Raw genomic sequence first — 120,684 nt, 5'->3', positions numbered from 1 at the left:
CTCCACCTAGTGGCTGGTGCGTATAATTTAAGACAATATTAGGAAAAAATAAATCATTCTAATCTATCAAATTCATTAGTTGTGGTTATGTGTACTAAGCCGAACATCCCCGAAGCCCACCCCTTTAAAAACAAAACCATGTATAATGTCTTCTATGTGCAGAAACATTTTTAAACGGGTGTAATGCTACAATTAATACATTGCGCAATATGGTTCGGTGACGAAAATACACCGGAAGTAGAAGTAGCTAACATGGCTAGCTTAGTTAGCTTGCTAGTATTAGCTACAGTGCTGTTGTGCGACCGTTGAACCGTTTGACAACTGAACTTTTTGCTTTCAGTCATTTAATTTAAGCTTTATTTTCTTTTTAGAAAAATAAAAGTATCGTAAAATAATACCTATTATATATTGGGTAACGCTGGTCGTTACGCTAACACGTTTGTGTAGTAATTACTTCCGGGGTAATTTTGTAACTTGGACACATAACACCCTGCCACCCATCCAGTGGTCCTGTCCCCACTGACCTGCCACCGGTCCCCGCTTTCATGTCGACTGCGGTGCTGATTGCCGCTGTTGTCGGCGGAGGAGTCCTATTCCTTATGCGCCGTTTGTTTCCCGCTAAGAAGCCCGGAAAGCTGCTCCGATATCCAGCCGACACCATGCGGGGAAAGACAGTCATCGTGACCGGGGCTAACTGCGGGATAGGTAAGGCCTTGGCCGGGGAGCTGCTGAAGCTCCGAGCCCGGGTCATCTTGGCTTGTCGGGACCGGCGCAGCGCTGAGGAGGCAGCCCGGGACATCAGGACACAAGCGGGACCAGAGCAGGGGCAGGTGGTCATCAAACACCTGGATCTCGCTTCTCTCGGATCAGTCCGAAGATTTTGTGAGGAAATTTGTGAGGTAAGTTGTGACGGTGAGGGAAGTTAGGACACATTTTCTCCAGGTGAATGGACAGTTTAGCTTTGGAAATGACCGGAGCTGTTGTCATGTGCAATACAAAGGAAAGAGCCACAGGTACTTTAGCTGCAAGGGAACTGTCCATGGTGCTGAACTTAAGGGTTAAAACCTTTTTATATACAGTCTGTGGTTAAAACCCACAGAATATTCTATTTACTGAAAGCTGCTGTGTCTCACATGTAAGGATGTCATCAAATATTTGGCCTTTTTGATTGAACAGTTGCTTAAAGTATTGATAAGTTATCAAAATAGTTGCGGATTTATCAACTAATCAATTCAACAACTAAACATTGCAGCTCTACACTCAATAAATGTAGTGTCCACCTTTTTAAATGAGAAGATTTGCCACTGTTGGCATATTATTTGTAACATACATGTTTTTGAGCAGCCTCTATTATGATACTTTAAAAAAAAAAAAACTCTTCATAAATCCTGTAAATACCAGGCACCTACACAATAACAGGGAATGGGTATCACTTAACTGACTCTTTACTTATCGTGGCTCTTCATTTTAATAGGACTTTTTAATTGTAACATGCTGCACAGCAGACCTGCAGGACTTAATTCAGAGTTCCTCCAGATTTCCACATCCCCTTTTCTAGTGTAACTCACACTGTTCAGAGTTTACTAATGTTCTTTTTTTCTAGGAATATATCGGTAAAATATTGCTTTCTTTATAATAACATCATCTTGCCATTTCCTTGCCATGCGCTAACATGTACCCCCCATAACCACTAGGTGTCTCAGGGTGTCTCCTAAAAGACTTCTATTGGTCCCACAATAATTAATTAGGGCATGTAAAGTGAAGTAAAGGCCTGTCAGTCAAGGCTGTATAGGTTGAAAACACACAGACAGTGCTAGCATCACATGTAAACAAATGTACAAAATTGTTTCGGCTAATTACACAAATCAAGATTTTGGCTGTTTCTGATATAAAGCCACCAGTAATTTGGAATTCACTAAAACCTTCCTAACTGGAGTATCTTAGTTTTAAACGGTTCACATGTCTCTGACCCATTAGGAGGAGTCCAAGATTGACGTGCTCATCAACAATGCAGGCGTCTACCAGTGTCCCTACACGAAGACTGAGGATGGTTTTGAGATGCAGCTCGGTGTGAACCACCTGGGTCACTTCCTCCTCACTCACCTCCTGCTGGACCTCTTGAAGACTTCTGCTCCTAGCCGCATCGTTGTGGTTTCCTCTAAGCTTTACAAGCATGGCCACATCAATTTCGACGACCTGAACAGTGAAAATAACTACAACAAGGCCTTCTGCTACAGTCAGAGCAAGTTGGCCAATCTCCTGTTTACACTTGAACTGGCTCGTCAGCTGGAGGGCACGGGGGTCACAGTCAATGCTCTCACCCCTGGCATCGTGAGGACCAGACTAGGCAGGCATGTTCAAATCCCTCTCCTGGCAAAGCCGCTGTTCTACCTCGCCTCACTGGTCTTTTTCAAGAGTCCACTTGAGGGGGCCCAGACTCCTCTGTATCTGGCCTGCTCCCCAGAGGTGGAGGGAGTGTCGGGGAAGTGTTTCGCTAACTGCGAGGAGGAAGAGCTAATGGCCAAAGCTACAGATGAGCAGGCAGCCAAGAAACTGTGGGACATAAGCAGCAGGATGGTTGGACTCACTAACTAAGCAGAGTCCTGCTCTGTGGACAGTGTTTCAGAGGACTTACGTGTTATTGGACAAGATAATTAATCCCCAGCAGCCCCACAGACTCTGTACAGGGAGAGATGGCTTGTGAAAAGACCAATTGCCACCTTTGGGACAAAATCATTAACTGACTGACATATTGTGCCGATGAAGTGTGTTAAGTGTCCGTGATTAAGTGTGCTGAGAGTACATTGCATAGAGATTGTATAAACTTTGAAAAATTTAAAAATGTGCCTGTAAAATTGATGTTCCACTAAAAGAATCCATGTGAATTTGTGACTTACATTTTGATTTCCTAGAAAGACACTCAGGAATGTGGGGCTAAATAGGAGAAACATCCTAAAAGAGCACACATACACTACATAAAGGGATCCTCCAGGGATTTAAAATTGTATTTCCATTAAGCTGCAGATGATACCATCAGAGTTATACTTTGGAAAGCTCTCTCCAGAGACACAGAAGACATTTTACAGCTGTTTCTACAGGCTAAGTTGTACTCCTCACGATAAATGAGCAGACTTAAATGTAACACTGGTGGAGTGTCTCTTTAATCATAGATTTCCCATTTATCCGTAATACTTTCAAATCATAATATAGCAAATATGGAAGTATTTCAGTGCCAAAAGAGACTAAAATAATTCCTAAAACTTGCGAGTGTCTGCTTGGTCTCAAGTTATGAATACAAAACCTAGATAGCACTTTGCTCATAAGCCAGTGACCAAGATTCACACAGACATGATCAAAGGGAGTGAACTCATCTCGTAGCATTCATCAAAGCCAAGCTGAGCTGTCACATTTTCCTCCACTGTGAGGTCACATTATTGCTTGTGCTGTGCAAATCCTCAGAGCAGAATGAAGAGCATATCCGTTTCTGGTTCAGCCATAGTGTTTGAATGCTAAATTTGTGCATACTTTAGCATGTATTTTTGCCGTGTGAAAAGGAGAGGCGGGAGGGGGCAGCTGTTAATCTAGTTTCCCTCTCTTGATGCGTTTGAAGTGTAAATGCTCTCTGCTGTGTCTGGAGGAGCTGGAACAATAATAAGGTCGACAATGCAGATCAGTGAGCTGCTGCGGCACTGAGGCTCCCTCCCGTGGATGGATCCAGCCTCACATGTAAATGTCCTCTTACCTCAGCAGGTAGGAAAGGAGTTAAAAGGAGATGTAGCAATAGTTATTATAATGTGAAATTCAGATGCACGACAATAAAATCATGAAAACTCCAGAAATGATTGAATGTGTTATGTGTGCTAATAAAACCACTGTTTGCGAAGAAGGCTGAATACAGAGGGTGGACTAAATACATGGCTGCAACTTGCAGTTTTCATTCTTGATCAAACCACTGATTATTTTCACAACTGATCATACATCATTATATGTCAGAAAACACTGAAAAACAAATCACCTTTTCATGCCCAGTGAGAAATCTTAAAACGTCCTGTTCTGAGCTGCACCATTCATCCATTGATTGACAGAAAAATAATAATCTGCAACTAGTTTTGATATTCAATAAATTCAAGTCATTCTTCAAGACAAAAATATATAAATTGTTTGAATAATTTCAGATTTCGTTTGTCTTCTATAAAAAAACAAAAACTTAATATCTTTGGGTTTTGGTTATTGGACAAAACAAGATATCTGAAAGACAAGACAATACATCATTTTGTCATACAAACAACTAGAAAAAAATAGATGTTATAATACATGCCTTAGTCTTGTTTTTGTCTGTCCAACAGTCCAAAATCAACATATACTATATTGATTTTGTTATTACAGAAAATGTAAAAAAAAATTGTAATAATTTACTAAAAATTATTAACAACCTTTCACAATTGATAAGCTGGAACTAAGGAATTTTTGGCATTTTTGCCGGAAAAAGTTGCATATGAATTCTCAGCCATTTCTAATTGTTTAGTTGCTTAATCATTTCAGATGTAACTAAATACAAGAAACAAGTAGGTATTTTTGAATAATTAACTAAATGCTTAGCCAACAAATTGTCAGAAAAGACTGGAAAGTCATGAAAAGGTCCTCAAGTAACTTATTTTGTACAAAAGCTGTTGAATTTAAGACATAAAAAAGCAGGAACTTCTCAGATTTAGGAGACTGGAGGTACATGTTTAAATGTCTTAGAGGATTAAATGATTATCAGAATATCTGGTGATACATTTTTTGACTAATCAGTAAGTGTTAATTCACATCTTAGTGCAGTATATTGGCTGAAAAGGGTAGAATTAGCAGATCTAAAATAACATAAGCTTCACAAATGTGCCATTAACTTGAGGGATCTTTTGATCTTTTGCTTTACATTGCACAGTATTCTTATAATTTTGTCCACCCTCTGTATTAAGTGGCAGCATTTCACTTTAAGCATATCAAAGACAAATGTACGCTGAATATTAGCTGTTATTTAGAGTGTCAGATATCACAAATAGTCACAGCAGAGCATTCATTTCCTCATACTGTAGTATTTTTTTCTTGATGATGACTCTCTATGAAGCACAAATGAACTTCCGCTCAGTTTTGCGTTTGCTTATCTTGGCAAAAATCCCTCTCTACTAACCTATTTTTAAATCCACAACAGTGATAAAGCAGGGCTTCACGGTGACTCAGCAGGCACGCACCACATGGCTACAGAGATGCGAGTTTAAATGATGAAAGGTTCGGTCACTTGACTTAACACTGCGGCTCAGCAGACATGTAATCATCTTAAAAACAACAACTGGTCATATGCAACTTTACTTTGAAGCAGAGCGACGTTAAAACGTCTTGTCTGGTTCATGCGCTCACATCTCAGATCCCCACACAGCTGCACGTGAACGTGAAAGGAAGTGCTGGGAGCTTATATGTGTAATTTGTGCTTTATTAGGCGAACAAAACAACCAAAATATATAAACATGCATCGTAGTTAAAGAAACAAGGTTACAGTGGCTTAATGGGGTGTGGGCATCCAAATCTGAGGTAGAATGGGTGCAGGAAAACCTCTCCATGGGATATAGAAGAGCAAAAACAAAGTAATACTGACTGCTAAGACAGATCTCAAAACGCTCCATCAATAATAATATAACACACCCATCAATACTGTCAAATTCAATCAACAAAAGAAAAACTAAATGTATGTTTCCTGTTGCTCGTTTCAGTGATACATTTTTTTTGACGTCCCCTCATGTTTAACATTCACATTTAAATCCTCACACTGTTTTAGCTGTTTAAAAAAAATGACTGAAACAAATCTATATGCAGTTTACTTCTCACTTAATATACCTTTCTGAGTTCTCAAATATAGGATTGGCAGTTTTTTAATTTATGTACAAGTTCCAGGTTTATCAAGAAGGATTTCATTTTGTGTGATTGTTTTGGATGTACAGTACTTCTTGCTAACAGCCACATACAAAATATATCACTCAATTTGTAGTTACAAGTATATATTTATACATTTGTAATTTAAATACGTACACATTCTTACAAATTTAAGGGCCGCTTGAGCTCCACTTCTCCTGTAGGCCCACACCCAACTCTCAACATGACTGACTTGCTCTGGACAATTATGTAAGTGTAAACTGCCATCCACTGCCATACAATCGAAGCTTTTAGATAATCAGTAATAGTTACACGTTCATGGTACTGAATCATTTGGCTCCTGGCTTCTACTCAAACCATTTTCTATCAAAATGGTCGTGCTAACAGAAGGTGCAGCAGGACACACCAGGGCTTTGCCTCTAACATCCTATCGAAGAATAAACCTGATTGGAAAGTCCTTCAATTCAGAAGTGTTCCATAAAGCTGGGCCTTGGTCAGACTGTCCTTCCTGGAAAGTCCCAGGGAGCCAAATTTTTGGTTATACGGAGGAGGAGGGGGTGGGGCCGGTGGTGGCGACTGGCTCACCTGTGCAGGCAAGCTGTGCATCTCCACTTGATAGTGCTGCAGCTCTGCTGCCATCTCCAAGGACCTCTGGTTGAGAGACTCGGTGGAGCTGTTGGGGCTGGGGTCTACATAATCTGTGCTCTGGCCACCAGCTGCCACGTTGCCCTCCCTGTCTTTGGAGCTCCCTGAGTGGTAGAGGCTGTGCTCCGACCCCTGACTGTCCTCGGCTCGGTAGATGTGGGCTTGGCTATGTGCCTGTCGCAGCCCTGGGCTGCATTCGGGGCTAGGGCTGGCAGCCACCCACACTGGGTCCATGACACCCACCTCATGATGATAATAGTCAGCCCCCTCCTGGAAGCTGCTGTAGAGCGGCCCGAGTCGAATCTTAGCAGGCCGCACAGAGAAGTGCTGCTCTGAGAAGCTGTAAGGTGAAGCCCGGCCAGGGCTGCGGTAGGTGTGGGCACTTAAGTCCTCCACACTAAGTTGTCTCCATCGACCAATCAGCTCCTCCTCCTCAGGGGCTAAGGTGCTACCTCGACGACTGTCCCCGTAGGCCACACTTGGGGATGAAGAGGGAGGGAGCGGCTCATAGGGTTCACTGAAACAGGAGGACATGGTGCGGCTGTAGACAGGCGAGCTGCCGTTCTGGTGGTGGCTCAGCTCTGTCTGCTGGAAGGGATGAGCGTTGGCAAAGCCTCTTGGACTGTCCCTCTCCCAGGACGAGTCACTCTTTCTCTCATAGTCACCTGCATCTCTCCAGTCCATGTAGAGGGAATGATGGCGAGGGGAGGAAGCTACACTGCTGGGTGGGCCGTTGCCTTTGTCCTCAGATCCCCCTCCACTGAAGCTGGAGTAGGAGCTGGAGCCTGCCCCCAGAGTGGTGGGGAACTTAGCAAAGTGCTCCTGGGAGAAGCCGGCCCTCAACCCGACTGATCCCTCCTCTGGATTGCTGTCAGTGGAGTTTTGGGGCCCATACAGCAGCTTCCTCTGACCGTGGAGGTCCATGCTGGGTCTCCGCTCACGGTGCCGGTCGTCAGGGCAGTACAGAGCCGTGTCACTGCTGTACAGGTCAGATTTGTAGGCTCCGCGGAGCCCCAGGCGCTCTCCTGGGCCCAAGCTCTCCAAAATAAAAGCATGGTCCTGGGTTTGTGGGCTTGGGGAGCGGGAGGCCTGGCTGCTGCTGCAGGCCTCGTCTGGCTTCTCGAGCACTTTGGCAATGAGAGAGGCCGGGACAGAGTCGGGGTAGGTGTGACAGAGAGGAGACTCCTCCATGTGCATGGTCAGTCGCTCCTGAAAATCAGCAGGCAGCTGGACGCAGCAGAGAAAAGAGAAGGGCAGGAAAAATTTAAGTGTTGCTGTAGAAATTATGTAAAACTCTCATAGAATATTCTAAGCACTTTATTCAGAGCAAATACTTAGTAATACAAAATATCACACTGGCCAATGTATTCTGCCCCATTTTATATGGTATTCTGATGGATTGGTTTGTAGAGCCAGGTCATAGCAGCGGTGACACTGTAAGAAATTGGCCCTTATTTTCTGACAGTGTCAGTATAATGTCATTGTCTTTGGTCACCAAAGCTACAAATCTGCCACTAGTGGTGGTGTAATGTACCACATTTCTCTCATGATTATCAACATTGTTGGTGTCAAGCGGCCCAAAATCACACCGTGTAAACAGGCCTTAACATAAGAACTCTGCACTGCATACATATTCCATAAATGCATATTTATAGAAAGATAAGTAGCTTGTATGACATTATACTTTCTTAATTTACTGTATCGATACGTGGCTTTTTATCCACTTGGAGTTCCTGTACCCTGTGCACTGCAGTATGTGTGTCAGTATGTCACCTAGTACAGCAGGTGATTTCCAAGTATGTCACCACAACACACACCTGTGCGTGTTTAGTTAAAAAAAAAAAACAGTGTCATTTTCAGTGACAAGAGCATCAACAGAAAATAAATGTGAAAATGGAAGCGAACTGAGTCGCCTTCCATGAAAAAGAAGGACATTGTTCTATTCTGAGCATTTCTCAATAAAAAAGCTTATATCCACTATCTGTGCCTCTCCATAGCAACAAGCATTAAGCCAACTGCAGCACATCATCAACAGGAATCTAGGCAGTTGTTCCTAATTGGCAATGAGAGGCAAGCTAATTATAACTTTGTAGATAGAGAAAAAGACAGACACCACCGAGAACATGAAAATACATTTTATCATAACAGTTTTATTACAACTTGGACCAAACTAAATGCCACTTAATTACTGTCCACACATTTTTCATTTGGGCTTGTTCTGAACAAGATCACAGTTAGCTTTTATGTGGCATTCAGAAATGTGAGCCCAATCATTTTATGCCCTCTCTGTGCTTGTTTTGCAGCAAAACAAACGACTAAAGCACTTCAGTAAGCGCTGAAGAGCCACTGCGCTCCTCAAAATGCTGCAGCGCCATTCATCAATATGCTTTCGATTAGCTTCCACCCACAGGACCAGCAGACATACAGTGAGCGCATGTATAGCCTCCGACCCCCATTATGTTTGGCAATCAGCCCACAGAACAGTTTTTCACTCCATAACAGATCCTATACTGCGCCTAGCCAGGGTGTGTGTGTGTGTGTGTGTGTGTGTGTGTGTGCGCGGAGGGGTATATTATGTGCCTTACATAACCAAATGCAGTTTGCATTGATATTTCCATTCTGCTATATGGGTAAAATGTGGAGAGGCATTCTTTAACCTCATGGACACTTGCCAGCTTTAAAATCTACTCATGTCACACGGGTGAAGCGCAAGCTCCCAGGGCTGATGCAGGGGATAGTGGTGCCAAGCGGGCCTGGTGTTAAAACATTTATCAATACTCACATGCGTTTCTAGCATGATGACGCTGCAGTGCACTCTGTATTTACATTTTGTCTCGTACTGTAGTTTTAGCCCCTTGAACAGTTCGCTGCCTCTCACTTTTGTGCACAATTTGCCATGAAGTGGTTTCTGTGCTGCTCCGCACTTAATCATTGTCAAACAGTTACATGATCACCGAACTCCATGCAGTATAATTACACTCTGACTTATGCGCCGCATAATGAGTGACAGGAGGAGAAAGACTTAAGAGCCCTGGTTTACTTTAGACTCCGGTCTCGTAGATGGGTGCAAACGCAAGAGATGGGCTGTTGTTACTTTTCATATCGAAGCTCAAATATGATTCTAGTTCAATGCCATAAGCATGAGGCAGTTTTTCTGGCAGTATTTAATGTCTTTTAATTTTTTAAGTATAATATTTCTGTTGTTTGACACACAATAACATAATTTATACTTTGGTTGAATAAAATGTTGATTTAAAAAAAAAAAAAAAAACTTTATTTAACGGCAGTAATGACCTCAGTAGTGGGTAAATACTATATGCAGTCTGTGGGTAAACAGTCTGTGCAGAAACAATTTCACTAAAGTATCTATACATGGATAAGAATCACAAAGTATAAATTAAAGATTAAAGATTTTTTGACTTTTTGAAACCTTGCCTTCCTCTTCTCTCAGGTGAGAGTTATTAAGCCGAAAAAAGAAAAAAAAAAAACACAGCTTTGATTCTTCAGTTTCTGCCCTTCCTGCAGTGACCTACAGTAGTCATTGCTCCACCAAGTCTCGTCTCTTATCTCTTCTGCTTCACAAAGGGCAAGATGACCTTCAGTTATAGTCAAGATGGCAAATTTTTTCTCATGTCACAGGTTGAAAATTCAGCTTACTGCTGCTGAAGAAACTCCTCACTCACATCTCCTCTTCCCCACAAATCACAGCTATTTTACCAAATATTTCCCTCTTACCTGGCTTCCAGTGCATTGAAAAATTATTGTTTTGTCTGGGTTAACATCAAATGTCAGTGCAGAAAGCCTGAAGCTCTTACGGGTCGCAGCCTTGGTTGAATGTGAGCTTTGTGAAGTAAGAATTGAAATGCATTCTACTTAAGCTGCTATGGATTGGACTGAAGCCTGTATAGAATGAAAGAAACTAGTAAAACATTTGAGCTAGAAAAGGTGAGATTCAGTGGATTCAACAAAAAAAATAAGATTTGAGTCTGAAACAAGACTAAATGACATGTAAAAGTCAGTTTAAAGCTCACCTCAGAGAGCTGGGCTCTGTAAATAGACTTGTTGCACTGGAGGAGCTGAGCAGCCAGGTTACAGTCCTTTCTGTACAGATCCTATGGAGGCACAGCATGACCACAATTAGAAGAGATAACAGGGATAAATGTTGGAAAATGCTGTTGCTGACTAGTTCTCTGGTCTCTGCTGGGTAGATATCACTTAACTTCTATGCACCAAAACTTACTTTGCCTCTTCAGAAATGTGGAACTGAATCTGACTGTTAAACGTCACCCTGCATAGCTTATTGTGAAAGTCTTTTTTGTTGCTTTTATGCAGCATTTCAAAAAGCAAAAGTGTGAAAAGTGAAAAATTATCCTAAGCCAAGAGGATAGTATCCAGTTTTCTCTCTGTAACCTTAGTTACTGTCCTCATTACATTTTTGGGGTATTTTAATTACTTGAGTTTACCATATACGCTGTTTATCAAGCTGTATAATACACTGTTGTATTGTTACTATTGTGTGTATGTCTCAGTAGGAGTAATGTCATGTTATTTTGGACTTTTGCTGAATTTACATGTATTATTATTAGTCTAATAATTATTTCATTATCGTTTACAACACTATCACTGTTATTTGTACATTTAAATGCGTTGTTTATTTATGTCCTCTTGCCTAAGACCTGCCATTTTTTTTTGCGAGAGACAGTTTTGAGTGGGACAGTAAAAGAGCAGCAGTAAATTCAAGACTACACTGCTGTGAACTGTAAGAAAGTGAAGCTGGGTGAATACTGTCTTGTTATTTTGAGTATTCAAACTATGGCCAGCTTCTTACCCACAGCCAAGAGTGAAATCAATATACATCTTTACTGTCTCGTACTAGAATAGTATTATTAACAAACGTGGCTTGTTATAACAGAGAAAATATCCTACCATGAAAGTATCTTGTTATAATGAGAAAGAAATCTAATTATAATGAGAATTTCAGTAGATTGTACAGTATTTGTGCCTTGGATAGTACAGAGGCAGAACTAATAGGTATTGTTTGGTTTCCTAGACATTAAAGTTTGTTAAAGTTGAGAGGAAGCATCAGTGTGAGCGGTGTGATTTTTACTGGGCTCTTACTCACATTGTCCTCGCGCAGCTTCTCGATAGTGAGCTTGGCCTCCATCAGGTGGTTGTTGAGAACGATGATCTCTCTGCTCAAAGCCCGCTTCTCGTCGTCATGGTGCTGGGACTGATGAATAACATGCATGGAAAGGCGACAACATTTACTTCCACAATAATTTGTAAAGCTTTCAGTTCAAACATTAATCATCAGAACATGCATACAGTTTTTATACATTTAATACAATACACAGATTTACAGTAATTCTCACACCGAGCACATTTGCACGGCCTACAGTGCTATGCCATAAAAAAGTCAGACAAAAAGATATAAGACAAAAAGTCTTATATCTTAAGTGATGAGGCATTTGTCAGATAAGAACACCACTAAAATCTTCTATAATCTTCTATAATGGACAGTAAAACATGAAATGGACTTCATCTTCAGTCTCACAGAGACCATTAAGGCTGCCTGTTTTTCCGGCTAATGACAAAGCATCTGAATGTAACAGTGAAAGCGCTGATTTTTTTACTTTTAGTTAAAGGCTCCATTTGTAAGTTTTGCTATTGCTACTTAGCCAGTGTTAGCATTGACAGCTGTTTACTCACCAGTCCAGAAGAAACTTGACTTGATCAAACTAATCCTTTACCTGCCAAGAGCTGTCTCCAAAAAAAGCAACCCACTTGTTTTGATTAAACTTTTATCACTTCGACTACTGAATTTAATTTAGCATGCTGACCGGCTAACCCCAGCCCAGCTGGACTATCTGGTATCAAACCACTGTAGCTCCCAGGCTGCCCTGAAGGCATATTATAACTTCTTGTCTTTGAAACGCAACAATGGCTGAAGCTCTTGGTGAGACTGGTGAGTACACAGCTCTTAATGCTAATGCTGGTTATGTAGCGTGAGCAAAACTTGCAAATCGCTGCCTTAAATTCTGCTTCACACAAGGCTCCACTCTGGACTCTTTTTTTCTACAGACAAGATGTTCGTAATTTAGGTTTGTACCAAACATCAGCAGACCATCTTTCTTTATACTGTACACAAGAAACCATTTGTGCTGAGAATCCTGAATATCACACTGTAACCTATTTGGAAAAATAAAAACTAAGTTCAATCATAGAAAATAAAGGTCTCTTTATGTCCAAACCTCACCAATATCAGCGCTTGAAAGAGCTATCCACTATTTTGAAGGTTCTACTATGAAACTGTGTCTCGTGTCTGAGGCCGGGTGCACAAGATCCTGGCTCTAAATATAAACACAGCATTAATACTCTAAAGATACACGATACAACCTCACCCACTGTTAGTGTTTAAGTGGTGGCAAAAGATGCTGTAGCTGGATTTTTTTGGTTACTATGGGTAACACAGAGAGCATGACGTCAGTAAACTCAGCACTCCACAGAAGCAAATTTTCTCTTTCCTGTTGGCTGAACTCAGAAACGACTGGTGAGTATTTACTGAGTGCAAGCTTTGCATTCTGTGTGACGCTTCAATTAAGGAAATACAGTCCAGACCGCAACTGTTTGAATGTGCTGAAACACGGAGCCTGGAGAAAAAGAAAAAAGGAAAAAAAAAAAGTGTAACAGCCTGCACTGTATCTGGCAGCTGACATTTTATTCTTGTGGTTTAGGTGTGCAGACGTTTTGTTTTTTCTCTTCAGACTTTCATTCCTTGGAAAACTGTGGCCGTGTGAATAGAAGCACTCAAAGTATATCACTGTTTATCTGTCTTGTAATTACATTCTCTATAGCTGAGCAGGGCCAAGGGGTCAGATGGGTTTGTGGCACCTCTGGAGTAAACAAGCTTTACGATTACAGAGAGACTTAGTCAGCACCTCTCTCACCCTCGAGGAGGGAATACTACGTGAGATGAATCAATAACGGCTGATGAGGACACTTCAAAGGAAAATAAATAAATAACTAAAAAGCTGTTGGCTTATTTTAAAAATGACCATTTTTATTCAAGCAAAAAGCCGAGTGACCTTCAGCACCTTATTACCCGTACCTGGTATCTCACATTGTAATCATGACGACAGTCATTGTGATGATTATCTTGCGCTGTAACAAACCCTTTGCTCAAGCGTTTTCAGCTGTGTATTCAACAGCGAAGACACCTGATGGTCATACAGTGTTCTCAGGCAGGCTCGTTAATTGTATCTTTCCACCGGGGGAAAGCAATGTCTGACAAATGAAGTGAGGTGCGGCACACTGAGGAACAATGGGTTTGCTATCACTCTGCCACTGGAAGGAGGACAGCCAATTGTAATAAGCCATAATTAATGTCAGTGGTACCAACAGCAGGGCATTCATATTCAAATTGGCTCTCCAAGTGTTCTGCACCATCTCTAAACCCAATGACTTGCTTACATGTTTCTCTTTCTTCTGTCTTCAGGTACTTAATAGCAAGCATAGGAATTCATCTGACTGGACACACACACACACACACACACACACACACACACACACACACACACACACACACACACACACACACACACACACACACACACACACACACACAGGCTTAAACACTTACATTTCTATGGATCTTCTCCTCCAGATCTTGGTTGATCCTCTGCAGTGCTGAGTAGCTGCTTTGTATTCTAAACAACACAATAAACTCACTTGAGGATAACAGTTTGTAAATACACATACTATACATATACTGTAGCAGTCAGAGACCTCTCCAAACTATTTATTTTCAGTTTGCACTTTAAAGCACTTGTGAGTTGTTCTTCACACCTCACTGACCTCACTCCACTGATATGATGATTTCGTGAATGTTTTATTCTATTACTTGTGATCCAGAAGGCAGAGACAAAGCAATGTTTTCAGCAAACTCTCAAAATAATGTGAAGCACTCACTCTCTATGACATGGACCTTCATGAAATTTTGTACAGGTATCCATGGTCCCCAGTGGGTGTGTCCTAACGACTTTGATGATCTGCTAACCTTTCTTCATGAGGTTTGCCTTTGTGGTTTTCAGAGAAACACCTCAAGAACTGTTTCATTGTTGAACTGTGTACACATACCCTTTGTCTGTGATGGATTAAAAGGATTGTAGAACTGTTTTTTCATTTTTCCTCTAGCACCATCATCAGGACAAAACTTTGTCAATTTGTCCAATACCTGGAAAACTAATCACATTCCCATCAGCCTTAGCTGTACTTCTTGTTAGCAAGCTGAGCCTGAACTCTTGGTCTTGTGTCTGATTTTTCTCTGCATCTTGTCTTTTATTGTGAAAGTTTGGAAACTTATTTAGAATCTATTTTTGTTTCGCCAACACAGACTTACAACAATATTTTTTTTGCAGACAACTTGGTCTTAAATGTATTTGGCTTTATACCAACTATAGGACTATAAACTGCTGTTTCAGAAATCTCTTAAACTTATACCAAATGCTGACAAGACAAAATGTGTTTCATTCCCAATCTTCTACTTGCCATTCATACACTTACAGTAATGATAATGTTTTATGTTTTATCTTCTTATAATTTACAAGGACGTGTCCTGGAATGAATTTCATAATTTAGTTCTACTTATAAGTTAAGCAGAGACAAAATGTGTCTCTTGGTTTGTTTGTATTTCCTGTTGCTCTTTGAATGGCAGGAAAACCACTACGTGATATCCTGTAATGACACATTACTCAATACACTTTAAAACTACTTGATGCAGTTTATCACTACGCCTTGTACTTTATTAGAGGTGATAAATCTCATGCCATGTAAAAAAAAGTCAGCTGGTCCTCATAAGTAAAAAGATTTGAATTACACACTGTCTCCTCTTTAAATCTCCACAGTATATTTCATCTCTCCTCAGTTGTAAAGCTGCTGTTCATTGGTCCAGGTCTCAAGACATCCAACTCTATATACCCATAGTTAAATAATGAATTTGGAAAGTTCAGAGCAGCACTTTGCGCCATATAAATGGAGTGAAAAACAAAGGGTTTAAAACTTGAATGTCTCATCCCACTGGATAATTTTTATTAAAACATATGTGCCTTTAAAAAAGGGAAAAAAGACCATGTTTAGGGTATTCATATGTGTGTCATCTCTCTGTCCATGTTTGCCTGCTGTAATCAGGTTTTTCTTACAATAAGGATGTCAGTCTCAATTTCCTAAATTATCTGCAAGGAATTGTAGCCAAAAAATCTCCAAAAAGCTCAATTCCTTAAAGCTCTCACCTTTGAGTATATAACCTGAGTGGGGGTGGAAATACTTGTACTCCACTACATTTATTTGTCATCTAGAGTTAGCAGTTACATGTCAGATTAAGAGTTTACATAAAATGATATGATACATTTTTTAAAATACAATGTATTGTTAAAAATTAAACCTGGTTCTCAACCTGTTTGCCTTTGAGGCCCCTGCAAAAAAAAAAAGAAGCAGATTCCAGTTTCTGTCTATTGGTTGTTAGCAGCTTCTCTCAAAGTCTAAAACATGAATACAGATTTTTGTAGCAGAAACTTGTTTTGTCTTCTTTATACTCTATTATTACACGACCCCTCTCATTTATCTTGTGACCCTTTGAAAGGGGCCTGACCCCGAGGTTGGGCACCGCTGAATTAGACTACCAGTGGTTCAGTGTATGTAGTAGTTAAAACTGATGTATCAATATTAACAATCTAATAATGCCACTGTTATATGATGTCTTCTACAGAGTGAGTGCTTTTACTTTGTGGTTTTGGAACATTTATGTAAATGAAGGATCTGAGTGCTTCTTCCACCGCTGATCATCGGTCTTGTACAGTATGTGGACCAACCTGCGCAGCTTATCAGTGAACTTGTCCAGCTCCTCCTGTGCTCGGCGCAGCTCCGTCTCCAGGTACTGCCGCGTGGAGTCGAACTCGCTCTGCAGCAGCTCCAGCTTGTGAGTTGTGTAGGAAAGCCTCTTCCGTAAGTCCTCCTTCTGCTCCAGCAATGAGCTGCACACACACAAGCGAACACAGACATACACACACAGGACATGATTTTGTTCAGAGGACATGATGGGGGAAACAATCTTGCAACCTGGGCATATCCTTATCTAAATGAACTTATCAGGGTCTACATATCTTTTTAATGCACCCCTGAATGGCCATGCAGCAGTAATGAGAATATCATGAGAGGGTGATAGAACTGTGTGCAGAAGTGCTTTGTATGTCGAAAACATGAGCCCAAAACACAGATCTCTAATTAAGAATCCAGAGATACAGAGCTTTTTGAGTCATTAGATCTTTTTTTTTTTTTTCTCCAGTGTTAAAGCTCTGCAACACATCACAGAAACCCAATCATCAGTGAGATTGGACCCGCAGAAAAGAAATGGATGGTGAAATGTGTGATGAAATATGAGCCAATGAACTCTAATACATCATATGAATAGACTGTGAAGGCTCGGATTTACTGAACAGCGATACCCCCCCCCCCCCCACATGTAATTCAGTGAGACAGCACAATGATGACTATTTTTAGAGTGCGTGCATTACCTGGGTTTCAATCTAATAAAAGGGCAAGTGTGAGTGGGAAAAGAGGAAATGTCTGTTGCCGTGATGGATCCGAGTGTGTGCGGCCGGGCTTAATGGACCCTGTATTGACGGACAGATGGAGGAAGGAGGGTAATGACTCTATCTGCAGCCAGATAACAGATAGCAGGGAGTGAATGGAGATGTGGTCACGTTGTGCTCTTTCCACTTCCTCTTTTTGTTTCTTTTTCTCTCTTTTAACATGATAATAGATGCAGAGGGTGGGGGCTGAGAAAAACAGAAAAAAAATATCAGGGGCAGGTTGTTTTTAGTGTGTATTTCAGGCCACTAAATGGAGATATCATCCAGTTTCCATCTCATTAATATGGGGTCAGTCCACACTCGATACAGAGCTATGGTTGGTTGGATCACATATTATGAGTCTAGCCAGTTCTCCAGAGTCTCCTCATTTTAGTCAAACTTTTTGCCTTAAGCTGTGTTATTAATTTCAGACGGTGACACAAATAATACAAATAAAGTATTACTGATAGGAGTCATTCACACACGTCAAACACACACAATACCCAAAGGTATATAATGGGTTTGACACATATACAGTACCATGCTTTGGCTTGCCTCAGCTTCGTCTGAAGGTAATGTAATTACTGTCTGGTAATGCTTTCAGTATGATGAATAGAAAATATTGATATTAATTGAGTTATATGGCAGTAAATATGCACTGCAGAAAGAGAGACAACGCTGCTCCAGAGGCACAAAATCTCACTGGTTGATTTGAATTTTGATGGGCAGAGACTAAAACAACAGTTCTGGAAAAAGAGAAATTAGATTTGTTTTCTGAAAATGGCTCAGAACACAACGTATGATTAAGTGTGGACGACTTATTTTAGTTGGTTAAAGTTTGTACAAGATGGCCTTCATGGTTTACAGAAACTAAAGTTGGTTTTCTTGGTTGGACTGGCCCTGAACGACAAGACCTGGCTTCAATGTCAGAGGCTTTACAGGTACCAACCTCCCTCTCTTGTGGCAGTATGACATTTATAGGTGGAAATTAAGACTCACTTTTCTGATTCAAATAGCTTTTTTCAGGGCAATTCAAAGATTCATAGTCTCTGGTTGTGGGGCAGTGCACTTTCTTCCTAAGCAAAGCCACTGCATCCATGTTCAAATGCACTTTAATATGTACATCAGTGTGTGGTAAGACAGTATCACCATTCACATGGCTGTGATGTTCGGCGCTGATTCAGTTCAGTAATGAGCTCATACTGTTATGGGTTAAAGCTGGATAAGTTCAGTATTAAATTAGGTAAATAGGATGAGTGCTTATACGGTTAAGAGCTCAGCAGCCACCCATCTGCAACAGAGTTATCGTGTCGTGATTGTTTCTGTAGCTTTTAACGATCTTTAACCAAAAAATATCTCATGGAGAGCTTCACTGCTAAAAGCTACTGATGGGACTTTCACACAGGAGACATTCGGACACGTCTCAGTAGGAAAAGCACTTGTAAATGATAAAATGAGCAAAGGCTGGATTTGGTTTAGATGCTTGAGTTTCAGGTTTCACTTTCATGGTTATTCAGTGTAGTCAGTTCAGTTTGAAGATTAGGTGTAGGGTTCTTCCACCTTTGCTAATGAGAGAAGACAGTCATCGTTTGTGCACCTGCAAGAGGTTGATTTCTGAAGTGAGGTAATTATAAGTTACATTGAACATGTTTGAAAAGCTCTTTTCCTGGTACAAGTGAAATCAGAAATTATAATTTCACACTGGACCTGGACTGTTGTTTACCACCATTTACAGAGAGAACTGAAACATCTGCAAGCAAGTCAGTGAGTAAGAAAATACCTGCCTACAGAGTGATTCAATGAATGCCTCAACTAACTGGATGGCATTTCAGTGCTGCATTACCCAGAAGCCCCCACCTCCTCACCTCCTGCTTCTCTTTGATTGGCAGGCATTAGCAGGGGAATACAGGTGTTTGTTGTTTGATAGGGGATGAGTTTACGTGAAGTAGCTCCAGGGATGAAAAATCCCCCATTAGTGACCTCCTCTGTGAGCAGGAGCTGAGTCAGACGTAATGAGTGCTTTCATTCCGGTGAGATGAGATGACGAGGCAGCATGACTTCTGGGCTCAGAGAGAGGCGGGATGAGGCTGCTTTAGCACCACTGGACGCCGAGAGGAGACACCTCGTGGGCGGGTGAACGGACAAACAGATAAAAACGAGGACGGATGGAAAGATGGCGTCTTAGAGATTTACTCTTACCTCTTTTTTGGATGTTTGCCGCCATTTCGGGGGACTTTTAAGGCAGTTTTGCCAATGTATATCTTTTTCATGGTTTGTCTGTGTTCCTTCCCTCTCATGTGTTTATAGGGGTTGACCACAAGGAGCCGGCATGTGTGTTAGTTCCCCAAAGGAGACCAGCTAAGTCTGGCCTGCAGAGTTACTGAGTGCTCTACCTGTGTTGACCCTGCCAAACAAAGCAAACAGACAAGTTGGCAATTAGTAACTACGGTTCAACCAGGGATCCTGTGGGAAGGACAAAGTCGATATTAAAAATTCTGGATTGATGCTGCCAATATTTTTGCAATGATAGTCCTTTTAATGGCGAAATTCCCCACAGTTTTGTCCTTGACAGTAAAAGACAAGCTGAAACAGCATTAAACTCCACTCCATTTTGAAGGTTAGCAGCTCTGACAAGGTGAAAATGCACAATTAAACATTTAAAACAGTTGCTGATGCAGCTTTTTGGCTAATTCTACTGTTCTTTTAAGCACTTTCTTCCTTATGGTGTCACACTGTACTATTTCCTGCAAAGATACAATGGAAGTGAAAATCAAAGTATCTAAGACATCAGTGGTAAATGTCAAGCCTTGGTCCCAGTCCTTCAGACTTAAAGAGCAAGAGCTTCTATCTGTTATGCAGCAAAGTTCAACACTCATATCAGGACAAATCCTTTGGGGGAAAGACACTATATATTCTATATCTTACATCCTTTCAACCTATTTGCACTTATTTCTTAAATTGCAGTTCTGCACCTCGGGTATTCAACATTTGGGGAAACTAGTAGATATTAAAGCCCCTGAAAATCAGAAGTATTTTTCTATAACATTAAATATTCATGACTAAATAAGGAACAATCAAACAATCTACGCGACTATGTGGATGTGGTTCGATCAGATTTTGACAGTAGTCTGGCAACAACAGCAAACAACCCAACAACTGTCATTGCATACTGATTTAAATATTGCTGCATTTCTAACTGGTGCCACTTCAAACCAGTGAGAGAAAACAAAAAATACAGAGAAACACAAGATATGACCCAAACTGTTCCAAATTTAGCAGAGGAATTTCCTTTAATGTACAATTGTACATCTAAGAGGCTGTTTGGGAATATATGCTTTTAGGGCCTTTAAAAGGCCTTATTGCAGTCCAAACCTCTTCATCACGCCCCCCTACCCAGTACCCTGCATCTCCAATGGCATCTGCAGCACAGATGCAGCCGTCAACCCACAGACAAATGGTGCAGGTTATTAGATGAGACTGGGCGTCAAAGCCTGATCAAAGCTCCTCTGATCCAAGCATTGGACCGTCCACTCAGAAAGGAAACAATGACAGGCTGAGGGTGTGACTGCAGCAGCCGAGGAAAGCATCATGTTCAGGATGTTCCAGGCATAGATACAGTGCATAAACAAACACATACATGTGTAAAAAGTGAAAGAGCAGATGACAGAGAGACACATGTTAAACCACTGACACCCAGTTGTTGGGAGGTGATTTATTCTGCTGGCTGAGGAGGCAGGGAGACGTGCACTCCTCCAGATGGTGACAGCTCACCACCGCCACTGGAGCCTTCACTCCAGCTGCTTCCCTCTGAGTCATAGCACACCGGCTTTGGATATGTGTGTATGTATGTGTGTGTGCAAGATTTGATGGGTGTGAGCATGGGTTTTGTGTATGTATGTGACTTTTTGGTGTGTGGATGTGTTTAAAAAAAAAAAAAAAAAAAAAAAAAAAGGATGTTTACACATGTAGGTGCATACTTCTGTGTCTTTATGTTCATGTGTTTTCACAAGCGTACCTGCACGTCTTCTCTTTTTGTATTTACAGCACGTGTGTGTTTTTTTGCTGCAGCATCAGCTCTGCCCATTCAATTCCCTTCTCCCTTGAATGAAACAAATCAACACTATCTACCATAAAAGTCAAAATAAGGACAGCTGTTAGCGACCCATCTCAGAACACATCAGGTGTCCGCTGTCAAATCGCCAACCACACTCACTCCCTCGCTCATTCACTCGCTCCTTCTTCATCTTACTTTAGCCAATCCTCACACTGCAGCAAAACCATAGACGGGGCTCGTTCAGATGGCGCTGCCTGCCACCCACTCGTGCCACACTGACATTTGAGAGGAACTCAGAGCATTGAAAAGGAGAGGAAGGGGAGGTGGTAGAGGAGGAGGAGGAGGAGGACATTAAAGTTGGGAAATGGAGAAGAGGGAAAGGCAGAGATTGCTAGCCAGAGTGGTTGCAATTTAGCCAAAGACAGGAAAGAGGGAGAAGCCAATCGCCAAATTAGAGAGGAAAAGCAAAGAGAGTGGGTGTGAAGTCTCTACTGACAATCGTCATTTCTCTATCTCATTCCTCTCCTTTCCCCTGCTTCTCCCTTTCTGCCTCCCTGATCGCATCTACCTTGCAGATAGATTGGCTCTCAGGAAAAGCCCTTATCACAGGCCCAGACCGCGTTAGAGCGGGGGAACCCGAGTGGCTGACTCATCCAGCAGCAGCAGAGAGAGAAAGCCAAGAAGATGCTCTTTCTACCCCGTATGCCTTCAGATTAACAAGGCAGCTAACCTGCAGCAGTCACTCAGCCCGATGACATGTATAGTATGACTCAACCACCCCCTAGAGGAAAAAAAAAAAAATCAACTCTCAAATTAGGGTACTATTCTGTAAGGGTGTGTGGGTTTATGCCTGTTTCTCTGTCCAGCATTGATTAACTCAGGAGCAGACACCTAAGTAGTTACACACCAACTACCAACATCATTAGCAGCAGCAGGGGATAATGACCCGCTGAACGGATTTCATGTGCTGCTGATGGCACTCTGCACAGGGGAGTGTGTAATCATGACAACCATCCCGAGAGGATTTTAGGATGAGCAGAAAAGGTGATGGAGGCTAGCTCAGCTCCAACTGCAAACACAAAAATATACACAGTTCTATCTTGTTCCACTGAAAACCAAAAATTACAAAACACAAATAACAGAAAGAGTCCAACACTTACATCAGATTAAGTCATTAGCAAACATTCAGACATAGGGAATGGCCCCATGTTTTGCTACAGGTACCAGTGAGAAGATGAAATGCAATCCCAGAGGGGCAGTTTGAAAATATGTACATGGGATTCGTACCTGGAATAGTTAAATATTTTGGGAAATACACTTAAGATATCATGTCTTTCTGTTAAAATGAAGCTACATATGCAGCCGGTTATCTTTGCATCAAGTCTGGAAACAGATGGCTGTAGGTAGCCTGCCTCTGCCCAAGTGACAAAATCCATCTACCAGTGCTTCTAAAGCTCATTAACATATAAATAAGGGTACATAAAACAAGTTATGATTTTATGAGGGGTGATATGATGGACTACTTCTTGGCCAGGCACATTAACTTCTTAATATTGAAGACATTTTACCTTTGGACAGCACAAGACTAGCTATTTCCAGCCTTTATGCAAAACTAAGCTAACAAGCTGATGGGTGTAGCTTTACATTTAGCTTACGGACATGACAGTGGTATCAGTCTTCTCACCTATCTCACGGAAAGAAAGCACAGATGCACATTTCCCACAGTTCAAAACTCTCCCTTTAAGGTTATCAGACGATAAAACACTGCTCAGTACTTTTTGACGATTTTACAACTCTAGAAAGCTTTCACTGCACAAGCTAAACAGTAGACTTAACAACGTTAATGTTATACGTTAGCAAGAATGTGTATTGCGCCTGCATGTATTTGACTGGCCAGTGCTGCGCCTTGCCGAATGACACTGGATTGTGTAGAGGAAAAAATAGAGCCTGGTACAACATTTCAGCTTTTATGCCAGGACCCTCTGCATCAGCACTTGGCAACCTCACCGTGGCAACACAGTGGCCTCTCTGAAATGAATGAGGGAGCAACATTTATTAGTGGCTTGTGGAGGTCTGCTGCTTTTCAGAGAAAAACAACTTTTTTTTTTTTTTTTTTTTTTTACACACAGTAAGCCTTGTGTTTGTATTTCATTTCACAACATAAATAAGATAAACACAAAATAATTAAAAATATTGTCACTAAAACTTTCTTCAAGTGTTCTGACAAATTATTCAGGTTGAAATAAATACTAGTTTGGAGTACGGGAGAGGCAAGAAAAGCCTTTAAGCCATAAGAGCACTGACACACACACACACACACACACACAGACACACGAATCACATACTGTTCTACAAAAAACAGCATCACCCTCCAGACAAGAAAACCATGTTACGGTGCCAGTGGATCCTACTGAGAGCTGTCCTAGGAAAGCTACTGAGACCTCAGACCCAGAATCCAAACACTTTTGCTGAAACCTTTCACTCAGTTTGAAACTCAAAAGTTTGAAGTTTCTGGTAATTACTGTGTGTTATGAATGAGTGGTCCTGGATTACTTTTGCGTGTCATTTTTTTCATAAACTTCAGAGTAAAAAAAAAATCACAAATCTGTCTACTCTTGTCCGTTCAGTCTCAGACTAATTTTTGGTTTGCGACTCGTTGGCCGAACAGTTATTTTCAAAATAAAATTGTTTGCTAAATGTTGCGGCACTTGGCTGATTTTAACACAAAAGCCAGGGTTTTGCTCCTTTTCAGCCATGACCAAAACGAGATGAGACAGAGAAGCACATACAGCTTTCAAAAAGGTTTAGTTCATTAAAAATAAAACAGACACAAACACACACACATAAACACATGCACACACAAACACACACATTCACAGCACATCTTCCACCATCACAACAAGTGGAGCTCGAATGGACAGGTAGTGATTAGACAAAACAAAGGAACCACCTCTGCAAATCTGCTAGCCTGCAGTGTACTGCTCCGTGTTTCCATGTATTTGTGAGTGTGTGCGTGTGTGTGCTCGTCTACCTATCCAACAGTGGACCACCCAGTTGTCTACACTCACTGACAGTGACTGGGTGAGCCAACAGGGGACATTTTGGAAGTCCAGTGTTGGTCATGCTGTAACTCATGCTATAATTAATCCTAAAACTCTTTTTTGAATGTATTTTAATTTTGGCCAAGAGGGGACCTGCGAGTGTCTGCCTCTGCAGGCTGCAGCAAGGATTTTAACCACTCATTCACACGTTATTTCATGCTTGTGTATATGTATACTCTCCCCTCCAAACTCTCCTCCATGTTGCAGCAAAATAATAGCCAGTTGTGGTTTTCCACCTCATAACCCGTTTCTGTCTCTCTGGAAGTCGGCCAAAGCCCCCTGCCTCACCCTCTGCAGCAGGACTGGTTCTGCTGGTCCAAATACCAACAATGAGTGGGATTCAAACCAGACATTGCACAACTGCCGCCTAAAAGTCACAAACAAACCTACCACGCCACAAAATCCCATTCATGCTAGGAGATTCTCTCTATGTGCTTTTCACTTCTCACTTTGGGTGTTAGACCCTCTTTCCTTTAGCCTTTGAGTCTTTCTTCTGAATGTGGGTCTTTAAAATACAAGTTGCCTGATGATTAAATCCACAACCTCAAAACTTCTGAATGGTCCCGTTACTCTAATGCTTTTCCATTCAATTAATTTTGAAGTCCAACAGTCAAGGTGGAGATGCAAAGACTGATGTTTGATTTAAAAAAGAAGGACACAAAGGTTTTAAAAGGAACCCCGGCTATGAAGACTTGTAGGCCCTGATAAGCCACAATTGTTCTCTTGTACTAAAACATGTTTTTTTCCGCGCGCAATGCACTCTGGGGGCAATGACGTATAGTGGTTGCACTTGGTAGAATAGCTATTGACGCCTGTGTTTGTTTACGTGCGCACAGTCAAAGTAATTGTGAAGTAAAATGCCACATTGTGCTGCTTTTGGATGCAACTTCCAGTCAAAACGCAACAAGGGGAGTGATGTGAGTTTACACTGCTTTCCTACTGACAAGAAGAGGAGAAAGGAGTGGGAATATGCCTGTGGACGGACACAACTTCCCAAAGATCCGCGGCTGTGTTCCCGACATTTTTCTCCTGATGCATTTGAGGCTTTTAGTCGACCGCGACTGCTGAAAGAGCTCACCGGAGCGGCTGGGTATAAACGAAGACTAAAACCAAATGCTTTTCCGACAATTTTCCCACATAAGGAGTCTAAATGCTCTCGGGAAGCGAGTGAAATGCGCGTTAAAAAGCGCCATAGACAAGAGACACTGGATGCTCTCCTGAGCAGACAACCTGCTCCTGTAAGGTCATCGGACACGCCACTGGTCACAGAGGAAGCTGACCTCACCTCACCTCTTCAGTCTTCAGTAAGTGTAATGTGTTCTCCAAATATGACCGATGTGGCCACTCAGACAGATTCACATACATCAGATGCAGCGGTACAGTGGACAGCCGATGTGCAACAAGTTGTGCAAGATGTGCGACAGCTCCGTAGCTGCAAACTGCCTCAAAGTTTTTGTGTGCTGTGATGCATGGGATATCTGCAAAAATGATCAAAGTCTTGCGTTTCACTGTATATCCTAATTATCTATAAAGCACACGACAGCTCTGGATGCTAATAATCTCCAAAATTATTGATATTGGAATAAGTTTGATCAGCCTCATCCCACCTTTCTTGCTCTTCATTTTGTGAAACATTGTCAGTGTTGTCCTCCTCATTAATGTTTCGCTCAGGTTCAAATTGGAAAGGGTGAACAGATGCCATGTTTATGTCGCTGAACAGTCACAACAGGGTCCCGAAGCCGGCCAGTGCAACCATATGACATCACTACCCAGAGTGCATTGCGACATTAACAACAATGGCGACCTACAAGTTAAACTATTTTTACAAATTTTATAAAAACGAAGACACCAAGATGGTTTTTTTATATCACTTTAATAACTGATACTAACATTTATCTTTTAAGAACTACAAGTCTTCATAGCCGGGGTTCCTTTTAAGAAACACTGCTGAGACGGTTTAAGGTCAGGGGTTCGAATGTTATGATGCTCCCTAAATTCTCCAGTATCTTAAGACAAATTCTTCAAGAAATAAGCTCAAGCGTGTCTAGTCAAATAGTTCAGGGTGTTAAAGGACCACCAGGTTTTGATGTCTTGGGTTCAATCTCCAGGCACTGAACTGAATTTTGAAGTCTAACTCTTAAAGATATCTGCCAAATGCTCTTACAAATGTTGGTCAAGTGTTTTTTTATAACTAGCTCAGGGTGTTAGAGGAATGCTTGGAAGCTAGGTTCACTGAATTTTAAAGGAATTTTAAACACCTAAAGACTCAAATGATCTAAGAAATACAGCTAAGAAATCTCTGACTAAATGGCCAGGGTTTCAAAAGAAAATTACAAAAGCAGTTTTGCAGCTTTATTTTTAAAGTCAACCTTAGATTAAAAAAAAAAAAAAAAAAAAAAAATTGTATTTCTTTTTTCTTTTTCAAAATGACTAGAAGTTATGGTCCACACTTGGTTGGCATAGTCCGACAGTCCCCTGTTGGCAAGGTAGGAGAGTGTGTGTGTGTGTGTGTGTGTGTGTGTGTGTGTGTGTGTACTCCATAAGCATTTCCCTTATGCTCTTATACACATATAGCAGGCGGCTCAGATGTACTTACTGGTTCATCCATGACTCTCAAGAGGCAACCTAAAAAGCCTCAACTCTGGGATGCATGAATGGGGCTCTTACAAATAAAGAGAATACACTGAGAGAATATAGAGAGCAATATAGTGCTAACAGCTTTCCAGCATACTACCATTAATGTAGTGGCATATAAAAAAAAGAGTAATGTAATCTGTGACCTCCAGCTTGGGATCATCCAAGGCAAACATGCCACAGAAATCTGTTAGAAAGCATTAATTTACATGTTTGATTTCCGCTAAAACTCTGTCAGTTTGATGCTGCTCATTAGGAAGGTCACTGTGATAACATTTAAAAGGTTTATGTTTGGTTTAAATCGAGGTTTAAAGCAATAGTTCAACATTTTGGGAAATTCATTTAAACTGTTCACCTTCCTGCAAAGAGCTAGACCATGGAATCGTTAACACTCTCAAGCTGCTAGCCTGTCTGACCGCAGGTAACAAAATCCACCTACCAGCACCTCTAAAGCTCACCAATGAAAACATTAAATCTTATTTGTTTGAGAAAATGACAAGCTGCTATGCTATGTGTATGCATACTCATGCACACAGAAATGAGAGTGGTATTTATCTTTTAATTTAACTCTTAACAAGAAAGCATATAGCAATGGTTGTTTTACTACTTTCATGTTATATTTTATTGTTTTATGATGCATCAAAAGTTGTGAAGTGTGAAGTTGCAGTTTTAAAACACATAACCCATGTAAAACTGCAACCTTTTGAAAACTGTTTTGTACCAATTTAACAAACCAGACATAACATATTGAGCTTTAGAGGTGCAGGTAGGTTTGGTAGGTAGGTTTTTATGTTTGGACAGAACAGCTGTAGTGTAAGAAGCTTATATGCTAGAATGTCGAACAAGTCTTTGAAGCAAACCCAAAAAAGATAGGTAATCCCTGCTGTTGTTTGATACAAACTATAATGTGTAGGGTCCTTATATTCTGCTTTACACTTTAAAGCAAGACTATGTAACTTTTGAAAGACTTTTGAAAAGTTGAATTCAAAAACAATAAAACACACCATTATCCAATTCAATTTTGCTGATACAACCTTATTAGGTCTGGAATGACCATTAGCATTTGGTGGTCAATGTTTATTAATGTCAACAAAGCTGAAGTTATAGTTATATAGCATTACACAGTCACTTTGCTGACGTTAAGACTTCTCCAGTTGTGCTACTGTTGAACATGTTTCGCATTTTGTCTATGTGCAAAAACAGTAGTTAAGCATTTAGCATTATCCCATTACTGTCACTTGTAGTCACAGTGGCTACTGTTCAGCTAATTTAAGTCTCACTTTAAATTTCATTAAAGCAGTGTCATGTGCCCTTATAAGAGGAAGGTAATTGACTCAACACATACTGTAGATTAATATGTAAATGTTCAATTCGAGTCAAACTGCCAAAAAAATGAGTTATGCAATGAAGCCTTTCAGGCATTTACATGGCCGACTGCTTCATCATCATGAGGAATAAAGCTGACCTGTACGATCTGACCGCTGGTGCTGAAGAGGGCAAAGGGGAGGAGGAATAATAGGGTTGAGATGATAAAATACAGTTAATGACCCCCAGAGGAGCTGTCAGTGCTTCAGGAGACCTACAGACAGAGAGAGAGGCTGACTGTTCAAAACCACAGAGGATAGAGGAGAGCATTAGTCTGTTAGACCAACACTGTCCACTTAGGCAGATCAAAACTAACCTCTAGCCTCTTCAGACCAGCCTCTCTCCCACACCACTTTCACTCAAATATGTCTGCTATTGCTCTTCTCTATCACCACTTCAGCTAAAATAAAAGCAATTCAGTGGACACCTAAATCATCAGGGACGACACAATGGCTGAAGTGTTTAATATTTCAGATTCATATCAACAAGCAAAATAGCAGTGGGTTTAGTTTGCAAGAGCAGGGGCCACAGACGGGTAAAGAAAAGACTTGTTTGTTTGATCTGTACATAAAACTGTAGTATAAAAGTTGCTGTTTCACAGGATCTAATGCTGCGTTCACATCATATGTAACGGGTCAAAGAGACGGCAAAGATTCCCATATTATTGACTTTTAGCCGTTTACGTGATCTGACAACTTAAGATGGCTGCCGTCAGTCTTCCTGTGCTGTTGCTTCTCACTCATTTCTAGAGGTTCTGGCTCTCTTCATCAGTAACACTAACAAAACTAAATGGAACAACACCAATGTCATGATAACTGGAAAACTGTTTACTAAAAACACTGTCAATAGCTAGAGTAAATTGGACAACATGTAATAACACTGTGTGACTGTTGTTTTACTGCAGAGTTGGACATGTGTGGTAAAAATACTGTACTTTTTCAATGTAGCACTGTATCTATAAAATAAGCGTTTAATTACCTCTAACAATGGACTTGAGTACATTTAGGGTTAGCAGAACTTTCATTAAAAATTGTCTTTCACGGTTGTAATTATGGCTTGGATGTTGATGTGAAGGCTAAATTTACAAGTGGGAAACTTGTAAATAGAGTTGGTGTGGTAACTCAGATATGATGTGAACATAACCTCCAGACACAGCCAGTCTGCACTTTTTATTGCTAAACTAACCAACTCCTGGCTATAGCTTCATAATTAACAGACACGAGACTAGTCCTGACCATCTCATCTACACTGAAACAGCAAGAAAGCATAAACCTGAATAAATGAATGGAGAAACATAACGAACTTGGACGCCTTCGCAAAGGGGTGAAAGGGTCACTGAATGCTTTAATGAGAATGAAAATGATGTGAATCATATGCTACCGCCTTCACAGTCACCAGATCTAAACCGAACTGAACACCTGGGAGATTTTGAAATTACGTGTTAGGCTCCACTATCATTTAAACATCAAATGCTGTTCATCCCTCCAGTAGAGTTTCAATAGTTTATATCAGTGAGCACTGAAGCTGTGCATGGTGGCCGAGCACCTTTCAAAGACATTTATTTATTATAATATTTATTTTCCTTTAATTTGTCACCCCAATCACTTTTAGAGGATGGACTGAGGCCTACTCGTTAATTTGTCTAAACTCAGATAAATCAACAATACTGTTGTTAAATTTAATTTCTACCATTTTTGTTTTAAATTCCTTATTATTGATTAAAATTACTTTCAGTAAATTGCACCTTTTGTAAAATATTTACTGCCTTCTAAAGCTACTATCACATTAAACATAGCCTGATATTCAAAATTAATACTCTTCATCTTAAGCACAGTTTTTTCTGTCATTAAATTTCTCATTAATAAAATTTTGTATAATAGAAAAAGAAAAAAATATACAGTTTGGCCTGAAATGTATAATTGCTGATAATTTACAAATCATTTATTCTGAAGTTACATCCAGTGGCAACATGTTTGACGATTCCCAAAATCCAATTCGGATGAATAACAAAACAGCCTCACCTGAACCTCTTCAGTCAACATTATAAAACCTAAATCTGTCACCAAAGGACAGCATTTCATCATCCCTGTTTCAGAGAGCAGCATAATAATAGTTCAACTTTGGGCTGTCAATCATCTCAGAGGAGTAGCTCTCACTTTTTTTTTGTGTGTTCATACGGTGTCAATCTCATTTTTAATATAAAACACCTTGTTTTAAGCAGAATATCAACATTTGACGTTTGCTTGAATATTGTGATTTTAAAAACTCTTTAAAACTTTAAATGTGTTTGTCTAACTGAAGTCGCTTCTGCTCTGCTGTAAAGCTCTAATGCTCCAATGTGTCTAATTGTAAAATTTACAGATCTATCTCAGCCACCACAGGGCCCCTGATGCAGGAGCCCGGCCAAGGGAGGGACAGAAATTGCAAAAGAGAAGCGAGAGAGAGAGAGAGAGAGAGAGAGAGAGAGAGAGAGAGAGAGAGAGAGAGAGATTTCAGGACATTTCATCATTTAGACTGGAAGGCATCTTGGAGATGAGGTGTTGGGGTAGAGGTGGGGGTGGGTGGGGTGTAGAGGTAAGGTCAGACTCTCAGGTAGATCCAGGTTCCTGTTTAACCTCATCACAGCTTCTTCAGAGGCCACAGGTGACCTTGTTTCCTATTTAGCAAAGAGCGAGGGGAGAAGGCGCGGGACTACCCCCTTTTATCTCGGCGGAGCTGCTATAATTCAATTAAAGCTGTGACACAGAGGTGAGGACAATTGATGCCTCATATTGGAGAAACACCCCATCAGATTAATTACCCCTCATCGGCTGGTTAAATGGCTTTTAAACTGTAATCTGCCTGAAATCGTAATAATACCATCAGTAATCGAACACAAAGGGGAAAGCTTGGGATCTATTTCCATCTGTGCCAGATTAATAATGGTTCATTAGTAATAGTATTAATTAAAATGAGTCTACTGTAGGACAATGAGGTAAAGAAAAAAAAAGAAGAGCAAGAGGAGGGAGAAACTGCAAAAAGCCCTCTCCTGCATCTCGTCATGTTTGCCTTGCTGCTTTAATTCCCATGTAATGCAACTTTAATCAGAAAAGTGGGTGAGCACTTGCAATTTTGTAATGAGCTCATTAAAATCTGTTTATGCAGGCATGTGAAAGCATGAAAGCATCCGTTCAGTTATCACCTAGGTTTTATGTGAAGATTTTAGACTGTCAGGCTCATTTACATACAAAGAAAGGAAAAAAAATCACTAATCAAAGCTGCTATTGCTTAGTTATTCATATTGGTAAAACATCACTATGATGCAGAGCAATTCATTATTGTTGTAGGTGCATTCCGACAGGTGACGGTCCAAAATCATGCAAAAGCATAAGTATAACAGTCATACATGGACATTATTTACAACCTTAATCCATTTGAGACTAATTAAAAAGCTTTTTTGATTGACCCCTCAGAGGAAAAAGCTTTTACAGTAACGCCACATGCACTGCAGTGAATTTCGAGCCAAGAGATTTCCTGCATACAACCAAAAAAATACCCTTTAATCTTTGACAAACTATCAGAAAAGCAGATCATTCCTAACAGCACTGCATCAGTACACAGAGAGCACGCACTGACATTGTGAGTGCAGCCACATCAAATACAGATGAGCACATACACACACATTCAGGCACAGAGGCACAGCTACAATCAAGCCAGCTTTTGTAATCCAAATCAAAGACGCAAACAGTGAAGCAGTACCTTCCGCTCACGCAGAGCTTCATCCTGGAGACCGAGAGATAAAATCCTGCTGCCTGAGCCTCGCCGGGGGAATGGAGAAAACCCCTCTTCTATATGCTATCTGGATTGGCTTACCCAGCTCTCCCTTAAAGCTCAGAGAAACCCCAACACATGCACACCGCCCGGCACCGCCGCCGCCGCCACCACCACTTCCAACACCACCACGCCACTCCAACAGCAACAGCAGCAGCAGCAGCAGCAGCAGCAGCAGCAGCAGCAGCAGCTGAGCCAGGAGGGAAGACAGAGGGAGTGAGGGAGTGAGACTGTGCAAGAGTAGAAAGACGGAGAGGAAGAGTGGGAGGGAAGGAGCTTAAAGGAAGAAGACAGGGAGAACGCGGGGGCGTGATGATGGAGCGCTGAAAGATATGAGCAAAAAGAGAGAGAGGGAGACAAGAGAGAAGGGGAGAGAGAAGAAGCTTACCTGATGGTGTCTATGTTGTTCATCTCTTCATCAGGCACCTAAAGGACAATAATAACAGCGTGTTAGTGCAGGGGACCCATCAAACTGGCCCGCGAGCTGCCAAGTAGAGCATCGCTGCAGCACACACACTCATTCGAATGAGAAATGAAACATACATATTCAGCAGGCACGCTCTCTGTTTCCCTCTGTTTTTGTTTATGTTTCTTCTCCCCTCTCTCTCTTCCCTGCTCTCTCATTCGGCCCCCCCCTCCCCCCTCCCCTCCCTCCCTCCCTCCCTCCTCCACCCTTCCACTCCTGCTCGTGAGCAAGCTCATGCAACGCTCATCAGACTGCGCCCGGCTGTCCACAGCTAAGCTCAGTTGAGGTGAGAAGAGAACAATCGTATCATACCAAGAGTGTGAGAGGAGAGGGTGAGAAGGGCGGGGGGGGGGGAGTGTGGAGGGAGAGCGGAAACCTCCATTGCAGCCAGACTGCTGATACATGGCAAGCCCCCCCATGAGGGATACTGGCAGCAACTCAATATCCCTGTCGAGATGCTGAATCGGAGACAGGGAGCAAAGACTGAGAAATACAGAGAAAGACAGATGACAGACGACAGAGAGTAAGAAAGAGAGAGAAAGAGGGGAGATGGGGGGGGAGGTGAGGGGGAACAGGTGGTCCAATCTGTTGAATCTTACATCTCAAGTCTGAGGCTGTTAGGGAGAATACGTTCTATACAAGTCTGTTGCTGGCCCTTTTTCTGAAGGCGATGAATTATGCATCATCTTGAGAATATTTTCCCAGAATTCTCATCCTCATTCAGATTTAGGGTGCAGGCCTGATGAAGTGTGGCGTCCGTGCTGCTCTGTTATCATGGCTCGTGATTCGGTGAAGTAGGTTTAAACATCTGGAGTTCTAAAAGAGGTGGGAAATGGTGCGTGTTCACTGGTGTAATTAAGGAAGGGAGCCACGGCTGAAAGCAGATGATTTGATATCCAGGGTCAGTGGGAAACTAACTCTGGTGATCAACCAAAACACGTTTTTAAGTCGGGGAGATGGTCAACGAATCGTAGTTTGCGTCCTCAGCGAGTGCACAGCATGAAGGTCATGTGCCTGTGAAGAATGTTTTGTTACTGCAAGGACTGCAAGTGTGAGGAGATGAAACTTTGCAGCCACACACACACACACACACACACACACACACACACACACACACACACGCGCACGCTCACACACTACACTGCGATGAACACCAACAGGCTCACATGCCTGCCTCTCAGCCCCCACACCACCCACCTTTTTTTTCAAGCAGTTGCTAAGGTGACGGCAAAGGCTGAATTTTAATCAGACAATAAATTAAGGCAATGTGATCTTCTCCTTTATTATTTAATGGCAGCAGTGCTGATTTCGGAGATCTGTCAGGTGTGTTTTGGGTTTGTGGAGAAACGCTGACAGACTGCAAATCGAACTCTCACGGAACAGTGGAATCAGTAGTTCAGAGATGCTTTACATTGTCCAGGGAATGCAAAAGAATGTGAATTTATGATTTCTGGTACTTGAAATAATGTAATTTTAAAATAAGACAGCTGCAGCCAAATGGATTATATCTACCACTGAGATAAATGTCATGCTGAGGCTGCAAATACACTCATTTTTGATGCAGTAACTGTTAACCGAGCCCTCAAGCCTCCTGTTACATGCACACTGCTGCTTTGAGTCTGGGGAAACCACCAGTTGCTATTCCTGCAGAAAACAGTTGTTTTAACAGGTTCTCTGCATCCACAGCCATTTTAGCAAGGTTACGTCTCAAGCTGAGTAAATAATGGATGTCAGACAATAAATGCTGGTGAGTGGGCCGACTCAGTAAATGACTGCATTGTTAAGTTGAGATTGTTTGTGTGGAGGAGCTGCTGATGGGCAGAATGCAAATGAGCACCCCCCCCCCCCAAAAAAACGAAAAAAAAAAACTCCCTGCTCACTGGTCAGCTCATCATGGACTCACATCATCCATCTGACCCTGTGGATCAGCTGAGTGGTAGCACATCTGTGTGGATCAGCTCCAAGTTCTTTCACCTTTTGTAATTACTGAAATTTGAGACTTTTTGTGATCGAAGCAAAAACTAATGGCATTAAAAACAGCTATAATCTATATTTTTACCAATAGATCAAATGACTATGTATATCCGAAAGCAGACAAACCAAAAGTGAATTATAACAGGACTCTCCACTTCAAATTTGAATGCAGCAAGCAGTTGTTTTTTACCAAAAAAAAAAAAAAAAAAAAAAAAAAAAAATGTCTGACAAAAAAACCCACTATTCAGCAGAACAGACAGACATAATTAGCCTCTAGCTGATGACCATAGTGGAGCATTAAGCACCTAAACAGCCATATATTTGCTTCAGGAGTGAGCAGAGAACAAAATCAGAGCTCAAAGAGAGAGTGAATATTGGACTTACAAGGGCCAGGTGTCCAGAGACACCACTCCACAGGAATGATAATGATTGCTCTGTGTCTCCTGAATATGTAAATAAGTAACTGTTTGCTGAAAAGTTTGCTATAACTTCTTACAGTGTTTACATTTTATTTCTGCTCCCCTGGTGGGCAAAAATGTGTTAATGCAAGACTAAAAATGCTAAAATGTAGGAATATCATTAAGCCAATACGGACAATGAATATTGCATAGTGGCCTGTTTTGGTGTCTTTGTTCCCCTATTGTCTTCCATAGTGTTTTCTATACATTTTTTTAATTCTTTTTTTTTTTTTGTTAGTGTGGTATTGATCATTTCCTTTATATCATTATTAAAATCTTGAGTAAGACAAAGCCTCATAGGCTGCATTAGACAAAAAAAAATTTCCTGCACTTCTTTATGCTGTTACAACAGAAATACCCTAGAAAAATCAAGAACAGCTCACTCAAATCACCCAAAGACTTGATTTACTCAGACATCGCTTCAAACTTTGTGAGAAAAAAAAAAAAAAAAAATCTGATCCAATCATAACATATGTTCAGAGGCCTGGCTTTGATAAAAGACTGGGACAGCTTTCATCACTCACCATGTTGATGCCCCTGGGCAGAGAGGCAGATCTGTAGGGGTATCTGGGGAAGTCGCGATAAAACTCCGGAAAGGGACTCTTCATCTTGTACCCTTGACAGAACTGCGGAGGAGGTGGAATCACGTTTTTCTTGTCGCCTCGATCCAGCTGTGGTGTTGTATCTGCTTTTATCTCCTGATCCTGCTGCTCGTCATCGGCCCTCACAGCGTCAATGTCCGTCTCTAGGTACGTTTTCTGTGTCAGGTGAGGGCGAGTCAGCTCTTCTTGGGGCTTTTTCTGGTCGAGTACAGAGCCCCGCTGATGGGCCATTGAGCGGGGCAGCCTGGGGCTCCACTGAGTCACCACGTGGATCTCTTCTTCAGTCTGATCTGGGTTTGTTGTGGTGGAGCTGGAGGGCGAAACTGGTCTCCCAAATGCCTGCAGGCTGCTTTGGTCAAACACGTTGGATGTCACCTCATCCAGGAACTCTGAAAACTTCAGCTTGGCTTCAATCTTTTCCTCCAGCAACCACTGTAGTTTTACACTTTTAGTGCTGGTGTGGCTCCGTGCTGAGCCCCTCCCCTGACACAGCCCACTGCTCTCTGGCCATGCGTGTGGTTTGTTATGCTTGCAGCCTCCTCTCTGCTTTGCTTCTGGATGAACTCTGCCATGAGGTCTTCTGGTGGGACATGCTGCAAGCGCCCCCCATCTTCTCTCCTCTCTGAGTCGAGTCCGAAAAGCTTCCTGACTCTGTTTCTTGATTGAGCTGTGCAGGAGGCAGGTCACTCCTGAGCTCCAGCTGTAAAGGCTACTGGTACCTTCGCTGCTGCTCCTGCTGCCTCCTGGGCTGCTGCTAGGAGACGACTGGTCAGAAGAACGGTCTATCAGCTCCTCCAGCCAGACCTGATCACCGTTAAACATAGGGTGGATGGCTGTAGAGGAGGCCCAGAATCTCTGTGAAGGCTGGTCCTGCTTGGCTGTGGCACTCTGGGAGAGGAAGCAGGCTTTGCTGCTTGTCTGGTCCATTGGTTTGAGTCCTGTCTGCATGGATGTGTTCTCTAATTGTTGCAACTGGCAGATGATCCATGGTCCAGTGGATGGCTCTGATTTTAAAGAGTTTTACCCCAATCCTGTCTCATTATTGTGCAAGCCTGACCTAGAAGAGATCCAATACTTTTCACTCCAGGCTGAACAGATGGCCTCCTTCAGGGCCAGGATAACCCCCCTGCTATGACAAGCAAGGACATCCATGTCTTAAAATTTCATGCAGAGAATTATGGAGACGTCTCATTACTGTAGGTTGGTGTAAAAAGAAAAAAAAAAAAAATCTCTGATTCTTTAATATTTGCCCACAAACATCATATCTTCTCATGATAATATATTCTGAGGCCAAAGTCAAAGAGAGTGAAAATCACGGCGGCTCTGCTGTTAATCTGCAAAAGCTTCAGGTTTGGGTTTAATGAGAGGGAGTTTTCATACAATCCTAGCAAGTGTCTTTGCGAGCTGAGCAGAGCTTACTCTGAGGGTGCTGCTCTTAATTAGACTGTCTATTGATAGCAGAGCAGGCAAAGCTTTTTCAGCTTTTTCCAGGTCAGTGGTCGTAGAAGAGCATTGATCCAACAGAGCACATGGCAGCTGACACACAGACACACGGACTAATGGACGAGCTTGTTGAGTAATGGATTACAGTAATCTCATCAATATCTCTCATTAACACAAGAGTGAGGTTTATGAAAAGACTCTAAGATGTACTGTATGTTTGAAATAGTGAGAGAATTTCTATTATAGAATAATAACTATGAAGGTACACATTTAAATGACTACAACTCATATTAACCAAAACCTGTTTTACAACATACTGTATTTTTTACAAAGTTTTAACTTTATCATATTAGAAATTTCCTTAAATAGACTTACTTGCACTCTCACTGAGTCTTATGAGAAAATTAATACCACTCATGTCTGTGTGTTGAGTTCAGAGCTAAACCCAGGAGACAGTTTGCATAAAGCCTGGAAACAGAGGAAAACAGCTAGCCTGGCTTTCTTGAAAGTTCAGATCTGCCATTTTTTGGTTTCACAGGGATTTTCCAAACAAAAGCCAGGTGTGATGACTTCCTGGAAAGCCAGGGCACATTGAGGAACTGTTTTTTTTTTTTTTTTTTTTAAACAAAGTTAAAGCACAACTGTCCATAAAACAAAAAAAAGTGATTTTTCCATTTCTGTTTGTGTGCAGATTAAAGAAACAAGATGCAACATGTTATTTAGCTTTAGAGATGCTGGTAGGCATCCCTTTGCTCTTATTCTTTATGCTAAGCTAAGATAACTGCCTCCTGGCTGCAACTACAAACTTACTGCAAAAAGCAGAAGATTTAAGAAATCTATCGTCAGTATCAAGATTATGGAGACTAAAACAGGTCCATATTTGGCATCGATTCTCTCGCTGTAACTCTCAATGAGAAAGTGTATTTTCCAAAATTTTTATTTGTTTTGTAGTGATTTTTTTTCTCCTTTTTTCTAGTCTATGCAACCACACTCATACTAATACAGTACATTCATTCACTCACATTCTCAGCCTCTTTTCAGACACTACAAAATTGGTAGCTCTCTAACTTAATCTAACTGGTTCGGGAGTGCTGTCGAATGCATAGTTTCACATTTCGTGCTGCTACTATGTCATCTCCTAATTCTTACTTTAACCATCTACCAATATGCATGCAATTTGTATAATGAAGACAGCTTTCACATTCTGAACACTGAATTCATATGGGCATACTGTAGCTCTCATGTTCATCAATATTCAGGTGATTACATAAGTGTGTCGGTAACACCTCTGTTAGTCGGTGGATGGGAGGGGTGTGAGAGATCAGGATTGGCAAGTGAGTGGCAGCAATTTGACAGAAATTAAAATGCCAAATACCAAGCCAGGCTGGTGGCCTCTCCTCAAAGTGAAACCATAATTCAAAGCACAAGTTTAAGATGTATGCTTGTATGGAATCTGAACTGAAAGTGTAGCATCAGCTGTAAGGGGGGAATCCACACAGTGCAACATCTCACATTTCAACTAATGGTCTCTTTGGGCGTGTGCTATGTTAGTGTCTTTCCTGCAAAAAACTGAAATCATATTCTTGGCTGCAAAGACTAAATCAGAGGATGTTCAATATTGCAAGCCATTATGAACCAATTTGATGTCTAAGCATAAGGCCACAGAGCAGACCTTAAACTTGTCCTATCTGTACAGGCTTTCCCCAAGAAATCACCCTGGATCAGACACAGATAACACACTGCACAGTGCATCTTGTCATGCAGGAACCAGACTGTTTCTGTCTCCAGGGATATCATTAGCGCTGCATCCGATATGTGGGGTTTTAGCCATGACTGGGTGGCATGCATTCCTCCAGACTTGGGCCCCACATCCTGCCTGCCTGCTGCTATAGCCCAGCCGCTCACAAGACACCCAAGGGACCACTCTGTCTGGTACCAGGGAGGAGCACCAAGCCTTCAGCTCACAAACATATCTCTATATCGTTTTCTCTCTACTCCATCCCCCTTTTTCCTCTTTCTTCAGGCTCTCTCCATTGTGACGCCATTTCTCACCATTTCAGACTTTCCAGACAGGCTCAGGCCTCTTCTATGATGAATGTCTTTAATAATCTCTTTTCAATCTCAGGAAGTGTAGAGGGGTGGGAGCCAATTTAGAACTATCGCCCTGATGGGAGAGACTGTCAGCCCATGGCTGCCCAGAGGTAATGGTGCCGAAATGGATTCCTGCTACAAGCGCAGAGGTGGAGATAATTGGTGATGCTTGCTTACTCAGTGGTTGCACCCTGCTTTCTCTCGGTGGCTGGCTGGGCTCAGCCTCTGCAGGGGCCACGCTCTGCGTCCTTTACTAAGCCTGCACAGCAGACGAAATGCCACGGCCGGTCAGCTCCGGCCATGAAGAAGTATGGCCTTGTGCCACTCAGTTGTTACTATGGCAGTGTTTTTTTTTTGGGGTTTTTTTTGTGTTCCTCTTCGGCCTGCCTTTCTCATCGATCAGAGGCTGCTCTGCCATCTGTCCTCACTGCCTCATACTAAACACTGGCTGGACAGCAGGTCAGTGTGATACTTCTCAAAGTGACGAAAGCCAGTTTAACTTGTGGCTGAATTACAACAACAAACAGCATGGAACATATATGGCAGTGACAAAGAGCAGCTGATCCCTTTTCACATACACCAGATAAATCCAAAATGCAGGAAGAAAAAGCAATCGTCTACATCCACTCTTCGCCATTTAATGTTTTTCCCCCACAAACTGATAAAATGTGTCAGTGAATTAATAGCTTGTATGAACACAACGGGAAACCTGACCTAAAACTTAAAGCAAGATGATAACAGTAAGATCACTGGCTCCCTCTCATGCTTGTCTTTTAAAGCAACAGGAAAAGCAGCGATTGATTTCAGACTGTGGGAAGCATTTCCAGAGAATCACTTAACCTGTTCCCATCTTTAAGTCTGCATATTGGATGTTCGGGTATGGAGCTCACTTACTGTGTCTTGTGTCTTAGCTGAGCTTGTCAATAATGGCAAACAGGTGCTCTTGTGAAAAGCCAAGATGAGGAAACAGCGTGTCGATGAGGCATCAGTAATCCTTCTCATGCAGAGACACTTGTCAATGCCTCGGGACCTGTGGGGTCGCTTTCAGAGAATCACACTGTGCAATCAAATGAGAATGGGCTAAATTGAATAAGGGCCAGCTCGTTCTGGAGGTGTGGAGATAGGTTTCCTGGGATCCCTGCAGAACACACAGTTAGGTCTGCAACAACATCAGTCAGACAGCAATTACAGAAGCACATAATGCATATCACAAGGGCAATGAGCATCTATTTCAAACAGGAACCGTGGTAGATGAAAAAAAGTCTCAAGTTTAATCTTTACAAAGCATCCACCGACAGCTTTGTGCTGGATCAAACACTTCAGGAATGTAGACATGCTCCCCTCATATGAACACTGTAGATTTACAGTCTATAGCTTTAATTACTGTAGGTGTAGAGTGGATATACCCTGATTTCTATAAGGATGTGCTACTGGGGAGGGAGACCAGCTGACCTCAATACATGTCATTATCATACCACAGTTTTCTGTCAACAGAGCCTGACACGTCATAGTGTGTGTGTGTGTGTGTGTGTCACCAACTCAGTCACACAGCAAATGGTGACTGTAGCATGTTGCGGCAGAGCCACTGAGTTGTTTTCACGAGCATTGACAGACTTCACGGCCGAACAGTGGAAGAAATGGACGCCACCTGCAGAACACAGAAAGGAACAGAGGGAGTAAATTATCTGTAGTTTCTGGAAAGTTTAGTCCAAAAACTGCAGACAACATAAGAAAAAAACATGTGTCGACATGCAGCTTTAATTTTAATCAGTAATGTACAGTATATTCTTGCTGCTTTTGTTTACTTTCGGACTTCTTTCTGTTCAAATGCCATTAATTATTGGGCCAAACTATTTGTTCTATTATTATTTTCACCTCCCACAATTCATAACCATTATTCTAGGATATGTAAAATAGTGTTAGATGCCCCTTTCTCTTTGAGCATCATACCAGTCCAGTAACATTATTTATTGATAAATGTAATCATAATCTGTAATAGATAAGATCAACGCTAATGTGAGGATGCTAATCCACTCAATGACAATACTAACATGTTGATATTTGGCTGGTGTATTAAACTTGATAACCATATTAGCTTAGCATTTAAGCATGCTAATATTCACTTATTAGAGCGAAACATAAAGTACAGTTGAGGCTAATGGGAATGACATTAGTTTTGCAGGTATTCGGTGACAAACCAAAATATTGGACAAATGAAACCTTTGACCTGATGATGACAAAGAAACATTAACATCTGCGCTAGATCTGATGGCAGTGCATCCAAAAATGATCAAGCATGGCTAAAAATAACTGGATTCTGGTCCATACTCCAAGTAAACATTAGACAAAGCTTTTGTGTGTTCATACCATTTATCAATACATTTTAATGCATATCAATTATCTTATTATGCTTAATAAATGTTCCCCAGATATCCAGTATGTAGGCATAAAGGCACCCAACAAGGTGATGCTGCTCCAAATAAATTACTTTCAGAAAACATCTACCTACAAGATTCTGGCCACCAACCAAGAAAACATATTTAGAGCAAATTGCTTGTCAAGAAGATAAATGCAGCAGCAGTCTGAGAGTACTGTTTCCACTGTTATTTTTCGGTAACTTTTCTTGTGGCCTTCTCACACACACGCACACACACACACACACACACACACACAGAAAGAAAGGATGCCAATTATAGTAACTGTGTGATGAGGTTTCTCATACTGAGCCCCATGCTACCTTTGCCTCTAATCCTTTGTTATTAATTATATCTTCAACAAGCCTACACAGTTCTTGTGGTGTCAGCACCAAGTATCCATGGCAACAGTCGGTTGGGTCCCAGCTCTCAGGGATGCACACAAACACACACACTCACACACTCTGCTGCCTGACAAAACTGTGCCTCGCTGCGACGACGAACCACTGATGAGATGAATACCTCAACTGTAGAAAAATATTATGAAATTAAAATAAATCTGGACCCCCTTGAGCGCTGACTTTTAAACCTCACAATCTTCTCGTCCTCATAGTTTACAGGCAGGGAACAATATTCACAGTCATTACCATGGTGACCAAACTGGTACAGATGCCTGTTGCTGAAATAGGATCAAGAACGCGAGATGATAACTGAAAATCTGTCTCTAAATAGATGAACAGTGCGCTGTGGTTTGCTCAAATACAGTATCTCAGCACAAAATGAAGGTGCCTTACTTAAGTATATCCATTTTATGCCACTTTAATTCTTCTGATACATTATTGTACATTTCACTCTAGTGCTGCAACTAACAATTGTTACTGATTAATCTGCAGATTTTTCATGTGTAAAAAACAGTCATGAAAAATGCCCATGATGATAAACCACACTGTGTAGTGATGCATTAAATGTCTTATTTTGTCCAACTAACAGTGTAAAACCCAAATATATTCAGTTTACTATCATGTGTGACAAAGACAGGCATCAAATCCTCACATGTGAGAAGCAGGAACAAGCAAAAATTGTGCATTTAGTCAATTACCAAAATAGCTGCAGATTATTTTTCTGCCAATGAACGAATCAAATAATCAATTAATCATAGCAGCTGTATTTGACTCAACACAACTTGTTACTATCTGCAGAATATGTTATCAAAATATGATCATTTTATAAAAGTTAGTGTATCAAATTGTAATAGCAACAGTCTTAATAACGCCATAATATGATATTTAATACAACACAGTTTTCTACATTGAGCACTTTCACTTTTGATGATTCAAATGTTTGCTAATTATACTTTTTTATTTTTACTTTGTCAGTTGTGGTTGACGTCTACATGTTTGAAAATGTCAACTAAATATATTTACTCCAGTGCAGTTTTGAGGTACTTGTACTTGAGTATTTACATTTAATGCCACTTTATACTTCTAGTCAGCTACATTTCAAAAGGAAATATACTTTTCTTTACTATAACATTTACAGCATTTGACAGCTATAGTTACTAAATAAAAATATGATAGCTTAAAACATGATGCATTGTCATAAATTCAACAACATAACAGTATGTAAATCAGAATTTTAATATGATTAGATGATAGTGAAGATTTAATTCTACTAATAATGGTGACTATTATATTCATCATGTTGCTGTGGTTATTAGGTTTGTAGGACCGTAATTTGATGTCTCTTTTGTCTTTTCTTATTTTTTGTGACTTGAATGGTGCTCTTTTTGCTTTTGGGGAAGAACAATTTGCCCAAAAAAAACACTAATTCAAATTAGCTCTACCTCAACCAATTACAGCAGCAAAATTATACACATATTACACTCACAGGGGTAATTTTTCTGCAGAACAAATACTTGCCTGCCAATACTATCAATACTTGTGTACTTTTACTTTAAGGACTTTAGAACCAGAACTATTACTTGTAGTGGAATATTTTTACAGCATGGTTTTCTTACTCGGTATACATACTACTCTTACTTCTTCCTCTACCACTGTCATCGTGTAGAAGACATAATACTTGGACATTTCTGAACCTCATGTTAGGTTATTTTAGTCCAGAAGGATAAACCTTAGATATTTTTAATATATCTGGAACCGCAGGATATCTCATTAACTTCCAATTAGGCCTGATGTTAGTTCACCGAGGAGAGTGATTTGCATTTTGTTTTTCTTGCTGTGCTTTGCAGTGATATTTTGGTACCTGGAAAATGGGCCGAGTGGGGACTCAGTTAAAACAAACAGAGGAAATATATCTCAAAGCATTGTACACCACATGAGATAAAAATGCTTGTGTTTTTGAGCTTCCTTATTTTAATTTTTTTATGCTTTACTTAATGATGGTTTCTAGTGATGTTTCCCTCTTTTTATTGTCTTTATATACTTTAGGAAATATAAGGTGAAATAATGATTCTTTGTTCCTCTGTTTAACCCCACTCTAGTTGAGCAAGAGCTCCCCCTTGTGGCTTCTTCCATCCTGTACATATACTGTAAGATGAGAGGCGTGCTCCATCACCTGAGGCTGGAGAGACACTGAGGAACATTGAGGCTTAAACACAGGACAGATCAGCCCAAAAATACACTGCTGATTTTATGACTTCAACTGGTTTGAGCTCACAAGGAAATGACTCATCTTTAAAGTGTAGGACAACTGAGGTGTAGTGAAAGCATCAAGGTGGAAAATTACAGCTGAACAGCATCATCTACTGTTTAGATGTACAAAGACCAGTGGTGGGGAAAAGTACCCAGATCGTTTACTTTAGTAAAAGTACCAATAAATCAATCAGATAATATTTAAGTAGGCCTAGAAGTCAAAGTCCTGCAGTCAAAATCCTAAGTACACAAGTACTATTAGCAAAATGTATAAAAAGTACTCAAGTACAAAAAATGTCCCCTGTGACTGAAAAATTATATATGACGATTAATTTTTCTCATGCATAATGTAGTTGTAGCATTTTACTGCTGTAGATGGTTTGAGTGCAAATTATACAACAATCATAATTAGGAGGGTCAAGGAAAGGAAACCCAGTACAATGCAGGCCTGTTGCTTGTGTAACTAAAGCTGTCGAATAAATCTCTAAATCTCTAAAGTAGAGTAGAAAGTACAATATTTGCATTCATATTTAATAATAATAATAATAATAATAATAATAATAATAATAATAATAATAAGTAGTGCAGTGGAAGTATAAAGTAACAAAATTGAACTACTCAAGCAAAGAACAAGATCCTCAAAATTGTATGTAAGTGTTATACTTAAAATAAATGTACATAATTACTTTCCACCACTGCTAAAAATCACTTAGCTTTCAGTATGCTTGCATTTTAATATTGTTCAATTACCCAATCAGGTCCTGAATTCCTCAGTGAAAACAAAGGGGTGCCTCTTATATCAAAAAGGTAAAAGACTAAACCACCACAGCCACACAAAAGACCATTGATGCAAAAGGGGTTAGCTAGAATAGCATAGCAAAGCTAGCATAGTATAGTTTCAGGAAAAAAAAACAAAAAAACAAAAAACACACAAAAAGCGCTAACTAGCATACCATAGCATAGCTAGCTTAGCATGCTATGTGCTCAGCCAAGACAGGCACCTCAGGAGGCAACTTACTCCCCCCCCCCAAATGCACAAATCTGTTACTTTGAGCTACTGGTGGAAATAAATTACCTTGCTAATCCCATAATCTACATTACCTGTGTCATCTACCCCCCCCCAACAGGTCAGAGGAGAGTGCTGCGTGTTCACAAATATTGACCAAACTGTTCTCGGGCACAGGAATAAGAAGTGTGAATTCTTGAAGAGGGTTGGGTTCTCCTTTAGAAAGCACAATCCATGATTACATTATGGTGTTTTCCCCCTCAAAGCATCTGGTGCAGAAAAATAAACTAAATGTATTAATGTTACAGTCATTATAGAAGCAGAGAGAGGACTTCAATGATCATGTAAAATGAAAATAATAATAATAAACTACTCACTCAACACACTCAGGAACAAAGGTGAAATGATGGAGGGAACCAGCTCAACTGAAGCACAAACAAAGAATGGGCCCATGATAGAGATCAAAAAACACTCAAGGCACCTGCGTGAGCTGTGCAGTCAGCACACCTGCTGCCCTTCAGCCCAGCAGTCATGTGACCCCACGTCCCACAGTATGTGTTATTTAAGTAAAAATGAAAAAGAAAATGCAGTAATCCAATTAGCATTTTCATTACTGCATCATATACTCATGTTGGCGTTCTATGACCAATTTAAAATTAAAACTGAAAAGCTGTTTTATATTTCATCTTCAAAGGCTTCAACTACTCTAAAGTGACAGTATTCAAATACAATAAGATAACAGCGCCCTCACTCCATTCATTTACATACACTTTTGGGGTCAAAGTGAAAATGCCCTCAGTCAGTCCTCTCATTCAGGCAGGTCTTCACTTCCTTGTCACTTGTCATTTTGTCTGTCTGGGGCAGTGGCAGTGGCTTGTTTTACTGCTCCATGTACAAAACTGTACAAATCTGTTTCTATCTATACAACTCAGTGGAAATTACCATTGCAATAAGTGATAAGCTGCTAAGAGACAGGGTAGTTAGTCTGATCCCAGTTCACAGCAGAGATGCAACCAGCTGTGGGTATCAGTGCAGACCAGTAAGGTTGACACTAACAAAGCATAAAGATCCACTGTGATATGCAGTATTCAGTGTTATTGGAAACTACGTGATCTCCCACTATTGTGAGTTTAAACAATGTTTGATCACACAACAGGGAATTGTAGAAGAAAGAGCAATGGCTGCAACACCTGAAGCAAGCTGTATGATTGATAATACACTGATAGACTGAGATCTGCATCTACAACTCTCTGCAAAGTAAACACAGGTCTGGTAAAACCCAGATGAGGGTCAGCAGGTCTACATTAGAGCTGTTTGCCTTGTTTCCCTCACAGTGAATATTAAAATATATTCAATAACAAAACATAGTCATCGCTCTTGAATGAGCGTTGAATTAGAGCTTGGCATATTGACACTGCCGGTGTCATGGTCCCGGTCAAGGTTCCAGGTTGTTTTCTTTTTCCTCTGTCTCCATTGTTTTATCCCCTTTCCTTGTGTTTCCTGTGCCGTCTTTTTCTCTCTCTGTTTGTGTTTGCTTGTGTGTCTTGAGGTGTGGCATCCTCCCCGATGGCTATGAATCGGGTTTGTGTGCCCGGCTGCAGGTAATGGTTTCCATAGTGATTGCAACTGCTTAGATACACCTGGTTAAAATAAGGATTTTCATGACACCATAAACACCTCTAAATCCTGGCTTGTCAATCAAAGAACATTAACTCCTATCTCCTAAAACCTGACTCTGACCCTGCTGAACACACTGATAGAAAATATTTGTCTGTGATGTGAAAAATGTGGCACGTGCAGCGTAAAACTTTCACGCCTCCTGTCCAGAAACTTGAACTGTCACTGTGTAAAAACTATGAATGAGATTTACAAGTTTAATACAACCAAAAATTAAGGAAAGTTTCTGCACATGTTGACTTTTGAATGGAGTTCCTAGATGAAAGCATAAATGGGTAGAAGTGGTTGAAAAATGCATGAAAAGTTGTGGAAAACTGGAGATTTTGAACATTTCCGTCCCTTAATTTTAATGGAAAACAATGTCAGAAAAACACTGAGTATTTTGGAAAGTATGAAATACATCAAAAAACTGAATACATCCGATAATGCCCTATCTGAACGGAACATTTTAAGGTTCGAATGGAGTTTCTATGTTGAAGTGTCTAAAATAACATACAAATCAAAAAACTGTGCAATAATAAGGAATTTTTCAACCTGAGAAGGATATAAAATACAGCATTTATGGTATAACAGTGCAAAGAAATGTACATTAACTCCAATGTAAATGAGAGAAATTGTTATTCCTTTAACAGTAAACCTTTCAAAAGGTAAACAGGTGTACAGATACAGTATGGTTAAAGGGCATTACAAGCTAATGCCTCTGGTGTTTGTCATGTTTTTCATTTAGTGAAAGTGTATGTCACCTACTGTAACTTAAAATATATTCCTCCACTCATCAGTAATACCCATTACAAATAAAACACTTTATAACCCCCCGCCCCTTGTAGACTGCATTACCAATTTATTACCTCAATCCTCTAAAAAAATTCTGTTATTTTTGTAACAGATAATTTTCCTGAATACAATATTTAAGCCTAGAATAAAGGGTGTGAAGACGTAGTGCATGTTTAATATTGTAACCGTTATGTGAGATTATTCCTTTTTAGCGGGCTGCTCGATGAGTTTCCCCTTGTGGTACTTCTGTCCAATCCCATAGGGGACGTGTGCAGATATGGTTCCCAGCTCCTTGGCACCCTCAATGTGGAACATCTGGTCATCAAAGTAGATGTGTGGCCTGATTTTCTGCAGAAGGGGCCCTTTTGGAGCCCCCGCCAGGAACAGAGCCTCATCGATCTCCAGGCCCCAGCTGCGGAGGGTCTTCAAGACACGAGCCCCTGAGCTGGCAGCGCTGCGGGCTGTGACCAGGTAGGTTCGGATGGGACAGTTCATACGCTCGTTCTTGGCGTAGAATTTTCTCTGGAGCTTCCCCAGAGCCTCCAGGAAACACTTTAAAGGACCCTGAAAAGAGTCCAAAAATCAAGTCAGAATCTTTTCAACACAGGGCATGAGGAACGTGAACACAGGTAAATGGAAGGAAGAGGAACTAAATGCACAAAGTATCACATGGCAAAAATATAATCATGAACACAGTCTGTTGAGTATCTGTATATTTTAGTTTAGGGCAACTGGCTGATCACAATTGAACCACTGAAAGACAGAATCCATCACCAGCAGAAAATACCTTGCAATCTGTCAATAAAACATAAAAGAATACCAATTATTATTAAAGCCATAATGGCACAATATAATGATCTACTGAAACCCAGAATGAGGAATGAGCCGAGTAAAACACAGCTTCAGTATTAAGAAAAACTTAAACTCTCATCATAAGTTATTGGCTCATTCATAAAATCATACGTTTTTGGCTCATTTTCATTAAATGTTTCCATGTAGCTGCAATTAGAGATGAAAATCAGCACTGAATAACACAAATGCCTTATAAACACCATGATCAATATCAGGCTGATGTATCAGTTTACTCCTTTTGCATTTTTGTGAAGATATACAGTATATTCTGCATCCAGTGTCTCCCTCCACAAGGTCTCAGTGATGTTTAAGTACATAGAAAACAAGTATAGGTTACCTGAGCAAGGGGTTTGTTCTCAAACTCCTTCTCATGCTCAAAGAAAGTGTCCAGGCCATGTTGTTTCACGATGATCTCTGACTCGTCCGAGAAGAGGACGGCGTCGCCATCAAATGCCACTCTCAGCTGAGTGTCGCTCAACTGAGTCTCTGTGCTCGGCATAAACATCGTGGCGGCAGCAATTCCTGAGGGAGGGGAGATGAGTATGTAATTCACAGCTTGGTCAATTTTATATTGCCTAAACAATTTTTGAACCGTCACTTCACTAGTTAGGATTATGCAACCAGGACAACAGATTTTTTTTCTCCGATACTTCTGACTTTTTATCTACACAGATCAGCCAATAGTCTCAGAGCTACCATGTTATTAAAAACAAAAATTCTGAACATTTTCCCACCCAAAACACGACACAGCTTTTTTCTTACACACTAGTGACACTTGGTAAGAATGTAAAGCTCAACAGAAACTGGAAACTTGCTGTGGTCTGAATAGAAATATGAGTGTGAGAGAGAGAGAGTGTTGCTGTCAGGTCAAGCTCATTCTGTCGCATTATAAATAAATCTCTATCTTTCTATACGGTCGCTTAACAAGAAGTGACTGGCGTGAAACGACTTTTTATAGATTTGTCGGTCAGAATGCCGCACATCTCCCGTGATGACTGGCTGTCACGAAAATGTGCTGTAAACAAATATGCAGGTGATTTATAGCCTGGTGTGAAGTCAGTCCATGTGCAGGTTAGATGCAGTCTCACCTGAAAACCTGGCACGCTTCAGGCAGCGTTAGCATGCATCACATGTACTGCATATGGGCAGCTGTGGGCCCGGAGGTGTACATCGCTCATTCTGAGATGTGCAAGTGAATTTTATCAATAAGCATATGAGTATGGTTGCAAGTAATAATATTTAACTTTTCAACTCAAATACATTCAGTTTGGAATATCTAAAACAGAAAAAGCAGAAAATATTTACCATTTTTGCTGAATAAGTGACTTTTTTTCTCAAAACTGTTGTTAACTGGCTTTCTATTAATTAATGCGTGAATTCAGTTTTGTCATAATTTGGGTGTTTATTCTTCTGATCTGTTTGTTTTGTGTGTATTTAGACAACAGCGAGCCATAAATCACAACCTGGCTTCAACCAGTTCCTTCTAGCTGCACAGTTTGGGGTCCAGATTTCTCTCGACCGTGAGAATGAGTCACACACAAAGTCAACATGCAAGTGTGTAAATATCAGTGAAGTACAGAGACGTCTTAAGGCTGCTGGGAGTGCCTGATGTTGTGCTGTGTTTATGACACAAAACAGTTTCAAAGAAGGTCGTGTTTGATTGTAATCTAACAGCAGCTTCGCTTACCTTCCTCGATGGCCTCTGTGACCTTCTCTGAGTCTTTGGAGAGGTAGAGGTTTGTCATGTAGGCCTTCAGGTAACCAATGGGACTTTCCCCTCCCGTCATACAGAATCTCTCTATGGTCAACCCTGAAAGAGCAAAAGCAAGTTGGAGATGCGTGAAGAAAGAATTATCCGACAACAGCTCTTCTTCATTCCTAGTGTGTAATTAGTAGACTGAGTACTGTTCTTGATTAAGCTTGTTGCTGCAGCGGGCGAGCCGCCACTGGTAATCAACAATGTTTGGTTTAGGGTGCAGAGTACCATAGTGATTAATGCTGTTTATGAGGCGCACGCCGACTTGGGCATGGTTGTTAGTCATTAAGACGATGTCAAACAGCTCCTCGCTGTCCGGGTAGAGCTCCCTCAATCGAGCGTTGACATTCATCAGCGCCTGTGTGGGAGGACAGAGAGAGATTCACACCAAAATCCAGCGAATAGTGTCAACATGAGGTTACAACACAAACATTGCAACACTTGAACTGCAACGTGCATTTGCTTAATAATGGACAGTCAATACACAGTACATTTCCTATAGCTGCTGCAGTATGAGATATTGGTAAGTAACATATTTAGCAAAATACTATATGTGGTACATAATGTGAGATGATAAATATCTTCACTTTCATGCCAGACATTATAATAACTCACTGCTTAAGACTTGTATTCTGGCTTAAACAAGCTTTCACAATCTGTATTTCATCATGTTGTGACACTAAAGCACAAAATGTGTGACAGATTTTAATTCTTTCTTTTAACTTTTTAACTGAAAAAAGGAACCAAGTTCTTGGCCCACATGCAGTGGGTTAAATAACTGACACATGAAAAAACTTACAGAGAGCTGACAGGGTTTAGTCATGGATCAAAGTACATAATTGTTCCTTAATGACATAATCACATCAAGGTACAAACAGACGATTTGCTCGATTATAAAATTCTTCCCATTTAAAATATTGCATTTAAATATATAAAAATATATCACAATTTTAAGAAAATTTTATTTCTATACTGTTGATTTTGCGAATCCATCATTTTGCAAATGTATATAATTATACAAGAAGTGATTTGATATTTTCAAAATCTCTAAAGACAGAAGTACGCACATTTTGAATACAGCAAAAAATGTAGTCATTCATAGAAATTAAATGACCACCTCTGCGACTCAGTTCCCACAAAAACGGTTCACAGTGGGCTTGAAAATTAAAAGAAGATAAAAAAACACAGCTATGGTGCAATAATTAACACGCTTCAGGGAGTCAGTTGTCAGTTCAGGCACCCACTCCGGCAGGTTCGGAGAAATCAGGCCTGTGCTAGCAGGTCTGCAACAGATCTCTTGCCACTGAGTAGTTGCATAACAGCCAATGAATAGAACAAAAAAGATTCTCCAGAAACGGGCTGCGATCACTCTTCCTGCGATGGTTCTTTATTCCAGAGTGACAATAAGATGTTAAACACATTGAAGAGCGGTCTGATGAGCACTGGGCCACTCTGAACACCCAGCGGCCTTTATGGTGAGTCCTTATGTAGTTTCCAACCTGCTCCCTCCTTCAAAAAAATCTCGCTGCCCAAGAATGGTGCGATTTGAAGACTTGTTTTGCAGCATTTCAAGGTGAAGTAAAGCAGGTTTAAAGGCGGAGATGGTTTTCAACATGAGGCTTTTTTAAAAAGGGATTGATTGTTCCTGCACAGTACGGCAGGGGAACGTCTGGCACAGTCTGTCTTTAAATGAGGATTTTATTACTGAGTGAGGATCCTATAATGTCAGTGGTATGAGTTTGTGATATCTGACATAAGCACGGATGACCAGTCAGCCAATTAGATGATAAAGTGTGTCTTTGATAAGCAGACACCCACATGTATTTAAACATTTATTGATTGTAGTGGATGTGTCAGTGCCAGAGACAAATACCTGCCCTTGTATGACTGACATGGGTGTGTCTCTATACGTGTAACTTGGCCTTATGTAGCCAGACAGAAGACATTTTCTTCCTGGTATGGACTATGTGAACAACGCGTTTTAAGCTGAATAGGTGCACTTCAGGGACCGCGCCCTGCAGACGCCCTGCAGAGGTCCACACTGTGGGGCTCACAGCTACTGCACCTTGACGAAGGGGAAAGCAGCTCCTGGCTTCAGAGGCTCGCTTTCGTGCTCCAGCTGATGAGCCACGTACTTCTCCAGTCCCTCTTCCTCATAGATCTTCCTCTCCGCCACCAAGTTGAAGAGGGTGCGAGAGGACACGGCGATGGTGACCGCGTACTGGGGTTTGGGCTGAGGAGCGACAGGAAAGGTGCAGAATAGAAACAAAATCAGAGCTGTTTACCACCTGTTTATGGAGCCGCAAAAAGCTTTGCACCAAAACTTGCACAGGAGCTTGTTCCAGTAACCTGTTGAGCCACAAATATACTCACAGGTCTGGGCGTTTTGGTTTTGAGGTTGTCAAAAAAAGCTTTGGCTGCAGCCCAGTCCTTCTCCCCGCTGTCGTCAGCTGCAGCTGCGTCGCTCGGCTTCATTTCACTCATGTTCAGAAACTCCCGTGTCTCCTGACCCCGAACGCACCGCGGGCACGATAAGGCGGCGGCAGATGGAAACTTTGCGGAAATGTAGTGAGGGGAAGCCCGGTGGGCGTGTCTTCCAGCACTGACGTAAGCATGTCTCGGCATCACTTTATCCGGTTGCTTGGGTGATCGTTAATGTGGCCAGAAGTATGTGGACACCCCATGTTTGTGCATCTTGCACAGCATGCAGTGGTATGTTTGATAGACTGCTGGGGGATTCCCATGATGCACTGGGCTCTGTCCTGCTCTGTCCTCATTCTGCAGGTCTCTCTGCCTCTGGAGCAGCAGGATCCAGATCCACAACTACTCATCATTACTATTAACCACTGTAATCTGTCATTATTATTGGTAACACCATTACCGACTCAGCTGTTCTGGTCTCTCTCTCTCTCTTTTCTCCTCTCTCCTCCCCCCACCCCCCCTTTTCCTCCTCCTAAACCCAACCGGTCGAGGCAGACGGCCGCCCACCCTGAGCCCGGTTCTGTTGGAGGTTTCTTCCCGTTAAAAGGGAGTTTTTCCTCCCCCCTGTCGCCGAGCGCTTGCTCTTTGTGGGAACTGTTGGGGTTTTCTCTGTAACAAAGTAAGGTCTTGACCTTTCCCTGTAAAGTGCCTCGAGATAATGTATATTTTGATTTGGTGCTATACAAATAAAATTGAATTGAATTGAATTGAATTGATAAATACTGTGTTTCCAACTTTGGGACATTTATTGTTTTTACTCAACAGTGCACCCTGCATAAAGAAGTGGTTTTCCCAGTTTGATATAGAAGATCCTGACCGGCCTGCACAGAGCCCTGACCTCATTCCCATCTTCAGCCTCCACCACTGGGATGAACTGGAACTGCAAGTCAGACCTTATCAACATTACTGAATGTGCCCATGAGGGCACATGCCCAGGGACACCCTGACCCTTGACCCCTGAGCCTGTGTCTGCTAGTAAACAGTAGAGAAGTAGAAAATAAACAACTTGAAATAAAGCTATATACATTATTGTACTTTTTTTTTATTGTGCTTAGTGTGCCCTAGGGTTCACCAGCGAAATCTCATAGGAACAAGCACATTCCAACTATAAAGAAACACAAAATGATCTCAAAGACACACACACACAAAATAAAACTAAAAATAAATAGATAAATAAATAAATGTCCACAAGGATTTGAGAAGCAAAATGACAAACAAAAGGGGCAAAACTACCACAGAGACACAAAACGACAACAGAAATCTTAGCAGTTCTGTGTCCTTAGCTCCTCAATAGGGAATGTGGAGGGGGCCTGTTGTCTTAAAATCCATTCATACCAGCATGGTGTAGTTCCTCTTATTACTGAAAAAGGTAACAACGTGTGAGCGATATAATATAATATAATATAATATAATATAATATAATATAATATAATATAATATAATATAATATAATATAATATAATATAATGTAATATAATATAATGTAATGTAATGTATGTAATGTAATATAATGTAATATAATGTAATGTAATATAATTTAATGTAATGTAATGTATGTAATGTAATATAATGTAATATAATGTAATGTAATATAATTTAATGTAATGTAATGTAATATAATATAATATAATGTAATGTAATGTATTATAATGTAATATAATTTAATATAATGTAATGTAATATAATATAATGTAATGTAATGTATGTAATGTAATATAATGTAATATAATGTAATGTAATATAATTTAATGTAATGTAATGTAATATAATATAATGTAATGTAATATATTATAATATAATATAATGTAATGTAATGTAATGTAATGTAATGTAATGTAATGTAATATAATATAATATAATATAATATAATATAATGTAATATATCACTCGAATCTTCCCAATACCTATTGCCATAGGTCTTACAAATGCTTACACAACCCCCCTCTCCCTCTCACACACATACAACCCGTCCGCTGGTTCATGAATGACCTCCCGTCTCCATCACACCCCCGCCCCCACCCCCACACTTGGTAGAGTCCGAGACGGAGCATCATGGCGATTGACGGTAAGTCTGTCTCAGGTGTCCTGCGGGAGTCGTGTGAAACTTTATACTCGGGACGGACTGAGAACGGCGTGTAGAAATCTCATTATGTGTATATATACAAAGATATTATGATGTATGCAGTTTCTTAATGAATCACGGCGCCAGTACCGCAGTGCTCCGGAGCTGGGACAGCAGCTAACTAGCTTCACGGGGTTGATGATGCTGAAGAGCGGACACCCGCACTGATGCGGGGATGTTGTTGTCTCTCAGCCGGGTGAAGTGATGCTGGAAGTGGACGGAGACACAGATAGTCGCGGTGCTTTGGTTGCCTCCATCACGTTTGTGAAATCATGTTACATTGTAGTGATTGGTTTAAAAAAAAAAAAAAAAAAAAAAGAAAAAAAGGCTTTGACTGAAAAATCACAGCAGGCAACTACTTTTTGTCACTGACTGAACTACATTATTTGGCGGATCAATATAGTTTAATATTATCGATTTGACTTCATTACAAAGCCGTTTCTGATGGTGCGCTCCCTAATCACCAGAGTGATCTGTCCAGTCAGTACCACAGCTCATCACGGGTAATGTGAGCAACAAACACAATAGCCTGCATGCCCATGGATAAGTGTCTCTTCAAGGGTTCAGTGAAAGTGACCGGGACACTTTCATATTTCATATATACTTGCAACTGAACTGTACATATCTGTAATTACACTCTCAGTATCACTCACAGGCCTGCTCTTACCGGTTAGAATATATTTGGAAAATATTTGCAAACCTGCTATTTTGCAAAGTTTTCATTTCCCCCAGTCAAAATGTAGTGGGGGATATGTTGAATTAAAGTTGATTGATTGTAGTTGCTTTGCAGAAAAATGTGTATTTCTTATTGTTACTTGATGTTTGATCTTCACTGGTTCAGAATAATGTGCTTGCTGAGTTTGACACTCAGGCTCACAAAAAGGAGCCCAACCCAAGCCTAAAATACATCAGAAAAATAGCCCAGATGATATACACACTGTTGGTTGAAAGTTTTAGAGCACCTCAGTACTAACCTCCTGCATTGTCCCAAAAAGCTTCAGAAGGTGTAGGAACACAGTTTGTTCCAACACTGCCTTTATACAAACAAAGGGCTTGTAAGTAATAAACCTGTTTGCGTCAACGTTCAAGGCTTAATTTGCTTCTGTTCTTCTTCTTCTGCGGGGAAGTTGTAAGATGTTAACCCATTACTTGATCCCTGAAAAAGGTAGTTATTAAAACTCTGTCATTTACATTATTACTCAGTTTGTGTTCTGAAGCCTTTGACTGGTATATGCATTGTGCATTTTCCTTTCTGCAAGAATGGCCAGCTGAGAGTTTCTGCACCATTAAGTGAATTGGTTTGCAGGGTGTCTGTCTGCCGTGTGACTCAAGACAAGTCTGCCCCAGAGCTTTCTCTGTGCCCTGGCAGCGAGTCAGTGCCTCAGACCACTTTCAGCCTCCAGTCCTTGACGTGGGGAGAGTGATACCGTAATCCATAGGTGATTTGTGTAAAAATTTCTAGTGGTTTTTTTTTTTACAGTTGTGTAAAATCTTTTGTCTGTCTTCTAAGACAAGTGTGCTGCAGATGAGAAAAATCTGTCAACAAAGACATTTCCACCATCTTTAATCTCTTTCCAAATTAGAATGACACAGATCTGCTCCCTCCATCCTCTCACTGTAGACGCCTGAATCATTAAACACTGAAGTGTTAAGCCAAGAGGGATAATGTGCAAATGTAAGTGTGTCCGTGCGTAAGCTTGTGGGTGTGTGAATGTGTGTGAGAGTGATATGAGTGTCAGTGTTCTTCATTAACTTAAGCCTCGGGGGATGGAAGAAACTGTTAGGTAATAACCATTAGGTTTTGTAATAACATGTAATAAAAATGTCCATCTGAGTGGGTAAAACCCTCAAACCTATTTCCACATAATGTAAAAGCTCATATTATTTGTGATACTTCAGTAAAACATACCTCTATGAATTATTGAGAAGTGATAGTAATAGTGAAGCTGTTACCAGAGCTCGAGCCACAGCGCCGCTGAGGACACGGGGGTTGTGAACTTGATTACTTTTTCTAGGAATTCAGGGGGTTGAGCAACCTGGGAGAGTTTACAGTTAAAACTTACACATGGTGGGTACGAGTTCACAGTTTTAGATTCTTTATAATGTGATTTGACACCCTGCAAGCCAATAAACACGAAAGTTTTACTTTTACAGAGAGTTTTAAAACAACACTTGTACATTTACGGTGGAACATTAAGAAACTTCATTTAAACTGTTAAATTGAACGTGAAAAAAGAAAAAGACTTAATTCTTGGTGTCTGGTCGAGATTTACTGTCGGGGTGCTTCGGAGGGACTCATGAGCTCGGTCTTTCAAAACTCTGCCTGCAAATTTAAATCTTATGAAAGATGCATTACAGTAATAATCACTGCATTAATAGTTTATGTATAATTTATTACATCTATGGGCTTAAGCACATTTTTGCCCCACATACAGAGAGATGATTCAAGATGACCTAGATTGGACTTGTTTATTTATTTCCTGTTGTTTAAAGTGCATTTAAGGAAATACATATTCAAATACACTTTCTTGCTGAGAGTTAGATTAGTAGATTGGTACTGCCCTGTGTTAAATATGGAGCTGAAACCAGGACATAGTTATCTTAGCTTAGCATAAAGAATGGAAACAGGGGGGAACAGCTAGCCTAGCTCTGTCTAAAGGTAACAGCCCCCTGATTCCAGCCTTCATACGTCAGCTGCTTCATATTTACAGTAAGAATATGACAGTGGTATCAATCTTCTCATCTAACTGCAAGAAAGCACGCATTTCCCAAAATGTCAAGCTGTTCCTTTAAGCCAGATGTTCTGAAAGTCCACGCATAGATACTGTACACTTTCTTTTTCAGAAAACAACCTTAATAGGTGAATTTATGTTGACGTCCAGAATGACCCCATTTGATTGTGCGTTTTTTTTTTTTTCTTTTCCAGTTTTTTTTTTTTAGTTGGTTCCAGCTAATCAGTTTTATGTTTGCTGACATGATGACCATCTGCCAGCTCTTCTAACCTGAGGCCTGAGCATATGTTCCTGCGGTACATGGAATCATACTTTAACCTCTGACTCCTTTTCATCTGTCTCTTTCTCCCAGGTGGGGGCAGAAACTGCGGTGTTCATGAGCTCATCTGTGCCAGACGAGGTAAGGCCATGTTACAGCCGAGCTCGTCCCTGTACTTGAGCGTCTCAATAAGCGTATCAGTGCTTTTTGTGTGTGTGTGTGTGTTTGTTTGTTTGACCCTGATGGCCTGTTTGGCAGGATGACCGATTGCTCCAAATATTTCCTCCGAGCTGTCAACGTCGCTCTTTCCTGTGAATTCTCACTAAAGTTTGGTGTATGGGAAATTTCTCCATATAGATTCCAGAAAGCATAATGTCTGCGTGTGAATTATGCATGGCATATCAAGTTTGAGTTCACTTCAGCAAAAGACGGCAGCTGTGTGTTCATGATTTATTCAGCGTGGAGGTTTTGTTTCGTATCAGAGGTCCATGTGTAAGCAACATTTCCAGATTGCCTACCTACTTTTTAAACAAGCATGTCGTATAAACAACAGCAGAGTTAAGTATGCAGTGGTCTGAAACCTGGGATAAGTTATTACATGAATAATTTAATGGAGGCTAACAGCCATGATGAGGAACTTCTACATAATTTGTTTCCATCTGTGTCCCATTTTTTGTAGAAACATGACATAATAGTTTGTTTCCCATGTATTTATTTGACCCAAACATTTTGTTGAAATTAGCTCACGTTTCTCTGAGGTTATTATTCATTTGCACAGTTGAGTGGCTGGGCTTTCATGTTTGTTAGTCGGCTTGCTGGAATCGTTACCTGTTAAAAAAAAAAAAAAAAAAAAAAAAAAAAGGGCAGATTGAATCCTGAGGCTTGTTTCAGAGACCTGAGTTCAGCCTCAGTTCACACGCTGTAAAAAACAGATTTATTCAGTTTTATTGTTGTTTTATTTTCTTGTTTATCCTTTCCAGACGCACAAATCGTACATGCACACACTCAGTGAGGATGGGATAGGGTGAAAGAGGGGATTTAAAAGGCAGAGACAGAGAGAAAGGGAAAGAAAAAAAGTCAACTTCTTCTCTGCTGGTAACAGAAATATCAAACAAATATTATCCAAAAAAATAACTGAGAGCAAGGTGAGCTCTCCAAAGGGCCGGCTTGCTGCCACTCCGCTGTCCAGTGTACGTTGACGGAGGGATCAGGTTTCTTCAGGTGTCTAAATTATTCAGCTGTCGTTGACATTTACAGAGCAGGGCCATGTATGAAGTGCCATCACGGGCTGTTCATTTTGGACAGACGGCCGCTGCGCCCGTGGCTGCAGAGGTCATCCTGGCTCAGTCAGCACACCTGTCAGCAGTGAGAGTTGATAGGTAAGCCAGGCGAGTGCTGGACACCACTAAGTGTAAGGGATTTATTACATGTCGGATTACTTCAGAGCAGGACAGCCTTGTTTTTCCCTCTTCTGAGACCATTTGATATCTATAGTTGCGGAAGCAGTGGTCGTGCTTTTCTGGGAGCAGCTGCCTTTAAGTAGGATGCTCATTTAGAGAAGGTAAGCCTCTGCCGTCACATCACTCTCTTATCTCTCTCGACTACTTCTCTTGCCATTCTTGGGAATTTAGCATCCATCGTTTTGGCAGTCTGCAGCAAGCAGCACTAGTTGTCAGGCTGCAGTGGTCTCTGCCTGTTGCCATGGTGAAGCGAGTCTGTCCACAGTAAATTCAGTCTGCAGCTTTGACAAAGTACGCCTCTGTTTTTTTGTCTCTTCCTCTCTCATTTGTGCTCTCAGGGAGACACCAGTTCTCACACGGTTGACCCACTTCATCAGTAATTAGTGATGAGTGCTTTGGATACCAGCACCTGGTACAAACCACATGCTGCAACGTTTGGGCTGTGTCTGCTTCGCCAGACGCATTGGTCTGAAATGCACCACCATTCTATTTCCTTGTTTTTTTTTTTTTAAATAATGCTGCAACTAATTATTATTTTCAATTCTTTCAATCTGTAAAATGTTTTCTTAATTGATTCTTAATTAAACTGTTTGGACATTTCTATAAAATGCCAGAAAATAGTGAAAAATATGCCCCTTACAGTTTCCTAAACCCAAAGTTGATGTCTGTCGTAGCTTGGTTCCAATTAACAGCCACAAGAAAACCCGTAATTATCAATTTACCGCCCCATAAGAAAAACAGGAAACTCTTACATTTGAATGTTTGGTATTTTTGCTCGAAACAGGACTGGCTTCCACGCCGTGAGAGGTAGTCATTTAATGGTATGTTAACTCTTGGCCTCTGAAACAATGCCAGGTTGCTGCTGTCAGCAGTGAGACGGATGTAAAGAGAAGCGTGGCAGACTTGCTGTGCCGTGCTCCGGTTGTTAAGCTGTGATCGGACAATTGCTGTTCAGGCGAGGGGGTTTGAAGAACAGTTCATTGAAAACACCCGTGTGGACATGTAAAGCCTTTAAAATAGGTGTCTCTAATAAAATACTAGTGGATTTATTGTTATATATATATGAGGATCAAAAACTTTACTATAGCTGTGTTATGTGCCTCAAAATTCAGACCCTTCTTACCAGTGAACCTTGCCTGCAGCATGCTGTGCTCTATAAGCTGCCCTTTCCACCGAGCCATGTGGCCTTTAGAAATGCCGTTCATGCTTTATTGTCCACTGACTTACCTTCTTCTTCGGCTATTACACTGCGGCGTGTCTCCGTTGTTGCCTATTAAGTGCAGGCCCAGTGCAGCTTTGCCGGGTTGACTGAGTCTATGTTTCAGTCAGATACAGCCCCTTTGAGGCTGTCATAAAAATAGCACATCAGCAGCAACTGGGCTGCGTGGTTATGTGAAGTATGGTTGGCCTACATACAGCGCTGTAGATTGTATCTGCTACGCCTTTGAAGGGGAGAAACCACTGACTGCTTAAAAGTACAATAGCTCCCCTGACAAGGCAACATTTGAGGAGTTTGGTTCCAGAATAAGATGTAAATCATCAAACGAAATGATCTGTGGTATCAAAGTAGAGTTGTTTACAGCCTTTATAATGAAATAGCATTTTCTAGCTTGCTTCTTTTTATTTATAGCCACTGGGACATTTTTGGGGACAGTATTGCTTATGTTTGTCTGTGTCTAATTTGTTTTCTATGTCTCTTTTTCTGTCTGTCTCTTCTTTCCCCCCCTCTTCCCTCCTTCTTTATGTCTGTTCTTCTTCTCCTCAGTCTCTCCTGAGCTTCTGGGTGTCCTGTCTTCCATTGCAGCCTTCATGGCGTTGATGGCTCTGTTTTTTCTTTACCTCAGCAACAAGCTGTCAGTGGGGAGTCCTGACGAGCTGTCACATCTCAGTGGCTATAAGAACAACCAGCCAGGTACTCAACGCACTTACCACAGTGGCTACACTTACACACATTAGGATGATTGTTGGCCTTGTTGTGGTTTTACAATAACACTTAGGAATTATGAAATTTACCCTCCTGACCTTAATCCTCAGATACCTGTCCTTTATGCAGCCAAAACAAACGGTTTAAACAGATCATCAGATTATTGGACATATATGTATATAAACAAAGCTGTGGCAATAGCATTTGCACCTATGACCATAGTGCATGTCATGGCTGGCGACATGCACGTTGATATTATTTGATATGATGCTGTCATAAACAACGTATACACAACACGCTTGTCCAATAATTGACACAACAACAAAAAAAGATGAAAAACAAAAAAAACCCCCCCAAAAACCCCAGTATATTTAATTTAACATAAAATAAAAAAAATCAAACTTTATTTTGATACTTTTATACATTGATAAAATAATGAAATATATTTATGTCCACGATAAATAAACAAAGGCTGCTGTGCCTCTGGTACATTAGAGATTTATATTTTCTTGTAATGAGGTATTTGGAGAGGCAGCTTTATTTATATGCCACATTTTAAACATAGAGGCAAAGTGCTTTACATAGGCAAAGAATCTAAATAAAATACAAATATACAAACATAATAATAGACCAGAAATACAGTAATAAGTTGCAGGCCTCAGATTCAACAAAGGATACTCTACTAGTACTAGTGATATTCTTTTATAATCTATGTTATGATTTTAACATCTTCAATATTGCTATGGTAATTCTGGTTTATTACATCAACGTCTGTTTTTTTTTTTTTTTGTGGTTATTTTGGGCGCCGTTCTTATCGGTACAAATAACACTGTACATGCCGAGTAATTGAGATCAGTGACTGTGGCAAAATCATGGGAACATGAGCAGTCAGGCGATCAGGTTTTAAAATAAACAGCTTATCCAAACTTACTCGGCAGAGAAGGCAAATGATAATGGCTGCTTATTCCCCAGAGTGTACATTTCATTGCTCTGTCATCTTGTGCGATGAGGACTTATCACATAAAGATCTAAGCAATTAACCAGGTAAATACAGTGCAATCATTGCCAACAGATCTGAAACTACAAAAATGTCCAACATTCATTTAATGGAACTGAAATAGCTAAATGAAAAACACTGTGAGAGGTTTGTTGTTATGTCACCATAGCCATATTGTTGTGTATGTATATGCTGGTCTCAGCACACACTGTGATGCTGGCACCGCACCCTGCTAACAACCACATGTCCGTGTCAGTGCCTCTGATGAGCTAATCTAGTGGTCAGCGTGGTGACGAGCTCCCCGGCTGTGAGATGGCCTTCTTCAAGAGCTTCCAGCAGAACCTCCCATCTGTCAACATTACCTCCATCCTGGACTCAGTCACCAGTCGCGTGGACGACTTGGCCAACGCTGTCAGCGATGTCACGTACGCTGTCAGCGACCAGCTGACTGAGCAGGTCACCACTATCATCAGCAAGGTGCAAGAGGAGGAGGATGGGGAGAACAACGGCGGCGGGCAGGGGTCTGGTCAGGCTGCCACAGCACAGGAAGGAAAGGCCAGCAGCATGTGGCAGATGTCGAGAGACTCTGAAACGGGTAACACGGTTTCAAAAAACAGCCAAACCAGTGATTCGGCAGAGGCAGAGAACACTCAGAGCCAGCTGGAGTGGGAATGGAGGGACGGGTGCTGGCGAGTTAAAAAGACAGAAGCCGAGTTAGCAGAGGAAGAGAAGAGGAAGAAAGAGGAGAAGGAGCTGCAGGAAAAGAGAGAGCAGAGGAGAAAAGAGAGGAGGGAGAAGCAGCTGGAGAAAGAAGCCAAGTCTCAGAGAAAGAAAGAGGAATCCCACGAGGGAGAGCGAGAGGAGGAAGCTGATGAGAAGAGGGACGACAGCAGTGGACAAGACAGAAAGGAGAGTGACGGTGGAGACCAATCAGCTGCTCAGCAGAGAAGCGATGACTGTGATGGAGCTCCTCATTCACCGCGTCCCGGAACTGAAAGCGGGCGAACAAAACAGAAGGAGCAAAAAGAAGAAGGAGAGGAGGGGGAAGAGATGGAGAACAGCGTGGAGAGAGAGGGGGACGACGAGGAAGAGGCTGAGCTTTCCAGAAAGTCTTCAAAAGTTAAAAAGAAAAAGTCAGACAAGAAGAAGGGAAAAGGTGCGAAAGAGGGTTCAAAGAAATCAGAGAAAGCCTCAGATGTTGCCAAACAGAAGGAGAAAGGCAAGAAGAGCAAGAAGAAAAAGAAAGGCAGCCAAGGTCAGAGGGTGTGCCGATTCTCTCTCACCACCACTCTTCTTCTTCTGCTTCTTCTCTTGTTTTGAAACTCTTCACATCGCTGAAATCTGAGGCATCTGCATCTCAGCGCCTCTCAGTGCTCCTTGCTCCCTCAGGGCATTACACACATATTGTGCTTTGCGAGATAAACGTGACGTTTGAGCTAAAGTGTGCGTGTGCTCTGTGCAGAGGGAGTTTTGTCAGACAGCGAGGAGGACAGAGGCCCCGAGGCCGTGGCCCAGCAGGACACAACCTCTGTGTGGAGCAGCAAACGCAAAGAGTCCACTGAGCAGGGAGGATACAGCAGCGAGGCCTCCAGTGAGCAGGGTGGGAACATGCACGTGAACTGTACTCTTCCTCGGCAGTTAGAAGAAGTAACTCAAAACTCATCTTGAAATGTATTATTATCACTGATTTATTATAAAACAACAGTTCGACCTTATGGTTCCTCTGCTTTTTCAATTTCGTGTCAAGACCTAGATAGAAAGATCAACACCACTATCACGCATTAAAATATGAAGCTGCCACCAGTGGACAATTAGCTTAGCTTGGATAAAAGCATAAAGACTGGAACTAAATCCACCTACTAGTACCTCTAAAGAACACTAATTACCATGCTAATCTCATTTGTTTAAGACATACAAAACCCCAGTGTAAAAACAACAGGGGGTTATGTGCCGGAACATTTTTTGGCCCAGAGGTGCTGGTAGGTGGATTTCGTTAGCTGTTTCCTGTTTTCATGCTAGGTTAAGCTAACCGGCTGCTGGCTGTAGCTTCATGCCTTACATACAGTATTTAAATTCATTTAACAGACAGATATCATTTAACTCTCAGGAAGAAATCAAGCATTCTTTCCTAAAATGTGGAACTATTCCTTTAACTGTCTTTAGCAGTAAGATGCCACATTTCTAATGGAGGCATCGATGCATGGCATGATGTACTAAACTAGGCTTTGTAAAGATGGACTCACCTGTGGGTCCGGCACAGTTTAAGAGGTTAACATGACTCTGTGGTAGACTGTATGTCGCATAGATAATGAGCATCTCTGCATAGAACAGTATGTCTCCAGTAACACTCCTTCTGTATCACGTTACTCCTTCTGTATCCCCGTGTCCCCGTCATGAAAGCAGCCAACAGCATCCAGAGGATAAAGAAAGATTCCTCCCTCACTGAGCTCCAGCCTCCTCCGTACCAGGACAAGGGCCCGGCGGCCTGCGTGTCCTCTCGTTCCCGCTCAGAGCGAGCGGTTCGGAGGGGGTCGTCCCCGCAGCGCTGCGACAGCCCCCGCTGCTCCAGTGAGGCCAGTGTGGACCAGGACACTGACAGCTACCTCAACAAAGGCTGTGAGGAGGACATACCCAGTGACAGCACGGCTGTTCTGGGACCAGAGGTGAGATCAAAGTTACTGAGTGTTCCTCTTTCTCTGTCTGTGAGCAGAACATGACAGTTCACCATACACAGAGTATAAAAAATGAAAGTGATGGACAACACAAGCAATAATAATACACTTTGTTATGGGAGTGTTTTTGTATTATTATCACCAATTGATTTGCCTTTTATGTTAAACCACGACTGTAATTATATAACTTACTTGTTTACTGTAAAAGCGTCACCTTAAAACAAATCCACCAACACTGCTGCATTTCTCCACCTGTCCTATAGAATTTCTCAATGCTGAAGCCATGTGAGCCCTGTTATATAATATGGACAATCTTTAGTGTTTATTTTGAAGATAAATTTTTTTTTTGAAAACATTTAAAACAACTATTCATTGTTTTAACAATTAATTTGAGAGATACTCAGCAGCTCATTTACATTTTTTGCTTTACTTTCAGTTCCCACAGATATTTTCGGAACCCTCCGTAGGGCTTCGTTGTACTATAAACTGCAGTGAACATTGTTTTCTCAGTATAAACCAATCTGCTCCTTAAAAAAATCTTTATTTTACTGTGAGACTCAGTAAAAACTGATAATCTGAGGCAGACACAGTCAAGTATTTAAAATGTGCAGTCAGTGTAAATGAAGTATATTTTAACTCGATGCGCAGCTGACACCATTACTTATCTGACATTATGTTAATTGTCTTTATATAGACACCACACCTTTGATCCACGTCCACTTTTTCAGTTCCTCTAACTCTTCAGTTCTCTCTTTTAAATCTCTCTCTCTCTCCCTTCTCTCTGCCTCTGATTGTCTCTTCATGCCAGGATGGCTCTGGTCCTCAGCTCCCCACAGCTTACGAGCCAGAGCCCCTTGCCAAATACGGCACGCTGGACGTCGCCTTCGAGTATGACTCCAGTGAGCAGTGGCTGGCCGTCACGGTCACCGCGGCAACAGACATCCCTGCCCTCAAACAGACGGGCAACATCTCGTGGCAGGTCCACCTCGTCCTCCTGCCAACCAAGAAGCAGCGGGCCAAGACTGGCGTACAGAGGGGCCCATGTCCTGTCTTCACGGAAACATTCAAGTTTTCCAGAGTGGAACAGGAGGCTCTGGGGGACTACGCCGTTCGCTTCCGCCTGTACAGCATCAGGCGGATGAAAAAAGAGAAGGTCCTGGGAGAGAAAGTGTTCTACCTGACTAAGCTCAACCTCCAGGGCAAGATCGCTCTACCTGTCACCCTGGAGCCCGGCTCTGAGCTAACAGTGAGAACACTTTGTGAATTTATATTTAGCACTGCGCACAGTTCTGTCTGAAGAAATGTGATACTGGATTGGCTGTGAACATATCAACTGGAGACCTGTTCCTTCTATCACTTTTCACTACCACAAATTAGTCCTGGGCTGCAGCTAATGACTGTTTTCATTACTGGTTAATCTTCTAATTATTTTCTAAGTTAATGATTTTTATTTTTTTTTTTGGTCTTTGCAACTTAAAACAACACTTGATTCAATTATTGAAATAATTAATAACATATCCATTGTTAATGTAAAGCCTGCACATGTATTGTTTGGTCATGTACTAGCTGTTCAAAACCCAGCAATATTCAATTTACTGCAATGTAAGATGCTGAAGTCATCATGCTAACATGCTCACCGTGTTTAGCAGATCCAATATTCACCATGTTTACAGTCTTTTTTTTAACATCCTAGCATTTGCTAATTAGAACTTAAACGCGGAGCAGAGCTGAGGCTGATGGGAATGTAATTATTCTGACCTGACGATGGTTCCAGATGAAACGTCAACAATCTTGTAGACGTGGAGACATTTCACTAAAACTCCAGAGTGCCTCGCGGTGGCGCTGGAGGAGAAATTTAAGTCAGAAGGTTCATCCTCTGGAGACCATGAAAGTCTGTCAAAAATGTCATGATAATCCATCTCAACTAACAGTAGCTGAGATAATTCTGTCGATCGGACTGGGCGACCTCTATCCCAAGAGCCGTGATGCTAACATGGCTGAAAAGGTCTTTATGTAACCAGTGCCTTCTTCTTCAGTGATGACTCCAAACCATGGAAGTCCTGGTACATCCTGTAACAGTGCCACCATCTAACTCTCTCTGCGTTGCGTCTCCCAGGGTTGCGGCTCTGTGGTGAGCGTGTCTCGCAGTGCAGGAGCTCTGTCCTACCGCTCCACTGAAGACTCGTCCCTGCCGGAGATCCTCCTGGGTCTCATCTACAACTCTGCCACGGGACAGTTATCTGCTGAGGTCATCCAGGGAAGCCACTTCAAAACCACAGCGTCCGATAAGCCCGTCAGTGAGTATGAAAGCTGTTTAATAAGCGTTTGATTCCGGGGTTTTGTGCCAGCTTGGAACAATAACATTCTCCCTTTGTAATGTCCCTAATTCTCAAGGATGCTGATACACCAGGCAATTGTTTTGGCAAAGCAGATGGGCAAGACTCTCAGCAGCATGTAGCAAAAACTAACTGTGAACTATTACATTTAAATGTTTCCTGGCAACGGTACTAACTTTTTTTTTGAAGTGATTGAAGCCATAATGCTGAAGCAATTGCTGCTTATCAGAGTTTCCCATGAAAGCTGACCTTCTGGTGTGTAATCTGTTCATTCTGACTGCTACCTCTCTTTCTTCTTTCTAACCTTGTGTGCTGTGTGTGTGCTGTGTGTGTGTGTGTGCTGTGTGTGTGTCACAGATGGTCTGTTTTGTTGTATAAAACACTTCGTAGGGGGACAGCTTTATATCATGAGAGGTAAGTCACGAGTTAATTACCTGTAACCTGTAATCAGTGCCGATATAAGCAACTCTAAATACTTGTGTCTTACCTACAGAACATTACATTAAAAGGCTGGTTTTACTATATTTCTGAAGAACATATTTACTTCTTGAGGAATCTGGCCAAGCAGAGAGTTTTGGTTTTGTTGTCCAATTTGAATATTGAACAGTTAAATTATTTAAAGGAACAGTTCAACATTTTGGGAAGTAGGCTTATTTGGCTTTTTTTGCCAAGATGAGAAGATTGGCACAACTTTCATACCCATGGTCAATTTGAGGCTAGCTCTCTAAAGCTCAGTCATGAACATGTTCAATCTCTTTGTTTAATGTCCAGCCACCTGGAGACACTATATTCTCCCCATCTACCCGTCTAAGAATGACTGTATGCCTGTACTGTTTTTTATGATGGAGCGTTCTGTTGATGACCAGATTGACTAAAAAGACCTAATCTACCTAGTCTAATCCATCGATACACATATAACATGTTCATATTCATGTAGTTTCTTGTCTTCAGTCCCGGTTTCCACTGACACACAGGAGCTCTGGTTTCCTGCCATACACTGACTTGTAATGGAGCCTCCCAAGATAAGATTATTTGATCTTTCAGGACATTTAAGACTTTGGCTCCGAAACTTTCTCAAGTTTTAATCAGCCTTTGATTAGAGGAGGAAGGAAAATGTCCAGGGTAGTGTGCCGTGAGGAAGCCTACTTCAAACCACCGCCGCACAGTGTCTAACATTTTCTCAGTACTCATGTCTCGCCACTTGATGGCACTCTCTTACCGTCCTCCCACACCTCCTTTCAGACACCTATGTGAAGCTCACCATGCTGGACTCCAAGGGGAAGGAGATGTCCAAGTGTAAGACGGCCGTGTGCCGCGGCCAGCCCAACCCCACCTACAAAGAGACGTTTGTGTTCCAGGTGGCGCTCTTCCAGCTGTCCGAGGTGTCTCTGGTGGTGTCGGTGTTCTGCCGCCGGAGCAGCATGAGGCCCAGGGAGAGGCTGGGCTGGGTCTCCCTGGGCCTCAACAGCACCAGCGAGGAGCAGCAGGCCCACTGGACAGAGATGAAGGAGGCGGAGGGACAGCAGGTCTGCCACTGGCACACACTCACCGACACATAGAAGGAAGACTTATAAAGACTGAATTTATATTAACAGCATTCCCTGGATGTTCAGAGTTTTTGGCGCAGCAGGAAGCACCTTATGAGAGAGACGTGTGTGTGTTTGTGTGTGTGCTGCATACAGGTGTGAGGACAGGCATGGGTTCCCAGTCTTCACTGCCAGAGACTGCATGAATACCCTTTAATCTGCCACTTTTTCTCTGGGGCAGACACACTGATTTTATTTGTGGAGGTGTAAACTCCAGCTCCAGCCTTTTTATTGACAAAACAAGGCGCTGGCAGACTAAAAAAAAAAAAAAAAAAGACATTATAATGAGCGAAATAACCAAGAACAGAAGGAAACAGCAAAATGGCTACAGCAAAATCTGCATGTACTTTAACTGTTTACAGGACAATGTGAAGACACTTCCGAACATTTTCTGTCTCTGAAACTTGGACCAAAGAGCTCGGTCCAGGACTAGCAGACTCCTCCCTGTTTCTTCTGGGCTTCTCTGGACTTCAGCTGCCACCAGCATACCAGACATTTCTCTATCAGTCATAGCCATTGACAAAAGAGAATGCAATGAAAAGACTGTTACTAAAGGCCTACAACATGCTGCAACTATGCTTACAAGCTATGCTTTGTACAGTTTGTTTACATCCACATGACATGATGCAAGATCCATTCATTGGTTTCCTCTTTTATTTCTCTGGATTATCAGTCAAAGGGTTTACCAGTTTTTTGAGTTATGTGTTACACAAAGACCTTTTTTTTTTTTTTTTTTTTTTCTCCTTATCGTGGTCTTGCATAACTCAGTACACTATGCATCTGACGCCACTTTAAACGAGACGACTGAAACTCTGTATCGTGTGCTCGCTGAGTCTCTTACAGAATTGGACACAGCTCTGCATGCCACTGGTATCAAAGAGCAGCTTCCTTTCCTGTGCAATACAGATTGAGCCTGTTTCACCATTCAGCCTTCTGACAACTCAGCCATGTTCATTCATGTAGAAACACAGTGCTTCCCGCTGAGGAGGAATATGCAAAAGCCTGTGCAGTCCAATAAATCTGGCTGTTTCTCGGAGGCAGTGCCGATGACAGCCTCAGCTGTGTTCACTGGGAAGTGAGTTGGAGAGGCAAAAAAAATAAAAAATAAAAAATAAAAATACAGGAAAAAGCAAATCATATTTTCTCATTACAAGCGAATGGACGGCATATTAATAAATAAAGGCTAAAATAAATGAAAATCATTGTGCAGAGCTGTGGGAAATGTGGTTCTACCTGCACTCTTCGTCTGGCACAAAGCCAATGTTGAACTTCCATCCGAAAAGAAAAAACTATGAGTCAGAAAATCCCCAGAAAGACTACTGAAGACTGCACCACCACACCCATGATTCAGTAAAAAGCAAACCCTCTCCCCTCTCTCTCTGCTGAGTGAAGTTTAGGGGTGTGGGATGCATTTTTCTTTCCCCTCATCCCGGTGATGTCAGATTTGAATCCTTCGTCTGGTTTCGGGGTGCTGCAACCACACCTCATCCCCTTCCTTCTCCTGCTGGGCCAAACTTCCACAGTTTCGTTCCTTATAAGATTATTTCACAGGATTGAATGAAAACCAGATGTCTCCGGGTTCGTGCCAGATAAACAATTGGCTTTTGATTGCAGAAAAGGGAATAACAGCCACTGGAGTGCTTTTATCACAAGAGGGGCTTGCATTTTGTTCTCAGCACAGTTTGTGCAGAACGAGCATTTACAACCATTAAAAGAATTTTGGGAGATAAGCTTATTCTCTGTTCTGCTGATAATTCGATGAGGACGTGGGTACAGGGGGGAAACAACTAGCCCCACTACAGTCTTGTCACTTTGAGACTCCAGGGATTTACTGCTACCGGCCAAGAAATAGTTCTGCACACAACTCACCCTTAAAACCAAAAGAAGTCATTTGTACACTTGGTTTTTTTTTCATTCAACAAATGAGATGAAATGTGTTCAGAGTTGAGCTTTAGAGGTGCTGGAAGTTGGATTTTATCAACTTCGGGCAGAACAAAGCTGCAACCATCTCATCTTATTTTCAGCTACATATTTAATGGATAGATGTGAGAGTGGTGCCAGTCTGTCCTTTAAAATATTGTCTATATTCAAGGGTATATTATCTTTAACTACATAAAAGCTACAGTGTAGGTCACTCAGCTTAATAGGTGCCATTAAAAATGATATTTATTTTACATTGCTCTCTGTATGTGGGTCAAAACTGTACGAATAAATTATACATATACTATGTGATAAATGATGCGTATTAAATTCAGTAGCTCTGCCCAGAGACGACAAAATCCGCACACCGGCAGAGTTGCTCTCTAAATCTCACAAATGAACACATTATATCTTGTGTTTACACTTGGTTGTTATACGGGGATTATTATGTGCCTGATTATTTCTTAGCCAGGTGTCTGTGTTGGTTTGAAAGCAATGTTTCCATCCTTGTCGGGTCCATAACCCCATGTAAAATGGCAAATTTGCATTTTTACACAGTTCAGTTTTTTTACCCATGAGAAAAAATAAATGATCAAGATACAAGGTGTGAAACTGGTGAGCGTTACGTATATTTTGAGAGAATTTCTCAAAAACTTAAAAACTGCTCCTAATAAAGTTCTGGGCATTTTCAGACTATTATACGTACAATATTGGAAGCAAAATATAAAAGTTAAGATAGTTCACTTTTATTCCTATTCACAAAAGTAAGACCGAAAACTATTTCTTAAACTTATTTTGATTTAAAACTCTAAAATGAAACAGCTCCAGAGGTCCTTGGACAGATCTGTAGCAGCACAGAAACAGCTTGTTTTCTGTCTGATAATGAGAAGAATAATAATCATGAATTATCTTTAGCAGCATGATTAAGAACATTTCATCATGTTACACCACTTCTTTCTTTTTCTTGTTTTTTGCCATTTATGCAAACAAACAACAATAAGTCTGGCATTGATTTTATTTGTAATCACTAAGTATTTTCATTGGCAGCACGGTGTGGTGCTTAATTCTCCTTTTATGTGATTTCTCTTACGTACCTCTTCTACTAACAGCAAACTTTTAATTCCAATTACAGCTAATTTCTTATTATTTCATACATTCCTATTTTATATGTTTTATTGTTGTTAATTTTCAATGTTTACTACTCCTGGAGATTCAAAGATTTCACACAAATAAAATGGGCTTTTTAAAGTGTAATTATTATGTGTCCTTGCAGAATAACACCACTGAATAAACTAATAAAAGAATGTACATCATGGCGGATGTAGGGTCAGTCTATGTCTCTGATTGGCTATTCCTTCTCTTAGTGAACATGTGATCGATCACGTTTGTTGCTCTTAAAAGTTGCTTTGACACTGCACAGACAGATAAAGGCCCTGATTCACTATTCTAATTTTAAGACGTTACCAAATATTCAAAAAAGTGCAAGAATGTGTTTCGGAGAAAAGAATGAGGACATGAGTCAGGTAATGTTTTTAACAATGTTGAGTTTTTATTTCCATTCATCTGGCCTTCAACGGTATGTTTGACGCTGTCATCAGTCCTCAGTCTGGTACAGCGCAGGCAGCACTGCAGGTGGCTGGAGCCGCACCCACAGAGGTGGATCAGACCCAGGAGCACATAGTTTCACAGCTCCTTACACCTTGCAGAGTGACTGCAGCCTTCCAGGGAAATGTCTCCTGCTTTTGGCCTCGGAAAACCAGCTGTGCCACAGACCCTTGAGGGGGGAGGGGGGTGGGGGTAAGCACAGAGCAGAGGAATGGGAGAGAGTTAACATCCAAAACACCAGCTGACCCCAATTGTGCCCTGAGGACAGATTTAGAGTCAGCCAGGTAATTATGAGGCCACTGAGCTCCAATTTAAGTGTTGAGATGTGATGAGGGTTTGAGAAGCCAGGCTGGTTTTACAAGTCTGGTGAAGCATGAAGTGTAAATTTGGATTTGTTTTAGCTGTATTGCCATCTTAGACCACAGTAATTAAGAAACTGGCTCTTCATTTATCCCTCTCAGGTAATAAATGTTCCCATCCAAACATGTTTATACACGTTTATATTTCACTGGAGGAGTCAGATTGCAGGAGCAGGTAGGGATTTGGCTTCAAAGACTATTCAACCAGTGCCCACTGGCTCTTTCAGAAGCTCAGTTTATGATGTTTTACTTACAGGCTGACCTCTCTGTCCACAGTATAACACACACTTGGCACACTAAGTGCTGCTCTCACGTCAGTAAAGTTCCCCTCAAGTACTCAGTGGCACATGCTAGTTGTCCTTGGAAACAAGATGACAGCTCAATCAGATTGGGTCCTCTTTGTCATCAGGAATAATAAACTACAATGTCTTGTCATTTTATTGCATGTGTCATTATCAGTTTAAAAAAAAATCTTTTTTTCATAATATATTCAATAAATATACAGGAACCATGGACTTTTTGTAGAACAGTTAGAACATAATTTGGGAAATAAACACTAATCTAAATATATTTTTCAACAGGGATCTTTAGGTTGATCTTTTGTTCAGATTACAGGAATTTAAGTCTGACAAGGTCAAATAAAAGACTTTGGATTTATAATACATGATGGGTTGGGCTCCAATGGGTTGTCTCCTGGTAAAGTACCATGCAGAGTGGATATAGGTGTACCAGACTGCATCCCTTTAGCAAGCATTGTGCACCCTGAAAATTATGCTGGAAAGCAGCAGACATCGTACCTATTTGGCAAAGGAAACATTCATCAATCAATGATAGAAAACAAAAACAAAGTGAAACCAATATGGCAACACTATAAAGTGGCGTTTCTGTCTGAGCTTGGAAAGTTCTATACAGCAGGGTAACATGAACATGGCGGGACATATCTAATAATCTTGATGCAAAGCCAGTTCTAAAATTTGGGAAACGCTTTTATTTGCTTTCCGGAGGGTAAAATATAAAGCTACTGCCAGAAGCCAATTAGCTTATCTTAGCATAAAGACTGGAGACAGAGGAAAACAGCCCCACTTTAACACACTTGTAAAGTAAGTACACTGGTCAGCGTTACCCTTGCTTTTCTGTGTGGATTTAACAAACAAAATACAACCAGTTACTCAGTGAGCTTTAGAGATGCTGCTCGGTGGATTTTGTGACTATTTGACAAACCCGAGCAAACTGATTCCCTGCGTTTCCAGTCTTTGTGCCTGCTGGCTGTAGCTTCATATCTAATGGACAATTTTACCAATAATCCTAATAGTACATGTAACTCCACTGGAGACTGTCTGCATAATTACAACCTTAATCAGAAATCAAAATCTTTTTTTTTTTGTTCAGTTGGGCATCTGTGAGTCTTGACTCTGTTGCACCTCAGTAAGGGAAACTGTAACCTTTGATTGGTGGACATTATTACATTTGGATGTGACTACTTCAACCTCAGACCAAATTTAGAAACATTAGTAAACACCCTATAGCATAAAAAACAGGCCATTGTTAAGCACTCATCAAAGAGGAGCGGAGTGCCTGTAAGCATAACAAAATGACAAAATGGTGGCTGGTTTTCATGACAGGTTTGAGGCATTATGGTGACTGCTGAAGTGAATTCCTTCTTGAGCATGTGACACTACTAAACATGATCGGGCCGACTTGTTTTACTCTTCAGTCAAAGTCCTGTCTTGTGTCTGATCTCCCACAGGCAGAGGTTCTGGAAAATGCTCATTCCACATAGAGATTTACACATTTAAACGACATTATTTAAAAAAAAAAAAAAAAAGTTTTTCAATAAAATACTTCTGACCATCAGTGCTTCTCTCACGTACATGTACAAGAAGTACAGTCTGTAACTGTAAAATGGAAAACAAAGAGAAAAGTGCAGTGGCAGCCATGTGCCATTGTCACTTCTGCTCTCCGAGCTGAAACCATCAACAGGCTGCTGAGCCGAATGCAGGCCGACATCAGCCTGTCAGTGATTCACTAACTGATCGCTCCGTTGTCAGGTAGAGTTTATCCTGGAAGAGTTTCTGTACACTGTGTACAACTGCCCTCTTTCCTCAGCAGGCTGTCAGGAGGTGCAAATGACATCTGTAGTGGTTAATGATTGAGCATGATTGAAGAACATGTAACAGGAGGAGTGACATCCACTGAAAAGGCTTATTTTGTTGGCAGTGGTCCCTTTCAGCTTCCATTTTTCAAATTTTCAGTAGAGTTGTGGATAAGACCACCAGCCAACAGCGTTTAAGGTTAACTTGTCTATCCCCCTGGGCAAAAGCCTAACCCAGAACTTTCCTCCTGTGCACTTCTCCGGCAGTCCATCCATCCATCTTCATCACTGCTCGCAGTGGGAGCTGCTGCTCTCTTTAAATACTTCCTGTCCTTCAATCCTCTCTGCTTTTGGCTCTTTGCTGGGTGGCTCAGCCCAGTGCTAGATGAACTTGAAGCACTTGGTCTTATCATGGGGTAAACGAGTCTTAAACAGCACAGAGTCCACACGAAACTGTGTGTACAGCAGTGGCATGTAGCCGTACACTTTGACGAAGAAGTTGATGCACTTGTGGCGCTCGTGGAAATGTGAGTCATCGTGTGAAAGGGCCTGAGGGCAGCCGGGACAGCGGAAAGTCCAACGAGACGTTACCTATGATAGATAAAGACCGTTAGTCTGTAAATTAATATTTTAATTAATTAATTAAGAAAAGGACATAAAACTACAGAAATGCTGACAAAAAGGAAAAAACATCCACAAAAAAAGAGTCTCAATGTTGTCAATTCAGCCCTGGTGATGCATAAAAATTCACAGCAAAAGCAATTTATTTTCTGCTTTATTTGTCTTATTTGGACTAAAAGAAAAATGCAGTCTGTCACCATTTAGGACTCCGCATTCAAACTTGCCCCAAATTCATTATTCACAAGGCTTATTCCTAGCAGCGAAATGCTGTCATGCAACACACTCCATCAAAGCCAGCCTTAATTCCCCCCTGAAACACCCCTGAATATTAACACCCCTCTAAATCAAAACGAAGTTAAATTGAGGGCTGCAATGACATTTCTGTTCCAACAGCTTCCCTGGCTTGATTGCTATAATTATTTGTCTAGCCATAAATATGCTCTCTGGTAATAAATGCCCTTCCAATAAAAATCCAGGAGGAAAACCAGGCATAACGCACCAATTCGATCTTGTGTTTTTGATTTACTATTTGTGTGGAGTATTGGATGTGTCAGTTTGAGTAATGGCAAGGCTAAGTGGGCAAAAATATAAATACACGGGGCCTGAGGGAGACACAATGCTCGTCGATGCTGAGCTGAGCTGAGCTGAGCACCGCTGGACTACGTGCTCTGTCACTGACCTTGATGGGTGGTTTGCGGGTGATGTGAGAGACCAGGAAGTTCATGGCAATGTCCTCGCAGTTTATGTACTCATCCACCATGTCCCTGATGGCCTGGGGCATCACGTAGGAGTACAGATAGGCGTAGTACTACAAGAATTAAAAGGAGATGTGTGTGATATAGCTACGATACAGTTAAAAGATGAATCTGTGGAATGAGGTAGTTTTTTTACGTTGGGAGAATGTGAGGTGCAAGATCTGACCTTATGGAAGAAAGCAGCTCCTGTCAGGACCATGGAGAGCTCACAGGAGTAGTTGGAGTTGTAGAGCCACGACTGATGGTTGACGTCCCACGCGTGATATCTCCCAGGGAAACCCACAATGCGATCTCTGGCCTCACGCCACACTCTGTGAGACACCGCCGAACAAACAGAAAATCAGCAGAGCCCTCATTTCTCAAGCAATTAATTAACACCAACTCGGATGAATGTTTGGGTTTTTTTTGTTTTTTTTTTAATAATAATTGTAGATATTTGTTACTTTATATGGTCATTAATTTGGATTCCCAGTGTCCATCAGCCAATCTTTTTCATCCATCTGTTTCAACTTGTCATCTACGTAAGGAACGCAGCAACAATTTTCCTGGTGGCAGCAATTAAATAACCATTCTGTTGTCTTCTATTAGTATATGACAGTTTTATCATCTATCATTACTTAAAACCAAAATATCACACTTGGCTCATATTTACACACACTGCAGCCCAGTCACTGCAAGAAAGTCTTGGAGAACAACAAAAAAAAAACCTCAACAGACAGAAGATGCAAAGAAGAAAGAGCTCACGTGAGACCACTTTAGAGCAGTCAGATGCTGCGTAATTTTTCCTTTTCTGGGAGGGTGGAGGTGAGGAAACATTCCTGGGTAATTCTGGGGGGAGTCTGAGATAATTCATGACGAATGACCCTATACACAGACAGTGGCAGAGCCAATTTTTGCCTGTCTGGACAAGCTGCTACAGCACAAAGTTGTCGACAAGTCTGAGTGAGGGGAGGAGTGGGTGCACCAAAATAACTTAACAGCACGCTTGATCTTTTAATTGGTTTAAACACGGCCTTCAAATACAGCTTATCTAAGTAAAACATTAGCAAATGAATCATAAATACAAGACGCTGACAACATGTTTCCCTTTATTTCCTCTGCTTCAGTCTCCAGTGGTTGGTTCAGTTTCTCTGTCGGATTCAGTTTTTTCAGGAATGTGATGCTTCTGCATTATTTTTGGGACATTTTTTGGACAAAGCTTTCTCTCCTATTTTACTGCATTTTTTGTGTTCACCTTCCTTCACAGATCTTCTCCTGAGAAAACCTTCCCCGTCATTCAATCTGTGGATTTCTTTTTTCTTTTCAATTAGTTATTAGATATTAACTGTCTCGCTAATACAGTGCCCAAAGTGATTACAAATTTTAATTTATTCATTTGAATCTGTAGAGGTTCATGCGTCCTGTCACCATCACTTACCTGAACCCGAACATGATCTCATCGTGGCGGAGATGAGCATCATCGTCAATCGACAGAATGGCCTCGGTTTCCACGACATCCCAGGGAAGGAAACGGTTGTTAAGGCTGTTCTTCTCTGTGCGGACAACCTACAGGTGTGAGACAAGACAAAACTTGGCAAGAGTATGTACAGATGGCTCTTTTTAAAAGCAGGGTTACTTCTGTAGGGCTACTTGTTGTTAGTACAGTTGTGAAGATTTTAAGTAATGCTGCACAGTGAGCAGTTTGTCCTAAAACTCTACGACTTGAAATGACGGATATGATTAAGCTCAATACAGAAAACTATCATACACAAGCTCAAAGTCTAAGGTGGCGTCTTTATATGTTTTGTTTGTCCAACCAACAGTCACAAAACTCAAAGATATTCAGTTTACAAAGACACAAACTAAAGAAAAGCAGCAAATCCTCAAGTTTGAATTTGAGAGGCTAGAACCTGAGAATAGTTAGATGATTTTATTACAATCAATGTATCAATGATCGAGTTAATCTATTAACAGTAACATACAAGCTCGACCAGTCTCAGTGCCAGGTTGCACCAGCACTGACAAACACAGAGCTCAGTTCTTCTGTTGCTCCCTCACAGAGCCACTTGTCCACAGAGCCTCCATCACAAACTCATGGTGTGAATATGAACTGGATGAATATTTTATTTTTCAGGCTTAATTCAGAAGCACAAATTTTATTATTCACAGATGTCAGAGTTCTTCACATCCTTCTAGTAAAGCTGCTGGTAATTTGTATGGACTCCTGAAGAGTTTCAAAGAGGCACTGATCCAACAGTTCATTGTAAAGTGCTTAAGCAAACTGCACCACCTCTGACACATATATTACAGATTACCTTCCTTTTTTGCATTTCAGAAGGTCAGGATGAGACAGAGATTTATTCCTTACTAAAGAAACCAACATCATCCAGATGAATATGTGCACATTTGTTGAATGAAAGGATTTTTCTGCAGGGGCACTCACCACAATGGGCAGGCCGATGTCGGGCCACAGCAGATCATCTGAAGGAGGCTTGGGTGAATTCCACACCACCACTACCTTGTTGAGGTACGGCAGTCCATTCAGCCTCTCCAGAGAGTTCATCAGCACCTCCTCCCTCTCATATGTCAGCATGACTACAGTGAACTGTTCTCGCGGCACGTTCCCTCCTAAAGCTGCCTGAAACTCCTTCCCCGAGCCTCCTGTACCTCCACCTATAGGTCTGAAACCAGTACCGGAGCCAAGGAATTTAGCTTCAGAGGGCAGCACAGGGTCTAGAGGAGTGTGAGGAAACAGATGGAAAGGCCCTGGGGCCCGGTTCCATGCTCTATAGGTGTCGGCAGCTGTGTATGTGAAGTTGCGGAGAAAGCGTGGAGAAGAGTAGGGGGGCTCTGTCTCGACGGGACCCAAATCCAGATCACCATTGTCAGCCAGGTTGGCATCAGTTCCTGCCAGCTTCCCAGCTTTGTGAGGAATCTCGTGGGCTGGCTCTTCTTTGATGGGTGCAGCAGGAACCTGGATGCTGGTTCTGATGCTGGCAAGGATAGTACTGAGAACATTCTCCGAGGTGGAGAAGTAGGTCTCCCACAGGAAGCGGCCCTGCCGCCTCATAGCTAGCATATCATTGTCTGACAGGCTGCGCAACAGGAAGTGTAGCTCTGTGACACGAGGCTTGGGGACTATAATGACAGCTTCACTCCAGCGGATAAACTGGTGGTAAGGTAGTCTGGAGTGGTCCCCCAGCACGACTGGGATAGCTCCTACCTCAAGGGCCTCAAAGAGTCTTATTCCACAGCCTGCTGAAGCCACCAGCTGTCCATCTCCTGGAGCAATCACCAAGGCAAAAGTAGAAGCCTTGAGCACCTCCAGCCTGTCCTCCCTCTCTCCACAAAGAGCCCACTCAGTCGGCAAACTTGGCTGTGGGTTCTTGCAGGTGAACTCCACCAGCACCTGATCCAAATGGCTGTCCTGCACTGCCTTTAAGGTGCCAATTATGCGATCGTCATAGTCGGCTGGTGGGTCTCCTTCCATCTCCTCTTCGAAAGACTGAGGGGGCGCCTCCTGTAAGCTGCTCCTCAGTGACTCTACCCTCTCCCCCTGGAAGGTGAAGAGGTATTTCCTCTTTACAGGAACTTGAGGGGGCACTTCCAAAAAGTTTGGTTCAGAGAGCGCATGAACCAGTGGGGACACAACCAAGTCAAAGCCCTCACGATACTGCTGCTCGAAAAAGGTGGACTGAGCGATTGCTGCTCGTCCTGTGCTCACATTATACAGGAAATTCTGCGTCATGGACTTTCTAGAGAGATGCACCAGTACATGGTTGTGTCCATCAGATCTCCAGTAAGGAAGAGCTTTTAGTTGCTTCTCCAGCTCTGAAGGAGATGGCAGTGGGGAGGAGGACTCCTGTAGCTCCCCTACCAGCACCAAATACAGACAGGCAATGCTGGGGTTATCAGTTACATAAATGCTGCTCTTAACTGATACTGCAAAAGCCTGCTTCACCAGTGGGTCAAGATAGTCCCCCCATGTATAAGAGCCTGTGTCGTAGACAAACACGGGAAACCCAGACGTAAGAGGGCAGCGCCCATAGTCGAAGCAGGACCGCAGGCGGCAGGAGCGCGGAGACTTGGGTGGTGGCAGTCCTGGGTCTTCCTTGTCTGGCAGTAACCTTACAGGCAACGACAGCTTGGGCTGGTTCTGCGCCATAAGTTCTTTATAGGAATGCTCTGTCTGGCTGATAACATTCTTCAGCTGCAGCAGATCCTGCTTGGCACTGTCAATGCTGCGCTTGCAGGCTTCAATGCGCAAGTTGAGCCGGGCGATCTCCCCGTTGAGCTCCTGCCTCTTGGCCTCCAGTTGCAGCAGCTCTTCACTGACCGACTCTCGAATGCGGCAAAGGTCCTGCACATGTTTGGCTTCGCACAGTTCACCGCCGGGCCGCGGCCCGAAGATGCGCTTATCGGGACCTCCAGCTTCATCAATGGTGGTGAGGTAGTAGTGGGCAATGAGTGGGAAGAAGACCAGGATAAAGAAGAGCATGAAACTGAGCCACGTGAGACGCACACGCCGCAACACCCATGGCTGGCCTCCAGCACCTACGCCACCACCGTTACGCTGCATTGTTGACTCCCTCAGTCTGCTCCCCGCCCCACCAAGGAACCGTTGCTATGGGGATCAGCAGCAGCCATGATCGACCTTGTCAGCAAGGCAGCGGGATACTAAATCATCAAAGCTGGGATGTAGCACTGTCCTTCTGTAAAGGTCATCTGAGGCTGTTTACCTCCTCTTTAGCGTCCTGTGGGTATTGGCTCGGGATTCAGCCTCACCTGTACTCTAATATGTGCTCTGAAGTGTTATAGCCCACACAAACTAATGCCATTTCTATTGTGAAGTTTAGCTATTCTTCCAAATCTATGTCAGAAAACAGTCCCACAGCTGGGGAGGGCGTGCCCCTCGATGGGCGATGCAGGGAGGGCATGGCTGCTCACAGGTGAGTGAGACAGCTGGGTGGGTCAGTTGTTTCTATCAAGGATGTGCTCATTTTCTGACTCCTTATCAGAAAATCCTCTAGAGATGGAGCTTCAGAAATCTTCTCCTCCTCCTTCTTAATACAGGAACCTTAGAAAGAAGAACAGAAAAAAGAGCCAATGAGTGACAGGGATTATCTGTAGCAAGATCAAATAGATGACTGTTTAACTATAAGACAGCATGAGCTGACTATTTGAAATGGAGCCCATAAAAATAATCTTAGTTTTTTTTTGTTGTAAAATATTTTATCTTTTTCATGTATCTCCTAAAACAGTAAAGAACACATTAAAGTAGAGCTGCAGTGTTTATACTCAGACTTGCTACAACCAGCCACTTTAAGAGTGGCTCTGCAGCGCATCCTGTTTTTCACTGCATTCTGCGCATGATTGGTTAGTCCAGGAAAAAAGAAATCATCAGTGTGCTGCTGAATGCCAGGGGATATCTTTTTCTTTCAATTCCCTTTCTTTCAAAATTGCAGCACAAAACAGCGGAGAGCCATCACTGGTAAAACTACACACAGTAGGCAAACCGACATCAACAGCACCACCAGCAAATCTCATTAAAGGCCTCCTCCTGCATCCCGACCTCATCACTGACTGAAATTACTGAGCATCCCTGATAACACTCCATCTCAGAGAGTGATGCAGAATTATCTTCACTAGTCCAGAGGAGAAAAAAGACTTAAAGGAAACACAAAGGAAATCAGCTGCACCTTCTGATGCAGACACTTTACTCTTTGCCAGTTTTATTTCCAAGTTTGCAGGATGTTTCTGAGGCCACTGGAGGTTGAGCTTTCAGACTACAGCGGCTTATGTCTCATCTTCAGATCGATGCAAGAATAACTCAAATTCCTCCTCTTCAGCTCACTTTCACCTTATGTTAGGTACTGTTTTGAGAATACAAAGAACGTAAGAAAAAATTCAAGACCTCAGGAGCTGCTTTTCCAGTTTACAGATGTTTTGAAAAGATAGCTCTGGGCTAAAATCCATAGGAACACTGGAAGTCACAGGAACTCCCCTTAAATGGGCGTAGATGTCTCAGAAATATTCCTACATCATGATCAAAATCTAAACTTCAGCACAGATCGTTTCTTTCCACGAGCAGCAGGCAGTCTGCATTCTGAGCTCATGTTATATCACAGCACAGCACAGGCCCTGAGGATCTTAACCGATAGGCCAAGTGCCAAACAGCCCTTATCAAATGCATTACTAAACCCACAACACTGAGAGCCAGCCTTGATAGAGGAGTGCAATTCAGAGAGGCACAATCACAGAAAACGGAGGTGAAAAGGAATGCAGGTGGTGTTTACCATGTGCCGACATAACAGCGCCTCTTGATAAGGATTATTATACCCTGGGCTACTACTGAATTCAAACCTCTGTGGATGTAACGTTTTCATTACAGCTCCGTCAGATCACAGGGGTGACAGATACCGTCTTAAAACCAAACACAGCAAAAGAAGAAAAAACATCTTTTATTCCGTCTGCGTCAAGCAACCATTTCTCCTCCATGCTGCCTCCATGTGCCTGGCATTTCTTATACTTAGAGATTCCTGACTCTCCTGAAATGCAGCATATTGCAGTACAGCTGGCGTTTGCGTGTACGCCTGTCAAGGAGAGGAATGAGGAAAGGTAAGTTGCCAATCACAGGACATGCATGTGAGTTCACCTTACTGAAATGGCCAATATCCAGTCTCCTTATAGCTGCATGTCTAAATGCACCTTAACCCTTTCATACCATCAGGCCAAATTTGTTTGTCGAAATAAACTGTTTTTTGATTTGCCACACATCTATTTTCTTGATTAATCCATTAATTACTTTGTCTATGAAAGTAAAATATAAAAATATAATTGTAACTCAAAACAGCAAATCATCATATTTGAGAATGTGTAATTTTTTCCCTTTGATAACTCAGATCAGTTTTTTCCAGCCCTAATTTCAGCTCCAGTGTTCAACATAAGGACAGAAAATGTGATTTGAAGGTCAGGTCACAGATTCTGCACCATATTTTCAGCACTTGAAACATGCTGCCTTCTGATTCCCATCTTCAGTCACATTTACGCCTTGTCAGACAGAGCTGTATAATTGAACAGCACTTAGCATGAGGCCACCTGGATACTTCTCTGTTTGTAACACGACCACAGCATTGTCAAGCTGCTGACCAGTGGCTGATTTTAATTTTCCAAATGCCAGCTTTAGTATCAATTACAGACTGGAGCGTCAGTATGAACCAGACAACTGAATGTACAGTATATTGCTGGTTTCAAAAGGTGCAGCCACAGACAAGTGAAAAAATAGAGCACCTCAGTTTATTATTAAATGAGACGCTCTGATGCTACAAAGTAACTACAGGTCAGTGGTTTCTGGTGTAGTTAGGAAGGAACACATATATTAAAAACTCCCATGGCTTACGACCCTTTGAACACTGACCTCCATCCTGCTGCTCAGTGATGCGCCCGAGGTGCAGAGTGAACGAGAGGCAACTATCACAACAGTCTGATTAATTGCTGCATGACTGCCAGTGTCACAGGGGTAATGGCAGACAGATGTTGGCAAACGCTGTTGCTAGGCCTAATCTGGGGCCAAAAACATGCTGGTTTAAAGCTCTGCCTGTGGCTGCTTTTGGCACACACACACACACACACACACACACACACACACACACACAAGATAGAAACTAAATCTCAATCTCTTCAGTTGTAGCTTTCTAATCTGCAGAATGTCTTCTCTCTGCTACAGTCAGCTTAATCTGTCCGCATGGAAAACACACAGGGAAGCATTGATCGCTCTGGACTTACTTCGCGGGGGATCAATGATAATACCATCATTACCTACCGTTGAGCTGCGAGGCGGTTTGGTGTTAAGCACATAAAGGGCTGCCGATGTAGCCATTTTCACTTGTAAGCTTTAGCCATACAAGGCAGGAAGCACAGATGAAACAGTTACTTGCACTCACACAGAGATACTGACACGCCCGTCCTTGAGTTCACCTTATACAGCACAGCCTGAAGCCACCGGGCAACAGTCACTGTGTAGCTGCAGGGACCAAGTATCATATTCTCAATATTTTGCAGTAATATAATTTGTCTGTTGAAATACTTCTGCACAGATGCTGACAGATGACTAATCTCTGTATATTAAACCATAAATATTCCATTAGTCATACTGAAAATCAATACAAATCTAATATACAACCCAGCGCCTTTGCAGAGGGTAAAATCTTACAACACTCTCAAATGAAATGGTGTGCGGTCTTCTCATGGGGAAAGGAGAAACTGAAGCACAGCCGCCGCGCTGATGACCCAGATAAAAAAACCTTTCGCTCCACATGGTGAGAACTGAGCGAGCTACGACTTAGTCAGCAAATTACTGGTCAGGCCTATGAATAACGCAGACTGCAACAGTCTAGCTGCGTGTTAATTTGATTTAGAGGAATACAAACTGATGAGGTGCACCGGACAGAGATTTGGAACGCTCACTGTAATGTCAATCAAAACCAAATTCTTAGCTTAAGCCAAGTCGACGAGTGTGAAAGGATTTACAGTAATGTTTACAGGCACTCAGACATGCATCATGCTGTGATTAATACTGAGCAGGTCTGGGCAAAATAGTTTCATCTGAAGTCAAAAGAATAACCGCAGCAGGTGCTGAGCAAAGAGCCTGAATGGAGAAGTGAGGACGCTGCTGCTTCCAAGTTCCCAGACATTTGAGGGCAAGTGCTTATATAAATGTTTGAACAGTCGCTCTGCACACTGGCCTTGCTTTCAGAGACAGTCCTGACATTCCTCTGTGAGGGAACAGGAAGCAAAGACAGAATCGACATCCAGTGGACCAACTGGATTTTGCTTGAATGCAATCAGGTTAACTCAAAGGTACCACCACATGTGTGGACGTGGAGGAAGACAGCACTGGAGGCTTGTGGGTGAGTGAAAGCTGAATTCTGAGAAATAGCACATCCTGCAGCAGCATTGAGAATGAGGATTGTTTGGCGTTTTTCTGCCTGTCTACTAGAAATCTGACAGAGCTTTTGACACGTAGCGAGACGAAGTGAGGAATTTCAGGCCGACAGAAAGATCACACAGCTTGTATTTTTAATAAGGCCCCATGTAGCAAGTTTCCAAGAGGTAGCGACTGCAAGGACTGAAATATTAAGAAGATAGATCTTTGATTTTTCTTTTAATGTCTAAGGGAAAAAAAAAACTTCTTAAGAAGAGAACGACAGTGATTTTCCGCAGTATTGCAAATGCTCTCTTCCACTGCTTTATGTATGACTCACTGCTAAATCAATCTGGACATAAATAATGAACAAATAAATACTAAAATAAATAATCTGTAATTTTGTCAGACAGCTGTCCTCATAGTCAGTTAGTCTGGTTGGGGTTCTGGCCCCAAATGCAACCAGTCTTTAAATGGCAGCAGCACTGATCAGAGATGCTACCAGCTTTGTGAGGCTGTATTTAGGCAAAGCAGAGCTTGAATGCTAACGTCAGCATGCTAACATATCCAAACCACAATAGTCTTAGAGGAAACTATCCAAGGACAAAGGAAGGACTCCATCTTTCACTGTTGCAGTGTCTCTCACATTAATACCTGACTGTTTGTACACTGTCACTTCACTGCAGCACTAAGAGGGTAATATATTCTGTAGGACTGGGACCACTTATCATAAAAACTGTGAGATCAATAAGAAAAATAACTTACTGTTTTTTCTCTCTCCATAAATGAACACCCTGGACATGTATTACATTACTGTAGGTGCTGACTGCACTGAGAGTGTTTATCATTTGCTTGGTTTTTTTTTTAACCTTTTCTTATGGATTTTCTTAACTGGTGTGGCGATATACACTATATGGCTACAACTAATGATTATTTTAATTATCATTTGAAAATTGATTGACAGTTAATCAATTTTCAAAATAGTTGCACATATTTTTTCTGATATCTTATGGACTAAACCATTAATAAAAAATTATCGTAGTTGCAGCCCTAAGATGCAACTTCAAGAATAAAATACTAGTGTAAACTGAAGCATGAGTGCTATAAATCTAAATGTTCACAGCTGTAGTTTACTGCAGCACAGGCCTGTGGAGGTGATACTGCTGCACTTCAGAAAATCATCAAGCCTGCTGGGGCTCCAGGTTTCCCTGATGAATTTCTCCCCTTAAAGTGGTTTGGCTCATTGTACGCATTACTCATCATTGTACTTGGAGACTACTCTTCCCATAATTAATTGTGATTTCATGGAGGAGATCGAGGTAAGGCATTCCCTGTGGAGGTGATGGGCGAAAAAAAAAATGGAGGCAGCTGCAGGGGAAGGCACAGACACAGGGCTGTGTGAGGGGAGCAGCTGTTGCAGCCATGGATCACAGCTCATCTCCAGACGGCTGACTGAACCTTCTCAAGGACCTTTTTCACTGGTAAATTACAGAGATGCCAGCGGGGATGTGGAGTGACACTCAATAAGGTCATGCAAAGTCAGAAAATGGAAGACTTTTCAAATTAAAGAATTCAAATTTTCAATTCAATTCAATAAATGTGAATTTCAACCTTTTTATCTTTTGAATAATTTCTATTTTTTTCTTTTTGATTTTATTTTTTTATTAGTTTAATAGTACTAATATTGGTGACATGGTATTAATTCATTCATTGAAGACAGACATAAGAGGGACCCAAATGTGGCAGTGAAAATCTTGCTTGTATGTGTGTGGGACAGATTGACCCTGACAAAGATCAGATTCTGAGGTTCTAGAAGATACTGTAGCTTTTAAACAACCTCAACCAAGTTTCTGATCACTGTCTACAATGTGTGCAGGTGTGTCATTAAATAAAGTTATGCACTAGTTAGATTTAGGATGGTAAACAGTGTAATGATGAACAATAAGCTCAAATGAAAGTGAATATCTGACACCAGTGATGCAGGAAATAAACTGAATTGCAGCTCTCGCCTTCCATTACTGATCAGATAGAGGAGCTGAATCCAGCAGAGCGTTTAATCCAACAGAGTCCAGAAGACAGAGAACTACACTGGGCTCATCTTCCACTGCTGAGTGACTCAGTCAGTGCAGAAAACACAGATAAATCAGAAATCTATAAGAATCTGATATAAAGGATTTTACCAACTGGGTTTCCCAAGTTCCACATAAACCTCAAATAACATCAAAACCAGGATACTAGTGTGCATGTGGACATTCTCAGTGTTTAATAAAATGAGTCAAAAATGAAAAGAACTCTTGGTTGCTGCTCTAATCTGAGTCCAATGATGTGGTTTACTAATGGACAACCTGAATAAACTTCTCTATCATGGTACATGTAATTGCAATTCAAATATCACTATACATTGTGTAAACATTTTCTGGAAGTTCAATTCAAAAGCTATTTTTGGAATTTCCACCTCATGGTTGTATGCCTCCGAGACTCAGACTAGTTTCAGATTACATCCCTGTTTATCCAGAGTCATATAAAATATGAACCGTTTGTGTGAAATTTTGTCATAATTGCTGTGTGAAGTCTTGGGTAATGGCTAAAAATGATTTTGTGAAATCACACCGATCTTGACCTTTGACCACTAAAATCTAATCAGTTTGTCCTTGAGTCTTAGTGAATGTTTGTGCCGAATGTGAAGAAGTTCTGTCAAGGCATCACTGAGATATCGTGTCCACGAGAATGGGATGGACGGATGACTGTACAGACGGACGGACAAGCCAAAAACAATATCCATGAAAAAAATAACTTAATCTAATCCAATTATGTAAATATCTGAGGAATCAAGACACTTAGTCACATTGGAACAAAAACCCAACAGAGCCGCTCAATTACTAATTACCTAATTAGCAACAATGTTCACTATGGCCCATTAGCTATCAACAACAGAGAAACGTCTCAAATGGCAGACACATTTATTTAGCTTTAATAATGTAAATAATAACAATATCACAGTGTAAGAACCACACCCTGTCTCAGCACTGAAAACTTTCCAGTGGGTGCTGCTTTCTACTGTCTGACTTTTATTATGTTAATAACGCTGACAATGAAGCTATTATGACCATCAGGAGTATCTGTGTGGTGATGACCCGGCACAGGAGCAATTAAGATCTCCCTCTGTGTGGACCACCTCCTACTCAGAACAAAATCTACGAGCGTGTTGCTGACCTTTATCTCTCAGTGCATGCATTAAATAGTGAGAGAGACAAATGGAGGGAGGCAGAAAACCCACCCCTCACTGCCCTGTTGTCTGGAAACAAACATCACACATACGAGTTTTCTGATGATGTGTGTTTATAACTTTGCTGAATACCATTTAGCACCGACAGAGAGACATGTAGATAAACAGAAAGAGACAGAGAGAGATAACCAGGGAAAAAGAGGGAGAGAAGGAATGAGTGCATAATGACAGATGGGCCTGGGCGCCTTCCAACCTCCAAAGCTCCTACAATATGGCAAAGATTACACAGGAGGGCAATGCAAAAAAAAAAAAAAAAAAGGAAAAAAGAGGTGCTCATGCCCTTGTGGGATTGCACACATTTGTCCTTTAGGAGACGTTGCAAGGTAAAAACAATATAAAATGTATGCAAAGATTTCTCAAGACTATCTATAAAACGCTCCGGCAACTTGACTGTATCCGCCGACCAATCTGTGAACGTCTTCAGCGATGAGGCTCTGTGTTTGTTAGGGCTGTGAGAGTGATAAACAAAATGCATCGCACTGGCTTTGCAGTGAGTGCTAATCTGTCACTGAAGCCTCCGCTGTAAAACTGCTGTGGCACGGGTACAGTGCCCTGCAGGGGTGAGGCGAGGAGAGACTCTCGCTGTGATGGTGAGAACTGAGAGTGTGACAGCCAATTAGAGACAGTGCAGACGTACAGACACACAGGACTCCCCTGTTTTTCAACACACACAACAGCTCACACATTTTTCTAATGAGTTTCAACTTCCGCAAACCTCTAAAGGGATTCTTTGACATTTCTAATTTTTTACTTGGTTTTTCTTGGCGAGAAACCCCCACAGTAGGCAGAAATTTAATTGTGTACCCTTCTGTTTCCCAAAAATGGTTAGTTAGCATTGTTACTTTGTTCCTCATGCAAACAAAGGACAGACTTGGTTGAAAATCTGGGGCTGTTTTCCCCTCTTTTCCTTTAATTGTGGTTCCACTGGTATCGTAGATACATTTAACATTTACATTTAACTTTTTAAACTTTATTTATCTATGAGATGAACAGCTAATGAGCTCATCTACAACCTCTATGGGTTCACATAGTGCATGAAGAGTTAAATCTCTTCCCAAAGTTTCTGTGTGAAAAGTATTTCCTAAACTGTCTATCATCTCCCTGGGGACTGCTGATGTGGCCCTAGAGCTTGAACTGACTGTGAAGAGTGGTGGTACACACTGTTTTCATTTCATTCATCAGTGCAGAAATTGTCTGACAGGATGAGGAGGGAGGAACTGAAAAGAGAAGTCACATCTGCACAGATGGAATATAAGCTGTCATTTGGTTTCAGTAATCTAATGTGTGGTCGCTAACTGCCAGCTTCTGTGATTTCTGCAAAGGCACATATTGCTCGTGTGTGTGTCGCAGTTTGCAAATAAATTAGTTGGCCTAGCTTTTCTTGATTAGTCTGCAAAGTCGGCGCTGATGAGCTTCCTGGATTAATCAGCACTGTTGGGGTTGATACTGTTTAATGATCAGAGAAGAAACTATATGACTACGTGGTCACAGATGATTTTAAAGTTGTAAAATATTCAGCAATCTAACTTTAAAAAGGCGCTGTTACCTGAAACTTAATAAAAAAAGAATATCATCTGCAAACACATAATGCAAGGTCCAAACTATGGCTTGGCTGAACTACACTTGTCTAGTCTTGTTTCTTTGCAGAGGCTACAAACATGGAAATGATGCTGGGGTTTACATTTGGGTTGCAGCTGGGGGAGGGTTTCCACCAGTGTCTTCCAAGCCTGTCGACTTGCTGGGCCTAAGCAACGGGGAATTTGCGGCGGTTTGGTTGGAAACCTAGATATAATGATTCTGATCGCAGTCAGAATAGCCATCAGGCATAATGGAACAAATCCCAGTGGCCCAACGCATTGGTCAAAAAATCCATAAAGGTTTTAGTGGGCCTGTCAGTCTCTTTACCAGCCCTCTCTGTGTACAGACTTGTTCGGGGACTTGACTCATAACATGAGTGAATGAACATTTTCACATTAATGTCTGTCAGCTGGTTAGTCAATTTAAACTACTGCTGGCACACTCACTATATAACTGTGTGTGTGTGTGTGTGTGTGTGTGTGTGTGTGTGTGTGTGTGTGTGTGTGTGTGTGTGTGTGTGCAGCAGCAGCCTCTGTTGTTTTCTGTTTGTTTTTCCTGTGGTATTGAATTTGGCATCAAATATTGTGGAATTTCATTGGTATGGGTACTGACTACCAAAATTTCTGGTACACAACATCCCTAGTTGCAGTCAATGTTATTTTTTATCATAGATGAATGTGCTCATTGTTTCCATTAGTCTGTTAATGGTTTTGTCTCTTAAATATCAGAAAATTAATGTGAAAAATGCTTGTTATAATTCTCCCAAGGTGATGTGTTCAAATGTCTCATTTTCACGGTCCAAAACCCAAAGATATTCACCTTACTAGTACGTATGACAATAAGAGTGTTAAACATCTCAATTTTTAAAAATATTTGGCATTTTTGCTTACATGTTTTGTCAATTAACTGATCAATTAATCAAGTCAAGCTAACAGTGTGAAGAAAGCTTCATCTACAGGTTTTTCAGACTGACATCCAACATTGTGTAAAATCAGATCCACTATGATATATTTATCAACAGCCCCAGTGCTCTGGTAATCTCATATGCAGGTCTCTTAAATGTTGAACACCAACAACATTTTTGGAAAACAAAGTTCAAACAAGCTCCACATCCATGTCCTGTAATAGAGTAGGTCCCCGTCTCACGTGACGCACGCGATTTTATCGTCTAGCCCCGTCTTCAGAGGGAATTTTTGTGCCTGAATGCCTGCAACTGGTATTTGACCCATTCATTACCAAAAATCTAATTATAGGCTGCCACATGGTACTCATTTCACCATTTGCGTCTGCATAATTACTTTAGGCTGAGATGAAAAGGGACAGAACAGTCTGAGGCTACAAGCAAGCCTGTCATACACAGCTCACCCTGGCAGGATCCAGTAAATCATCACCTAGAGCTGAAACTAAAAACAAGGCTGCTCTGTGGCTCACATCACAGTAGTATTGTCTATATATATTTTTATACTTTATACTTATACTGATCTCTCCACGTAAATCACTTGTAATTCCTTGTAAATAACTTCTAAATACTGTATGACTGTAACATCTGTCACATCTGTGTTTGTGTGTGGAGAAATTAGGCAATGATGTCCCGATTTCCCTCACAGATCAATAGTCTTTCCCTCCTTCAGTGGGGTATCTTAGCATAGACATTGATTTCAGTTTAGCCTTTAATGCTTGATATTTAAATTCTGATCTCAGGCCAAATAAGAAAGGTTGTCTGACGTTTTCCAGCCAGGTGCATATCAAATAGGCATTGCCACTGCTACAGAGCTGAATTAAAATAGTTCTCATTAATCAAGAGCTCAGGACATTTCACGAGCCGAAATGTCATATTTTTGAAGTTCAGGGCCAACCTTAATTAGTCGCCTGGGATATAATCAAGATGTATCAGGAGCAAAGCGAAGCCAGTCGTCACAACTGCAAAAACTTCAACAGCTACAGTGTTACGAGTTTTTCCAAGTCAGGAAGAAGAATGAGGACAGAAAAAAGAAGTCTTTTTGTATTCCAAAGTGGAAGCTGCTTCAGTGATTGAATGCATGTCGAGTTCACTGCAGCAGAGGCTCGAGTGTGTCAAAAGAAACCTCTGTCTTCCTCTCAAAAGAGCAACTTCTACAGTATAGTTGAGTGGCTTGCAGCATGGCACATTGTCCGACAAATCCTGACTTTCTATACAAGTACACATTAAGAAGACTGTATGAAGGCGGAAAAACATGGATTTAACAACTGAACCTTCATATCTTCTGATTCTGAGTTGATTCTTTATTCCTTGAAGGTGACCCAATAAGCATTAAGCATTATGTTAAAGATCCTTTTCAACACTTGCAATAATTCTTTTGGTTAGAGATTAAGGGGAGAGCATTTATTGTCACTAATTAAATATCTTTATGCACATTTATTTACTGCATAGGTGAAGGTAAATCGGTAAATCGTAATCAGGAAAAATCAACTGAGTCACTGCTGTCGGATAAAATAACCAGCTATGTCTTAAAAGTCAAAGTATTTCACCACATTGATCCAAATACCATATAAACATCATAAAGAGCCATAAAGCTGTTCCACTGTGGTCAAGCAGAGATATTAAAGACGTGGCAACCACAGTATAAACTGAAGCATGATACATTTATAGTCTTCCTGTACACATCAGAGATGAGCCCAGTGTTTCCATAACTGATAAAATATATCTTTGTTGCCATTTTCCTCTAATTTGTTGAATATTGTAACTTCTTAGACTAAAAACACACAGTGGGATTTTTGCCAAAAATAAACTAGTTAATTGCATCATATGTTGCTGCATTCTTCCCTAGAAAAAATCTTACTGAATGAGGTTTGTGCAGGGAGGAAGGAAGAGCAACATGAGGAATAGGACCAACTTAAATCTATTTTCACTTCTGAGCTGTCTCAGTACACGCAGAGCTCCACGAATTGTCATGGGCCCTCAACTATGAATTTTAGCATTTGGCCTCTGGCCTCAGCAACTTTATCCTGGGGATCCCCATTTGGTGACACATTACTATCTGCATGTGAGAGATCAATTGTGAAATGTTTGATGACAACAGCTATTACTATTTTGGATTCCTCATGAATGAAATGACGTCATATTGAACAAATGTGACAGTTATTCTCACTTGTCAAACACAGATTTGTTGCACTTATGTGTCAAGGCCCTGGTATTTTGCATACTGGCTTACTGATACACCTATATGAAAAGAGCATTCATTAATGTTTTGCTTTTCCTGCTGTGACTACTCAAAGTGCCTCACCTAGTTTTGATGTTCCTAATGTCGCTTAAATGGAAATTTGAATTTAGACTAGTCTAAAAAAAAATGCTCAGCGATGAGCTCTGTGACATTTCAGTCCAAGTTGGATCACAGTGTCTGCAGTTTAACAATGACAAGTATGGCTAATGTTAGCAGGGCTAGCACAGCAGCCTTCTTTCCTTGTGGCGTAACGTCCACATGCCTCTGCTGAATGTGGCTACACATTGCTCCATTCAAGTGGTTATAGGCCAGTTTATTCTGACACAGCCCACAAGCTTATTTTCCCACTTTCCTCCTTACTTGTTTACAAAATCCAGGCGTTAGTGTGGAGAGAGGGGGACTGGAGCCCCGGCTAGAGGCGGGAGGCTTAGTCATATCTTAGATGCAACAATTAACTGGCATTGTACGGCTGGCATTTCTGTTGGTAGCAAAGCACATTTCTAATTTTGTCCATTTTCTAAGTGTGGTATTTCATCTGCAAATGTCACAGGAAGTGACAAAAAGTAAAGTTACTACGACTTTGCCCTCTATTCACCCTCAAAAAGTTGTGAACAGACGTGAACTCTGAACAGTCTGCAAATGGAAGTATGACTGCAAATATTTGCTTTTGACGACTGAGTCTAATTGTGAGGTCTCTGCCAATTCCCTCTCTCAGCATCAACACCACTCTGTGCCAGCCCTGCAATATCAACATTTTTGGCTAAATCCATAAATAGGACTAGTTTGTAAGCCATGATGATCACAGAAAATAGAAAAATGTCTGGCTAACACTCTAAAGTCCACTGAGTGCTGTCCTGGTTCCCTAAATAAGACCAATTTAAACATATATCACTTTGATGCTGTTAGCAGCGATATCTTAAAAACCACTGGCATTTCCTGTGTAGATATGAAGCCGTTTTGTTTGAACAGTTTTGAGTATGGCTTTGTGTTAAAATAATAAAACATGCATCTCACACTTTTTACACTAATTTACTCAGAAGGGATCGGATATTATGATCTAGGGACATAAGGCTTTGCATTTTCATCCACATTAGTTTCAATTTTTGACATTTTGAACTAAACAGTATTGTTTCTATCATTATTGGCAACAATTAATGATTATCTTAATTACCTTATTAATCTATGGATTACTGTCTCAATCAGTGCCTTTAATGTCTTCAAATGTTTTGCTTTGTCTGAACAACAGCTAAAAACAAATATTCAATTTATAAAAACTAATCCTCATTCTGAAGAAGCTGCAAACACAATGTTTCGCATTTTCAGTTGATAAATGACTTTAGCAATTGTTGAAACAATTATTAAGGCAATTAATTTTATGTCTGTCAACTAATCATTTCACCCTTGCTCCTTTAGTCATACATGGTAAAACCTGGCTTGCCCCAGCAAATATTTCACACAAGAAACAGTTAGTGGGTAACACAGAAAAATTAACACACAAGCCCTGAAATCCTGCCCCCCCCTCACACATAAATCCTCTTGTTATCTTGCCACAGCAGTGGCAGCAGCCCCACTTGCTGTGGCCTCCTGAGAGCTCTTCCTCTCCCCCTCCTGCACAGGCTGGTGTAGACCATAACAGATTGACTCAGCCCGACAACAGCTGCCAGAACCCTGCAAGCCTAGTCCTCCAGACACTGATGGATTGTGGGAGGGGAGCCAGGGTGATTAGCCCCTGACATGGGAGAATTATTGCACTGTACCACCCCAAAAGAGATTGCACCTGAGTGTCAACATAAGGCATTCACACTACATTAGGTCATGCTGTTAATGCCCATTCAGTCCTACAAAAGCACAGGGCCTGAACTCGGCATGTCAATAACAACAAGTGGCAGAATTGTGTGGGGGCATCGATCAAACTCATTACTAACTAGAGGAAAACTAGGAGGATAACAAAAGTGATGGCCTCATTGTGACAGTGATTGCATTCTTTACACAAGACATGTTCTGTGAGATTTGAAAAAAGAAAAAGGACTGACAATCACATATTCACCCTTGCCTCGCAACAAAGGGTTTATTTTTAACTGCTTCAGTCACATACAGTACTTACCTTGAGTTTGACAGTGAAACACACTAACTAAGGTCCACTGGAGGAGGGGAAATGGTACTTCTATTTAAGGATATATTGCTGCTCGGAAAATGAATTAGCTGAGAAATCCTACTGCTTGACTAGCAGGCATGGCACGGGGAGCTGCTGTTTGCTTACTCTGCCAAAAGTAAAACTAGTCCTGCCATCTCACTCTTTCCCCAGCATTTTTCTCCTCTCACACAGCTACGAGCCATTACATCTGTTCTTGTCAGAAATTTTATTCATGCCATTTATTTCTATCTTGCCCAGTGCAAAAAAACCATCCTGTTGTTTTTCAATAAACACACAGAACAAGCTGTCCTAGGTTAATGTAGCTTAACTTTTCCTGCCTCTTAAAGCAGATGTCCATTAGAGGAGAGGAGCTCACTTCTCCATACCGAGAACACTCAGCTGTTCAAGTAGGGCTAAACCTCTGTGCTTTCTCAGAGGAGAGCAGGACAGAACGCAAGTGATTCATCCACACCCTCATCACAAGGACATGCCAATTAATGCCCAATCCTCAATGTTCAACAACACAGCCTAATTCTCTCACCAGATTTTTACCAGACTGAAATCACAAATCAGGGCTGCCATACATACTCCACTTCTGATACTGGTACAGCAGCATATACACCTGCATATATGGGTCAATAAATCAACCAGCCAACTCACAGCAACAGATTCAGCAACGATTTTAAGTCGTTTTTTAAGCATGAATGCCAAAAAAAAAAGTACTAGCCCTGGCTTGTAATTTGTGAATACACAATGACTGTCTTTGTCTTCTATGAGAGTAAATCGAATCTCTTTGGGTTTTAACTGTTTGTAGCAGCTGGGTGGCACGCTGCAAAGTCAAACCACATCCCAACCACATCACATGTCAGCCAGGAGGTTCAAAATAGAGGTCTTTGAACCGTCTTTCATTCTGCCAGGAAGGAGCAGGTACCTCCCTGACAAAGGAAGTGATCGGTAGACGTATTTTGTAAACACACCAGCTGGAGAACTACAGTGTCGTGACTGTCTCTGACCAGCTCATTCACATCCTGGCTGCCAAGTGACCCCAAAGTACAATAGTTACGTAATAAAAAAGCCCTGTAATACAGTTAAGACATCTAAGCTTGTTTAGACAATAAAATGTTAGGAAACAGTTAAAAAAACAAAATGTCCACCCTTGTTTCTAAGAGTCCAAGGTCACATTTGCAAACATTTCACTTTGTTCAATCAAGATTCTAAAACCCAAAAATGTTAAATTTATAACAATAATAAAATCTTCATATTTGGCCAAAAGCTTTTTTTTCTTGACTAATGAGTTCAGTGATTAAAAGACTTACATTTCTTTGTCTATCATTCACTTGCTGCAGCTCTAATATAATTCACACGACATGATTTAGGAACTGGTGCATCTAAATGGAAAGCAGCCATTTTTCGTGTTATTAGTTACACGTGTGATTTTTCCATGAAGACATGTGTTCTGTGAGACTGCACTCTTGGTCACTCTTAGACCAAGCAGTCTTTTAGTGACACTGCGTCACACGGTGCATCACATCCTGTGAAGATTACAGGACTTTGTCACAGGAAACATTGTGACTGTTATGGCAGGAAAGGCACAGGTGTAACTAATAACATTAATAAAGGCTCGACTGCACTGAAGTGTCTCAGTAAACAGAGCCAATGACTCAGCATGCACAATATCAAGGGGCTGAAGTTAGGAAAGCTAAATGAAATTCAGAAATGATTAATGTTATTACTTTCACCTGTACTGCTCCTGCTATGACATGTCAGGATGTCCGCTGGGTTAAAGGTCTGTTGTTGTTTTGAGCCAGACCAGCACACAAAAACTGAAGACAATTAACAACACAGTAGCACATTACTAGATGTGGTCATTTTGAAGAATCACGAGCTGCATCAAAAATCTTGTTATGTTCATGTTCAGCTGTGAACCTGACATTTCTCTTACTCCCAGCCCTTTTTTCTCATGATTTTTGGCAAACTAGACAAGACGTGATTAATCTACTGTAAAAAATGCTGAAATTTAATTGGTCAAAACCAAATAATCAAAGTTTGCTCCAATCGTGGTTTATTAGCAATGTCAAATCAGGTGTAGAAATGCTAATACCTTATAGCTTCATTATATAGAAATTGTCTCTAAGAGAGACACAACTTGGGAAATGAATTAAAACCTTTTTTTCTCATGCAGTGGACAGAAAAAGTCTTTGGGGATTCTGGAAATACCTTCTGAAAACAGTAAGTTTCTAATGGTCTTCTGGGTTTTTGAAACGTAACTTGGCAATAGTTACCCCTGTGACCCAAATGTAAGCTAATACATACGAGGCACAAACTGAGGTTACTAAATTGTTAGACGCGTGTTTACCATAGTGACTTATAAAATTACACATAACCAAATATACAGCCATGTTATAATTTTGGTTTGCTGTGCAAGACGACATGATTAGGGAAAAGTTAAATAGTGTGGTAAAGTAAAATCTGAACAGCACTTGTTTGTATGTAATGTCCAAGCAAAAACATTTCAAAAAGCCACATGTGCCATCTGGCAGCTCCATGGGATTTCTTTGGTTTTTTTTTTTCATTCCCACTTATAACATCTGTATCCGGTCAAAAAATATTCTACGCTGATCGAACATTACTAATTATGCCGCTAAAATGACCTCTGCACAATGGAAATTCAGATAACTGCAGCATAGGGCAATATATTGAAAGGCTGATTTTGCAATTATTCTGTATTGTGGCAGTTGTGGATTACTGTGTGACCACGAGAAGAAAAAAAATCATTCAAAGTGTGGCAGTCTCACCCCTGTGAGAAAAAAGATCAATATCCTCGTCCACAGTGGAATACATGCTGCCCCGTACAGCTCATATCAATGCATGCTGTGGATCAGTCTGACCGTAACAGAGCAAACAACTGCTTCCAGACAGACTTACACTGACATTTATTCTGAAAGAGTCTGTGTTTGATCATCATTTTAAAAACAGCCTCTTTTGTTTAGTCCTCAGTTTACAAATACTGAAATAACACACTGCTGTTGTTTATATCTCAGTGCAGAAAATAAACATCAGAGATAGATGAATGCCTCTGAACAAAAACACCAATCTGTAAACAGGGCTTGCATCTGCTGTGATATATTCACTGACCCTAGCAATGGCTGGATGAGAGACAACTGACCTACAAAAACTACAATCCACACCTTTGTAATGGGTAACTGCTGCCCAGTCCTCAACATCTCACACAAAGACTCTGAAATCTAATCATTCATGAAAATATACCAGAGAGTTTAACTTAAGAGAACATTTGAACAGTGGTTTGGAAGTGAGGAAAGAGCATACCATCCAGACACCAATGTGAAATCTGAACGCTTTAACTTTTGCTGCCTCTGTACATCAGGTAAATTGCACACAACCAATACCCTTTTTTTTTTTTAAAGTTTTCTCTGCATCATCAGATTCAGGACGCTGCATATGTACGTGCTCAGCAACTTTGTTTTCCCACTAAGTTTCAGACTTTGAAAGGCATAAAATACAATGTGTAATCAAATTGTGAAATCATATCTTCATCTCATTAACTATGATTTGTTGACTGCTTTGACAAAACTTTCCTCCTGTCAAGTAAAAATGCACTAAGGCATGCTGTGATAATGCACACAATCCCTTACAGCCATGAATAAATTGACCACACACCTCTGGGCCAACAACTCTGGTAAGGTTGCTATTTAGTGATCGACTCTGGGCTCAGCAAGAAGAAGAAAGAAAACTGATTTACTTGTTACTGAAACATGTTTTCAAAGCAATGATCCTGGCAGAAACCTCGGTGTTCCCACAAACATGCTGAGCATCGTCGTAATAGTGGCTACTTGGGTATGTTCCCCAAATTGCAAGGGGCTTGCATACCGCACTCATACGCAGTGTGGAGGAGACTGCCTTAAGAGGACTGCACTCAACTCCTCTGTTCCATCAGTAATTGTTTGATTACCACAATGCAAATTACACAACACCTGTACTGAGCTGCCATATTATTAGGTACAATTAGAATAAACTAATGTAGTCTAATACAACAGTCCTGCAATAAAAGTAGATTACAATAGTCAGATGTTGGTTAAACAGTTTTAGAGAGGTGTTCAATCAATTTTTCTGTTCATTTTCAAGGCTCTAGTTTGTGTGCATTGTGTTTGAAGGGCATTGTATTATTCTAAAATTTGTGCTTTGAAAATTATGTCTAGCCTGATTTAAATAAATAGAATAGGAACTGAACAATGGTGAGTTAAGTTACAAAAAAGAGACACATCACATTTTAAACTACATTACAGAGAATTCAGACCAAAAGAGAAATACTGTCTCAGGTATAAGGTCATACCAGCAGTGGTAAAGATACAGTACATGGGTAACAAAACAAGATTTCAAATGTTTTATTAATTTTGAGAGAACCCTGGAGATGCCCCAACACTTTTTCAACACACCTAACAGAATCTCTATTTCCAAATCTCAAGTTTTACAATTCGACAATAACAATAGCAACACTGCATTTTTTTAGTGCTTTGGGGATGACATGATAGCCAGTGCGTTGCAGAAACAATCGTCGGTGAATTGAAGCATGTTCACTGAATCGGGACGCTTAATATCACCATAGATTATCACGCCAGTAAGCGTGTGTGCCCATAAGCACATCGACATTAAATTACCACTTTTTTAAATGGAATTTGGCATGACATTCTACTTGCACAATAAGAGCGGCGTGTTCTGAGGTTGTGGGTTTGACAATCGAATATGGGACCCAAATATGCAAAGGTGCACAGAACCTAAACATGTTTTGGGCCGGTCTTGGCAGTCGTATACAGCCTACATCACGGCAAAGCACCGGGTACACCGGCTGGGTTGACGTGTGCCTCAGCCGAGATCAAAGCAAAACAGACTCACGACTGGCAGCGGCTGCAAAAACCGACTCAACTGCCTCAAAGTCTTCATGTTAAAAAAAAAAAAAAAAAAAAACTACCAGCCGTTCACATTTACACCGGTTACAAATTCCACATCTAAGACACAATGAGAGCGAAGGGACATGAGAATACAGTATTAAAGATGGACACAGGGGTTGCAAAGGAAAGACACAAGGGGCCATATGTCTCATCTGGCCAATTAGCTAGCCTGCTAGCCAGCAGTGGTCACAACAAAATGCATTTGCTCTCACTCCACTGGCGGTCCAACGTTAGCTTCAGTAGCTACTCACCCCAAAAGAAGAGTCCAGGTGTCCCAAAAAAAACGGAGTCACGGTCGCTCGGCAGGTTTGTCAGACCGTTAAAGCCTCGTCGGCGGTTGAGTTGAATTTGTGCCGCTACAGTCTCCGGATAAGCCTGCGGTGGTGCTGCGTTTCCAGCCCGCACCGCTCACAGCTCCATTAAAAGCTGCATTGTTGGAGCGACGACCGGACAAACAGCACCGACAGCCCGCGGCGCGGCATTGTGGGAAATGGTGTTCATTCGGTGCGCCACTGGGAAAATTTAAAAAAAAAAGGAGAAAAGGCTCCACCTGGTGGTTAGGATCGATACATTGGTCTGGCTTTTGTTTCACGATTGGTTTTCAGTGGTGGAAGAAGTTGATCCTCTATGGTTAAAATTAGCAATACAATACTACACCGTAAGTAACGTAAACCCAGCATACAGGTAACCTTACGGGAACGTTTCCTGATGGTTTTCTAAAGGTTACACCTTAAGAAAACGTTTTTGGGACGTTCGTTAAAGGTTAAATTTTATTTGCGTCCTTTTTGGTTTGGAATGAAAATATTTCATTTAGCTTCATTCTCATGTGTCAGTATAATTTTCATTACTCAAGGATAAAGAGGGTGATCAGTCATATGCTTTATTGAGAAAATTCATTTAGATGTAAAACTAAGTCTCTTAGGGAAGCTCCAAACTTCATAATCTTTCAAAAAAAAAGGTAATTATTTTTTAGTAATTGCACTGAGAAGGTAATGTTGACAAAGGACCACAAACTTAAAGATGACAATATATTTTATATGTTTCATTTTTGTCCAGTTATCAATTGTGTGTACGTACTGATTTATTCAATTTTTAAAAAGCAAAACAGTACAACAAAGACCATAAACAATGACTCCAAAAATGTGCAAACATACACAGCCAATAATGTAGCCGTAATTTTTTAATGAAGAAAATGAAAAATAAACATGTGTCCTACGAATGGTGTAGCTAGTTATGTGGTCTACTTAACCCGTTCATTAAACATGCAGGATGAAACTATTGGGCATTTTATTTTGAAAGGTAAAATGGGCTCATATCGAAATGTTAAACTGTTTTTTTTGGGGGTTTTTTTAAGTTACAGAAAATCCTTCCAGTCTTGACTGGGCTGTGACTTGTAGTCTAACTCTATAGGTGGCGGTAGTGAGTTCATCAGGGAGCAAATATACACAGATAGCGAGAAGAAAAAGCTGCAGCCATAGACGCAGGGTGATGACGTAGATGCTGGAAAATGGAGAGAACACACATGTCAGCTTTTGCCTTGTATCAAACGTTGTCAGTAGACGCGTCTCCCCCTGCTAAGAAGCCTTCGCTGCAGGTAGACATAATAAAAAATAATATGGTTGATAACCTGGCTTAGTGCCTGGTTGTGGTGTTGTGTACCACAGCTGCAGAGGGAGCAGCACTGAAACTGCATTACCTGTGTGTCTCAATCTTGTGTGTCTTTCTAGGTGGCCGCTAAGAAGAAAAAGAAAAAGGAGAATGGAGTTGCAGTCAACAAGGTCAACACACTTAAAGCGCAAACAAAGTCTGAAAAGAAGAAAATGCGAAAGAAGCCCCTGAAGTCTGTACCAAGAGAGGAAAGCCTGAAGGGAACTACTGAAGTAAGTGTGTACCTGCTGCAGAAATGCCAAGACAGATGCCATGAGGTGCTATGTTCATGAACACATGCATGAAAAGTTGTGATTTGTTCATCTGAATGTCAACGCTGTATCCCTCCAAAAGTATATCCTAACTTATAGTATCAGTGGTTTTTATTATTTCTTCTGAACCTGAAAAACTTTAACTGTGTAGTAAAGTCTTATGGAGCCTTTGTGTTTCAGGAGGAAGAGTGCGTAAATGGAGATGGTGAGGCTCTAGATGCTTTGCTGACTGACCTGGCAAGAGTCAACAACAGTAGGGAGAGAGCGAGTAAACTGTTCCAGTGGCTCATCAACCCCATTCCTGTCAAAGCCTTCTTCAGGTACCGATCAGTGTGTTAGCAGTGTCACAAGAAAATCACATTTTCCACCTGAATAGCTCAAATCTTCATGAAACAGTGCCTCTTTTTAAACACAAATATGTACATATCATAACAATTAACCTGATGTAGGCTGCAGTACAACAAACCCTGGAGTCATATGATGGCTCAACATAACATAGCTGCTCTGTGAAATGTCAACCTGAAAATAAACAGCCCTGCTGACAATGCATTTTACACCTTATCCAACATCTTTTTCAAAGATTTATGAGCTTAGGAAGTAGGAGAAGTTTCTCAACTACATCCTTTTGGTTGAGAAATTTATCTGACCAATTAAAAAATAACCCAAATTTGTAGATTCATAGTTTTCTTTGGATAGATTTGAAATTCAAAATTACAACAACACCATGCACAAGGTTTTGTATTTTTGTCGGAACACTCACCGAATTATATACGTACATTTATTTTCCTCCATAAGGGAAACATGGGAAAAAAAGCCTATTCTTGTTCAACGCAAGAATCCAGATTACTACAAGGGACTGTTCTCAACAGCAGAGTTTGATCGCATATTAAGAGAGGTAAGGATCTGAAATATAATATAAATTTAATGCTCATCACTTATCCATGCTACATTAATCTATAGTTCTCCTAACTGTGTCGTAATTTGTTGGTTTACACACACACACACACACACACACACACACACACACACATATATATATATATATATATATATATATATATATATATATATATATATATACTAGTTAGATTTCAAAAAATACTGAAGGACTCATGGATGATCTTTTCTTTATTTGATGTGGGAATATTTCTCCTTTTTGATTATCACAAAGTATTAGAGACTGGTTGTGTTTATCAGGAGCTAGCTCTCACTTAGCACAGGGTATATGTAAACCAGAATCTAGACACGAGCTGCGTCATATTTTTTCCTACTACTGGAGAGGTTCATAGAAAACCTGTATGGAGACAAAAGTCTTTCACACTGAACTACCTGTTTGTGGTGTTTGATTTCAGGAGGATGTTCAGTATGGCGTGAACCTGGATGTCACGAGCTACACTAACGGCAAGAGGGAGACGCACAATCCTCCAGGGAGAGCTCTGCCGTTCACCGTGTGGGACTTCTATGAGGTAAAGAGGATACAATGATGCAGGCAGCCGATTTGTATTCATACAGTATGTGACTACTTCTAATGCAAATAACAGTAATTATGCATTTTTATGTCCCTGATTACATTCCTAATAACTGGGTCCTCTTCTGCAAATTAGATGCATCAGCGTTCTCTGTTGGGGGGGATGGGGGGGGTTATTAAAGTTTCTTCTCACTTTCAAATTTTCCAGGTCCACCTTCATTAAAAAGCAGTTAGATGCATAATTATCTACTGAGGAATATATTAATTTTGATATTTTCAGTGCTGCAAGTTTGAAGTCATTTTGTGCTCGGTGCATTAACCATATCAGCGCACCATCTGCACAGCACTCCCACTGCAGATTAATAATCATCATTATACGTGCTGTTTTTTTCTCCATTCTCCAGAGGGGCTGCTCCCTCCGAATGCTCAACCCCCAGGCCTTCTCCTCCACCGTGTGGAGCGTGCTGTCCATCCTTCAAGAGCAGTTTGGCAGCATGGCAGGAGCCAACATGTGAGTGTTGGAGACAAAAACCGCGGCAAACTTTTAGGCACGCTATTTCACTTTCGGGTTTCGGTGTCAAACGTGTTTTTTCCCTTCACCAGATACCTGACACCACCTGGGACACAAGGCTTTGCTCCACATTATGACGACATTGAGGCGTTTGTGGTTCAGCTGGAGGGGAAGAAACACTGGAGAGTGTACAACCCAAGGTCAGATGCAGTTAATTCACTCTGTCAAGTTGAATCTAGTTATGCATTTTAAAACCTGGATTTCTTTTTTATTTATTTTTTTTTTTTTGAGCAAGGCTGTGAGAATTGATTGGGAAACATACCGAACAGATTCAGGATAAAACATATCTCAGATTTCTATGCGATATATTTATAATTTCACATAGTAGTTTTATTTTTTTTAAAAAGTCTATATTTTGGGTCTTCACTTTCTATCTCTAATAAACAACCATTTCATCCAGTGTTGATTTAATATGTGAGAGACTGAAGACACACGAAGTTGTTTTTCAAACTTTTTCTTGCAGGACAGACGACGAGGTCTTGCCTGTAGTTTCAAGTCGTGAGTAAAAAAAAAAATATTTATTTTGATTTTATTCACATGTACAGAGAGAATCTTTGCTCATTACACAAATGTGATGCAATTTTTTTTATAACTTTGGGATGTGCTTCATTTGTGTTTCCCCTCCAGCGAACTTCAATCAGGCCGACATCGGGAAGCCGATCCTGGAAGTGGTGCTAGAAGCCGGAGATCTCCTCTACTTTCCCAGAGGGTTCATCCACCAGGGCGACTGCCTGCCAGACGCTCACTCCCTGCACATCACCATCTCCTCCTACCAGAAGAACAGCTGGGGGGACCTGCTGCAGCGGGTAATGCGCTCTGATCCCCAGTGTGATGAACCTTTTGATGCTAGTTTTGATTCATCCAAATTAACAGTCATTTAATTGACAGCCACCTCATGAAAGTTTTTGCTTTTGCTGATTGAAGCACATTCAGCTCTTGGGGAAAAATACTGTTGCTATTTGCAACAGCAACAGTTATTTAGGAATACAGAAGAAGTCCTCCTAGTTGATCTTTGATAACACAAATGGTTTAAATAATCACTGAAAATAAAACCATACTTTTAGATCATCTAAGGAAAAATGTTTTAGTATAACTCCCACTGTGCTACTTTTTAGTAATCTGCAGACTGTACAGTGCAAGAACACTGCAGCTATGAGTACTCTAACAGCCAAGACAAAATATAAGAGCCCTGTGGTTTAAAAATAATAAAAAACGTCTGTATAGCATCTTTAGGTTATCACAGGGTAGCATTAGGGTAAAAGAACATGAAGCATTACACAGTTAAGTGTAATAATCAATGACATTTACAGTCTTTCTCTTTCCTCAGAGCCTTCGCAGAGAAGGTACAAACTATCTTTAAACTTTATATTTACCAAAGGTATTTCACATTTTAATTGCCTTGTTTAGGTGGTTCCGGCAGCAGTGGAAATAGCAATGGAGGAGGATGTGGAGTTCAGACAGGGCTTACCTCTGGACTACCTGACATACATGGGAGTACAGAATTCTGACAAGGTACAGAATCAGATATTCTTTTAACAACTTGTTGATTCTGGCCACAGTCACAGTCCTTCGTCTTTCCACGGTTTACCAACTCAAGAGACAAGTTCTCCTTTTGCAGGAGGACCCACGCAGGACAAAGTTCTTCTCACGAATTCAGAGCCTGATGAAGAAGCTTACGAATTACGCCCCGGTCGATGCTGCTGTGGATCAGAAAGCCAGAGACTTCCTCTATGACTGTCTGCCTCCTGTGCTGACTCCAGGTGTGCGAAGGATACGTTAGTCTGGAATCACCTCACTTTTGATTCACTTCATTTACAAGTCCAACTGGAGAGTAGAAAAATTGTACCACAGCATTTCAAGGTCCTGTGAATGAATAATGAATACGTTGTGCTTCTGACTAACATACTGTATTCACTGCATCCCCTGCAGAGGAACTGGCCTGCAGCGTTCAAGGAGCCCCTGCTAGGTGGGAACGTGGGCGACCTATGGATGTAGGTGCATGTATCACTAACCAGACCCAAGTCAGAGTCCTCCGTGCTGGATGTGCCAGGTAATCTTTTAAAACAGATTTCACAGCACATTCATGGCAGGCAGGTCCAGAGTGAACTATTATATGCCTGTCAAAGCACCGTGTAAACCCTGTTTCTAAAGGTGCTATTGAAAAAAAATAAAGTTATTATTAATCAAAATGCAGAGTATAGTGTCTTTGACTATATGTTATCAAGATCACCTGCTTCAATGATCCATGAAAGCAGAAATGTAGTGTAAAAATGTACTGATCAAGCATTTCTCCTGCCAGGTTATGCAGCGATGGAGACGCTGTGCATCTTTACTACACCACAGACAACTCCAGAGTTTACCACAAAGAGGAGCTCAAGAGTTTCGAAATAAAAGCAGAGGTAGAGATCTGAAGATCAGTGCAAATCTCATGTTTTGTACATCGTGTCCTAATGATGTTACCCCCGCCTAATAATTGTTTTTCTTTCAGCACACAGACACCATCGAGTTTCTGATCCATTCTTATCCCAAATTTGTGACAGTAGGAAGCTTCCCATGTGATTCTGCAAAGGACAGGGTATGCTGTTCTATGTACATAAGATCTTTGCTGAGATATGATGCAACTGTACATTCGGGCATTATTTCTTTTCTGTTTTCGGCTGTGTTTGGGGGTGGGGAGTGCATTATGCAGTTTATGCAGATGTTTTGGAAAAAGGCATGTCATTCTCCTCCATTTCTCTAATGTCCAAGGAGCTATTCAACACATCCCATTGTACATAGATATTGATTCTAAATATTTGTTTTGTATTTAATTTAAAATTTTAAGCCTGTGTTTTTGTGAAATCAGTGGCTGACCTGCTCTTTGTATGTTTTCTTTTTGGCCAGATTGCTTTGGCTGAGCTGCTATTTGAGAGGGGGATTATCCACACTGCAGAGCCTCTGTAAATGGCCTCAGATTCTTCAGTCATGCTGACTGCATGAGTACATTCAAATTGCCTTTGTACAAAATACAATCTTTGATTCAAAATCCTTCTTGTTCCAAGTAGTCCTCATTAGCTGTACTGTAGTGTTCATGCTGAACATTTGTTTTGTGTTCTGCATCAAATAAACCAGTTTTTACAAAAAAAAAAAAAAAAAAAAAAGACAAATGGATGGTATGTGTTATTCAACCCAAGTACAAAAGAGTTTGATGAGAAAGGGCATGTTTATTATTGGTTGATACAACTCAAAAGATTAAAGATTACTGGTTGGTACAACTCAAGAGCAGAGGTATAGGATTCTTCTTAAATAATTTGATTTGAGGACCACCCATCTGACATTCACACCACAGATGACAGGACACATTCCAGGTAGGAGTCGTCTACTTCCAGGTCACCTCCTCTCCAGGCTTCAGCTCCCTACAGAGAAATGATAAGGTTGCATAACGTTGGACCACAGTTGGCATTAAATGACCTTTTTGGGGCAGTTTGTTCAAGAATAATCTGCTGCTTTAAATTCAAACACTTCAAGGATTGATGTGAAAATGTAGGAGTCAACACACTACACACAGAATGCACAGTATTAAGTACAAACTGGATAAGTAGGAATCCAGTAGAAAAAAAATCATCACATTGCACCAGATCTTTAATTGACTGGCTTGTTAATGTTCTTACATATAGGTAGAAAATAGCTTTTTCTCACCTGCCGTACAACATGCTTTTGTTCCTGTAAAGTGTCAACTTCTGGTCCTGTTGTTTCTCGAAGTACCATCCAATCACAAAGCCCATGGGTACCAATATGTTCACCCAGTGTTCACGTGCAAGTGCTACGAAGTTGACCATGGTTCCTACAGAAATAAACAGAAGAGATTACAACATTAATCCAGAGGCACTGATTTTATTCTCTGATCCAATACACTTATGCTTATATTAGCACTTGTGCAGGGTGACTAAAGCTGTTATCCATTTCCCACACACTTAAAACTATTGGATTCTTTACAGTTTTATGTGAGAACATGAAATCGATAGATACAACATTGGCATTGCTTTAAACTCTGAATTTGATTATCACAGCCCCCTGTCAACAGACCGACATCTTCATGGTAATGAAAACAGTACATTCAAGTGTCCTCGTGACATGAGGCCAAGATACCATATTTTACACCTACATTTACTGACAACCCTAAGGCATACTGGGTGGGCTGGTCTGCCAGCCACTAAATAAAAATCTATCCATTTCAACAAGCACTTGATCTAGAGACACTGAAATCTGTGGGAAGTAGTCCTTAGCAAAAGTTATCCTGCTAGAGGACAACCTTTAAACCTTTGCTCTTATCCTTTGGACAAGCTTATTTGTGTGGACACCAATTGGACTATACGGCAACAGAAAAATAATGCAGGTTAAGGAGTACCCTCCTTATACACTTCATTGTTGCTCCAGGCAGAGCTCTGGGGTAATTAGTGTTGGAGTTGAAGGTCATGTCTAAATCTCATTAATTGCATATCTTGCTCTATCAAACAGCAGTGAGTGTAACACAACAATCGCTTCAAACCAGTGGTGGAAAGTAACAAAGCACATTTGCTCACATGCTGTGATTAGGTAACTAACTTAACAAAAGTGAGGATTTGATGCTTTTCTTTGTCACACAGGACAGTAAACTGAATATCTTTGGATTTTGGGCTGTTGGTCAGACAAGACACGGCAGCTGAAGATGTCACCTCAGCCTGTAGAATATTATAAAAGCTTTTTTTTTTTTTTTTAACCATTGTCTGGCATTTTATAGATAAAACAAATGATTGGAAAAAACACCAGAGCAGATTAATAAATAATAAAAAAGTTGTTAGCTGCATTCCTATTTTAGATACAATTCAACGGCACCACAAACTGCAGCCTTCAAAATGAACGTACAGTTGAATCGGCACTTGTTGGTTTCAATAAAAACTGAACATTATAACCTTCATGAAGGTTGCATATACCTCAGGATTGTAGTATTAGACTGCATTAGTCTTAGCCGGGTGTACCTAATGAACTCACAACTGAGTGTATGACCCTTTATAAAATATAAAGCATTAGCATCGATTAAACTACCCAACAGAAAATGTAGTGAAAAGCTGTACCTCGGCCAACTACAACATTAAGACACAGCTTCCATTTTAATACATAAATTATTACGATCCAATAATATAAATGTAATAGGACAGGGTTCCCCGGCATTGTGAGTATTTTGAATGCAGGAAGTTTTCTTGTAGCAGTGTTTTTGCATGGTGGTATCACAGCTTTGACTTAAGTAAAACTCCTGCTTCAGACCACATATGCGGTAGCTGTTATTTCAACATTCAAACTGAGCGAAGTAAAGCGTAAAATCCTGAAAATATGACGAGCTTGCACACTTTTAAAACGCAAGCTGATCGCTACTACAGCCACCAGCGTCCGGCTAGCTAAACAGATAGCTATGTAGCATTAGCAATACATGTCAGGTTTTCATTGAGAATGAGTTCTCATTTAAAATAGGTGCTCTGCGTTTCGCACAGTAAAGATAATATACAAAGGCTAAAACAATAAAGACAAACGACTTTAACATCCAAAATAGTACCTTCTCTTTACACCAAGCCGCGGCCTTCAGTACTTCACTCACAAGGCAGAGGACATTGGACTCTACTAACTATGCACCTAAGTCGTGGTCACTTAAACAAGAAAACCACTATAAACATTATTATTACCGTAATAATTCTTATTATGCTACTAAAAAAATATTACTTTATTTTAAAAACTGAAATATAATTAAATACATTATGACACAATAATGAGTATTCGGTGTTTTGGCATAAAATGATTTTTGCGAACACCCCTACACTTGGTACGCTCCTTTGCCCTTTCACTCATGATGCAGCGGCAATTATGTCTGTCTGCTAGTCAAGTGTGTGTTCAAAAACGCTAGCCAAAATGTCTTAAAATTGGGATTATAGAGATTCCACCTAATTGTGTTTATATTCCAACGGGAGAAAATTATATTATCTCACATTTAATGGTGTGTAGCACGTTCCTTTGTCGACTGAATTTACTTATATCCCTGAGCTAAAGTTTAGCTAGCATGCATTGATTGTGTGAGCTAACTGTGGCTAGCAACTAAACCGTGTTTACTTTTAATTCACTTAATGTTTCACAGTCTAAGCGCATTCCACAGACAAGAGTTTATGCATCATTATGCTAATATATCATTCAGTATTATTTTAAAACGGGACCACAGCTTCCGTCGTTTTCTCTGTAGATGTAGTTGATTGAACAGGGGAAGTTTTTGCTCATTCGCAAAGAGCTCAGCACTTTACGCACACGTTTTGTTTATTGGGGTGATTTTGTCTTACAGTCAACCGAAGCTGACGGTAACTTAACTGTACTTTCAGCGTGACAACTGAGGAAGAATGACGTCCATTATCAAGCTGACAGCCGTGTCAGGGGTTCAGGAGGAGTCGGCCCTCTGCTACCTGCTGCAGGTGGATGAATTCCGCTTCCTCCTGGACTGTGGCTGGGATGAGAACTTCTCCATGGACATCATTGATGCTATGAAACGGTAATGATGACATCCACCCTGTCATCCTGTGAATTGAAACAAGTGTGTGATATTCATGTGACCGTGGCTGATGATCATATGTAACATCGTAAGTCCTATCTGACTGAGTGTGGCTGTTCAACAAGCACTGGCCATCTCTTGCCTTGACTTCTGTAAAGCCCCTTCTGTCTGCATGCACAGTAAAACCTCTGCAAAGGGTCCAAAATGTGGCAGCATGTCAGGTCTTCAGCCAGCCAAAGACAGCCCATGTCACGTCACTTTTCCCTGCTCTGCTCTTGCTCCATGTTGTCACTTGCGTTAAAGGATAGGCTCACAATTTTTCCAAGTCTGTCCTGAAACGATAGCCAGGTGCCTATTTGTAAGCTCTAACATGTTTTGATTCACTCCTCATGTTTATAACGGTTATTAAGAGTTCCCATTCTAAAGCACAAAGTGTTGGACAACAAAACCCACAGTCCTGTGAAAATAGTTAGTGTCAGGTACACATTGTAATAGATATTTGCAGGGAAGAGGACTGTGGATTTTTTCTCAGTTATACTGAAAATACTTTAGGAGGGAATTATGCAATGACCAATATGAACAGGAAGAACAATTACAGCCTAACCTGCCAATTGTTATAGGACTGACTTGAAAACCTGTGACCCAATCACTTACAGAGTGACCACTGGTACAGCACCCACCTTCCTGGCTCATTCAGATTTCTGAGCTTTCTTATTCACATTGCAAATGAAGGATGCCCAGTCCTTCTATTGCTATATGGGAGAAAATCTCTTCTGCTGGGCAGTGAATGAGTCACCAAACTGGATTCAGTCAACAGTACTTTTCTGTCCTACCTCTCCAACAGTACTTACTAACCTTATGTGCCCTGTCTCTCTCAATCGCTGCAGCTGTTTTCATCTACTATAGGCACTTATATGTAACACATGTGATGACTTCTCTTTAATCCACTGTGGTTTGGGTTGTACCTCATTTGTACATCACATCATCAAGTGTGTGCCAAATGAATAAACATAAATGTCATTTGTCCTCCTCAGATATGTTCATCAGGTTGATGCTGTGCTCCTCTCTCACCCTGACCCCATACACCTGGGAGCCCTGCCATACGCTGTGGGAAAATTGGGTCTAAACTGTACAATTTATGCTACAATTCCAGTCTATAAAATGGGCCAGATGTTTATGTATGATCTATATCAGGTAAGAAGGAGGAGTGGAAGACGCTGTTCATTTATTTATATATATATATATATATATATATATATATATATATTATTGTTGCTCAATTGCATGACTGCAACTGCTTTCTTAATAGTTTCCTTCTTTCCATTTAGTCTCGAAACAACAGTGAAGATTTCACACTCTTCACTCTTGATGATGTGGACTGTGCTTTTGATAAAATCCAGCAGCTGAAATACTCTCAGATCGTCAACCTGAAAGGTGAGTTAGTCGCAGATCCTTATAGGCCAGGAGTCACCCGGGGTTGCGTATCACAGCTACCAAAGTATCTTTATTTTTACTTGACAGGCAAAGGACACGGTCTCTCCATCACACCGCTTCCAGCTGGTCACATGATAGGAGGCACCATATGGAAAATTGTGAAGGACGGGGAGGAGGAGATTGTTTATGCCGTGGACTTCAACCACAAGAGAGAAATGTAAGCACAGACGAAACATTAAAATATGATCTGGAATTTTTTTTTTTTTTCATTTTGGCTGTTAACTAATGTCCTCTGTTTCTAGCCACCTGAATGGCTGTACACTGGAGAGCATCAGTCGTCCTTCCTTACTCATTACAGACTCCTTCAATGCTGCATATGTGCAGCCACGTCGTAAACAACGAGATGAGCAGCTCCTTAGTAAGTGATCTTCATAAGACTACAGCAGCAGTGTATAGCAGCATATTTATTTATTTATTAATCACTTTAAAAATATTGTATTCGTTTTATAACGCATCCCAGTGGTCAAAGAAATGAACCATGTAATCCTGATTTCCATTTCAACTTTAAAATTGAGACTCAAAGAAACATAATGTCATTTAAAGTCCTCTCTTTCTGTCCTTTAAGACAGAATGAGTTTGTTTTGCTTAATGCTGTGCAGAAAATAAAAGGAGAATGTGTGGTGTTTTGCAGCTCTGTCAGCCAAGGATTAAACTGCATGCCATGCTAAATGTAGAAATGAATAAAATGGGTGAATAAGGCAGTTTGTCACTTTTAAACATATTCCTCTTGTGTTTTTTTTTCTCTTGAAGCTAATGTAATGGAGACCCTGCGTGGTGACGGTAATGTCCTTATTGCCGTGGATACAGCTGGGCGTGTGTTGGAGCTGGCTCAGCTCCTGGATCAGATCTGGAGGACAAAGGATGCTGGTCTGGGAGTTTATCCACTAGCTCTGCTTAACAACGTCAGCTACAATGTAGTGGAGTTTTCCAAGTCCCAGGTATTATTCACTGATCACACTTGAGAAGATATTGTACAATTCCTTACTTTTTAAAATTGAATGATTTTAGAGTTATTTGCCAAACACAATAAACAGTAATATTAACTTGTCTTGGTTTCACTGCTGCAGAGACAAGCAGCAAATCATGATATACTATAAATGCTTCTCAGCAGCCATAACTGATAATCTACTGTTTGCCTGTAGGTGGAGTGGATGAGTGATAAGCTTATGAGGTGTTTTGAGGACAAGAGAAACAACCCGTTCCAGTTCCGTCACTTGACCCTGTGCCACAGTCTGGCGGACCTGGCCCGGGTGCCCAGCCCCAAAGTGGTGCTTTGCAGCCAGCCAGACCTCGAGTCGGGCTTTTCTCGAGAACTCTTCATCCAATGGTGCCAAGACACCAAAAACTCCATCATCCTGACCTACCGCACTACACCTGGAACCCTGGCCCGCTACCTCATCGACAACCCCGGAGAGAAGATGCTGGATCTGGAGGTGAGACCAGCAGTCGCGACGCTGATTTACTATGACAGAGGGGTTGAGTTTTATCTCGTCATGCAAGCATTTGCCCCTTGGGAAGCTCCTGTCTCTCACATTCAGACCCAGCTGAAGAAACGGCAAAATGTGTCACTCTATTGTTTGCACCATATCCATCTTTCACTCTTTTTATTATGACAGGTGCGGAAAAGAGTGAAGCTGGAAGGCAAGGAGCTGGAGGAATACCTTGAAAAGGAGAAAATAAAGAAAGAAGCAGCTAAGAAACTCGAACAAGCAAAAGAGTAAGTCCCAGTAGAGATGCTACTTTCACTGGGTGGTTTAAGGATTATGTGTCTTTACTTGATGATGCTTGTTGGTGTTGCAAAACACCCAGTTCATCTAATTTTACAGTCTGATGATAATTAAAACAGCAAATTATGTTAAAAAAAACAACACAAATGCTAATGATGGTCTCAATTCCAAATCTGAAACATGCTGTTTAAAGGGAAATCTGTGAATGGGAGATGAGTCATGGCACCGTTACAACATTTATACTCTGCAACTGAGCAAAAATCTGCTGTCTGCGACTCATATGTACTCTGTTTAATGTTTATTTGATGCTGCTGCTGCAGGGTGGATGTGGACTCCAGTGATGAGAGTGATATGGATGATGATCTGGATCAGCCAGCTGTGGTAAAAAACAAGCACCACGACTTGATGATGAAGGGCGAGGGGAACCGCAAAGGTAGCTTCTTCAAACAGGCCAAAAAGTCTTATCCGATGTTTCCCACGCATGAGGAAAGGATCAAATGGGACGAGTACGGGGAAATCATCAGGTACTGCAGTATCACATATGAGATTAGCTACACCCACCTCCATTTTTCTGTCGTTGTCAATAAACTACTGTTGTGTTTTCAAAGGCTGGAAGAGTTTCTGGTTCCTGAACTGCAGGCCACAGAGGAGGAGAAAAGCAAACTGGAATCTGGGCTGACCAACGGTGATGAACCCATGGACCAGGATCTCTCTGTTGTTCCCACCAAATGCATCTCCAGTGTAGAAAACCTTGAAATTAGGTCAGTGATCATCTCAAGCTAGAGGCTTCTGCGGATCATATTAATGAGAACTAGAACTCTGCAGGTTTAAATTCACATAATATTGTGTAATTTTTTTTCTTCTCCCTCATAAACTGCCCTTACAGCTGGTCAGTGGCCAACAGTGCAGTGCAGTGCAGGACAGTATAGTGTTATGGTTGTTGGATGACCTCCAGGTGTGTGTAAACGTTTGAATGTGAAGCTAAGTGATGCTGAAAAAGGTTAGGTGTTGTCAGCAAACCTCTCCTGGCTAAATTACAAGTCTGTCAAAAAAAAAATCTCATCTGTGCTGGTGTGAAACATTGTTTGTACAATCAGCAGCTTTAAAAGGCTTCATTGTGTCTTAATTCCTGTACAGAGCGAGGGTGACGTATATAGACTATGAAGGTCGCTCTGATGGAGACTCCATCAAGAAGATTATTAATCAGATGAAGCCCAGACAGCTTGTGATCGTTCACGGGCCGCCAGAGGCCAGCCTGGACCTGGCTGAGTCCTGCAAGGCTTTCAGCAAGGACATCAAAGTCTACACACCCAAACTGCAGGAGACTGTAGACGCCACCAGCGAGACGCACATCTACCAGGTCAGCCTCAGTCGAGCCCTGCTGCTCCGTTCGAGTGAATTTGGTCTTTTTGATTACTGCGCCAGAAGCAACCTTCCATGACAGGCCAGTGTCTCCACTCTCTCTCTTCTCCTCACAATAAAGGTGCGGTTGAAAGACTCCCTGGTGAGCTCCCTGCAGTTCTGCAAAGCCAAAGACACGGAGCTGGCGTGGATCGATGGCGTGCTGGACATGCGCGTGGTGAAGGTGGACACGGGCGTGATGCTGGAGGAGGGTGTGAAAGAGGAGATCGAGGATGGGGATCTGGCCATGGACATCGCCCCCGATCTTGGCATCGATCACAACGCCACAGCGGTGGCAGCGCAGCGTGCCATGAAGAACCTGTTTGGAGAAGACGAGAAGGAGTTTTCTGAAGAAAGCGATGTGATTCCCACGCTGGAGCCACTGCCTCCACACGAGGTGGGGAAATTCAGACAGACTTTTCTCAGCAAAGTTGTTGAAATGATAGCTCATTATTGCTGAATAGGAGTTCAGGGTTTTGGGAAATGTGGGAAACTTTGTGGCTGGTAAGCTTAAAGATTCCATCTACTCTGCGTAGAATAATTATTTGTGTTTGAAAAGGTTTTTCCACCAAAAAAAAACAAAACTGCTAGAATTTCTTAAAATTGCATCTTCTCCTCATATAAAAATCCAGAATCTGTGAATACGTAAATGATCTATGAATACATGAAAAATTAACTACTAGACACCAGATGCTGTCTACTTCACTGATAGTCACCAAGACTGGCTTCAACTTGGGTCAGTAGTGTCGCATCAGTGAGGGGATCATGGGTTCATAAAAGAAGTGGGAAGACAGAAAGTGCTTTTTTTATTCAGCTTAGCTTAGAGAGGTGCTGTCTTCAGGTGAAAGACCTGTCAACTCATATTGGCAGATAACCTTGTTTCAAGAGACTTTGCAACAATGTAAATTACTAATAGTACAAGCAGCAGATGACATTAAGAACCAAGCAGTTGCTGCAGCCAGTGAATGAAAACCCTTATTTTCCTGTACTGAGAGATTTCTCAAACCTCTTAAGAATGACGTTTGAGCTCTAACAGTGCAATTAACAGTGCTCAAGAACTAAAAATGTTCTATTCGTTGGAAATAAAGATTCGAGAATAAAGAACATTTTTCAAGGAACTTTGCACCAACCAAACTGGAGCAGGCAGTAAAGTCTGCTGCAGTTACATAAGAAAGAGATAAAATAAGGGGAACTTAATCCCAAAAGGAACAGTCAATGAAGATGTATGGAAAACCAAATCATTTCCAGCTCACTGAGGACTGAAAAAAAATTGTGTAACATCCTATCAAATGTGTTTTTGGAAAACAATAACAACAGCTTATAATGGAGCATCAGGCTAAAACTAGAATGTTCTGAATTATACATGTTGCTTCAGATAATGCATTAAACAGGAAGACCAGTGCTATGATATCGCACAGTCATTCCAAAACATGCATCAGGAGGTGTGTGTGCTCACTCCTGTCTCTGTACAGTTTTCATTTTAAGTTTGCAATTAGGAATAAAAGAGAAATGTTTGATTTAAATCCAAAATTTTACCATTCAGGCCCAGTTTTCCCAAGGTTTATCCCAGAGCAGGTAATCACAGGACTTGCATCTGCATGTGGTTAAAAACTTGGAGAAAGGCCTTGAGAGGGACTGTAATGTGATCCTGTTAGCATGTGTCCACAAAGTGTAAAAGCTGTTCAGACAGGCCCTTGAGAAACACTCACTCACTGACCGGCGCTCTCCTCTGTTCTCCCTCCAGATTCCAGGGCATCAGTCGGTGTTCATCAACGAGCCTCGCCTCTCTGACTTCAAGCAGGTCCTGCTGAGAGAGGGCATCCAGGCCGAGTTTGTGGGAGGAGTGCTGGTATGCAACAACATGGTGGCAGTCCGCAGGGTGAGTGTCCTTCCCCCCGGCTCACTGAGCACGCTATCCATCAGCCCCCCTTGCTATGCCCGTCACCCCAACCCGTCAACAGGGAAAGCAGCCAGCACAGAACAGACATACGGCGCAGGCTTGTTTTCGCCAGAACCACCCAATGAAAATGTCGAGCTTCTGGTTTTATTCCATACTGATTCATATCTAGGTCTGTGAGCAAAGGAGTTGCATCACTTTACTGAAACTCAGAACATGAGAATGAAATGTCCAGACAACTTTAAATGTCTTTTGTTCATTATAAAAAAAAAAATACATCTTTTCACATCTTCTCTCTGTAGCCTACAGCTCAGACACTAATTTACTTGAGAAGAAATAATTCATCACTGCAACAAAGCGACACAGGATGAGTACATTTCCAATGACATGAGAATTTACTGCCTTAGACTGTGTTGACTGTGAGCCATATTGCTGTGAAGCAGTGTGACACATTCAGCATCTCCCTTTGTTTTATGATGATTGTGCATCCAGAGCAGGCTGCACTTTTCAAAGCACTGGGCAAGTTGTTTTAGATCGCAGGAGAAATCCAGCAGCTTAGACTGGAGACAGAAGCAGTAGGCTGTATATAATCTATGTGAATCTCTTTTTGTGTGTGTTAACAGATGTTGGCAACCAAACCAAAATCAAGATTCATATTTTGTATAGGATAGAAACAGCACTCACAAAATATATCAAGCAAAAAAGAAATTTCTAACTATAATTAGCTGAAAATGACCGAAAGCAAGTGTAATTTCTGGTGGTTTCTGTGTTAAAGGTTCATTTACTGACACACTATAAAATAAAATGTCAGTACTCAACACAAAATGGAACCTTAAAGACAAAGAGAAACAAACCCAGACAGCCTAAGTAGGATAAAAAAAAAAAAACCCAAAGGCAAATGAAAACATCTCACCTCAGGAGAAACAGACAAAAAAGAATCACAGGCAGAACTTAACAACTAAAGTAAAAGGAAAAGTAGGAGTGAGCCAGGATACCAACAACAAAATGCATAATTGACGAGAACTTAAAATAGATGCAACCCAGAAAATGAAATCAAAGAGAACGGAGGCTGCTAAAGGAGCATGTGCGTCTGTGTGTACTTGTGCTATTTAAATTGGAAATCATGATGGATTTGGATTCATTAGACACTGCAATCTCAAATCTGGAGGAAGGAATGGCGAACATGTTTATTTTAGAGGTCAGCTGTGCGCTGCACAGAGCTTGTATGAACTTTCAACATGTTGCACAAAGTGTTAGTGAATGTTCTGCGAGGATCCTGATGACCTGTTCGTCTTTGTGCTCTTTGTCCAGACGGAGGCCGGTCGTATTGGCCTGGAGGGTTGCCTGTGTGACGACTACTATAAGATCCGGGAGCTGCTGTATCAGCAGTACGCCGTGGTATAGCAGCAGCAGCAGCAGCAGCAGCAGCAGCAGAGCACACCATGGAAACACAGAGACAATCCTTTACAAGAACTTTACCCAGAGGACAACAGTGTACTGCACTTGGGCTACCTCTGCCCCATGGGCGGCTCCAGCTGTTTTACTGCAAACCTTGTTGTACATTTTCCGTTTTATATTTTTTTCCAGATAACAATGTTTTTGTTTTGTTTTTTATTGTTAGTTTACCTCAGCAGAATGAGAAGCAGATGCTTTCTCTGGATGGACCTCTCTGTGAACAGACTCTGTCTCATATACCTACAACTCCCACTGTACAGTAACAACCTAACGCACTGGATGGACTGCAGGATGCTCTCATATTACCCCTCGTATTATGTAATTAAAAACAGTTTTCTTTTTTTCTTCAATTTTCTTTCATAAATGCAGTGCTGTGAAAGGTTTGTCTCAGATGTCCATAGTTTGGCTTGGGTATTGAACTTTAAAAAAAAAAAAACAGTAATTTTCACATCCATCCAAAAAGTAGCTTCCATGCTGTGGAGTTAGGATAAGACATAATTGAAATGACGCATTTCCAACAGTGTCATCAAAAACGAACATTATAACACTTTGTAAAGGTAGAATTATAATAATTATTTATTATTATAATAATAAAGACAAAAAGGAAAACAAAAAAAAAGCTTTTAATTGTGTAAATAGCGTTCCTCATCACTAGTAAACTGATCTTCTTGTGTAAAATTGGCAGAAGTCCCCTTTAAATGCAGATGCATTGAGTATAAAATGTTATGCTGAATGTGAAAAAGGTTTTGAAAAGTATAATTTTGATACCAAACATTTTCAAACACTGCCCAGCCCTGTCCATATTAGGCATGATGTTCTGTTTGTACTTTCTGTTCCATCACCGCACAAGCTTTCCTGCCTACTAGGTCAACTAGTTACTGCATTAACAGCAGATGGAGACATTTTGCAGCTGTATCTTACCAGCCTCTGAATACCCATATCAAATCTGCCCATGCAGCAGCACCATCTGTAATACAGGCGTGAGATGACATTGTCCCTGAAGTGATAACTGGGATTGAACATAATTCAGTCTGATATGTAGTGAGCTAGGATTACCATACCTCTTTATATTTTAGGCAACTGTCTTTGGCAGCAAAAAAAAACAAAAAAAAACTATTTACCTTCCTGGCTGTTTGTGACGGGGGGGGGGGGAATTAGACGGTTCAGCAGTTTGTTTTCTTATCTTTTTCAGGCACACATGGATATACAGCCTCACCTCTGCTGTGCCCCAGTGAGGTGTAACCAGAGTATTAGAAAGTCGGGTGATAAGAGGGGGTGTTGAGGATGGAAGGGGAGGCAGGGTGTCATTGCAGGAGTGATGTGTCCGCTGCAGCCGTGGTGGCACATTGACTCGGTTGATTACATTTGCAGTGTTGTGTGAATCCCCGGGGTAGATCCTTAACACAGGCAGCTGTGGAATGCCACTTTTATGGATATACCAAAACAAACCGCCTTCCCCACAACCCCTCTCCATCACCCCCAACACTCCAACCGCACACATGCCCACAGTGTGATGACACACTCCGCGGTGGAGACTCCTCCTACACTGACAGCCTGTTTAACAATCACAGGGAGGGTATGCATACACACAAGTAGGACAGTAAAAGTGAGCAGTGTTAGAGAGCGTGTGTGTGTGTGAGGGGGTGATCATGCACATGGTTGGAGGAGTTAGACTTGAGCATGGATGGCTGGCTGACGTGCAGGCCTGTTTTTATACAGTTGCATAACATACAGTCTTGCACTTTAGAAACATTAAAATTTAAATGCTCTTTTTTAATCCATGGCTCACACAGACACTCAAAAAAAAAAACAACTTTCATGTTCAGAAACGCACAAATGATTCCTTTATTTATTTCTTTCCCCCCCCCCTGAACCTCAGTAACCTATGACAGACTGAGAGATAGAGAGGTAG

General features: G+C 41.2%; 8 protein-coding genes across 14 annotated transcripts; 4 read left to right on the top strand and 4 right to left on the bottom strand.

Moving 5' to 3' along the window:
- Window positions 1-444: 444 nt before the first annotated feature.
- On the top strand, window positions 445-2,885 carry rdh14b (retinol dehydrogenase 14b). The gene is made up of 2 exons (XM_071467758.1): window positions 445-899; window positions 1,978-2,885. Exons 1-2 carry the CDS (start codon window positions 546-548, stop codon window positions 2,593-2,595), a joined length of 972 nt encoding a protein of 323 aa, XP_071323859.1. The 5' UTR covers window positions 445-545; the 3' UTR covers window positions 2,596-2,885.
- Window positions 2,886-5,455: 2,570 nt separating this feature from the next.
- Window positions 5,456-36,839, bottom strand: LOC139612409 (brain-enriched guanylate kinase-associated protein). The gene is made up of 7 exons (XM_071467964.1): window positions 35,567-36,839; window positions 32,533-32,570; window positions 16,422-16,583; window positions 14,195-14,261; window positions 11,678-11,785; window positions 10,587-10,667; window positions 5,456-7,782 (listed from the first exon to the last, which is right to left on the bottom strand). Exons 1-7 carry the CDS (start codon window positions 36,590-36,592, stop codon window positions 6,370-6,372), a joined length of 2,895 nt encoding a protein of 964 aa, XP_071324065.1. The 5' UTR covers window positions 36,593-36,839; the 3' UTR covers window positions 5,456-6,369.
- Window positions 36,840-47,241: 10,402 nt separating this feature from the next.
- On the bottom strand, window positions 47,242-53,146 carry LOC139612401 (cytosolic 5'-nucleotidase 1A-like). The gene is made up of 6 exons (XM_071467939.1): window positions 52,682-53,146; window positions 52,374-52,541; window positions 50,537-50,666; window positions 50,240-50,362; window positions 48,890-49,074; window positions 47,242-48,264 (listed from the first exon to the last, which is right to left on the bottom strand). Exons 1-6 carry the CDS (start codon window positions 52,931-52,933, stop codon window positions 47,899-47,901), a joined length of 1,224 nt encoding a protein of 407 aa, XP_071324040.1. The 5' UTR covers window positions 52,934-53,146; the 3' UTR covers window positions 47,242-47,898.
- A 1,490-nt stretch (window positions 53,147-54,636) lies between these two features.
- syt14b (synaptotagmin XIVb) lies at window positions 54,637-72,117 on the top strand. Of its 7 annotated transcripts, XM_071467489.1 has the most exons (11): window positions 54,828-54,854; window positions 57,996-58,043; window positions 61,207-61,274; window positions 62,540-63,538; window positions 63,746-63,883; window positions 64,687-64,946; window positions 65,764-66,201; window positions 67,072-67,252; window positions 67,649-67,705; window positions 68,534-68,817; window positions 69,240-72,117. In XM_071467489.1, the coding sequence occupies exons 4-11, from the start codon at window positions 62,596-62,598 to the stop codon at window positions 69,276-69,278; spliced, it is 2,340 nt and encodes a 779-aa protein (XP_071323590.1). In that variant the 5' UTR covers window positions 54,828-54,854; window positions 57,996-58,043; window positions 61,207-61,274; window positions 62,540-62,595; the 3' UTR covers window positions 69,279-72,117. The 7 variants fall into 7 exon arrangements, with proteins under 7 accessions (XP_071323591.1, XP_071323595.1, XP_071323590.1 ...); XM_071467490.1 differs by having other exon boundaries at window positions 54,637-58,043; XM_071467488.1 differs by lacking the exons at window positions 54,828-54,854; window positions 57,996-58,043 and adding an exon at window positions 58,064-59,463.
- Window positions 72,118-72,324: 207 nt separating this feature from the next.
- On the bottom strand, window positions 72,325-100,906 carry extl3 (exostosin-like glycosyltransferase 3). The gene is made up of 6 exons (XM_071467487.1): window positions 100,548-100,906; window positions 78,652-81,285; window positions 77,647-77,774; window positions 76,396-76,540; window positions 76,154-76,282; window positions 72,325-75,444 (listed from the first exon to the last, which is right to left on the bottom strand). Exons 2-6 carry the CDS (start codon window positions 80,785-80,787, stop codon window positions 75,235-75,237), a joined length of 2,748 nt encoding a protein of 915 aa, XP_071323588.1. The 5' UTR covers window positions 80,788-81,285; window positions 100,548-100,906; the 3' UTR covers window positions 72,325-75,234.
- An 824-nt stretch (window positions 100,907-101,730) lies between these two features.
- On the top strand, window positions 101,731-107,279 carry riox1 (ribosomal oxygenase 1). The gene is made up of 15 exons (XM_071467753.1): window positions 101,731-101,890; window positions 102,024-102,176; window positions 102,396-102,535; window positions 103,011-103,110; window positions 103,568-103,681; window positions 104,088-104,194; window positions 104,287-104,394; window positions 104,718-104,752; window positions 104,882-105,060; window positions 105,662-105,766; window positions 105,873-106,014; window positions 106,184-106,304; window positions 106,554-106,653; window positions 106,743-106,829; window positions 107,138-107,279. Exons 1-15 carry the CDS (start codon window positions 101,804-101,806, stop codon window positions 107,195-107,197), a joined length of 1,638 nt encoding a protein of 545 aa, XP_071323854.1. The 5' UTR covers window positions 101,731-101,803; the 3' UTR covers window positions 107,198-107,279.
- Window positions 107,280-107,437: 158 nt separating this feature from the next.
- Window positions 107,438-109,945, bottom strand: LOC139612302 (NADH dehydrogenase [ubiquinone] 1 beta subcomplex subunit 1). Its single transcript, XM_071467754.1, has 3 exons — window positions 109,824-109,945; window positions 107,933-108,077; window positions 107,438-107,649 (listed from the first exon to the last, which is right to left on the bottom strand). Exons 2-3 carry the CDS (start codon window positions 108,070-108,072, stop codon window positions 107,613-107,615), a joined length of 177 nt encoding a protein of 58 aa, XP_071323855.1. The 5' UTR covers window positions 108,073-108,077; window positions 109,824-109,945; the 3' UTR covers window positions 107,438-107,612.
- Window positions 109,946-110,107: 162 nt separating this feature from the next.
- cpsf2 (cleavage and polyadenylation specific factor 2) lies at window positions 110,108-119,122 on the top strand. Its single transcript, XM_071467752.1, has 15 exons — window positions 110,108-110,258; window positions 110,632-110,798; window positions 111,833-111,992; window positions 112,127-112,232; window positions 112,320-112,449; window positions 112,535-112,650; window positions 113,043-113,230; window positions 113,435-113,725; window positions 113,909-114,009; window positions 114,340-114,543; window positions 114,628-114,780; window positions 115,157-115,379; window positions 115,503-115,817; window positions 117,165-117,299; window positions 118,629-119,122. The coding sequence occupies exons 2-15, from the start codon at window positions 110,650-110,652 to the stop codon at window positions 118,719-118,721; spliced, it is 2,364 nt and encodes a 787-aa protein (XP_071323853.1). The 5' UTR covers window positions 110,108-110,258; window positions 110,632-110,649; the 3' UTR covers window positions 118,722-119,122.
- Window positions 119,123-120,684: the final 1,562 nt, after the last annotated feature.

Source organism: Trachinotus anak, unplaced genomic scaffold, assembly GCF_046630095.1.
Source record: "Trachinotus anak isolate AG129_WGS33_773 ecotype Australia unplaced genomic scaffold, CSIRO_AGI_Tana_v1 ptg000031l, whole genome shotgun sequence".
NCBI lineage: Eukaryota > Metazoa > Chordata > Actinopteri > Carangiformes > Carangidae > Trachinotus > Trachinotus anak.
This window is presented reverse-complemented; position numbering and strand designations above follow the sequence as displayed.

Coding starts and splice junctions, on each gene's coding strand:
- rdh14b (XM_071467758.1), top strand. CDS start 546: ATGTCGACTGCGGTGCTGATTGCCGCTGTTGTCGGCGGAGGAGTCCTA. Junction 900..1,977: donor TTTGTGAGGAAATTTGTGAG/GTAAGTTGTGAC, acceptor CTGACCCATTAG/GAGGAGTCCAAGATTGACGT.
- LOC139612409 (XM_071467964.1), bottom strand. CDS start 36,592: ATGCAGACAGGACTCAAACCAATGGACCAGACAAGCAGCAAAGCCTGC. Junction 10,668..11,677: donor AGAAGCTGCGCGAGGACAAT/GTGAGTAAGAGC, acceptor GTGCCTCCATAG/GATCTGTACAGAAAGGACTG. Junction 7,783..10,586: donor ACAGAGCCCAGCTCTCTGAG/GTGAGCTTTAAA, acceptor TGCTGCGTCCAG/CTGCCTGCTGATTTTCAGGA.
- LOC139612401 (XM_071467939.1), bottom strand. CDS start 52,933: ATGCCGAGACATGCTTACGTCAGTGCTGGAAGACACGCCCACCGGGCT. Junction 52,542..52,681: donor AAACCAAAACGCCCAGACCT/GTGAGTATATTT, acceptor GTCGCTCCTCAG/CCCAAACCCCAGTACGCGGT. Junction 49,075..50,239: donor CACAGAGGCCATCGAGGAAG/GTAAGCGAAGCT, acceptor CCCCTCCCTCAG/GAATTGCTGCCGCCACGATG.
- syt14b (XM_071467490.1), top strand. CDS start 62,596: ATGGCCTTCTTCAAGAGCTTCCAGCAGAACCTCCCATCTGTCAACATT. Junction 63,884..64,686: donor CGAGGCCTCCAGTGAGCAGG/GTGGGAACATGC, acceptor TCATGAAAGCAG/CCAACAGCATCCAGAGGATA. Junction 68,818..69,239: donor AGGAGGCGGAGGGACAGCAG/GTCTGCCACTGG, acceptor AACTGTTTACAG/GACAATGTGAAGACACTTCC.
- extl3 (XM_071467487.1), bottom strand. CDS start 80,787: ATGCAGCGTAACGGTGGTGGCGTAGGTGCTGGAGGCCAGCCATGGGTG. Junction 77,775..78,651: donor ACATCGGCCTGCCCATTGTG/GTGAGTGCCCCT, acceptor TCACACCTGTAG/GTTGTCCGCACAGAGAAGAA. Junction 75,445..76,153: donor CCCGCAAACCACCCATCAAG/GTCAGTGACAGA, acceptor TATCTATCATAG/GTAACGTCTCGTTGGACTTT.
- riox1 (XM_071467753.1), top strand. CDS start 101,804: ATGGAGAGAACACACATGTCAGCTTTTGCCTTGTATCAAACGTTGTCA. Junction 102,536..103,010: donor CCTGTCAAAGCCTTCTTCAG/GTACCGATCAGT, acceptor TTCCTCCATAAG/GGAAACATGGGAAAAAAAGC. Junction 106,015..106,183: donor GCCTCCTGTGCTGACTCCAG/GTGTGCGAAGGA, acceptor CATCCCCTGCAG/AGGAACTGGCCTGCAGCGTT.
- LOC139612302 (XM_071467754.1), bottom strand. CDS start 108,072: ATGGTCAACTTCGTAGCACTTGCACGTGAACACTGGGTGAACATATTG. Junction 107,650..107,932: donor AAAAGCATGTTGTACGGCAG/GTGAGAAAAAGC, acceptor ATTTCTCTGTAG/GGAGCTGAAGCCTGGAGAGG.
- cpsf2 (XM_071467752.1), top strand. CDS start 110,650: ATGACGTCCATTATCAAGCTGACAGCCGTGTCAGGGGTTCAGGAGGAG. Junction 110,799..111,832: donor ATCATTGATGCTATGAAACG/GTAATGATGACA, acceptor TGTCCTCCTCAG/ATATGTTCATCAGGTTGATG. Junction 112,651..113,042: donor ACGAGATGAGCAGCTCCTTA/GTAAGTGATCTT, acceptor TTTCTCTTGAAG/CTAATGTAATGGAGACCCTG.